This window comes from Rhea pennata, chromosome 1 (assembly GCF_028389875.1).
Source record: "Rhea pennata isolate bPtePen1 chromosome 1, bPtePen1.pri, whole genome shotgun sequence".
NCBI lineage: Eukaryota > Metazoa > Chordata > Aves > Rheiformes > Rheidae > Rhea > Rhea pennata.
Genome location: NC_084663.1, coordinates 204,580,499 through 204,723,065, shown reverse-complemented (window position 1 = coordinate 204,723,065; position 142,567 = coordinate 204,580,499). Strand labels below are relative to the sequence as shown.

The 142,567-nt window shown below is 46.5% G+C and overlaps 3 protein-coding genes across 8 annotated transcripts in view; 2 read left to right on the top strand and 1 right to left on the bottom strand.

Annotated features, from left to right (window-relative positions):
• The first annotated feature begins 28,467 nt into the window (after positions 1-28,467).
• Positions 28,468-101,566, top strand: AMOTL1 (angiomotin like 1). 6 transcript variants are annotated; one of them, XM_062567320.1, is made up of 13 exons: positions 28,468-28,545; positions 46,026-46,175; positions 49,169-50,072; positions 67,552-67,840; positions 73,226-73,370; positions 74,287-74,376; positions 83,257-83,402; positions 88,956-89,105; positions 92,694-92,884; positions 95,138-95,263; positions 96,772-96,998; positions 97,330-97,596; positions 98,169-101,566. In XM_062567320.1, the coding sequence occupies exons 1-13, from the start codon at positions 28,503-28,505 to the stop codon at positions 98,270-98,272; spliced, it is 2,832 nt and encodes a 943-aa protein (XP_062423304.1). In that variant the 5' UTR covers positions 28,468-28,502; the 3' UTR covers positions 98,273-101,566. The 6 variants fall into 6 exon arrangements, with proteins under 6 accessions (XP_062423304.1, XP_062423306.1, XP_062423309.1 ...); XM_062567325.1 differs by lacking the exon at positions 28,468-28,545 and adding an exon at positions 29,297-29,325; XM_062567324.1 differs by lacking the exon at positions 28,468-28,545 and adding an exon at positions 29,497-29,573.
• An 8,193-nt stretch (positions 101,567-109,759) lies between these two features.
• On the top strand, positions 109,760-113,836 carry LOC134145167 (PHD finger protein 7-like). Its single transcript, XM_062584456.1, has 9 exons — positions 109,760-109,793; positions 110,143-110,234; positions 110,780-110,881; positions 111,172-111,296; positions 111,866-112,028; positions 112,116-112,222; positions 112,795-112,908; positions 113,316-113,501; positions 113,608-113,836. Exons 1-9 carry the CDS (start codon positions 109,760-109,762, stop codon positions 113,834-113,836), a joined length of 1,152 nt encoding a protein of 383 aa, XP_062440440.1.
• A 21,261-nt stretch (positions 113,837-135,097) lies between these two features.
• Positions 135,098-142,567, bottom strand: part of CWC15 (CWC15 spliceosome associated protein homolog) — a 15,581-nt gene continuing 8,111 nt past the window's right edge. The window contains exons 6-7 of the mRNA XM_062567319.1: positions 136,777-136,895; positions 135,098-136,126 (exon numbers count right to left, since the gene is read on the bottom strand). Coding sequence (XP_062423303.1) covers positions 135,997-136,126; positions 136,777-136,895 — 249 coding nt within the window. The 3' untranslated portion in view covers positions 135,098-135,996. The remainder of the gene's footprint in view (positions 136,127-136,776; positions 136,896-142,567) is intronic.

Below are 142,567 nucleotides of genomic sequence, written 5' to 3'. Positions count from 1 at the left end.
GGCTTTAGCCCTCCAAAGGGAGTGCTATATATATTTAATTTCTAATTCAGTCCACTGAAAAATAGTGTGTCTTAAAAGTCTCTAATAGTTCTTGTTTGCCAGCAGAGATCATGTCCTAACTCACTACCTTGCACCAAACAATTTCTCAGTCTTTTGAGCAAAACTTCCTCAGCCTGCTCTTGAGCTTCACTGGGGAACAAATTATTGTGATAAAGAGCTAGAAGTCTTGAAACAAGTCTCACCTAATTAATACACAAAGGGCACCTCACACACCTCTTGTTGTAGATGAAATGCTTTCAGGCCAGGGGCAGCCCGAGATGTGCGGTCTGGGTCTCACAGCAAGGTTAACATGTGCTCCCAGATCAGTCCAGGGGCTAGAGGTAACTCTATGAGAGTTTGACCAGCAGCTGAACCACAATATGGTTTGAGACCCCCATGTCAGGGACCTGAGGGCAGCAATGAACCATAACAGCCCTGAGCAGCCTCTGCCAACCCCGTCCTGTCTCGAGCTGTCAGTCCCTGCCCCACATCACTGTAGCAGTGCCAGCTCCAGCCCTGTCACAGGCTTGCACCTGCCTGGCCACAGGTCTGAACACAACCCCAACCTGCAGATGACCACCTAGCCTGGCCTCAGCTCATCCCCATCCCTGCAGCAGTGCCCGATGCTGGGACTGGAGCTGCTCCAGCAGCCACCAGTGCCCTGCTCCCTCAGGTGATGGGATGGGCCCTGAGGAGCACCATGACAGTGGTGGTGTCCAGGCTGGGCCCACGCCTGCCAGGTCTCAGGGAAGCAAGCCCTAATGTCTTGCAGCCACCCTGTGAGGAAGGGCAGGTTTCTTGCCCTGAGAGCCTGAGGAACAGGCAGCCCAGATGTTGGTGCCATGCTGGGAAATGCCAACTGTAGACCCTTCTCTGGCACATGCCTCATTTTCCTGTGGGCCCTGAAGCTTCATGTACTCTTCTCCTCTCCCTTCCCACCTCCTCCCTGCCAAGTAACCCAAGAGCTGCCATCCTTGTTCTCCCTGATGAATAAGTTGAGATTTCCCCCACTGCCTGTGACTTATTTCCATCTTCCTATAAACGACCTTTCTCTCCTCTCCCTTGCTCAGTTCAGATAATCCTGTGAGTGTTACTGAAGGAGAAAAGCATAAGGCAGGCAGGCAGCATGCAGCATGCCACTGAGGGATAGACCAGGTCACTGCCACGAGGCTCTGAGGTTGTGCTAAAACCCCAGCAGCTTACAGCAGCCTCTGGGATTAATGAACTGGCTGGGACAACACATTCTTTGCACTGGGGAAGGGAGCAGGAAAAATATTGCTGCAGCACCATTTTACCTTGCTCAACTCTGGAGAAGCCCCCTTTGGCTCAGGCACTGTGGTTAGGAAAGGGACAGAGAGACTGGAGTCACCCACTAGGACACTCTCTCCCTACAAAGTTTTGAGTAAGCCAGTGTGGCCTGGGGACAGAGGAGAAAAACCCCCTGCTTCTTGGAGAAAATCTTTCACAGTAGATGTGCCACTAGGCAACCTGATGTTCATCACCATCTTACTCCTCTTGATGCTGCAGTCCAAAGCGGGAAAGGGCCAAGTTTGATTTGGACTATAATGTTGTGCTTTGTTTGTCTGCAAAGCAGATTTGCGCAGCCTGTTGTGAATCTGGTGGGGAGTTAATGACTCACTTGTGTAGAAAATGTGGAACTATGTGAATTATGCAACATCTGCTGTTCACCTTTATCAAGATGGTTTTGGCTCACCTTGTTGTTTGTGTAGGAACAAGTGTGCCTGTACGTTAGGCTGAGTGATTGCAGCTCCACACAGACATGCTGAGGAGAAGAGTTAGTGCACACCCTGGGTTACCAGGCCTGGAAAAGCTGTCAGAACTCTGTGTCTCTGTAATTACAAGTCTGCTATGCACAATATTTTTAAACGAGCTTAGTCCAAAACCTCTACTGCAAATACTGAACTGCAGGGACACTTGAATCTTGATTTCTATCCAAATTAAGTGGTTTCTTCCAGTGTCTCCCAGTACAGAGTCAAAGTCTCAGCACTGAGGACTGGAACAAGGTCTGGATTTGGATCTGGATACAGTGAAAGCCAACACATACTGACACATTTCCATTACATCATGCTTCTACAGCCGACTGCTTGTAACATATTCCCTCTCTTGATACCAAGCTGTGCTATGACTGCTCTTAGCCTAGTCTGCAGCCCATCCATCTGGCTGCATGGGGACATCCCAGCTCCCCTAGGTATGTGGTTGGCAATCAGGACCCACAGGCTCGGGGGGAGACCTTTGGGTCTGCCTGAATCTGCTCCTGTGTGCTCGTAGGCTGTGGACTTGAGGACAGCGTCAGGGCATCTCTTAGCACTCCTCTCAACTCACAGACTAGTATGGAGCACTCTGGGAGTGAAGACATCAGAATTTGGCCCATAGTTTAAAATTTGGGCCATTAGTCACACACAAATCTCTTTTTTTGAGGGGTTCAACAAGTTGATTTTCAGAGATCCCTTCACAGACATTCTGTGAGTCCTCTCTCTTCCTTATTGCAGTCCATGCCACTCCCCTGTTACCTGCTTGGAAAATTTAGAAGCTGCCTGAGAAATGTTACAATTTGGGGGAAAAATTGGGGACAAAAACATTAGTGCATGACATTTCTTGCACTGACATTCTGGCCTACCTTGCTGTTAGTTTGATCTGTTGGTGGAGTTTTCCTTGTAATGAGGAACACTTTGCTAAATCCTTTCTAAAATTGACGGTTCTTGGCAACATCTGTTAACTTGCAAGGCGGGAATGGAAATAATGATCTCCTAAATGGTTTTGGGGCTGAGGCTGGTTCCTGCAGCAGCTGTGGCAGCAAGCCCAAACATCAGATTGGAGTTAGCTCATCCTGTCATTTCCCTTCCTGTACAGAGCAGTGACACAGCTCAAACCTTTCACATCACCAGACACCAAATGTAATCTCAGCTGAAACTAATTGGTGCCTTACTGGACACCAGAATGTCTCTGCTGCTCAGACACTTTTTCCTTTCTGACCAGAATTTGGACATTTCTACAGAGGAAGTCTGGGAACTTGAGATGTTTGCGATTTGTCTGGTGCTCCCAGATCCACTTGCTTCCCAAACACACATCTGCAGTGCAGGCAGCCTGCAAACAGCCTTGTGCCTGGCAGCATCCTAACCCACCAATGCTGTGCTATGCCACATTAGGGTGCCAAGCACAAGTAGATTCTGCCAGAGGTAGTAGGCAATGTAGGCAGTTCACAGGAGTGAGAATGTAGGATGAGAATCAAGAGCCATCCTTGGAGCCAGGATGATGTGACAAAATTGAATTACGCTTGGAGAATAGCAAAGGACATTGAATAGAGAGTTGGCACAAAGCCTGTACAGAACATTTCTTTTTCTCATTCACTGCACAGGAATGTTTTAAGCTCCTGCATTCCAAGAAGCAGGAGCTGTTTGCCTCCTAGATATGAGATTTTTTTGTTTAACCTGATGGCTGAAAGGTTTTCATGGCTGAGCTCATAATTTTGAAATCACCTCCACTGTATCACAAGCTGTCAAGAATGAACATGAATGGAGTTTGTCTTTTGGGAAATGGAGCAAAAACAAAGATCTGGTTGCATTTGTCTCACTAAAAAGAGGTTTAGTTAGGTCTTGGTGCACCAGCAAAGGAATGGAATTATGGATCTAATTTACCTGATGAAAGGTGCTGGACTTCATATGCTCGGATGAGCTTGCTATTTTCATGCATGAATTGAGGTGACCTGGAGCTTCACTACTGAGAAATCTTTTATATGAAATATCTGGAAAAACTGCAAATCTGACAAAATGTTGCACTATGTGAACATCTGCTGCTTCCTTCATGGCAGCAGATTAGCACATATCTTTCCATTGCAGGAAGATGGTGTGACCAAGGATCTCCCTTTATTATTTGGTCTCCATTCACAGACTTCTTTCCTCACATATGCATGGCACGTGGAGGTTTTCTGGGAAGCTCACCTGCATGGTATCCTATTCTCTCATAGTATTTCATTCCTCTTAGAATCATAGAATCAGTAAGATTGGAAGGGACCTCTGGAGATCATCTAGTTCAACCCCCCTGCTCAGCAGGGTCACCTAGAGCATGGCAGACAGGGTTGCATCCAGGCGGGCCTTGAAGATCTCCACAGAAGGAGACTCCACAACCTCTCTGGGCAACCTGGTCCAGTGCTCTGTCACTCTCACAGGGAAGAAATTCCCCCTCACGGTCAGGCGGAACTTCCTGTGCATCAATTTCTGCCTATTGCCTCTTGTCCTGTCACACGGGACAACTGAAAAGAGTTTGTCCCCGTCTCCTTGACACCCTCCCTTCACGTACTTATCCACATTGATAAGGTCCCCCCTCAGTCTTCTCTTCCCCAAGCTGAAGAGGCCCAGCTCTCACAGCCGTTCCTCAGAGGGCAGGTGCTCCAGCCCTCTGATCACCTTTGTAGACATACGCTGGACTCTCCTGTACCGCCATGTCTCTCTTGTCCTGGGGAGCCCAGAACTGGACACAGGACTCGAGATGAGGCCTCAGCAGGGATGAGTGGAGGGGCAGGATCACCTCCCTCCACCTGCTGGCAACACTCTTCCCAATGCAGCCCAGGAGACCATTGGCCATCTTGGCCACGAGGGCACATTGTTGGCTCATGTTCAACTTGTCATCCACCAGCACTCCCAGGTCCTCCTCTGCAGAGCTGCTCTCCACAAGGTCAGCCCCCAGCTTGTACTGGTGCCTAGGGTTATTTTTCCTTAGGTGCAAGACCCTGCACTTGCCCTTGTTGAACCTCAGGAGGTTCCTCTCCACCCAGCTTTCCAGCCTGTCCAGGTCTCTCTGAATGGCAGCACAGCCCTCAGGTGTATCAGCCACTCCTTCCAGCTTGGGATCATCATCAAACTTGCTGAGGAGGCGCTCTGTCCCCTGATCCAGGTCATTGATGAAGAAGTTGAACAGGATGGGACCCAGTACTGAGCCCTGGGGGACGCCACTACTTACAGGCCTTCAACTGGACTCCGTGCCACCGACAACCACCTTCTGAGCTCTGCCTTTCAGCCAGTTCTCAATCCACCTCACTGTGCACTCGTCTAACCCACCCTCTTCCGAGACTACCTGAGCTGGTGCTTGATCATAGCAAAAATCCATTTGCTGGTGTCACTTTTTTCCAGGTGGTTTTGACTCAAGAGAAATTCCAGGAAGACACCCATCATCCCTATCAAGCTATAACTAGCCCAGACACTGCAGTATCACTTAATTTTTAAAGTCTGTAACACTGATGACTCAGCCTCCATTCACAGGCAGTCATCAGGAACTGCTTCTCTCCACCTTTCCTTTCAGTCAGAGACTGTCCCGTAACCTGTGCGTTCCACTGAACTTCAGATTGGCTTTTCTAGTGCTTTGGGTGCTTTTCTGAGTGTCACTGCTCCTCTATAGCATTTACTGTACACGCCACTTGAAAACACTGGGAAATGCAGGAACTGAAGCAGACAACTCAGCCTCTCTATTAGTTTTTATCTTTGGGGACACATGAATTAGAAAAGTCCTGGTAGCTGTAGTCAGTTTGCAGCTGTTGGATGAGAACTCCTCGTAGAGCACTGTGAACCTTCTAGGAATTTAAATGGCCAGCTGCTTTTTTAATGTTTTTTTCCCCTCGCCACTGCACTTCTGTGGTTTACTTTCCCAAAGATAATTATATGACTCAGGAAGACAAATGCATACTTCACCTACGCGCAGGAATCACAGCGCTGATAGGTGCTTGAGAGCATTTTGAAGCTCTTTTTGAACACACAGGAACGGTTGAATTCCAGTGACTTACCTACACAAACCAAAGCAAGCCCGGGCAATGGCTGCATAGTTTTTACGGAGTCTTTACCAACTGAAGGACAGATATCTCCCTGAGAAAGAATAATCTTTGGTCTTGCAGTACCGAGGCACAGACAGTCTTTGTTGCCAGAGAAATCCCGGGCATTTTGTGAGGTAAGATCTACTCTTTGTATTTTACTGCTTTTTGAAAGATCTTGTTCAGACTAAGGCTGGAAGATTCTCTATCATGAAGGGGAAAAAAAAGTCATGTGCTTTCTGAGAGGTCATGCAAACAGCACAGAGAAATTATCATCTCTTAAATAGATAAGTGATTTTTATGGCTAAAATAACTTGGCATCTAATTGCCTGTGAAGATAACCAGTAAAAATGAAATGCTGTGGTATTTGATATTATTAATTTGGCACAGATAGCTCTGTCAAAGATGATATTAAAAAAAGCACAGTTTTTGCTTTAAGGATTTTAACATTTGAATAGTTATGTTACAATTTAATTTGCTGATTTTGGAAGAAAATTGAAAATAAGAGATAGCAGCAATTTCATTATTCTGTGCAGTAACTTGGAGGACCTTACAGATCTTAAGGATATTAAAGCCACCCCAAATCTGGCCTTTGCCAGGTTGAAACAGGTGCCCAGAACCTCATATACTTCTCTGTAAAAGCTGTGGTTGGTGGCAGCAAGGCTGTGAGGCTGCCTCCTTGTGTCTGCGATTCTGTGCGATTCCTCAGGCTGACGCATGAGGCTTTTCAGGACGGTTTCAAAATCCTTGAAAAAGTCAAGAGGTAGAGTAGGAAACTGAACTGTGTTGAAATTAAAGCTAGTATCTACAAAACTTTTAAAGCTTTCACTTCAGTTCCTGGTTCTCTGTGTGCTTTTAGCTAGAGATAAGTTATTTTAAGTGAAATCATGATAACTAAATAGTCAGGCATTTATTTATTTGCTTTCTACCTTCAATCTATACTCAACGGGATATAGAAGACCACACACAGGAGCTTCTAGCTCCTGTCCCTCATCAGTACTGGTGACCTGAAACCACCAACCTGCAAGTATTTCCACTGCTCCCAGACTGGGACAGGTCTCCCCACCGGGCTTTGTCACATCCAGGGTTTATCAAAGCTGCGGGACCCCGGCGCCTCCGAGCCGTGCCGGGAGCAAGGGCACTGGGGTCTGCCCGGAGGCGCCGCGCGCCACGGCCGGTCCCCGCTCCCGCCCCGTGGGTCGCGCGCCCCGTGGCTCCCGGGGGTGCTGCCTTCCCGGAGAGGTGAGCGGACAGAGAGGGGCCCCACACGGGAGCGCGCGGGCTGTCCTCGTGGGCACGCGCTGCGAGTAAACTTGCAGCTTTTATCTTCTTTAGCTGTAGTAAGATTAGATTAATGAAGTATCAGCTCGAGATAACTACCCTGAGATCATGTAAGTAGCTTGTGATCGTGCCCTGTGCCAGCTGGCTGAACCTGCGCTCTTGTAAGAAACAACTCTTTAGTACCAGCTACAAATGGAGCTTTTTGAATGACGGCATTAGCAAACAGCTCATTAGTCACCTTTTGGGTTAATTAAAGGCGCATGTTCACGAGAAAGGCAGTAAAGAGCTGCAGAGGGTGATTAAATGCAGCAGTCAAGCTGAGGTGTTTGGAAAGAGCGACAGCGGGTTAGTACCGTGAGTGCTTCCCCGCGCTGGCCGTGGTTTCTCCGGGTTTGAGATGGTCCAACCCAAGGCCTGATCCACCTCCCACTCAAGCTCGGTTCGACTCCTGCTGGCCTCGGCAAAGCTTGGTCTGGCTTTCCCCATCTGCCTCGCGTTGCCCTTGGGCAGATGAATAACTGTTCAAAGGCAGGTTTAGAAAGCTGACTCCTTCCTGGGGCAGGGTTCCTGCCCAAGAGCAGCTGGTGCTTGCCCAGGCGATGTGATTTCACCTCAGTAATGCTCTTGGATTTGGCACACAAGGCCTTTTTGACACATAAAAGTCTCACATAAAAGCCACGGAGGGTCAGGGGATGTTTTAACTCCTTTGGATTCATTGAATAAAGGCAGAGCAGAACATGGCTCGTCCCAGCTCAGGGAAGCAGGTTGCATCTACCTGTAGAAGCATTTTGGTTTTAACCACCACCGGTGCAGCCACACTGTGACTTTCACTGCCAGAACTGTATTGGCAAAACCGGAACAACCTGTATCAGATGTGGGAGTCATGGTACCACTCCTGTAAGATGTGGTCTGGGCCTCACGCTGTTACGCATTTACAGTCTACAGGCCTCACATCATTACCATTTAGGTACTGTAAGGACTTGTGTATCATTTCTGTGAGCGTGGAGGTGGATATTTCAATATAATGTTTAAATATATTTCAAATAAAACTATATTTTTATGTGGCACTGGGAAGCAGCTCAGGACTTCACCATTCCCACAGGCCTGCCCAGGAAATGGAGCCTCTTTCCTGGTGTTTAACCCCTGACCTGGTGGCTGCAAGGAGGGGGCTGCCGAAGGAGGTCTTCTACTGCAGGCTGTTTGTGCTCCCTCCCTCTTGTTCAGTCATGCTCCAGTCAGTCCAAGCTCCCTTCTTCAACTCCTGCTTCTTATCTCATCCTCAGACCTTTCTTGGCTGCCCACCTCATCCTTTTGGCATGACAAAATGTCCTGCCCAAAGCCTACAAACTTGCTTGGTGGTACAGGTTAGGATTGGTGCCCTCTCTTGCCAGAAAAAAGCACTTGTAAGGACTGGTCCCTGATGCGAGGTTTGTGGCATGAGCAGAAACAAAGATTTTTCTTCCAAGTCCTGCTCTCTGTTGCCAAGAGCCGATGCCTAACACTGCTCTCCTCTGAGCAGATCATCCTCTGCTACACAATCTACCAACCTTGCACTGCCTGGTGGGCTCCTCAGCGGCTGCCTAGTCCTTTCTCTTGCCCAGCCTGGCCTGGTGTTTGCCACTGCCCTGTCAAATGGCATTGAGTTGGCTTGGTGCTGCTCCACTGCCCAGATACAAGTCTGTTCATCCCATATTTATGAACCCCCCAAAGCCTAGATCCCACTGAAAAGTGTGAACTCTTCTTAGTTTCTACAAGTCGTTGGACAGGTAGTTGATCTAATTAAATAAATTAAAATTAATTAATCATATATTAATTAAATAAATTAAGATTAATCATATATTAATTAATAAAATTTATTTAATTAATTAATCATTAAACATGAGGTGCTTCTGTATGGCCCTTTGAGGGCTCAGACCAGTAAGCTGATGTGCAGTGATCATTACACCTAACATTGCACAAGATTAGATTGGATTCAGCATTTCATGAAAATATATCGTCTTTTATTCCCCATGGAGGAAAAGGGAGGAAAGGCCCAGACATGCTCAACTAACTGTGAAAATCACCTCCAATCTATGGCTTCTAAAAGATGCAGCTAACTTTTCCTCCTAGCCAAGCAGATTGATCCAACTACAGCCCATCCAACAGCTCTGAAGCTGAACTGTATGTAAGGAGATGTTGCAGCTCAGAGAACATAGGAGACTCTTCTTGCAACAGCTGCACCTTCAGACAGCAATGTCTTATTTTGGTGAGCCACATAGAAACAGCACATTTTGTGGCTATTCTTGGGCGAACACTGCCTGTTTCTTCTTTTCTTCCAGTATCAACCCCCAGCGTGATAGAGTATTCAGGATTTGAGGCTTTAATCTCTTGTCTATCTGGGTTAGTCTCAAGTCATTAACTTTATTTTCCTGCTGTTCTGGCCATGTGAATTCTGCAGTTTGTGGTACTAAAAAAAAAATCTGAGTGCAGCAGCTTACTGCCCAGACAATCTGTGTGGCAGATTGTTTTAAACTGGAAATGTTCCAGATGAGAAGCTTAACTGACCTTTGTTCTCTGACAGCCAGTTCTTACAGATTAGAGGAGTTGTAAAATATTACTGAAATGATCATTCCAATGTTACGCTATTTTGTTATGCAGTTAGGAAGAGCTTTATAGGTAAGACCAAAAAGGGGCAGCTGTTTGCAATCTGTTTGGATTTTACTTGAGGTATAATGAAAGCTGTGAAAGTGAAAGGTGTCTCAACTCAACTTCCCGTCCTACTATTCTTTCTTATCAGGATATCATATATCCTGAAGCTATGTCAGGAAAGACAAGTCTTTCCTTGTCTTGCTTTTTTAGAGGACTCATGGAAGATGTGATATAGGTGCATAAAATGAGCTTATCTTGTGCTAAATGAAGATCTTACATAGGATCTATATCTAGGCACTTTTGAAAAATTGGTATTTGATTTTTCTTGTTCCTAAATTACAGAGGTAATAGGCGTTGACTATTGACTGCAACAAACCTGAGTTCTTCAGCTAGAGCATAAATCACGTTCTCTCTCAATGCATCAAATTTTGCTTGCATCTGTGAAACTGGAAACCTTCTGCTCCATCACTCTGCCACAGAGTTTTCCATGCAGGGAGCAGGCCTGGGCATTTGCCCTACTGTGTGGGTAAAGCAAGGCTTGGCAAAGCAAAATAGGACTTGTAAGCCAAGGAGAGACTGAATGAAATTATTTTGAGTTGGTTGATGTGGCATCAACCACATATGGTTGTATGAGGGAATACAACTCTGCACAGTTGTGGGGAATGGGACTTAAGGCTTCCCACCAGCACTGGTACAGCAGGCAGGTGCTATGGGAAAGAGAGGCCATGCAGAGCTACGCTCTGTGCTTCTCCTGCCCTGCCATCTGTCCCAGCCCTCCAGCAGCCTCATGTGGAGGATATAACCCTTGGCAGAGCACATTAGTCATCCATGTAGTACTGTTTGCCACCTGAGCTGCTCTGTCTCCTTGGCTCATGGTGGCTGTCCCTAAAAGAGTGGGGTAGAGCACCTGCTTGGAGGCCCAGGTCTCACAGCACCAGGGTGAAGTGGGCAACACCTCTTTTTTCAACTCTGCATTTAGCAGGAAATCTGTTACAGAAACATTAATTCCAGCTAGTATGCTCTGGTTCCTGCCAGTCATTTTCATCCCCTGATCCCTTTTCCTACAAGTGCAAAGCAATCCTTTAGAGAAATATGTAATTCGACACTCTGTGGTTATAGTCCTGCACTACTTAATGCTACTACTATCATGCTTTGGAGGGAGGAAGACCTCCTGTTAACATAGTCATAACTGTTGATATTCTCAGTGAGCTGTTAGGGGGATATGAGCCCTGGACCCCCTGTGCCAACATTGGCAACCCAGCACCAGAACGCCCTGCCGCCCCGAGCTCGGCTGCTCTCTCACGCAATGCGGTGGCGCGCACGAGCTACAGCGATGACTGGGATTTATGATCTTTTAGTCATTTCTTAGTGCCAGGATAATTGGCCCTAATAAATTTTGGCTTTTCTTTCTCTGACACTGGTTGGATCTCATGGATCAGCAAAGTCAACAGTTTTACATTTGTGATTAACTTTCTGTTTGATGGGCACTTGGGATTCATGTCTGTCTGATTTCATGTTTATGTGCTTCTGAACAGAGGAGGGCAGAAGACAAAGAGCTGAGATTCAGCAGTTTGCTTTTTTGTTCTTTTTGAGAAATGAGTGAATATAGAAAAGCAATTTTATCTTCTATGCTGTGTTGATAAATTGCCCTTTCATTCTTTCTCTCTTCTGTTTTTATTGAACTCACAGACAAACCTCTCTCTTAGCAGGTGGAAAGAATAAATTGCCCACAGAATGCATTTATTAGATGCTTTTCAGTAGTGGAGCTGCAGAAATAACAGGCCTTTCATTTTAGTGGCTGAGCTAAAAAACTGAAAATACTTTTTGTTTCGGGTCAGCCCCTAAAGGAGAATGTTTCTTTTCCTTTCTTTTCAGTTCTCAGGTTTTTTATTTCTTTCCATAAGCATTGCATAAAATATTCTGGTTTGGGATTATTTAGAGTTCTTTTATATCTTAAAAAAAAAAAAGGAAAAAAATAGGTCAATTTCAAGCTGAAAATGTCATCTGAAAGAACAACAGAACATGTTTCATTTTGGAAATGTCACAACGGAGCCTCGCAGCTTTTCTCAGAATGCTTTTTCTTCTCTTTCAGCTAAAACCAATTCCATGCTCAAACCAAACTTGCTTGAAGTCTCAGTATCCCATAACCGCACCTCTGGTGAATTTACTACACCAAAAAGCGATCAACCTCTGTCTGCATGCAGCAATAACCTGTTCTATTTGCTGCTTTGCCGGGCTATGTAGATGCAGGTATAGTTGGTACACACGTATATTCATAAGCATTGAATTCTAGTTAATTAAGTTCTTGTGCAAGAAAACAGATAAAATGACCTCTCACGTGTCTACCCAGCCAGGAAAGCCCAGGTAGCGGCTGCGATTCGCCACTGATGAGCACACACCAGGCTTAGCGGGCAGCACACTCTGCAGCACGGGCTTCGGCTGTGCCCCACCGGAGTTGCAGACACAATGCGCTGACTTGGCTCCTCGGTGCTGGCCCAGCCTCCTCCCGCAGCCCGTATGTCTCTGGCACTCTGGGCTGGAGCTTGGGCACACACGGCACACTGCTGGCTGGGGTTTCCCGTGCACGGGCAGCACGGGCAGTAGAAACAGGGCTTGTCCATCTATTTCTTTTCCTGAGGTCCTGAGGAAATGATGCTGATGAGATCATTTTGCCTCTGTGTTCCTCAGTCTTTATCTCCCCATTCCTCCCAGCAACCTTCTGGTTTCAAGGCTCTGGCAGCATTAAATTCCAGCAAGCGTAATGAAAATCAGTAAATGGATAGAAACGAAAGACCAAAATTAGAGCCCTCCCTGAAGAAAAAACTCCAATAACTAACAAGTGCAGAGAATGAAGCAGCCACATAAGCGATCGGCACATTTCAGACTAGCCACTGCACAGGCCATCATCTGCCCATATGAAAAGGTGAGGGATGTTGGGAGAAGGAGAGGAGAGATCCGTAAAATGTGGAGTTTGGGAACACAGGCCACAGGTCCGTAGGAAACCTGCCCACGTGTATTCTGCTGCTCATGGGAAGCCTTGCTCTGACAGTCCCACGTGCCGGTTTTGTTCTGCAATGGTGACGACAGCCAGGCAATACCCTCAGCTCATGGCAGGGCTTCACCATAACAAACCCCTCCAAATAGTGTGGCCAGTCCCGGGGATTCACTCCACCAAGAAGTCAAATCCATTGGTGCCATTCGTGATCCGAGTTTGCCTCAGACAAAGACAGGGAAAGTCTCTCTTGTTATCTCCTCTTCAGCAGAGGGAAGAAAAGCTCAGCAGTAACTTTTCGTTACGTGCTTCTTTGATAAATTAGCAGGTTTTGACTCTTTATTGTACTCCAGTCCTTCCCAAATCCAGGTGATCCTACTTTAGGGAGAAGAGAAGGGTTGAAATGCTCCACTATGTGTCTACCCCATCAGTGTCCAAGGGGTTGAGGAGGGAAAATGTGAGCCTCTGTCTCCGCATATCTCTATAGACTTCCAGCTGTAGCAAACCTAGGCCATGGCCAATAGACAGTGAATAATTCAATTACTACAGCAGAAAGTGATTTACTGAGGTTAGGAACTCAGGTTTTAACCAGCCAATGGTTTCATTGCATCTCTGGCATTAATATACCGAAGAAATCTCTTTTTTCCTGCATATGGCTAGGTCTCATTTCTCAGTATAAAATCTATTTTCTGGCAGTCAGAGGCTGAGTATAGCCAGTCTGTGCCAGCCCCAGCCTGGAGGACTGTAGTCCCAGAGCAGCCATGTGGTAGGCAGCCTAGTTGCCAACTCCTCCTTGACCACTCACTGCCACTATGCCAGAATCAGAGACCTGCAAGGGCTGAGCAGCAGGGCAGCACCCGGCAGGCTTGTCCTCTGGGCCCAGCACGGCACCAGCAGCGCTCACACTGAGTGCTGTATGACTAATAATCATGGTCACGCTCAGACATGCGAGTTAAAGCCAGCACCTCTGCTCCCTCTGCAATGCTTTGAGCTGGCCACCCTGCAAGTCTGGGGCGTTTGATGCATCAGGCTCCCTGCTCCAGTGGTGCCCGTTCCCTGAAAAATTTGAAACCCCAAATTCTTGCTTACATATTTACCACTGTTACTTTTGCAGCTGTGCTTACAGATGCTGCAGCTCATGATTTAAATCATCAACTTTCATCCTGCAAAGGGCAGAGCAAAGCACACTCAAGTGGAACATGTACACAGAGTGCAGCTGAAACAGAGAGTTTTGATTACTGCCCTCATAGGCACACTACCTTGTTCAAAAATAAAACCCTGGCCTTGCAGATATTGTAAGGGATTAGGAATTCCTAAGCATTAGTCAGACTGACAATAGAAATTGGAAACAGTCCGAGCATTGATGGCCCTCTGATGCAGGAGGCATACTTCTCAACATGAGAAGTCAAGGCTTGGCGGAGTCAGCTATTCCTTGGTCCAATATTTCTCTGTGATTCATATGATTTTTTTGCCGATCTTTTTCTTTTCTTTTTTTTCCCCTAAAATATTGACATTTTCCTGTGCTGAGGGAAGCTTCTCACCAGCTGGCAATACAGCAGATGACAACAGCCACTCAGAGTATGTTCTGGTTATTCCTCAGAGAGAGCGGCAGGAAGCATTGCAAGCAGATCTTTGATGCTGCGGATCAAAGATGGACCTCGGTGAAAACCGGAAGCTGGATGAAACCAACTGGTTGTCTCGTGCTGGAATCCATCCCTTTGCCAGCGTGAAAGGAGGTAGGTTATAACTGTGCAGTTTTAATCAACCGATGAACATGTAGGTGCCTGCCCAATGTGCTCCTGTCATTCACTATGCTCACTGTAGTCCCAGGGATTTTATTGGACTATATTCAGGGCAAAGTAGTACTCAGTATAAAGGAGGGAGAAGTCTGACCCAAACCATACTGCCTTGCCAAGGAGCCAGCAGATTGACATAAGCACTCCATCTGCAGCTTGTCTTCATTCCCTGGAATGGCCCTTTGCATAAATATTCGCCTTTTGGCAAGTTTATATGTCCATCCTGCTACACATATCTACCCTGATTTCCCACGAGCAGATCTCTGCAGATGACAGTGGTCAGGGAGGAACAAGGATGAGACCTGGCAAGATATCCCCTTCTCATTTTAGTCATATTTGCATAAGCAAGCTTATGATGGCTTCTGAGAGACACTCTGTCCTGGCAGTGATGAGAGGATCTTGGGCTGCCCTTGCTCGAGGTTCCTGGGCAAAACCATTCAAGGTTTCAGCCCCCCATAACATGAAAGCCCAATATCGGAGTGTATTGCTATCTAGAAATTGCCAACTAGCCTCAGAGGAGTGCTCAGGGCTGAGGCAATAGGAAATACAAACAACCTATTTCCTCTGTCTATGTATTACTATCTAACTTCCAGACAGCTTTTGTAATTTGCTTTTATTCCTCATTAGCACATTTTGCAAAAGCAGCTGCACGTGTTCATGGCCAGTGGGATGCATCCCACTAGCTAGGACACAAGGTCCTAGCTGCAAGGTTACCCATCCTTCTGCAAAGCTGACTTGTCTGGCTTGGTCATGCTGTGTCTTAGCTTAAAAAAAAAGCAAAAACACAGCCTTCCAGGTGACAGCACCTTGGGAATTGAAACGTTTTGTTTCAGTAAAATGCTTCACTTATCTCCATCAGTTTCCCATTATTTCCTGCTAACAGTGCCACAGATGCCTGGAAAAGGATAAAGGGGATTGTGTGAGATGTGGCATCATCTTCCTTTCCATGAAAGCTGTGCTAGATAAGGAAGTTTATCGTTCTGAATAGAGCAGTCCTGGGTTCAATCTCTTCAGACGAGCACCACTGGGTGGCATCCTTTAAACACAGAGTTGCCCTTGTACTTGTTCAGGAACGTTTAGCCACTCAGCACAGCATGGGAGCTGAACGGGGCCTGCTAACCCTGCTTTAATTTTGCCTTAGTGCTCTCCTCCACTGCAAGGCTGCAGTGTGCAGGAGCAGCCAGAGCTCCTCCGCTCACCTCACCTGCATGCAGCAGAAACATTCCTGTGCTTGCACTAGAAATGCTAACATAGCTTGGGATCTGCAGGGGAACAGGCCATTTATCTGGTTACAAAGAATGGCACGATGCTGGCTATGCCAAAAGATGAATTTGATACGAAACTAAGAGAGAAGCATAGGGTGAGTTCCTGTAGTACTTGCTTTATGCCCCTTCTGGCAACCTCTGCTTGTCTTAACTTTTTAATGCTTGGTGAGTACACTCGGTCTGTGTTGCTTTCATAGCTGAAATGGCCAAATTCCTGTTGGGTTCAGGATCCCACTTTGCCTGGGTCTATAAAGCAGAGAAGGGTGGAGTCACCACCTCTAAGAGTTTACAAAAATCCAAAATTTAAAATGTGGCTATACATTGCCCTTTGTTTGTGTATGTAGACCACTGCTAACCTAAACCGGTGGTTTGTAGTCTTTTCTAACTGGGAAACCTAACAACATTTTATAAAGGAGGCCCAAGCCTACTAAATATTATACATATATAGATTGCTTTATAGTACTATGAGCTTGCCTTTCTTAAACAGCTTCTATGAATCCCTAGGAGGAGCACACAGACACCAGGCAGAAAGCCTGGTGCTGGTCTGTAGTCCATGCCAGTCAATAGTCCAGCATATTGAATTGTAACAGATGCATCAAATCTGACAGGGAAAAAATACCCTCTGCAAAACTTCTTTTTTTGGAAAACTTTATTGAATTTCTGGAATTTCAAAGTATTTGACACTGAACAAAATTATTGAAAACAAAGAAATCCTAACCAATTCTAAAACAAAAATGGCATTTAACACTTGGGCCACACGATCTTAGAGTGGCTGCTGGCCCTTCAGTCAGTGAGGGACATGCATGAGCTGTGCCCTGCAGCTGGGGGCCAGTGGGGATGGCTGGACCCATGGGGATGGACTGGGCTTGGGATCTAGAAAAACTTCCCAGCTCCACTTTCAGCAAGCTGTGCAACCATGTGCAGGTCCCAGCCCCTAACCCCGCTTAGTGTCGTAGGATCAGGGGGCTGGAGGGGACCTCGGGAGGACTTTAGCGAATCTGCCTCATGGCAGGGCCAGCTGTGAGGGCTGACTGGGTTGTGCAGGGCTGGGTCCCTTCGGGTCTCAAAAACCTGTAGGGATGAAGACTGCACAATCTCTCTGGGTGCCCTCTGCCAGCGCTCACCTGCTGGTGACCCCAAGCTCAGGTGCTTCCAGAGCCCATGGTCCAACCTGACACTGAGTTATAGGAACACTATTATCAGGGGACTCCAGGGCTTTCTCAGCTTCCAAAATGTCCCAGATAGAGCATTTTCCTTCCTCTCAGCTAATTAAACTTCCACTGGTTGCACCCTGCTGCTGTTAGACAGAGAAGAGATTGTAGCATACTGGAAAGCCAATCATATTAGGGGAGGGAAGAGCCTCCATGGTTCACTTAGTCCAAATTTCAACCTTTTTCTTGCTCGTTTCCCAAAACTATGACAGCAAAGCAAAATAACACCCGGCCACTTCAAAATGCTCTCTACCAGTGACAGAAAAAAATAATTCTGGGAGGAGTGGGAGAGCTTGTGGCACCTCTGGGCTCACCTGGCACCTTGTAGCAGGTGGCCCTGGCCCGGAGAGGGGCCTAGCTGGGGCCCCTTGGCTTCCGTGAACCCTGGGACTGGTCAATCTGGCAGGCCATGCTCTGGTTCCCACCACCTTCCTGGTGCCAGTAAGCTCAGGAGAGGGAGTGGAGGGCTGCAGCATGGCTGGAGAGCCGAGCATCCCCATGGAAAGCGAGGCTGCTGCTGTGTGTGTGCAGCCCGGGCACCCTGCAATGGGCAGAGGTGACTCAGTGCCCTGCTCTTGGGCTGGAGGAGCAATAAGGGCTCATGCCGCCAAACTCCCATCTTGAACTGACTCCAAGATTCTCATAACAGCTGGATTTCGCCACCCCACCCCACCCCCAAAATATATATATATATAAAACCTACAGGGATGAGCGGGAAGCAAGATGAGCAAGGGCTTATCTGCACTGTGATTAAAACAGCTTTTTTCACTCCAGTTCTCTACACCCATCTCTTGGGCTCACCTCTCTGAGCATTTGTTCTTCTTCCCTTAGACAATGAGCTCTCCGAAGGTGCACCAGCCCTGTTTGGTCTGGATCAGCTGGGTAAGTCCATGTGGAATACATTTTCCTCTTTTTTTTTTTTTTTTTTTTTTTTTTTTTTTGCACCCAATAGAGTAATTATGGGATGACTTGGTTAAAAAAATAGGAGTTAATAGCAGTTGCTGAATGCTTTCTGCCTTTCTGCTGCATAAATTTGTCATTACGACTGCCTTCTTTCTGTGTCGCTTTTGAATGCTGTAGATCAGAGCAATGGGCACAGCTTGATGCTAGCTGTGTTTAGTATCTTCTGCGTTAAATTTGTGTAGTCTTTTCTCTGTGAGAGCAGCTTTCACTCTTCTGGTGCAGAGTGCTTAGACACTGCTGTTTCTTGGATGCGAGTTTTAAGTTTAACCCATAGCTGGCACTGGAAATGTTGTGACTTTCTTATACTTTGGGACACAATGAGCTTTTTTTCTGTGGGAGCCATAACTGGAAGTGTGTAAGATGAGTAAAGACTAAGACACCCAGTGTGAACAACTGCTTCAAAAGAGCATGAGATGCTCTTGGGGAACAGAAGGTAGCCCACTCTGAGCCCAGAAGACAATCTGCCGGGCCGGCTTTAGGGCATCTGCGCAGTTTCATCCTGGTGCTCCCTAGCACGTGCATGCCGGGAGAGTGAATGCACAAGGGAACTCTATCTGGCAGTGATGTCGCCTTAATCAAAGCTCTGCAGGGCCAGGGTCAAAAGAAATGTATTTCTCAGGCTGAACTAGAGGTGCTTAACTAAGATAGGACCTGAGCAGCACGATAGAGAGCCTGCTGCAGGGGGAATCTCACTTCCCAGCCCCATATGCAGAGTCAGTGGCCAGCAACTTCCCACTGGTTTTACAAGCAGGAAAGACAGTAAGTCAAGCTTTCAAATCCCCTTGAAAATGAAATAAAGGAAGGCAACTGAGGATTGGTTCAAAGGTGGGGAAGGCTAGAGATGGAGCGTGCCAGGAAAGCACATATTACAATTGTTTGGAGAGAACCTGTGCCTTGCTCTGTGCGCCTTGCTCTCCAGCAGCTGCCTCCTTGCAGCCCAGCTGGACCTTCCTGGCACATGGAGGTCTTCTCACTGAGCAGCAGACTAGGTTCCCAAAGGCACCCTCTTTTCCCTTTAAGGGCAATGACTTCCCCACTGCTCTTGGAAGCAAAATCATCCTCGGTAAGGATGATCTGTGTGCACACTGGACTGCTCCGTCTGTGCCCCAGAGAGTGGTAGAAATTTGGGGTCAGAGGGTAAAATAGTAGGAACCCAGAATGAGGATTTTATGATGTATATGTCTCTGCTGTAAACCTCTGCAGCTAAGAGAGCTAAGAGTCAGAATTTTGCAAAAAAAAAAAAAAAAAAAAAAAATAAAATAAAATAAAATAAAATCCTAAAAGCACAAAAATGTCTGTAAACTGTATTATCCCTCACTGGATTTGGAAGGGGTGGCTGGGCTAGTAGTTGTCCTTGCTGAAAAGTCGTATACAACTGATCCTGTTTTAGTGGAGTTCTGGTGAACTTTCTCCACTTGTCAGGATAGAGATTGCTCTTACATACATTTGACTAGAGCAGTGTCTAATAGGGAATGGAAATAAAGACAACAGCCTTCCTTTGGCTGCCTCATTCATTACCTGCCTTATTTAAAACAGGTCAAGTTGCTCTAAAATTTGCTTGGATACAGCTTCCACCAGCTCCTTCTCTTCTTACACTTTCTCATCTCATCAGCTCCCCTTGACCTGTGTTCCCTCAGCAACACATGGCTGGTTTCTCCTAACCATTCCCACAGTCCTCGCTCTCAAAACTTCTGAGGTTGCCCTTCCCAAGGCCCCCTTTCCTTCTGAGGGCTCCCTCTCCCAAATGACAAGACTTTGTTGGATTTAGCTGAGATGGAAAGACATGAGTTATCAGATAGCCAGATCGGCTGAATTTGCAAAACGCTCATTTCTGGCTTCTTGGTGACTCCTGGTGAAGGGACAGGGCTCTGCTGTGCTGTTCTTGAGTGATCAGGACTGTAACACAGGGCAACCTGCTTCCTGGCACCCTCTCTATGTTCATGGGGAAACAGTCTGTGCCATCCAGTGTGAACCATTTCCTCCGGGAGGCTGAAGGGCTCTGTCATTTGGGCTCTCACCGGGGCTCCTGTACAGCCCTGCTTCCAGACGAGGGGAAGCAGCAGTTCCATGGACACTGCTTTCCGCTGCTTAGGAATATTAGACATCCCTCAGTCTGGAAAAGATTATTCAGACTAGCACTTGTATCACCTTACATTTCCACTCTGCATTCCAAATACAGCACAAGATGTGATTGCTCCATCCAAGGTAGACAAGGCAGACAAAGGATGTGAGATAGCAGAACAAGTAATGGAAAACTGATCTCTTTTTCTACCTCCCTTCCGGCTGGTTAATTTTCAGCTGGATCAGTCTCCTGCCCTGAGTCACGCACAGCTGCATTAATTCTGGTGCCAGGCTAGGGAGGTGGTAAGAGCAAACACATGCTAGAGGGAGAGAGGACAAGACTATCCCAGTAGCAGCTTGGATATATGCTGTATTAAAGTGATCGTGTAAACAAGCCCTGAAAATATCAGTTTAGAGCTCAGCTCCGATCAAATCTATGTGAATGGCAGGAATTATGATCAAAAGAGCAGAGAACAAAGCCTTATTGTACTAATAACATCATGAGACAAAACATCAATATCATAACAAAGCATCATTATCATAAAAATCACAGAAAAGTAGGCTTGGGTGGGATGTAAGGAGGCCAGCTAACCCTCCCTTCTGCCTGAAGGCAAGATTAACTACACATATTCATAGCCACCATTCCACATGACTGACCAACCTGTCTTCAAAACTTCTAGCAACCTTCCTAGGAAATCTACTCCAAACACTGGAAGGCTTTTCTTGATATCTGATTAAATCTCTGTCATTTAATCCAGTTACATATCATGCTGCTGAAAGCAGATATGAAGAGTTTTCTCCTTTTCTCTTCATGTTTCACTGTGATTTTTGTATTTGAAAGTTATTCTGTCTCACCTAAGTCTTCCCTTTTCCATATTAAAAGCCCAAATTCCTTTTCTCATGGGTTGTCTTTTCTAGGTTTCCAGTGGTTCTCCCTGCTCTATTGTGTGTCTAAATGCTTTTCCTCTTTCCTGAACTGGAAAGAGTACTCTGGCCGAGGTCTTCACAGAGCAGGAGATTTGGAAAAAGCTACTACATGGGTCAGACTGACAGCCATGCAGTTTCAACACAGCCCTGCACTGTCTGCTTTTTTTTTCACAACCTTATAACTCCTGACTTGTGCTTAGCTTGGGATCCACCAGGCAACCCAGAACTGCTTCTTCATCTGGCATTTTTGGTCATCTGTGTGTGCAGTTGGTTGTTGCTGCCCAACTGCAGACTGCTGAATTGCATCCTTTTCTTTTCCCCTACTTGTTACTTCTGTCTTGAATTCTACTCTTGCTTTCTGCTTTCTGGCAGCTTATCTCAGGCTGGTGTCAACGACAAACGTAAAAAGTCATGCTTGGATTTTGAGTCATTCATGATTAGTACCAGATTAGTACCAGATTTAAGAGAAGTTTTTTGCATAGCCTCATGCCATTACTGACTAGTCACTGAGAAGGTTTCAACCAGTCATCTATTAATGCTTTGTTTTAGTCCAGGTTTCGCTCGTTTGCTTATACCATATGACAGAGTACCAAAAGTCTTACATATATGTCAACATATATGACATCTGCAGCTTCTCCCTCATCTACAAATTTTATTACCTTGTCAGAGAAGAACAGATTAGTCTGACCAGTTCTATTCTTGCTGAATCTGCACTGGCTATTAGTCATATCCTTCTTTTCTAGATGCTTGCCAACCCTTTGACTGTCCTGGTGTTTCCAAGGATGGAATTAAAAATGACTGGAATATCACTTCCTAACTCTTCCTTTCCTCACCTTAAAGACTGAGCTCGCTATGTCCAACATTTGGAAACCCCTCCATGGTCTGTCACTGTATAAATCAGTCCCTGGCCCACCTACACCTGGAGTACTGAGTACATTTCTGGTCTTCCCATTCCAGGCCTGGAGAAGTGTTGGCCATGGGTGGCAAAGGTGGTTGAGAAATAGAACATCTTCCATGAAAGGAGGTACTTAGTAAACTAAAACTTGCTGGTGTGGAAAAGAGATCCTTGAAGGAGGATATAGTAGAGGTATAGGAATTATGGATGATACAGAAGTAAATAAGGAAAGGCTTACAGCAACCCAAAGGAAGTATGTCTTTACACAGTACCTAACTACATTGTGCAACTCATTGCCACAGGATGTCCAGGCTGCCAAAAATATGAATGGGCTCAGAAAGTGATTAGAAAACATTATGCAAGAAAGGTTTATGAAGGGCTATCAAAAATGATGATGCAGGTATAGCCTCTGGCTCAGGAAGTTCCTGCCATGGAGGAACTGCTGGAAAATGGTATTGTGTACAAGAGATACAGTATTTGTATTTGAACTGTTCTTTATATTTTTTTTCTGTAGCTAGTGGCCATGTTAGAGAGAGAGGACATCAGGGCTTCTTAAACTTTGGTCTAGCCTAGTGTGGTCCTTCTTGTATCTCCTTAGGTCTATGGTGATTACCCAGAGGAAAAAGAAACAAAAAAACTCTCCTCTTCTTTTTTTTTTTCTTCATCTGTCTCTTCTCTCCCACAGCTTGGCTGCTGGATTTCAGCAGATATGAATCAGACTGTGACTGTTGTGTTCCTTTTGTTCTGTAAATGATTAAAACAGAACATTTCACACTTGCTTTGTGGCCTAGCAGAGGAATGTTGCATTGTCTCCTTGGCAAGTCTGGAGGTGGAATTTCTGGCCTTGGAGAAAGTGAGGTCAGGGAGAGAAAAACTGTCTTGAACAGGGGAACATGTGCATATTGCTTTTCTGTCTCTCTCTTGCTTGCACACTCTCGCCCTTCCCCTCCTCCCTTCTCTCTGTCTTCTGTTCTCTCTTCTCTCCCCTCTTTTCTACCTTCTTCCTTCCCTGCTGGAAATTTTTTCCACTTGCTCCTTTAAGATAATCTAGCTGCATATCAGGAATAAGAAAGAAGATTGATTGAAAAATGTGAGCCCCCACCCCCTTCTAGCTTTTCCCTGTTGCAGCTGTCCTAGATAGCCTTGGACAGACTAATCAGAGTGTGCTGAAATGGAAAAACGGAATGGCATAAGAAACCCACCTCGCCAAAGTCAAGATCAAAATGTGCGGGGGGGTGGGTGGGATGCAATATATCTGTGGAAATTCTTAGGACCCATGCTTCACATTTCCTGATAGCCAACTGTAGGAGTGATTATCTAGGTGAACTATTTATACCAGTACCTGGATATGAGCAGCCTGCTAGAGGAGGCTTGATTCAACCGTTGCAATTGCAGGAAATAGTGCTTTTGTGATACTGTGTGCTGGGGAAATAAATGCATGTAGGAATGAAATCCCATTGGATAAACAAAAAGGAAAGGAAAAAGAAACCCCTAGTCCCTGCCCAGTTTGTTCCCAGTGCTTAGTAGCCATCCAGCTGTTTCTTTTTCTTTGTTGTCCTGACCTCATCTCATGCTGGAGCGAATCCAGGCAGCGAGTGCTCTGCCTAACAGTCTTCTGCCAGAAACCAAACAGGTCGAGTTATTAGAGAAAAATGAAAGCTCTTTGGCAAAACTGGAAAAACAGATGTGCAGATACATTTCTGCTGTCTCCAAATATAATGCTGCCTATTAAATGCCAATCAGAGGGGACCTGATAAATATGCACAGTTGTCACCGTGCAATCTTACAGTGGCTATTAATTTGTCCTGATGCATTTCAGTAATGCTCGCTGAGTTGCTGAGCTCACTGGCCATCTGGTAGCTGGATTGTTTAAACACCTTTCGCAGACAGAGTTTTGGAACTGGTGCTCCAGCGCTGCAAGTGGATTTGCCTCTGCTCATTATTTAAGGTGTTTCAGGGAAGCTGAGCACGGTTATAACAGTATCTGCCGAAACAAGCTGTGTATGTGGGATAAACGAAGTTTGTGACTAATCAGAACAGCTAGAATTCTTTCCATCTGACGGGGCAGGAGGCATGGTAAGGGAATCTTTTGTTTTAAAGGATCCGTGTTATTTATTTACTAAACTTGCTCTAATGAAGCTTCTTCACACGGGCGTATCCCGATTCCATGATTCGGTTCTTGTTGCGGTCTCCACGCTGCGCTGTGGTTATTTGTGTTGTTCTTATCAGCATCTGGCTCTGCTATCATAAACGGTGGTGCTGCTAATGGGGCTTTAATTCACAGGCTGCCTAGTCCACAGTCGTTCAAAGTAGCAGTTACATGAAGAAATGAAGCTGCGTGCAGGCATCTGGGGTTGCCACAGTGTCAGGCAGAGGGGGACAATTATTTGTTTACTCGCAGCATTTGGAAGCTATGTGATTACACGCATGGGCGGCTGCAAATGTGGCGAGTGTCAATACCAGGGTGCACTCGCTGTTCGGAGCAGCGGTAGCCCTTCTGCAGGGCCTCGGTGATCCAGCCCCTGGTCTAGCTGCAATAACCATGCAAAGCGGTACAGTGACTGGGATTCAGTAGTATGAGATGACCTGGGGGTGCCAGGTGATCCAGGAGGCCACTAAAGGCTGAACCAGCAAGGCACCTGGAAACACTTCTTTCTTCCTCACCTCCTGTTGAAATACTTGGGAAATCTCTGAGATCTTTCATTTATTTGCCACCTCGGAGTTTAACAGACTTTCGCTTGCAGAGTGCAGTTCGTGTGTTTCTCTGCGATCTTTAGTTACCAGGGAGAAGCTGGACTGAGGTGGTGAAATGAGACAGACCTCTCAGCTCTGCTCACATCAGTGGTTGCTGTTGTGACAACCAGAGTTTTGGTGGGACTTGGCCTCAGCTGAATAGACTAGGACCAAAAGGAGTAGAGGGATGAACTTCCTTCCTTCTTTATACTTCCCAAATTGATCTTTTGGGGGAAGAATGGGAAAATAGTGGAGCTGCAAAGTGGAGAAGCTTGAACTGTGGTTGGCTTGTAGTGATGGGCAGATACACATGCACTACAAATGAATGAATTCGGTAGCTGTGTATCTGTGATCTAACCTTTCCAAGGATTATCACGTGTATGAAACCTAAGAGCAATTAGAGCAGTTACTTTCCAATCTGACATCCTTCATGACCACTTATTTATCAAATGCAAATAGAATTGTACAGGAAAAAAACTTGAAAGTCACTTGTAAACATTCTCCATGAAATGAAGAATATGGAGAAAAAGAAAACTGCACATTCACCTAGGCAGAAAAGAAGCTTTTGTCCTTGGAAACATAACATAGCACAGTTCACGAGGTCCTTGGCAATACTGCTGAAAGACAAGATAGCAGATAATCCTTTTTCTTGTCACATTTGTTTCTCCAACACTGAATTTATCACTGATCATCACACAGCTGTAGAGTATTAATGAGGTAGAAGTGCAGCATAGATTTTGAGGCTGGACTGAGAACAGAATAAGCCCTTGGATATGCTGGATCTACTTGATTGTAGGTAGTACAGCTGTGTGGTTACAGAATCAGAATAACCAAAGTAAGAATGTGTCCTGTTTCGTCCAACTAAATTATAAATTTGGAGAGTGACAAAAAGTAGCATTTAAATTGCCATTTTGAACTAGGCTTGGAGAGAAATCCCCTCCTCTCATCCAGCTCTGGGAACAGGTATTTAACAAGCCGAGGGCAAAATTATATCTTTGTTTACAACTGAGTAGGTCCATGGTTTGTCTGTGAGTAAAAGTAAACCCAACATTTATCGCTGGGAGAAAGTAGGAGAGGGCAACCATGCAATCTGAAAAGTCGAAGGCTAGTCCCACTAGGGAGCTAGGTGTCTAACTCCATCTAGCGCAGCAGCATTCCCCTTGATTTCACAGAGGAGTTAGGCATTTGAAAACATTTAATTTGGGCCTAAATGACTTGTTCCCAGAAACTCAGGGCATCTGGGGGAGATCAGGGAACTGAGTATTTCTCTCTCTCATTCAAGACTAGTACCCTAAGCATGAACCTGTATTTTTTCCCCTGCGGAGACTACAGTGTGTGCCAAGAATGTATGTGATGGTTTCCCCTGCCTCCCCCTCCAACAGCAGTATATTTGCAATCTCCATTCTTCGGCTTGAGTGTAAATCCTGACTGTATTAACTGACTTCAGGGAGAGATCCTGGATTTCTATTGCACTCGTTATGAAATCAGCCCCACACCCTGGAAGCTCAGGGTTGCCCAGCACTTTGAAAAATCAGGCTGCCCACGCTGGTGCTTCGGTTTCAAAGCTTCAGCGAGACCCCTGCACTGACAGCACGAGGCCATCACCTCCTCTTGTGTGTCGGGGCTGTACAAACACGGAGGGAAAGTCACTTCTAGGCTTGTTCAGCTCACAAGGGAAAAATAATTCCAAGGCAAATGCTGCCTGCAGCTGAGGAATCATTGCATCATCACCGTTTTTTCCTCCCTCGCCTCTTTCCATATCCTGTAGCTTCCTTCCTGTTGTGTGCAGCGCTGAACTCGGCGCTCCGTTCTCGGACACGTCCCCCGGCGTAAAGCAGCGCCTGGGACTGCTTCCATTCACCGCAGCCTCAGCCAGGCAGCACGGACCCGGGTGGCCGGGAGCTGCCGGGAGCCCCCTCGCACGGAGCGCTGCGGAGGCCGCGCCGGGCCAGCCGGCACAGTCCTGCCGTCCCCCTTTGCGGGGCACCGCGCTGCCGTGGCGCTGGGCGCGCTTGCCCGGAGCCCCTTGCAGCCTTTCCGCCAGCCTCTGCCCCTTCAGCCTGGCACGCAGAGAGCAGAAACCGTGGCGGCCCGTGGGGCCTGAAAAGCTCGACGTGCACCCCGAGGCCCAGAAGAAATGACTGCAGATCCAAAGGATAGTCCTGCAGACACCGGGCAGTTCGCACGACTGAAGAAGCTGGAGCAACGAGGTGCAGGCAGCGAAGCAGCGTGCAGACAGAGGCAGCCGTCCCCGGAGAGGTCCGCCACGTGCGGCAGCGCCGGGCGAGCGAGGCCAGGGCCTGCCTGAGCCTCTCCGCGCCCACGCGGCCGGCTCTGCGGAGGGGCGCGAGGCACGGCCTAGGCACCCGCGGGTGCTCTGCCGCCCTCTCGCCCCGCAGCAGGAGGGCGAAGCGGGATCTGACGGGGCGCGGCCGGGAGGCGAAGCACTGAAGCTCTCCCGCCGCAGCGAAACTGCGTCCTGCGGAGCTGGCGTGCCGAACCGCGGAGAAGCCTGCGGGCTGACACATTTCCTGTGTTCCTGTTACTGCAGCGCTGGTGTCCAGCCTGAGCCATAAATCCTCAGCGTGACATGAAAGGATACGTACAGTATGCTATTTATGTGGAAATGAGTGATGAAGCAGGTGGGCAGCAGGGAAAAGGGTCTGGATTTAATAATAGCTCTGCTATTTGCAACGCTCCCCCATGTGTGCGCAGGCTGGATACGGCCCAGCGCAGCGACAGCACGGACCCACAGGCAACCACACGCTCTGCAAAACACAGGCAGCCCCGCTAGAGAGGGTCCAGCTGAAGACAGGCAGGGGGTCTATCACTAGAGATGGACTTGGGATCCGAGGTCTTTCCTATCAACTGTAGACTGCCTCCATGGGGCTGGGGTGCGATTCAGAGAGCCCATGCTGGCACCTATGCTGGGAATGAGGTCCTATGACCTGATGTAAGAAGGCTGTGGGGCAGCAGATGCTTATGCCTGGGAACATCCACGTGTATTAGGCATCTCCAGTTTGGGCAGTGAAGTCCCAGTGAGCCCATGCCTCAGCCTTAGCTGCTGCGTGTCCAGCTCCTGACTTTCCCGGCATGCTAGCAGGGGGTACCGTGGGGCTCACAAGCCACCTCCGCTGCCTCCTGGCTCCAGAGCCAGGGAATTGTTTCACTGTCACACAGTGCAGAAGGAGACAGAATCTCTTAATTAGAGGACCTGCAAGAAGTTGGAAATTGGGATCTGGGGAACAGAGTTCAGGGTGAGCTTGCGGTGGAGCAGCTGTGCCAGCTAATGCAAGGGAGAGGAGGAAGAGCTCAAGTCTAGTATCTAAAACAGGGAAGTGGACAAGAAGGATCCAGCTGGGTGTTGTCAGCCCTGAAAAATCTTTTAATTATCAGGAACAATAAGGGCAAAACTCTTGTGTATAACCCCAGGGGAAAGGAGAGAAAAGGCAAAAAGCGTTCCTGGCTCTATAGCATCAATCACCAGAGCAGCGCGGGGTAACGACACTCGGGAGAGCAAATCCTCAGCCTGGCTCGGCGATGCGCTGCCCGCTGTCGGCACCGCTGCTGCTGCCCACCGCGGCGCGGGACTGCGCCGGGCCCGCGGGTGCGCTGCAGCCCTGCGCCGGGCCCGGCCCTGGGAGCGGGGGGGGAGCCGTGAGGGCCGTGGGGGGCTGGGAGGAGCCGTGGGAGCCGTGGGGAGCCGCGAGAGCCCCACGGCGCAGTGGGGCAGCACCGCCCGCTCGGGCGCCCTCTGCCGCCGAGGGGGGCGGGGCGAGGGCGGAGAGGCCCCGCCCCTCGCCGGCCCCGCCCCTCGCCGGCCCCGCCCCCGGCCCACCGTGCGCGCCCGGGGACGGCGGGGCGGGCGCGGGAGCGGAGCGGAGCGGGCGCGGATGGCCAAGGTCCTGCCGGGGGCTGCGGGGCGCGGAGCCAGAGGTGAGGGCGGTGCGCGCGGTGCCGGTATGTGCGCGCGTACAGGGTGCGCGTGCCCGTGTGCGCGTGCACAGGTGCCTGCGTGCGCCTGCACGTGTGTGCGTGCGTGTCCGTGTGTCCGTGTGTCCGTACGCGTGCCCGGGTGGCGCGGGTGTGTGTACGTGTCTGTGCCCCCCCGGTGTAGGCCGTGCGTGCCGTGGGTGTGTGCCAGTGCATACGTGTGCACGCGTGCATCTGTGTGCACCTGTGTCCGTGCGCGTGTGCGCCAGCGCCCACGTGCGTATGAGCGCCCGCCCGCGCGCGTGTGCGTGTGCACCGGCGTGCATCGCTGCGCGTGTGCCCGGTGCGCACCCGCGGGCGGCGCTGCGGCCCGGGGCCGGCGGGGCTGCGCCCTGCCCGCGGGCGGCCGCCGGGCTCCCCCGCAGAGCGCCGCGTGCCCCGGGCTGCTGCCCCACCGCTCGCCGCGGACCTGCCCCACGGCTGCCCCGGGCTCCCTGCGCCCGGGGCAGGCAGGCGAAGCCGCGGAGCCCCGCGGCCGCCCGTGCGCGCGGCGGCGGAAGCGGCGGCGGCGGTGCCCGCCGAGCTGCCCCCCTGCGCGGCGCTTCCGCGGCGCCCGGGCCGAGCAGCCGCGAGCGGGGCCCGCGCGGGCGGCGCTCCGTGCTTCGGGGTGCCCTGGCAGCGTCCCCAGCGCTTCTGCGGGCTGTCGCGGCTTGAAAAATAATACCGGTGTAAGAGGCGAGGGTTAGCAGAGAAGCAGCGCCAAGCGGAGCAGGGATGTTTTCGGTGTGTTTTTAAGGTGGACTGTGTCGGGCGTTGGGAGGGCGGTTCGGTGACGGCCTTATTTGAGACTCCCCGGAGGATATTCCCATCCGAACCCAAGACCGGGCCGCTCGCGCTTCCGCGGCGGTGGATGTATCCGTGCGCCCCGCAGATCCGATCCCGAAAGGGTGTCCGGGCCGGCGCGGGAGCGCGGCGCAGCTGTGCCGCCGGGTGTAGCCGGACGCCCGCCCCGCGACATCCCCGATACCGAGGTCGGACCGAAGCGTGCCAGCGATGCTCCTCGTCCTCCGGCGAGGCTCCCGGAGCGGGAGGCCGCCTGCCCGCGGGCCCTGCGCGGCGCGAAGCGGGGCGGCACGCGTGGCGGGCCTCCTGCTGCCGGCGCACCTCGCCTCGGCAGAGCGTGTCCTCGGCGTGGTGGTGCGGGGAGGGTGGCCGGAGGGAGCTTTCGTATTTAACCTTGCTGGAGAGGGAGCAAAGATAAACTCATATGTGAAAAAATGCATGGAAAGAGGAGAAAAAAAGCTGCCTGAATTTAACTTGCTCTCCGAGTCCTCCCTGACAGTTTTTGTGATTCATGGTTTTGAAGGCAGGAAGGTTGCTGTTTGGTCTTTTTCCTTTTCTGATGGAAAGAGGATTTTTTTTCCTTTTTCCTGGTACTATCTGAAAGTCCCAGAAGTAAGGAATAGCTGTGTGCTTATCTGATAGACTCTGTGAGGTCTCTGCCTGCAGTGCTGTCCGGCAGAGATGTTTGCAAAAGAGCAAGTCTGTGATTTTGTATCTCTTAAGGCATTTGCAAGGCCCTTATCATGCATCTAATGAGCTAAGATGTTTTTTTTTCTTTACAATAGTAATCTAAAAAATCTTTCTGGGAGAGAGGTGGCCTTGACATTGAGGAATCCCCTTATTTCTCCTGCGTACAGCTACCAGGCAGCAGGGTTTCACTGCATAGGTATACACAGATATATAGTAATTTGTAATGTCTGGAAAACTTCCTGTAAATATCTTATCAAGAAATGCCAGAGCGCTGAGAGCCGGCAATATCAAAAGGGTGAAAGCAAACAGTAAAACACCCTCCTGCGCTGGACCGGCTCTCTCCTTAGCTGCCCCGAGGTTGCTGTGCCCTGCGTGGCAATGTCCCCGCAGCAGCAGCGCTGGGTGCCGTGGGGCTGCTGCTGGCTCCCCGCTTGCTCCGCGAGGCCGGCGCTGATGTGCCAGCCACCTCGTGCCTCAGTTTCCCCGTGGTGCCACCTTCCCTAGCATTGCTCTGGGCTTGGCCGCTGTGCTGTATGACCCGTCCTGCTGCGGGACGCGAGGGTGGATTTGCCCCCTGCTCCTTTGTGCCATGCAGGGTATGAGGGAGGGTTTGCCCTCTGCTCCAGCATGCCCCATGGGAAGACCCCTCACCTGTCTGGCTGTTCCTCTGTCCTGGCATGTGCCATCCCCTTTGCTTCCCTTTTTATGTTTTGGGGATTTTTTCTGGAAAGCACGTAGGTTGGTACTGTTCTCTTGCAGCAGATCAATAAGCAAGCATTGCTCCTCAGGAGGTGTCAGGGCTGCATGGAGAAACCTATGGATTTCCAGTTGGCATAGTTTGTTTTTCATGGGCATTCTGAAACAGAGGTCCTCAAAGAAGATAGAGGCAATTTGTTGTCACCCAGCACATCAATGCGGGGTCATTGGGAGCAAAGCCACCTCCAGCATTCATCCTCCGTGCAGAGATTGAGGCCTAGGGACAGCTCTTGTGCTGCTTGCCAGGGCTCTTCTGCAAGGACATTCCACCACGAAACATCATATTTATTCAGAAACTACCCACAAAAGCCTGTTTGTAGCCTGCTGGTTTGGCCATTCAGGCCTCCCCGCTGAGTCCGTGGTGGATCCAAGGAAGAGTGAGTGGTGCCTTCTCCTGGGCATTGGGTTAGGTGGCAGTAGGCAGCGCTGCGTGGGACTCTGGCAGTGGAGTCTTGGGAAGCAAGAGACATCTGCAACGTCTGCATTTTTCAGGATATTTTTATGGTAATATCTGAGAGCAAGTCAGCACAAAAACTGGCTAAAACTATAGGTTGGCTCTGCAAAAAATCCCAGGATTTTAAGTGTTTCAGGTTTTATTCCATCCTGTTGATTCCAAGCAAAATTTACTCGCTGAAAAGTATTTTATTTCCCAGCTGCCAGTCTGGCAAATCCAACCTGATTTCTGCAAGCTTTTGAATGTCAGGCTTCACCAGTTGCTTTGGGCCAAAGGAGGCTCTTGCTTAACCCTCTTCAGTCGCGTTGCCTTCCCGCGGGGCCGCACGGCTCTGCGCCCCGGGAGGCTGCTGGCCCGGAGCCGGCAGTACCAGCGGGGAAGGATCGACTCTTAGGTATGGGGCATGGGAAGAAGAGAGCTCTTTTACTTACAAACACTACAAATTTGATTAGGGAGAAAAATAGCTGATGGTCCACAGTGCCTTTTTGAACACAGATACATTTTAGCTTACAACTCGCTTTAAAGACAGGATCTGGTGAAACGTTTCCCCAGTGTTGAGGTGGGAGGAGGTGCTTTTTGCAGCCTTCTTGGGCTGGAGAACATCAGGAAAATAGCTGAATAGCTGTGTTTTCACGAAGCGACTATCTATTAATGTAATAGTCCCAGTGGAAACTTCAGTGCTCAGGAATATTTTGTGGATTTGGGAAAATCCCAGGAGGATTTTGGTTTCATACAGCAATTTCTTTTTGGCAGCTTTGAGATGGACATAATCTGGTTCCCATTTGTGTCCTGAATCTTTAAATGGATCGTCCTCTCTTCTGCATAGAGCGCAAATAGAAATGTATGGAAATAAACAGAGAAATAGTAGTAATGATGATGACAACATCATCTTTCTTTGCATAACAAATCCTTAGGGAAGCTTTTCTTTGGAAACATCAGGCATTTATGAGATATCACTTTTTTGCCTTTTAAGTGGCTTTTTCAATGTGTAAGCTTCTGCTTTGAATTTTTGGGGTGTAAACCTGGAGTAAATCTGTGGGAAATCGGTGAGATAACTCCAGATTCGTACGAGCGCGTAGGAGAGAGGCGGATCCGAACGCCTCGCTGGCACGTCAGCGGACACTGCAGGACTTGGTGGCCTGTGCGCTTGGCACCTGGTCTGCATCATGCCAGGCTGCAGGTGTGTTGCAGCTGCACCGGCACGTCTCACCCGGCCCCGCGGTGCATCCCGGATCTTGGATCTGCGGCGCCTTCCTACCAGCTGGGGCAGCCGACGACCTTACCTCCGGTCAGGCTGGCGGCGGCGTCTTTCAGAAGAGCCGGGTGGTCTTTGGTAGGATGCAGCATTTCAGGAAAACGTAGCGTGGGGTTGCGGGCAGCTGAGTGCTGATTTGGATTATCTGTGCTGCCAGTATCGCCCATCACGAATACAAACGTGCCTCGGGTAGTGGTCGCTACAGGTGCCAAGGCTCAGGTTGGAAAAGAAGGAGCGGATGCTTTTGGTGAGACTCGCTCTGCCTTTAAGTCGACCTGAGGCAAGCCCTTAAGAAACCATTACTCGTCTGCCCTCCGTGCTCCGTTTTGCATGGCATCGATGCGGATCGAAATAAAATCTCGGACCCGAAGCTTTCGTTTCGCGCGTGGTGGAGGAGGGCGGCCCCACGGACCAGCCCTGCCGGTGCTGCGCGGTGCCCGGAGGCGCCTCTGGAAGGCGCTTCGGCCGCGGGGACATCTGCCGCGACGGCCGCGGCCCTCGGGGGATCCCGTGCTGGGGTCCCCCACGGCGGCAGGGCGTCCACCGCGGGGACGTGTCCCACCATCTGGGGACAGGAGGTGAAACCAGTCATCCTGGTAGCTCTTCGACGTGTAATACCTTTATTAAAGGGACATAATTTTAATTTTTCATAATTTTAATGTATTTTCTGGAAGGCAGAAGGTTTAATTTCTTTTTCCTTCAGATGTGACGTTTCAGCTAATACTAATGCCCAGGCAGTGCTTCGGGTAGGGTCGCCGCAGGGAGTTCTGAACGCTGATAAAAGAAAGCACTGCTGATCCTTGGCGTATGGCTTGTTGACGCTGTCAAAAAAGAAGAAAAAGGAGGAAAAAAAAAAAAGGAAAAACCATCTAGAAATGTGAAGGAAGATATATAATGTAGAGTTCAATGCTTGCATTTTCACTTAAAAAATACTGTACGGTCTTTGTACTATTTTTGTTCTGCTCTTATCCCAGACTGCTTTGTACGCTTGCGAGTTTGCGGGAATGACTCAGGGAGAAAGCTATTTAACCTAAAGGACACCACTGGCAAGAAAACACAGGGATAAAGAGCAACAGCAGTGACTGTGAGTGGGAAACTGGAAGAACATTTGTGTGCATCAGAGGAATAAGATTCTGAAACAGCCTCCCAATGGGAGGAACCGGGGCAAAAAAAAAAAAAAAAAAAAAAAAAAAAGTCCTATTTTTAAAATGCAGCGTATTCAGTTCAAGAAGGGAGTTTTGTAATACGGTTGCTTGATGTAACAAGGAACTAGACTTAATGATCCACAGTGTCCTTGCAGCCTTAGGTCCTATTTCACTCCTCTGTTTAATTAATAGAAGGACTTAAATATCCAAGTGACATTGATCATGCCGGCGCTTTTCTGTAATGCGATAATTTTTAAAGGCGGTAAGTACAGCAAAGTTAACCATAGCTTAAATTTGAAGTTTGCAAATGCCTTGTCCATACTTTGTCGCTGGTTGATAGATGATTTTTTTCTTTTCACTTTAAGAAATATTCTCCTTCCCTAAGAATTTGTCATGAGTTTCTTTTTTGGAAGAAGAAAGGTTTTGTATGTCTTTTGCAGTGTAATGAAAATGCCTCCAGACCCTTAGATGTACAGACAAACTGCTGCAGCTGCGTTAGAAGTGTTGCTCTGATTTGCAAGCTCTATGTCAGCCTTTATATTTTACTCTTTTGGAGGGAATTTCTTCCCTTTCAACTCTGCATAATACTTAACTTTTTATCTTGGAACAGCAACACTGGCATAAGTCATAGTCGGGACAGTGGCACTTTGATCAAAGTAGAAATTTAAATTACTGGTTCCGGAGCGTCATCCCCGCAGGCAGCGTTATCGCCCGCGCGGGGTGCTCAGTGCCGGGCGCCGAGCCCAGTGCCCCGCGCAGGTCCCCCACGCGCATCCTGCCGGTCCTCCCAGGGGCCGGGAAAGCGGGCAAAATTGGGAGGCTATCGCAGCTTTATAAAACCGGTGGCGGTGTGAGATGGAAGAGGCAAGGGCCAGTTGTGGCAGCCAGCCGCGGGCGCGCGGCTGCTTTGGGCCGGCAGAGCGCGGGAGCCCGGCGGGGATCCCCCCGGCAGCAGGCTTGGCCTCGCTCTTCCCTGTATCCATGTGATCTCCTGCCAGGTTCGGGAGCCGCTTTCAAAGCGCGCTGGCGTTGCTTTGTTCGGAGCTTTGTGCTCGGTTGCTTTGTTTTTTTGCGGAGGGGAAGTGTAAATGAAAATAAAGGGATTAGGCTAAACATACGCAGGTACTCGTCCTTACGTGCGTTTAAATTTGGATGTGCTAACGTGATACCTTGGAAGAGAGGAGGTTTGGCTTCCTTCGCTGCCTTCTCTCATTGTCCAGACAGGCTACCTTGTTCAGTGCTTTCTCCTGCGAGATAGTTTTTGGAGGGTGCAATGATGGGACCTCATTGAAGAGCGAGACTCCCGGGAGCTATTCCTGGGCGAGGGAATAGGGAAGCTGGAGATCTCCCCGCAGCACTCCAGGAGGATGTTTCAGGCTGGTGAATCTGCCTGGCACAGGGGCTGAGACAGATTTCAGGTTTCAGATGTGGTGGCTCCTGGGCTTTAATGTGGAAGACGAGCAGTTGTGTTTGCTCACATCTGTTGCTTGTTATGGTAGTTGGCTTTCTGTCCTGCAAGACGTTGTTCTCTTACTGTGAAAATAATTTGGGCCATGATTGTTCGATGCTTTCTGGGCTCAGAAGCTCTGGCAGTTGATCTGTGGTTCCTGAGCAGAGTTATGCTGCACAGGAGAGAAATAGCTACCTTAGAGGTGACCTAGCAAACGTGCATGGTTATTAGGGAGTTGCCTACAGCCAGGCAGTGGGAATCTGGTCACCACAGTGTGCCTGAACACTTGCCCTTCTTTGGAGCTGGGATTGCAAACCAATCATAACCCACCCAGAGGTGCCTACAGGAACCCTTATGAGGAACAGAGTGAAGGTTGCTCTTCCTAAAGCATCCTTTGAGGCAGTGTTGGAAGTGAGGTCTTCTTTTCACATGCAAGACCAAGTGGTTAGAGAATTTAACCAAGAAAAAGGATGCTTGAGTTAGTTTTTTTTCCTGACCCTAAGAAAACTCAAATCTTTCTCATACTCCTTGGGAGAGTGGCCAAGTGGCTGGGGTCAAGCAATGCTCCAGCTCACAGTTGGGCTCCTGCTCTGGAAAGAAAGGCAGGTTCATGGGCCATAAAGCAAGCGGATGGGAGGCTGGCTTTGGAGTCCGGGAGCTGGGGCACTTTAGAAGCACAGATTCGTGGGTCTGCCCTCAGGAATTCATGGCCCGGCCCTAGGACAGCCCCTCCTGCACTCAGAGCACTTTGATCATCGTCGCATTGTTTCCCTTAAACAATTATTTTCCTTTCTTGTTGACTGGAGATTTTTGTGCAGCAACAGGAGAGAGAAAATATTTTAAATGTGGAACAAGGTATTTATATTCGTCTCTGGCTTGGCTACAAGACAGAAAGACAGATGTGGACTTTGAAACGATGTCATTTTTGTTCTGTCATTTTTGGACCTACTGTGCAAACCGCAGCAGAGTTTATAGGAAAGTGTAAAGCTGACTTACTTATTTTTTAATTTCAAATGATTGCTTTGGATGACATTTGAAACACCTCAGTCTCGTTAGGACCATTTGGTCAGTGCAGTACAAGTGGGGAAAGCATTTCTCCTAAGACAAATACTTGCTTTTATTTGGGGCTGTGGCTTAGGAAGGACATACTGCGCTGGGGACGCTGAATGGAGAGAAGGGCCATACACGCGGGCTGCGCCACGAACGAGCCCCGCGGTGGTGCCGGCGTGGCCGAAGCATGGTGGTGAGGGGTGTGCCATACGGCAGCTCATCAGCTCGCTTTGCCTTGGTGTGCTACCTCTAAATAGTAGCACACTGCAGAAATCACCTGTGCAGAACTAGCATTTTTTTTATGTCTTCCTGAAGACAAGAGATTTCTCATGCACTTGCCTGCATGCGCATGGACACACGCTACCTGGACACGCAGAGTTTTGTTGCATTTATGGATAAATTCTTGGATATATTTGTGATTCAGGACTGGGGGTCTGGTTTAGGCCTCGTGTTGCTGTTCCTTCGTGCAGGTCCTTATCAGCAGGGTTGACGGTGCTCTTTGCGTTGGCGCTGTTCCCGCAGCGGTGGCAGCTGGCGGGCCAGGCACACATGGCTGCACCAGCAGAGCGCATTGCCCTGGCTCCCTGGTGTGATATTGAGCTGGTGATTTACTCCTGCAAGCTACATAGCCCAGGGAGACTTGTTTCTGCCTATGGCCTTTAAGCTGCAAACCTCACAGTCTCTTTCTTTCTTTCTTTTTTTCTACGAGTAACTTTGGATATAAGAAACCATATATTCCAAGTAGCCTGCCTAGCTGCCCCACTGGCTTTGGGGAAGAAATCTGCTTCTTGGGGGCGGATGTTATTGTTGCTCTGAAAATACTGCTTTCCTACAGTGCTGCAGTACTGAGGTTCCTAGGAGGCTTTGTTTCAGACCCTTTTCAAAATCACATCAGGAACAGGGAATATTTAAGAATTGCTCTTCTGTCTCTAGGTCCTTGCTGGCTTGTTTGCATTAATCATAGTAAATGATTCATTAAAATAGTTATGAATCTTCAAATGAACTGCACTGCTGTGAAATAATCCCTTGAGATAGTATGTCTCCTTCTGTAAGGCATAACACGTGTTTATCTTAGAAGAAAACAAATAAATTGCTATCAAGCAAGCAGGCAGGTTTGAGAGAGCTGGTAATGGTGCGGTAGTGAGGGCCTGTGGCACCTGCTGAATTCAGCAAGGACTGAATCAGGCGAGAAATGCAAAAATGTCCTACAGAGCTCAGGATAACAGACACTGGATTAAAGCAACTTAAAATGTAGTGTCCATTGGCTAGATTTAATGCTAGTTCAGGAATTTAATTGATCTGAAAATGTATTGGCATATTTGTTCATCGACTTGTTTAGTGCACAGCAGGATTTGTTGCTATCGGAGGTACACACAGCTCATATCTCTGCCTTACGACACTGGGTCATGAGGATGCTCCTCCACCGGTGGGAGGAGAGGATGTGCCAGGAGTGCAGGGGCCGGGGGCATCTGCTGGGGCTTAGCTGGGTGATCAGCACAGGTAGAGATAACGTGCCATCACAGAGAAGGCTGTGGGGTGTATAATAGCCTGCAGCCCTTGAAGGGCACTTGCAAAGACGATGGGGCTGAGCTCTTCTTGGCAGACGCTAAAATGAGGGGTCACAGCCCCAGTTTGCAACTTGGGAAGTTCAGATTGGGCATTGGTAGAAACTGGTGTCCCAGGAGGATGCTTGGGCCTTGGGGCAGCCCTTTGCCTCTGGAGCTATCCAGAGAAGAGAAGAGGTAGCAGCTGATTGCTGCAGCTGTGCGCATGGTTTTGGGAAAGGTCCCTGTCTTCTACCTGCTTCCACACTGTCCATATCATTCCACATTATCCTCAAGCTGCCCTGGGTAAGCAATAGTTGGCACTGGCCAAAATCCTGCCAGGGATGGTGACAATTTAGCAGTGCAGGCAAGCATGTCCTGTCAGTAGAGAAAATGCTCAGGTGCTATTACATTTACTAGTGTAGATGCACCTGAAAGTAGTAGATTCTCTCTCTCTCTCTCTCTCTCTCTGTCTCTCTGTCTCTCTCTCTCTCTCTCTCTCTCTCTGACTCTTTAAGTGAGGTACGTAGCACGGGATAGTAAGGTGGCACGTACCAGCATGCTGAGCTGCCCAAGCACGTCGGCCAAGCAAAACCCATACAAATAGGCTTGCTCGGCTGCATTACTGGGTGCAGAACGGGCTTGTTCCCTGCAGCCTGGTGCTCAGAAACGCTGATAACTTGTTGTGCACATCTGGGATTACTGTGGGTTCAAATGTTGGATCTCCCTCCTTCTGGTGTCTTCATATGTTCAAATGGCAAGACTTGATGCCTAATAATAGGAGTTGAGGTATTTATATTGCCAGTGTAGCTCATGGAGGGCCACAGAGCAGAGACACGGAGGTTAAGTAACCACTGCTGGCCTGTACGCTGATTTTGGTGGCCAAAAAATGTCTTTGGGAGTGCTGCTCTGCTGAGGTGGGACCAGGCAGCATTCAGACCTGCCTCTTCAACCAGGCTGCAGGATTTGGCCATGTGCGTCTACGGTGGGAAAAGTACATTCCAATTACTGAGGAATTTTTTTACGATGAGTCCTTCACGTGCACATTCCTTGGAATCAAAAATAAACTGTGCTCAGGCTCACAAGTGCTCTTAGAAAACCTATCAGCAGTTCAGGCATGTGACAGATCCCACAGCAAATGCACAGCTGCCAGCGGAGCGCCGGATCTGCCCGGTTGCCAGATGCTGGTGCCTTTAGAGAAAGATCCTCCATTCCAGAGCTCACCACGGGGAGTTACACCTCGCCCCCATAGGACTATGAAAAAGAGGAGTGAGAATAGCATAGGGAAAAAGCAGTGAGAGCCAATTCCCTCTCAGAATGGCCCAGTAAATGGATTAAAATTGCATGCAGTGCTCAATTGCATTGCCATAACTATTCAGATAAGTTGAATATAGTATTGTCTATTTAACTAAAGCTTTTTCTCAATATTTCATGTTCATAGTTAGCAAGTGTTTGCATTATTTGTAAGGGAACTGGAACAGTTGCATAGAAGTTTTTGACTGATTAAACCAATGGGTTTCTATAAAACCATGCCATTTCAGTAACACAACACAGCTCTGATTTTTATCTTTAAATGAACTTAAAGTGTCATTCTATAATATTGTCAATGAATGTGATGCAAATGCAATTGGCCAGATTAAGGTCATGTGGGAGAAAGAGAGACTCGCAGCATTTTCTGTGCAGAGCAGCATCCCACTGCAGCATGAGGTTTGCTAGGATGAGGATTTGGTCTCAACTGCGTCTTCTCCACAGTGCTTGTGTATAGTGCCTTAACTTAGCAGAGTTTTCATCCTGGGGTCCCTCTGTAGTCCACGGAGAGAAAAGGATGCCCAAGTAGGTGACTCAGACCGTAGAGTCCATCTCTGAAGGTGGTGATCTCTCATATTTGACTGTAGAAGGAATCTGAGACAACTACACATCTAACCCAAGCATCTCAGCAAGTATGTGATGTTGTTCCAGCCCTCAGTCTCTAAATGCTAGAAACTCAGGAACTTTGATGTTTGGTAGGCTCTTTTTCAACAGGAGAGCAAAGTGATGGCATGTTGCTGGCCTTGGCTTTTCTCAGGTGACCTTTGTTGTAAGAAATACTTTACCAACAGAATTTCTTAATTATCTTCTCTCCTGATCCTGTACAAAGATGTTGCAGCAGATGAGCCCTTTCTTCTGAGTCCCAGGGCTCTCTGTCTCTGAGACATGGGATTCTTGTGCTTGAAGGTGCCCTTCTTGAAGGAAACATTATGAAAGATCTGCCACTTCTTCCCAAGGCAAGGCAGAAGGGCTTCTCCAAGAAGAAGGAGGCAGAAGCAGCCTTTCTCCCTGTGGGAGATGTGATGACCTTCTGGCCAGGCTGCAGCCATCCTGCGCTGTGGCAGCTGCTTCCTGCCCTGGGGCCAGGAGGAGGGTCTGGTCCTCCACCGAGCCTTGCAGAGCATAAGTGGCAGGGGAGAGCATCCATCATCTGCTTGTCTTGGCATCATCCCCTCCCATCTCCACTACCTCTGCTGATAGGGGATAAAACAAAGCAGGAGCAGCACTGCTGTTTCTCCAGCTACAGAAACGCTGCTTGTGAAGGGCCCTGTTCGTTCAGCTGTCGCGGTTGTGCTAGGTTATGGCCCTGTGTTGGCTGCCGAGAGAAAACAAAGAGGCTCAGAGTGGTGGAAAGGAAGGGGTGGGACAGCCGCAGCTCTCCCTCCTGGTCGCGGCTGGAGGATGTGGCTCTGCTGAGTCAGCTCCTCAGAGCAGTGCCTGTTTTTAGAGTAACATTGGTGGTGGCGGCGAAGGCTGGGAGGGAATTCCCAACCGGTGGCAGGAAGTCCCTGCATTAGCCGCAGAAATAGGTGTGACTTTTGGGCCACGTGCCATCTCTTACGCAGCCCTGCCAGGGTCACAGTTGTGGGAGGGCCTTCTCACTTATGGAAATTAGGAAAGCACTGATTTTGGCAGTCCAGTAGCAGTATATGCCAGTGAAATGGCCATCATCTGGGTATCTGGGGGGTTTCTTCCACCTAAGGTAATAAGTGAGAGATGGTGTAATCTCTTGCCAGCTTGGGAAACAAGTATCTGGCTTGTGTTTGGTCAGTGCACATGGACAAGTAGTGTTGCCACCATGTGAATGCAGAGTGAGACCCTGGAGCTCTTTGTAGGCTAGCTCTGCTCTCCTTCCCAGTGCTCTACAGCTTTTGACTGCTTCCCTTCTAACACCTCCGGTACCAGGACATCATCTGTGCCAAGACTAATTTCAAGGCCATGTTTTTTTCCTACTTGGCCTGTTTGGTCTTCAATTTGACCTTAAAAAAACTAGTCTCCTGCTGTGGCTAGTGCTGAGGACACTTCTGGTGACTGTTTTCTGGGGGTGACATCCCTTTGGCCTTCTATCAGGTTGGATATGGCTTGTGGCTGTTTCTAAGGCATCCTGTCCATGCCTCAGTCTGTTGAGGGTCTGCTCCTCTGCATGGCCTTCTGTTTTGTCCCCAGTGCTACCCTCAGGCTGTGGTTACCGCACAAGACTTGTGTCTCAACAGTGTCTGGTTACTTTTGCTACTGCTCTACAAGGATATTTGGTGGATGTATTTAGCCTTCTGAGATCCTGTTATAAAGAGAAGACCTCTGTGGCTCAGTTTTCTCCAAGCTGCTGCTGTGCATTGTCAGATGTTTCTCTGCTGGACAGTGCGTAGCTTCATGGGAAGTGAAAGCTTTGTTTTCTGAACATCTGGGCTATACTCTGGTCCCTGGAGGGTACATTGTAATGGTTCACATCCTGGCCTGTGTGCTCTGTTGCTGGCTATTCTATTCTCTGCTGCTGCCTTCCCATTGCATTGGCAAGGGTGTCCTGTGCTCTGTTTGGTAGTTGTTGTCTGATGGCAAGGGTGTCCTGTGCTCTGTTTGGTAGTTGTTGTCTGAATTCTGGAGCTTGTTGTCTGGTCCTAGGTGTGTTGCACCCAGCAAAAAAGTCTGCGTTTCTTGCCTGAGACTCCTCCAGAAAGAGAGTCACCCAGATACAGGAGAAATAATCTGCTGTGAACAGGTTCTCACCACCGAAAGTAAATGTGTCCAAGCAGCTTCAATGCTCTGGCTCTGATTGCTGGAGGCTGTGGAGATGGCTGCTGCTGGTCCTCTCTACCCCGCTGCAGAGCTTGCATGGTCACGTTTGCTCTGGGGCTCAGTTCTGGGGGTCATCGCAGGCATGCCTCCCCTCTCGAGTTTAAATGCTTATGCCTGCTGCTCTGCTTTAGACGTAATCCAGCCTTACCTCGTAGCTCCTCTTTAATATCGCAGTGCGGGATTATCCGTGACAGCCTACTGACATTGCCAAACCCGTTGCCAAAGCGGGACAGTTTGGCCGTGCTTGCTGTTTGGCTGTTAAAGCCTTGTGTCATTTATACCATTCTGTCTCAAACTTGGCGATTTTTTTATGTCACTCCACTTGCCTGTGGATACAGATGTGGAGATATGCCTCGTAAAAGCAAAGTGAGAGAACTTGGGAGTAGGGATGTGAGGGAGTCATGTCCCCACGTGTGAGGGATGGGCTTGGTGAATGTGACATGGGAGAAAGACAGTGGCAGCAAAGGATCCTAGGATCCTCCTTTTTGGAGAGAGCAGGGACAAGTGGGACCATGGGGCAGCTGGGGGTGGAGATCAGCGCTGTGTCAAGCCAGCGTGTCAGCTGGTGCAGCACATGAGGAGTTTCACCAGTGGCTTCCGGCGGTGATGTCGGTGCTCCCAGCTGCCAGGGGACGCGGCAGTGCTCCTGCGGTGCCTGAGCCGCTGGCCCTGGAAAGGCCCCGGTGCGGCACATGTTTGTACAGCGCCGAGCGCAGTGCAGACCCGGTCGGAGGAAGTCCGTAACAACCTGCTATAACGTTAGCAAGAGGAGTCCGCCTCTCTTCCCGTGTTGTTCCTCTGGTGGTTGCTCTCACTCTGTTCACCCACCCACATTTTTGTCTCACACTTGCCGTTCCGGACAGTAACCACTTCCTTTATATCCTGCGCTGCAATTTTCAAACATTGTAGTGAGGCAAGCGCCTCTCGCCCCGTTCCTCGGATGATTGCAGAACAAACAACCGATTGATGAAACAAGAAAGACTGAAAAGGCCTCTTTCAATGCAGTGCAAAGCAAAAGGCAGAGTGTGAGCCAGGGCTGGAAAATAAACACTTGCTACATCCATCACTCTGCTCTCCTGATTTTATTTTCCTTCCTAGCAATGCAGCTGTATTTAGTTTGTTTTTTCAGTGTTGAAGATAACCTGCCACTGCAGTGGCCTGAGACGCATGTAATCGTGCCAAAGGGAGCCAGTTCCCTGCGTTAATTCCTCTCTAAATCGGTCTCTCTGTGCCCTGCCTGCCCTGCGCCTTTGCACTCACCCTCTCCAGCCACTTTCTTCTCCTGCCCTCCCGGTCGGGATCGCGGCTCTGCTTCGCAGCGGTGCTACAGCCGCTCCAGGAAAGGGGCGACGCGCTGGGGAGTGAACCCACGGCGAGCGAGGCGATGATGGGATGCATCTCGGCTGTCTCTTCCTTCCCGCTGCGCGCGTGGGAGCCAGGCGCCCCAAGGGCCGGCGCTGCATTTCGGCAGCGCGCCCCAGGCAGGCTGCAGGGGTGGCTTCGCCCTGCGTGATAAGACCCGTACGGAGACCTCTCCAGCCCAGGCTAGCAAATCCTGCTGGGTATGCCCACCGGCGTGGGAGAGAGCACGGGCTTTGACTTTGCACGGCTGCGGGCAGCCCCTTCCCCTCCAGAGGAGGCAACTCGGTTTTATGATGCTCCCATAAGAGCAGGTGGAGAAAGCAAAAACACTTGTCCTTGCTCTGAAACGGCTTGCCGAGCTTCAGTAAGCTTTCAAGTCTTGTATTATTGGGCACCGTCTGGATTATGGCCGTGCCCCAAGCACTGGTGCTTTCAGTAACTGTTACCTGTTTTACACCTAAGCTGGTTTCCTGCACCAATTAAACCTGGCTTTGTATTAAAATCTACAGTGAATGATCATAAAACATCATTACAGTGTAACAAGGACCTGAGCAAAGCAAAGAAAATGATTTCTGCCTGGGTTGGGGCCACTTTGTTTTTACTCTGGTGTAATAGAGATCTGAAACCAAGCAATTTGACAGATGATTACATTTACCAGTCCTAGCAATTTTAGTACAAGATTTTACATTATTGCTGTGCTACAGCCCCAGCCGCCAAAGAGAAGATGTTAGATAAGAAATTCTGCTGTTACTACAGAAAAATACATCTTTATTCTCCAGTTTTGCGTCTAGGAAAATTTGAAAACATGACCTGAGGGTACCTTCTTGCTCAAAACTCAGTGAATAAAAGCAAGCAAGAATTTATTAACATTTTTTTTTAATTTTAATTTCTGTTTGGTGAATGGTAACTGGTAATTGCTGACTATTTAGGTTGCCTATACTGCTTGAAACAGTTTGTCTTCCTTGTGCATGTGGATTTTCTTTGTTCCATTGCTGTATTTAGCTATAATTTATAAAACGAGCCTGTCTCAAAAATATTTTGTTTCATGCAGAATTTGTGATTCCAAAGCAGGACTGTATGAGTGAAGGAGCAGGGAATGGTACCTTTAATATTATTTTGTAGCAGAATATGGTAGTAACATTGGAAATAAAGATTTTTGAGATTTTTCTTGAGTCAGTGTCAACACAAATTCCAGACTAGTCTAACATGCTAATTTTGACAAACATATTTGTCTGTCTGCTCAATTGAACAATCTTCCCCCCTTGCACTCTAAATATAGATAACTGCTATAGAGATTCATGCATAATATGAATAATAAAGTGATGAATTCATTAGCATTTCACAGAAATGCTTATTTCCTCTCCTCTGGGCACAGAAGAAAATCGTATCTTCGTGCTTGTAGAGAGGAAGGGCTAGACCCTGTCCTTTGTTACAACCCTGCTGCCCTGCTCAGCACAGGGGTGGTAATTTTAGTGATGTTTCATAAGGAAAACGGAGAGTAAAGCAACATCTCAGTGTGATATATGGTAATGAATACGCAGTTAGCCTGAATGGCAACCACAGTCAGGATTAATCATTCCAGATCACCCGTGGCTGGTAGTGTATCCTGCAGAGCATGGGGTTGCTAGCACCTCTGTGTTGGAAAATGTGTGTTTCCATTGCCCAGGCCCCATGTCAGTGGGTCTCCTGCCCCACCGTGATGTGCATATGCTCCTCCAAAGCCACCACAAGCCCTCTGCCTTCTGCACAAATCTGTCAGTGTTGGAGTTTGATAGCTACTTACTGGGCTACAACAGGGAACCAGGAGTATAAATGGACAATTCTGCTGCGTCCTGGGAGCACCAGGGTGAATTCAGGGTGAGGAAATGGTTGCACCCATGGTCCTTGTCCTCAAAGAGCCTTTGATTTTGAAGGCTGAGGAAGTACTTGGAGAAAGGAGTAGGAAGCAGGGAAGGCAAAAGTGAGCGGAGATGAACATGGGGTGAATACTGTTCACATCTTAATGTTGCTATGACGCATTTTCAAGGCACTTGTTAAAATAGGAACCTTCGGAGACAAACAGCCCTGACAGCAGTTTTGAGATGAGCCTAATGCACTGCTCTTCAGGAGAGCCTGTTTCTACTCACTAGTTATGAAAGGAGCCTAGGGTGATTAGTTTAAGTCTTAGATGTCTATTAGATGCCTAAGTTAGGGCATGTGAATCCTATGCTGAGAGTCAGTTAGCCTGAGATATTTCTGTGCTTCTCCAGCTATATCCTCTCTTTACCATATTAAGAACATCTGGACAAAGTGATTTATAAACTCACTCTCTCTTGATAATGTTGGCTGTATTTTATGTCCTAGTAATTTTCTGTGTTACTGAACTATTGTTCGTGAGTGAGCGGATTTTGAAGTAAAGCCTTTCACAGGCTTTGGCTGCTACTGAACGTGCCACTGGGTTTTCAGCTCTCCTTTCCTTCTTTTTACTCACAATGTCTTTCAGTTTTACTCTCGCTCTGTTGGATTCTTGTCCTGGGGTCATTCCATGATTTGTGAACTCCTCACTACCAACTTTTGTAAGTGAGGCTGGGTCGGGCTTGCATAGTACCTGGATTGGGGACCTCAACAGCTAGGCTGGATCAGTGCCTGAAACAGCTCTGATGACTTGGTGGCTGCTGCTCATTCATCAGGGTGACTAGGATAGCAAAGGTGTTTGGCTGGGTGGCCCCAGCAGAGCTTCTCAGCTCATCTAGCTACACTCAAGAAAATTATTTTGGACTTCTATCACGTCACGGTTTCATATTTTTTCATTCAGTTGGTTTATTTATTGACATCTCATTTTTCTTTCTTACAGGCTCCCCATCTGTTTGTTACAAGCCTACTAGCCCAGCCCAGATACTGGAAGACACTGGCTTTCTTTACCCAGATCACCAGTTGTTTGCTGGCAGGCATGAAGTTTCTCCGTTGACAGCTGAAGCAATCAGTGGTGCTAAAGAGAAAGCTGGTAAGTGGGCAGCCACACTTGCATACCAACCCATCACCTTTACTTCTGTGTTTTTCCCTGACCATAAATTGAACAGTTTAGACTATTTACAAATAACTCTTAAAGCATGGTAGGCCAGTTGCTCACCCCCAGTAGAGTCAAAGGAGCTTTTGACTTCAGTGTTATGACCGACCATTTTTCGCTTGCACTTGTGGAGGACGCACCATTTCTGCTTGTCCTTTAGTACTTGGTTGTTCTGCGCTGAACAGCTGGACTATGGTCCATAGCTCTTTGCCAAAGAAACAAGACTGCAGGCGCCCAGTGGAAGGCACACTGAGGTCGATCCGCAAAAGCTGGCAGATATTTCCCAGATATAAGGATGCCAACAGTGCAGGAGCACATATCCTAGTGGAGTATGATAAAGAGCTGTGTTGACTGTATGGCATTGTCTCCACTTTCACCAGACTCACCTCAGTCATGTTCTTGTAACCTAGACAGTGAACTTTTGGATACGTGAGAGAGGTTTTGTACTGCAAGTCTGCAAAAATGTCCAGTATGATGAGGCTTCTGCGCAGTACTATAATGTGAATAAAGCTGTAACAGTTAGCTTTAACTGCAGTGGCATATAAATTAGATGCATACTTGGCTATTGGGCAGACAGGTAAATGTGTGTGTGTGTGTGTGTGTCTGTGTGCATCTTGTTGACTCAAAAAACATGGCTATCAATGGCTTTCAGATGTCAGTAGGACAGCTGCCGTTTGCAGCGGGGAAAGGAATGTATTTTAGCGCTGTACAACTCCTCTGCTTACATGCCAGCTGTGTGGAAGGCAGGAGAGTACAACCTTTACCTGCCAGTGTAGTATTAAGTTGATGCCTACAGCCTAATTAAAACATCTGGCTGTGATTAGACCTTGACTTGCCATCTCAGTCTAGTCCAGACAGTATTGTCCTGTGTCCCCAGCAATGGAGAACTCAGGTCTTGGCATTCCCCTTGCTGGGGTCTGCCAGCAGCGTGCCCTGGCAGTGCTCAGCATGGCTTTCAGGTGTCAAGAGTCCTACCCGAGGGCAAGCCGCAGGCTGGCCCTATCCCAGCTCGTGCACACCATCCCGACTCCTGCACACCACCCCGCCAAGCCAACAGACTTGCGGAAACCTGACAGCTGGGCTGCAGTCTTCACATCTAGAAGAGGGAGATGGGCTGACACTGTTGTCCAAGGGAAAATAGAGGAGAGGTATCATTTGTAAGGCTGACGTGTAATAAGGCAGCCTGGGAATCTCTTTCCCTCCAGAGCGCCACAATCATATTTAAGCTTTTGCCACAAAAATGTTAGTGGAAATGACCTATTCTCATAGCTAAGAGCTGAAGGCTGTTCTTCTTCTCTGGCTACTGGGTTGTATGTAAGTTGTCCCACAGCATGTGCAATACAGATGGAACCTCAGGGAAATACCAGATCTCAAGAGAAAGTTTGCTTTTTAACTAGTTTCAAATGCCAAAAAACAAATGTAAGTACTTCTGAAGAACTCCTTTGAGAATTGGAAACAGCAGGACAGAGAAGTAAAGTTGCCAAGAATGACCTCAAAAACTGAACTCCAAACAGCACGTCCTTCATGCCTAGAAAAATGCGAGGACTTTGTCCAAAGTGGAGAGCTTAATTTCCCTTTCATCCATACAGGGGTCTTTGAGTATTCCTGTGGGCCTCAGGTGCCATTCTTAGAGACACATTACACTTAGATGGGATGGGAGCACCTGGAGGGTTCCCGGCCTCCTGGCATTGCTTGTCATGAGATGCTTAGTTCCAGGCAAGCGCCACTGTTTCTATCACTTTCTGCAGGTTATAAAGCCCAAGATACCAATGAGGGCGAGTTGGAAGAGGGAACAGGAATCCGTTTCAAGTAATACTTGGCACCAATGCCCAACCTGTGCATCTTCACCACAGATTGCAGAATCACTCAGCAGTTTGTCCCACACAAATGGAGCTTGCAGGGCTTGTAGGTTTACTTAAACACGATTGTCTTGGGTGCAAAACTTGTATCATCACCTCTGAATTATTTCAGTCGTCTATATTACAGCTTTTTATCTAATCTGTCTGCCCTTTTTAAGATGTTGGTGTTGTATCTGTGGCCCTAACATCTTCCTTGTATTCACTGAGCACAAGGTAGTATTAACTCATTTAGAAATATCATTATTAGCCAGAAAGGAAATTACTGTACTAAAACAAAATGCCAGAGCATAGACTCCTCTTTAATTATGCTCCTAGAACCCTTTTATTTTTGGTATCATTTCAAAGCTTTTTCTGTGAGACATACTACATTTACTTTTTTGTGGCAGGCAGTGCACTTAGGAGGGGATACAACCCATCTATCTTTGGCTATCAAAAATCTATCATCTCATTTAGTATTACCATGTAGGCTAGTTGTGTAATCCATGGAAGGCATTTCCAGGGAGTGATTTATGTAATTCATACTAAGTTGCTATCTTAGAATAGATTGAATTTTTCTCTGAAACTGCCCGTGTCTCTAGGCGAGGAGTTCAGAGCCATGGTCAGGGGATGGGTGCATGGAGCGTATTGAGGGGATATTGAGGGGAAGGCTAGGAAGAGGATGGGGATATGTTTCTCTTATTGTGAAAGAATAAAGGATGCAGCTGGGGGCAAGGGGCTAGCAGCAGTGTAGGGAGCAAGAATTGAGTATGGAGGAGAGCTGAAAAGCTTTGGGGGAAAGGGAAGAGCTCCATGGTTTTTATCCCTCCTTCAAACACATTCTCTCTGCTCTTAAAGAGACCTTGAAGAGCATCTTCAGAAAGGGGAGAGCTGAGAAAGATAATTTTGGCCTCAGGGTGTGGGAGGACAGGAGCCAGGAGGAGCAGCTGGACCACTCCTCCATCTGGCTGGCTTGGACTCATTTGTAGGTGGCCAAAACTCAGCTGCACCCCAAGTGGGAAATAATACGCCTTCTCCACAGGTGCAAGGCCTCCTGAAAGTGCTAAACCCTACCTCTCCTCTCTTTCTGCCTAGCTGAGGAACCGCTTTGCACCTTGCACCCTCCCAATTTCCTCCGGCTCTCAGAGGTGGAGATGCGAGGGTCGGAGGAGGCGGCCGCGGGCACGGTACTGCAGCGCCTGATCCAGGAGCAGCTGAGGTATGGCAACCCCAACGAGAACATGAACCTGCTGGCAATTCAGCACCAGGCCACGGGGAGCGCAGGGCCCTCCAACAGCACTACCAGCACTCTCTCTTCCACAGAAAACCTCGCGCAAGAAGAGCCACAAATGCTCCAGCAGTCAGCCCGCCAAGAACCTCAGGGGCAGGAGCACCAGGGGGACAATACGGTGATGGAGAAGCAGGCACGGGCGACGCAGCCCCAGCAGAACAACGAAGAGCTGCCCACCTACGAGGAGGCCAAGGCCCAGTCCCAATTTTTCCGAGGCCAGCAGCCGGGAGCGGTTGGCCCGGGGTTTTACATCGCTGGCGTGTCCAGTCAGAAGTCCAGGACTGAAGGAAGAGCAACGGTGAACCGGGCCAACAGTGGGCAGGCGCATAAGGACGAAGCGCTGAAGGAGCTCAAACAGGGTCACGTCCGCTCGCTCAGCGAGAGGATAATGCAGCTCTCGCTGGAGAGAAACGGTGCTAAGCAACACCCACCTACCTCAGGGAGCAGCAAGGGGTTCAAAGCAGCAGCACCAGCCCCGACGCCCGCGAAGGGCATGGACCCGCGGGGCCCGCCGCCCGAGTACCCCTACAAAGCCAAGCAGGCGGTGGCCCCCGTGAGCAAGGCGCCCGAGCACGGGCTCTTCTTCGGTGACCAGCATGCGGCGATGGTGCAGGATGTTCTCAAACCCTCCTACGCGGCTCCTCAGCCGGCCCGCACCGAAGTCGCCATCGTTAGATACCAGCCGCCCCCCGAGTACGGAGTCACCAGGTAATTCTGGCTTCCTGGGTTTGCTCTGCGCTTTCCTACGTCCTCCTTGGCTAGACAGGTTTTTACACTTAAGTTGCACCTGCTTTGAGGTGACACGGTTGCTTTCTTAAACCACCTTGTAAAATTTGAAGGTGAACAAAACGTTGTCCATAACTCCAGAGAAAGGAGTGTGTTACTCTGCGGGCGTTTTTTCTCATGAAACAGTTTCAGCTCAGGAGTTAGGTTGCACAAAATTTCCCCAGGGCTAGCATTTCTAAAAATATCTGGTGCGTGCCATAAATAATTGTCTTCTAAGAGGTAAAAGCTCAGATCTAACTGGAGAGACGTGGAGGAACATGTGTGGCCCTGATTCGGCACTCGCAGGAAATGGCCGGACTCCCGTTGACTTCTGCAGCCTTTTAGTCTTGTATAAACCTATCTCCTGTGAGCTTGAACCTCATTTACACTGTGGTGACTTTGTACCTCCTGTTGGATAAACAAGCCTGCGAGTAGAAATAAATTTATTACCATTTCGATATGTTTTTTGCGCTCTGTGCCCGAACATCAGGGCCCGTAATCTATCGGATGCTGTCTGTCTAGGTGTGCCAAGGTGGTGGAGTGCTCGGTCATGGCCCTGCATGTGAGGAGGAGTCAAGTTTCTTTGGTTTGCCTGGCTGTGACAGAGGGTAAAACCTGGGCCAGGCACTGCTTGTTTTTGAACTTTCAGAAAACTTAGAAAATGCGTATTATGTTCTCAGTTTCATCATTGTCTTAATTTCTTTTTGCATGAAAAGCCAGAAACATTCACATTTATCCAGTTAAACTAGAACCCAGTCCATTGTCTAGTCCTGTATTTTGGTGGTGAAATGACACACTGTGCTGGACCTCTGCAGAACTGTGATTTTCACATTTTGTAATTCATACAGAAGAGAAACATTTTAGAAATGAGATTTGGCCTATAGTATTTTATCTGAGAGTACAAAATGCTACTTTTGTGATTTCTACTTTAACCTAAGCCCAATATCCTCAAGATCTTCAAAACCTGAAACTAAAAAAAAATAAAAAAAAAAAAAAAAAAAAAACTCCCTTTAAAGCCTAGTTCTGAGATGAAGAGGCAGCTCTTTATTTCAGAGCTTCCTTGTTACTCGATGATATTTTCCTCGGTAAGGCGAAATTCTTCCTTTCACAAAGAGGGCTATATAAAGTGTATACATCACTTATGTCCTACTTAAATCTGCCAAACAGAGCTTCCACGGGACTTTTATGGTGCTTGGCCCCTTGTGCTGGGCCTCTGCATGAGAGCAGGTTTTATTCCAAGCGCATTAAAAATAATCTTGAATGTTTACTTCCTGTGAGCTGATTCCTGAAAGCGGCTAGGACCCTGCCAGACGCCGCGGGTCCCGCCGCGATTTGCCTGCTCGGATGCGAAGGCAGAGGCTGGCCCCACGCGTGACTTAGCGGGGCTGCCGTAGGCCGGGGGACCGCTCCGCTAAGGTGTTTTTCCTGCTGAACATAAATGTAAATGTTCCTGAGTTTCCGTCCCACCACTTTTTGACCTCTTGGAACAATATTTTGCCAGCCTCACCGGATTTGGCAGGCGCGGGTCACCTCACGTGGAGGTCAGTGTTTTCTGGTTTGGAAGTTGTCTAATGAGGCCTTTAGTGACCCCCAAATCCCTGGAGGTTTTGTAGGCTTTGCATTTTGGTGCACAGCTCGGTGGTGTGCTTTCTGTTTTTTGCTGAAGCACAGGCATGGAGAAGAGGTGGAGCAGCTGCCCGTGTTTTCCCAGCCCCAGATCTCCCTTTCCAAAATTTTTAAGGCATAAAATCAGAGAGTGAATATCATAGCTTTCAGCGCTCGGAAAAAATTCTTGTTTTGTTCCCAAACAGGCAAATTTAGAGAGCCGCTTTGGTGAATATCGCGAAATGGCGGTGACAAGCGCAGGGAAGAGCACGACGCCGGGCGCGAGCTCCGCTCCTGTCAGCCCGCGCTGCCCCCGCCGCGCCGTCCCCCCGGCCGGGGAGCGCCCCTGGTGTATCTCCTGCGAAGCACGTGTGTTGATTGCCAGCGCTCACTGTCCGGGCTTTCTGTAATTTTTCAGAACAAATGATATTTTTAAGAGCTATCCTAAAATCTGTTTATGCTGAGAAACAACTCTACGAACTTGACTCTAATGGGGTCAAGTTGAGGCAATGCTTTTGGGAAGCCTGACAGGATTCCTGCAGTAATTCAGTATGCTAACAAACATTTCAGCCCCCAAACAGATTAAGCACCACGTAAAAGGAGCTGGTCTATTTTTTTTTTAATAGCTCTTGAAAAATGCTGATTCAGTAACCAAAGAGCGTGGTCTGCTCAGTCCGTTTGAATATCCCTGCGCGACCTGGTGTGCTGCGCTGCGTGTCGTAACGCCGCCAGGCTGGGTTTCCTCCTGCGGTGAACCGGGAATCGTATTAGGTGAGAAGTCCTCCGAGGAAGTTTGCAAACCTCTCCCAGATACCTGGGAAGTATGGCTGAGCCTGAGAGGTCCCTGGGTGTCGGTGAGGCTTTTCACGCCGGCAGCCGGCGGCCTTGCACTAGACCTGGGTCGTGATGTGCAATCAGGGATTTTCAGGCCTCTTCTCATTCCTTTCCTGTGATGCCTGCATTTGAGGGGATGTTTCCTGCCTCCCTGCTCCTGCTGGCTACATGGCAAGCTGTAACTCCTGCTAGCAGCCATGATACTTGTGTACAGCCTGAAGCTCTTCATTTGCAGGCCACAACTCAGTAGGGATACTTTGAATTTACACTTGTGCTCTGCAAATCTTGTGCCATTGCTCTGCAAAACAGTCGTGGACGGGGAACATGTGGCTGTGTGGGAAGTGAGGCTCCTAGTCTTGCTGGCCAAGTGGTGGTCTTCCTCCTCATCTTGGGCTTCCTAGTATGATAGTTTTTTTGGTACAGTGACAGCAACTTTGCACAGCAAATGGCTGGTCACACTGAAATACTCAGCACTGGCATTGTCCAGACTTGTTTTTAATTGGTAAGAACTTGTTTGATTTCTTCTCCTGTGCTGTGCCCCAGCTTATAACTGGCCCTATGGACTGCAGATTCCCATACAGCCTTGTTATCAGGGAAGATTTGGGTGACAAAAGCGTTTGGAAAGTGGCTGTAATCCCTGTGTGCTCATCACTTTTCATTTCTCCAGCTCTGCGAGTGCATTTCAGTAAGGCTTTTTGTGCAGCTCCATTAGACAAAAGCCAGTGTGCTCTAGTAGTTCGTTGTGTGATTCACAGGACAGACTCATCCAGGTCTAGAATGCTCTTAGTTAAAATACAATTTCACAAATTGCCTGTTCTCCAAGTACTCATCTGTATCGAGAATGTTAAGATAGATTAGCTGTCTGGTGGTGGTAGCTGCCTCTCTGACTAGAGGAGTCATCACACCTCCCTGTGAGAAGTGAAGAAGCAGCAATTAGATGAGTAAGAAGCCTAGTCTGAGAGGCATCCTCTAAACATCCCTGGAGGAGAGCCATGAGCTGGCATGGGGCTGTGTTATGCTGTCTGGTTATTTCCAAATATGAACTGGTAGACAGCAGCTTTTCTGTGCCTCTGCCATTGCTCAGTTTTCCCAATTAACTGAACTCTGGAAAGACTTCCATGTGTTGTTTGGCCAGGAAGGAAGATGTCAGTAAGAGATGAAGTTGGAGTCTACCCATTTTCATAATGTTAATGGAGGAGTTGGGTTTGAAGATGCTTTTTTTTCTTCTCTGAGGTGAGAAGATCGAGCTTGTATCTACTTGGGAGGTCCTGGTGGTGGGACGCTAATATAAATAGAGCTTTACCCATGGTCATGTGTCAGTCACATACCCCAGCATGTCCCTTTCTCTCTCCTGGCCATGTTGTACCTGTCCCTGTCCCATCTAGACACCCTGAGGACAGGCACTGTGCAAATGGCTTCTTGCCTTTCATAACAGAGAGGGGCAAAGCATGAAGCAGCTTGATCTGGAAGAGAAACACATGAGTATGAGGGATGGAAAAGACCTAGGATCACTAATCCCCCCTGTCCTCCCTAGTCATGGTGTGATGAGGAAAATGTGGCTAGAAACCCACAGATGTTGGCAGGAAGTTGTTGAAGGGGATGGAATAACTGCAGCTGCTGCTTAACTTGCCTTTTTGGTGTGATTTTCTTTTTCCTTTTTTTCTTTCTTTTTTTTTTTTTTTTTTTTTGCAAGTGACTGACTTTTAAGTGAACGCTGCCTTTATAATCGCTGTTGCCAAATCTCCCAACTTTACTGTAAATTTCCAGATATTTGGAATTTTACTGAAGACCTCTTAGAGTCGCATGATGCTGCAAGAATCTCAGCTTTTACATAAATTAGATTTAGTGACCTCTGCTTTATGGGTATCATGGTTGCAAAGTAGAGCTTGAAGCCTGAAGCTTAAAAGGCCAAAAGACAAATAGAAAAGAAACCAATATTTATTCTTGTTGTAAAATATCATTATTTTTAAGGCAGTCACATGATGGTTGGGGCCCTGACTCATGACTTCTGAATCCTTTATGTTGGCCAAGTGTAATAACCTTTAAAAAACCTTTCCTTTCCTAGATGCTAGCTTCTAGAGTGTAGCTATGCTTGAATGATATCTTTGCTAACTTTCCTTAGGTGCGTGTTTAGAAAGGCAAAAATTTTTAGCTACAAGGACTTAGAAATAATCAAATTTAGTCTTTTGCATGGTACCCTGAATTAATTTCTGTTTGCAAAACATTCAGTCCTGATGATTAAAACATTCTCCTGCTGGAGAATCCATCATAGCCTTTACAGTCTTGTTCCACTAGCTAATTGCCATTTCTGGCAAAGATTTGCGTCTTAGTTTAGTCTGTATTTTCTAGTTAGTGGTTTAGATTTTGCAATACTGTTGTCAGGTACAGAGCGAAATCCTCTGTTACTGGGTGTGTGTCCCTCCTGCAGATGCTTAAGAGCATGCTTAGGTCATCTCTCCTTTTCTTTGACACTTTACATAGATGGAGCCTGGAGCCCTTAATTCTTTCACTGTTGTCAGTAATCTTTTGCTCCACGTGGAAGGGAGAACAGGACACTGTTTTGCAGTACCAGTGGAACCAGAGGTGAACTGGCGATACAAATATAGTATCAACTCTGCAATATGGCTCAATATTCCCTGTTTATGTATCTCATAAATACTTAGTGTTTCAGACATTGTCATCCTAGGAACTCACCATCTGGCTTTTTATCCATTAAAACATGTGAGGGTAGTTGCAGCCTGGGATAGAATTTCCTTTTATCGTAGCCTGCTCTATTTATTCCTAGGTGGATGAACTTATACTTGGGCCTGTTTAAGTACATATTGTTTCTTTGTACCCGGCTTATGCAATGATCTAAATCACTCAATGCAAGCGATGAATCCTTTTCATTGGTATCCATGACCTTTGTTAAATCCTGATAACTCTTGTCCAGAATGATTTGCTTCTCCACACTGTTAATAAAAAGTGAGTATAATGTGAATAAGGCCTTGAACTGGAAATACCACTGCTAGATGAGGATTCTTCACTCATAGTTACGTGCAGAAGTCTTTCATGCAGGTACCTTTTAATTTATTTTTAATTCTGATTGAATCCATGAGTTTTTAAAGTATGAAACTGAAGAATGGATTTGGAATGTTGTAAAGATAAGCCCATCTTTTGTGTGCCTCAGAACTTTCCAACCTGCTTAGATATAGAAGCCCATATTTAACTGCCAGAATAGTGTGTGTCTTCTTTGCTTACTTTTTTGTTAAAAAAGCCCTACATTACTGCTGTTTTCAGACAATCTGTTTATATTTACTCATTCAGCCACATGTCTGTGGCTGCTGAAGGGTGACGGTGAAGTCCTTTCATCGCTCTGAGGCATCTCAGTAATGCTGGTACTTTGGCAGCATGGCAGAGCTGATGGGTATCACTGGAATGAGTACCTAAACTCCAACATCAAAGTTGACTTCTGCTGAACTTTCTTTGTGAGTTTAGCACAACCTTGAGCATTGTTCAGAAGGCTACCCTGCCAGGTGATGTGGAAGCTGAGAGCGATGAGTGATGTAGTAGGAGAGAAAGATCATATGCTGTTTTGGATGATGTTGCAGATTGTGGCAGCAGTCACTGCAGAAGAGATTTATATTGTCTCCATCTGGTCTAAACTGCTTTTCATTAAAATAAATGAAAGAAAAATGAAGCCATCTCAGCAGTTTCAGTGATACCAATGTCATCTGACTTCCCCCTTCTGTATTACTGTAGCTGGTGTTTCCTCTAGGAGTGAAGAGGGATACAGGATTGAGGAAGGTACCTTTTTGTTTGCTGAAAATCAAGTGGGCTTTAGCAAGACTGTCTATGCTAAATGTGGATCCCTGCAAAGAAGAAATATGGTATCCTGTCCCTCTCTTAACTATGGGGACAAGGTTTTAAACTTTTTTCAGGACATTTTTCAAAGCAGATTGTGATTTTCCCCTGCAAATCCTTTCCCCTGCTCCCCAAGTGCTTTCCATCACTAACAAACAATAGTGAATTCTGGAGTTGTGAGTCCAAGTCTTCAGAAAGATTTTGGAATAAACCTTTATGTTTACAAGATTCTGGAGCTTTTGCTTGTTTCTTAAGCCAGAGGATACCACAGTGGCAATGTCTTGCCTGTGGAAAATCTTCTTCCATTCCTGGCCATATCAGCATTTGATAATGGGAATATATATCCCTGTTTCATAGAATCATAGAATCAGTAAGGTTGGAAGGGACCTCTGGAGATCATCTAGTCCAACCTCCCTGCTCAGCAGGGTCACCTAGAGTATGTTAGAGAGGGTTGCATCCAGGCGGGCCTTGAAGATCTCCACAGAAGGAGACTCCACAACCTCTCTCGGCAACCTGTGCCAGGGCTCCGTCACTCTCACAGGGAAGAAATTTCCCCCTGATTGTCAGGCGGAACTTCCTGTGCTTCAATTTCTGCCCATTGCTTCTTGTCCTGTCACATGGGGCAACTGAAAAGGGTTTGTCCCCATCCCCCTGACACCCTCCCTTCAGGTACTTGTACACATTGATAAGATCCCCCCTCAGTCTTCTCTTCCCCAGGCTGAAGAGGCCCAGCTCTCTCAGCCGTTCCTCATAGGGCAGGTGCTCCAGCCCTCTGATCATCCTCGTAGCCCTATGCTGGACTCTCTCCAGTACCGCCATGTCTCTCTTGTCCTGGGGAGGCCAGAACTGGACACAGGACTCAAGATGAGGCCTCACCAGGGCTGAGTAGAGGGGCAGGATCACCTCCCTCCACCTGCTGGCAACACTCCTCCCAATGCACCGCAGGAGACCATTGGCTTTCCTGGCCACAAGGGCACATTACTGGCTCATGGTCAACTTGTCATCCACCAGCACTCCCAGGCCCTTCTCTGCAGAGCTGCTCTCCAGAAGGTCAGCCTCCACCTTGTACTGGTGCCTAGGGTTATTTCTCCCTAGGTGCAGGACTCTGCACTTGCCCTTGTTGAACCTCAGGCACAGCCCTCAGGTGTGTCAGCCACTCCTCCCAGCTTGGTATCTTCAGCAAACTTGCTGAGGAGGCACTCAGTCCCCTCATCCAGGTCACTGATGAAGAAGTTGAACAGGATGGGACCCCGTACTGAGCCCTGGGGGACACCACTACTCACAGGCCTCCAACTAGACTCCATGCCACTGAGGACGACCCTCTGAGCTCTGCCTTTCAGCCAGTTCTCAATCCACCTCACTGTGCACTCGTCTAACCCACACTTCCTGAGCTTGTCTAGGAGGATGTTATGGGAGACAGTGTTGAAAGCCTTGCTGAAGTCAAGGTATACAACGTCCACTGCTCTGCCCTCATCTACCCAGCCCGTCATTCCATCAGAGAAGGCTATCAGGTTGGTTAAGCAGGATTTCCCCTTGGTGAATCCATGCTGGCTACTCCTGATCACCTTCTTCTCCATATGTCTGGAGATGGCATCCAGAATGAGCTGTTCCATCCCCTTTCCAGGGATGGAGGTGAGGCTGACTGGCCTGTAGTTGCCTGGGTCCTCTTTCTTGCCCTTCTTGAAGACTGGAGTGACATTGGCTTTCTTCCAGTCCTCAGGCACCTCTCCAGCTCTCCATGACTTTTCAAAGATGATAGAGAGCAGCCTGGCAACAGCATCCGCCAGCTCCCTCAGTACCCGTGGGTGCATCCCATCTGGGCCCATGGATTTGTGGATGTCTAGGCTGCCCAGAAGGTCTCTAATCCTCTCCTCCTCAATCAAATGAAAGTCTTCCTTTCTCCGGACTTTCTCTCTTGTCTCCAGGCTCTGGGATTCCTGGGGGCTGCCCTTAGCAGTGAAGACTGAAGCAAAGAAGGCATTAAGTAATTCTGCCTTCTCTGTGTCCCTTGTCACCAGGGCCCCCGTCCCATTCAGCAGTGAGCCCACATTTTCCCTAGTCCTCCTCTTGCTGCTGGTGTATTTGAAGAAGCCCTTCCTGTTGTCCTTAACATCCCTTGCCAGACTCAATTCCAACTGGGCCTTAGCCTTCCCCACAGTATCTCTACCTACTCTGACTGCATTCCTATAATTCTCCCAAGTAGCTTGTCCCCTCTTCCACGTTCTGTGTATTTTTTTCTTCTGTCTGAATTTGGTCAAGAGCTCCTTGCTCACCCATGCAGGTCTCCTGCCCCCTTTGCTGCACTTCTTACTCATAGGGATGCACCGCTCTTGAGCTTGGAGGAAGTGATGTTAGAATACTGGCCAGCTCTCCTGGACCCCCATTCCTTCTAGGGTCTTAACTCATGAGATTCCTCCAAGCAGGTCTCTGAAGAGCCTGAAGTACGCTCTCCTGAAGTCCAGGGTTGCAATCCTGCTTGTTGCCTTAGTTCTTTCCTGCAGGATCCTGAACTCCAGTATCTCATGGTCACTGTGCCCCCAACCTTCACATCTCTAACCAGTCCCCCTCCCTGTTGGTAAGGGCAAGATCCAGCAGGACACCCTTCCTTGTAGGCTCTTCCACCATTTGTGACAAGAAGTTATCATCAATGCATTGCAGGAGCCTCCTGGACTGCTTGTGCCTTGCTGTGTAGTCCCTCCAGCAGATGTCAGGATGGTTGAAGTCCCCCATGAGAACCAGGGCCTGTGATCTTGAGGCTACTTCCAGCTGTGTGTAGAAGGCCTCATCAACTTTCTCTTCCTGGTCAGGTGGCCTGTAGGAGAAACCCACAACAGTGTCCCCTGCCCTTTAATCTTTACCCATAAGCTCTCGACTGCCTCCTCCTCCTCCACCCCAGGCAGAGCTTGATGAATTCCAGCTGTTCTCTCACATAAAGAGCAACTCCACCACCTTGCCTTCCTGGTCTGTCTTTCCTAAAAAGCACATAGCCTTGCACCATGATCAGCAGGCTGGTCTTACAGACTTCTTCGTGATCCTGTCTTTCTCCCACAGGGCAACATCACTAATGTCTCTTGAACTACATTACTGACAGCTGCAGAGAATAGCATTTAAAGTTGGTTTCCTGACTGCTGAAATCGTATCTAAAATCAGTAGATACCTGAATCTGAGGTTAGTATCTAGACTCAAGGTTCCCAATCAGTGAACATAAATATACACTTTTATGCACCTTTTGCTGTCACTGTGAGACAGAAGTAAGTCTAAGGTAGCTTGAAAGACTTGCACCCTAGAGTTGCCTGTTTCTCTTCACTGATGCAGCTGCAGCATCTGCTGTAGATACGTGAAGTTTTGAGATGAAGTCCATTTTTGAGAGGTAAAGTAGGCTAGCCTGTCCTAGAGGCAAAGGAAGGCAAACCATTCAGAGAAAGATAAGCTGAATAGGTAAGAGGAGGCTGTTTTAATTATGAATGTAAATGTCATGGTATGTTGGAAATGGAGTCCTTGCTGCACAGGCAAATCCTCCTTGTAGGGAAAAGAACATTGTGTGCATAGCAGTGCAGAAGGGGAATTTTCTTTTCAGAACACTTAAAAGAATTTTATTTTCATTGCTTCCTAAAACTGTCCTGTTTTATAGAGCAATATATACCATTGTATATACCATTTCGTGGTGGTCAGTGTTTCTTGTTCCTCCATACAACTACAAATTGCCCCCCCCCCCCCAAAAAAAAAAAAAAAAAAAAGAAAAAGAAAAAAAGAAAAGAAAAGTCCTCTGTGATGGTCATTTTTGCTCCCAGGGGTTCCAGTCCAACAGGTGGATTAAGACAGTGCCTAAATATAAAGTTGTGGGGGGCCTTGTTGAATTCTGCGGGATTCCTCGTGAACAGCAAGGGAGGTCCATGGCCAAGTATTTTGTTGAATTTGGATCATTGTTAAGACATTACATAAGCTGCATTGCAAGTTGTACATCATTTAGAGAGTGCAGTCTGTGAGCAGGGCATGGTATCCACTAATTCTCCTCTCTTCTCTGATACACGGCCCTGGAAAGACTCACTCACTCTCTGTTTTGCTCTCTTTATCCCTAAAACCTTAACTTTTTTCTTCTCCTTTGGATTACTGAATAAAATAGTAACCCTACTTCTGAAATAATGCTAGGTTTTTAATACAAATGTTGCTTAAGGTGTTGCAGAAGTATCAAAAAACCATAATATACCACAGTATCATGCTTTTAAAAAGAACAATTTTGAATGAAAATGTGTTCGACTGTAAGATTTTAACCTCCTCTAATGTAGACTAAAATCAACATTTAAAGCACAGTAGAAGCATTTGAGAATGCTATTCTTAGTATATTATGTCTAAAGACATTCAGGATAATCCTTATTCGTTTGTTTATTTGGAGTTTTATATGAGCACTTGGATGTGACCTAAGCAGATGTTATAATTTCTCCTATTTTCTACAAATGTTGACTTGTTAAGATGAATTGCTGTGTTGATTTTATTGCATATACACTCATTTTACAGTTGGCTCAGTTACATAATTAAATTTGGACAAATGAAGCAAGTAAGGCCCTAGAAGGAAGGGGAGTCCAGGAGAGCTGGCTAATATTCAAACATCACTTCCTCCAAGGCCTGTGGCTGACCTTCTGGAGAGCAGCTCTGCAGAGAAGGACCTGGGAGTGCTGGTGGATGACAAGTTGACCATGAGCCAGCAATGTGCCCTTGTGGCCAGGAAAGCCAATGGTCTCCTGCGGTGCATTGGGAGGCGTGTTGCCAGCAGGTGGAGGGAGGTGATCCTGCCCCTCTACTCAGCCCTGGTGAGGCCTCATCTCGAGTCCTGTGTCCAGTTCTGGCCTCCCCAGGACAAGAGAGACATGGCGGTACTGGAGAGAGTCCAGCATAGGGCTACGAGGATGATCAGAGGGCTGGAGCACCTGCCCTATGAGGAACGGCTGAGAGAGCTGGGCCTCTTCAGCCTGGGGAAGAGAAGACTGAGGGGGGATCTGATCAATGTGTACAAGTACCTGAAGGGAGAGTGTCAGGGGGATGGGGACAAACCCTTTTCAGTTGCCCCATGTGACAGGACAAGAAGCACTGGGCAGAAATCGAAGCACAGGAAGTTCCACCTGACCGTCAGGGGGAATTTCTTCCCTGTGAGAGTGACGGAGCCCTAGCACTGGTTGCCGAGAGAGGTTGTGGAGTCTCCTTCTGTGGAGATCTTCAAGGCCCGCCTGGATGCAACCCTCTCTAACATACTCTAGGTGACCCTGCTGAGCAGGGAGGTTGGACTAGATGATCTCCAGAGGTCCCTTCCAACCTTACTGATTCTTTGATTCTAAGTAAACAGAAAATCAGATGCAGTTAATCCTCATGATGTTTGACAGTCATACTTCAAAAGGTGTAATGTAGTTTGTACTAGTTCAATTTCTCAGATGGAAAATACTTCAGAGAATCTCTCTTATGCCCTTAGCTACAGAGAATCTTATGTCTGACTGTTGTTACAGCATGTAAATTTTTATTAGCTCAATGAGTGATTTGTAGCTGAAGAAAATGGAGATACAGAGGATGTCTCCTCACTCCTTAATGTAAAGCCAGAGAGACTGAAGTGTACATGAAAAATTAAAATTGATGGGAAGCTGAGATTTCCCCAAATTACCACATCAAGAGTTCCTGCAAGTGTTTAAAGGTCTTATATACAACATACAAATTACACTGATTTATAATGAGAAAGAAAAACCGATATATCTCCTCTGGTTTAGATTCAGAGATCAATATAAATTGTGCTCTGTTAGTATAAGCTTTTCCCACAAAGAAGCCTATGCAAGTCACCTCTGTACTAGAATAATTGTGTCCAGACAGTTGGGCTTTTTTTTGCATAAAATCCGTGGTGGCTTTTATTTTGGAAACGACAAACAAACTCATACCTAGCTGAATTAATTATCCTGGTAAAACCTTTAAGTGTAGATCAGCTGTCAGATGCACTGAAGAGGTGCAGCTTGCTTGACTGCATTTGCAAACACCAGCTGAGCACATATTGCATTGCAAGTGACATTCAATTGCTCTGCCATTTGTGCCCTTCTGTATTGTTCAAATTTTCAAGGAAAAAAGAAATCCCCCTTCTGGTCCTTAGCAAATGCAGAATGGCTTTTTCTGGCTTTTACACCCCGAGGAACCCTAAAGAAAAAGGCATGGCTTGTGGCCTGGTGGGAGCACCTTGGGGCATGGTGCTGTGGACACACTGGCCTCCTGAAATTGTTTCTGATAGTGAGGGATCACCGGGAAAGGTGGTTCCATTGGTTTGTATTGTGAGCAGTGTCGGGAGGGAAGCTCTCGGGAAGGTAAATCAGGAGTCTACAGCCAGGAGCCAGATCTCCTTTTGGTGTAAATCACTGTCATCTTCACAGAATCAGAGACGTGGATGTTGGAAGGAACCTCTGGAGATCTTCTCATGTAACCTCCCTGCTCAAGCAGGGTCACCTAGAGCAGGTTGCCCAGGACCCTGTCCAGATGGCTGTTGAATATCTCCAAGGGTGGAGACTCCACAATCTCTCTGGGTAACCTCTCCAGTGCTCTGTCACCCTCACAGTTTTTTATGTTTAGACAGAACTTAGGTAACCTTATCTTAGGTAAGTTGGTGCTGTTGAATGGACCACATCTACATTTTTGCTATGATGAAAGCCTAGCTGCCTTGACTGTACCTATTTTTCCCTAATGAAGCGGGACATACGCTCCTGGGGCAGCCCAAGCTCTGAAGTAGCTGTTGGTTCCTGCCTGCTCCTGGCAGTGGTGGCCTGGCCACAGGCGTGTCGGGGGGAGAACAGGACTCATTACCCAGCGCGTGGAAGCCAGCACTGCTTCCCAAGCTGGTGTCACCACAGGGCGATGTCAAAATGAGGATCTGGCCCTACAGCCCGTATCCAGTTGGTCAAGGGGCTGCAGCAGGACTCAGCCCTAGAGAAAGCTGCCCATCAGTACCCCACCGTATCCCACAGCTGTCCTCTTGAGCGCCCCACGGAGGTGATACCTCCGTCTGCTCAGCCCTTGCACAAGCATTGTTTTGGTTTGCTTGCAGGCTCTGGAAAGCGATACTGCCGCGGTTTAGACTTGGCTGACATTTTGCAGGATATCTTTGGAGCAGGGGGGGGATGCATGCTTCAAATTTCATGGTTGCAGAGTTGCGGAGTACGCTAAGAACCAGAGCCAAGCAGCTACGCTCCAGCAGAGCCATTTCGGCTCTTGTGTTGGGTTACATCCACTGACAGCCTGCAACCTAGGGCTGTCTCAGCCTTCTGAGATCTGAGAAGTTTCAGTTTATGAGGAATTTCCCTGGATTAAAATGTTCTAATCCTGAAGATGTATACAAGTGATCAGCACCCGAATTCAGACACTGATCTCTTGCCCCTGTCTGTCATGTGAGTCTCTATTGGCACAGGTATTTCAGCCAGTGGCAGATATCCTTTTGTAAATCCAGCTCCTGGGGGGAGAAGCTCCTGCCAGTCATTGCCGCATGTGCCCTCCAGCATTACAGTTCCCAACAGCTAAGGTGGCAGAAAAAGCCTGCACCCATGTCTCTACCAGTTTGTTTCAGTTTGACGTATTATTGTCCACAAAGGCATTGAACTCCAGAGGGTGAGGCTGAGAGCTTGGAGCAACTTCTCAGACAGTGCTGGTGTCTGGGGCTCTGGAGTTCTTGGACTCTCTGCTTTCAGGGAATTTCAGGGGAAACTGGGACTCATTTTGTTTTGCAGCCCTGGACTCCCTGAAATACTATCTTCTATTTCAGGCCTCACTGTCAGATACATCATCTGAGAAATTAATGCGGGAGTTAGTGGATACACTCCTTTCTGGCAATACCAGTGATGACAAATACAAGAAAATGTCACTACCTAACATACCAAATTAATGTGATATGCCCCCCTTCTGCAATGGTTTCCCTTCCTGCTGGGGCAGCGTCAAGCACAATGCAAATCTTCACTCCCTCTTGCAGTCAGTTTGAAAGGAGAGAAGAGCCACTGTAGCATCCAGCAGGTCGGACTGGATCTTGGCTCCAGGTAGTGTGCCATGCAGTGAAGGTGAGGGGGCTTGTGTAGCTAGTGCAGTTCCCCTTCTCCTGTTTCTCTATTGCCCAGCATTGCTGTTGTGTCGTATGCTGCCAGGATGGAGAGCGGGAGTGCGGCAACAGGAGGAGAGCTTTTACTGGCAGTGATGGAGCAGGAAACACCATAACCGTGCAAGCTGACCTGTCACCAGCCATGGGTAGTTCATGCTTTCCTTAGCGGAAACTCATGTGCTTGTGAAATAGTGAATCAGAAGATGATCTAGAGTAGATTACAATATAAAAAATACTAACATGAAGATAAAGTCAATGCAGCAAGTAGTCTCAAGTGTTTACCATTCCTCTTGCCTAGCAGTACTTTCTTCTACTTTGCAACGTTTCTTGATGATAGCAAGTTCTGTGGGCCATAGGTTTCACATGGCACCTCCCCAGCTTGTTTACCTTGAGAAACTTTTATTCTCTTTTTGTAGAAGTTTAGCTATTAAGTAATTAGGCTGCATCTCTATCAGCCCAGAAGGTCTCTGATAACAAGCTCTCCTAGCCTGACTGGTACATCCACACTGCCCACAGGGAGTGACCCTGTGCTGTGCTCTTGAGCTGGACCAGATGTCTACTTTTCCAGTGAAGACAGAACTTTTGAGGTGTCTAAACTGGGCTGATAAAAGCAGACTTGAGGCAAAGCAAGCTCTGTGTAGGTGGCTCCATGGGGAAGGCTGGCTGAAACCAGCCAAGGCAGGGAGCCCACGCAGGAGAGGTGCTGCAGCACATATTAACATAGCACACGGCTTGCAAGTCTGGGGTGGGCATGGGCTGAATGCTGCTTTTCATTCCATTTCAGCCCTTTTCTCTGCCAACGTGGCTGTTTTGGGCAGAGAAAGAAGGCCAGGATGGACATGCTAGACTATGTGTGTGTGCCATTCTGGGGACTGCAAAGGCTGTGTTTGTTTTTCACCTGTTTGGACAGAAGATACTGCTGAATTGCCAGCTTTGGTTGCCATTGTGTGACTTGATGGTGACAAGCTTGTTAGAGTAGAGATGCTAGCTTTTAGCATGGGACTTTAAAAGTGCATTCGTTTTTCATTTTGTTCTGCTGCAATCTAAGGCAGTGACAGGTTATTATCGTTGAGAATAGAATTAGGCCAACACCGAGAGCTTTTGAAAACCCCACTTTGAGAAGCTGTGTAGGCTCTGAAGACAGTGGTAATCATATTTATTATGTATTTATATAGCACAAAATTGCCTGTATAAAAAAAAAACAGTTGAAGGTTTGTGAGACCAAATGAGCTAAATACATCTTATACTGAGATCTCCTGCCTAGCATAGGGTATAGAAATAAAGGCAGTGATGCTGACAGCAAACCTAATAGCTTGCCATTAACCTAGAATATAACTTTTAGAAAGTGCTTGATTGCAAGACTCCAGGTGTCGCAGAGCAGGTGGCGTTAAGCAGCCGGCTTATTTTCTGGTCATTGTAAATTGGGTTCTGTTTTTTCATAAGCTCTACTCTATTATGTAGCATATTAAAAAGCACTCTGCTGTCAACCCTTTCAGCCTCTATATTATGACTTTTATAATGCCCCTTTTTTCTGAGCTCAACCTGGCTCCCTCTGTCCCCTCCTCTCCTCAGAGCTGATGCTGATGCATTCATGTGGCAAGGCCAGTGAGACGTGGACCTGAGCTAGCTAAAAATGGACTACTTTTACTTTTTCCTGGGTTAGATTTTGACGGGCTCAGATCCCTGCACTGACCTACAGCCTGGACAAGTGAGCAGCAGTGTTGGCCCAAGGTAGAGCATGGGAATGAAGGAGATGGGCCACAAGAGACCAGGGTGTCGGGAATGCTGTTTGAATCCGCTTGAGCTGCCGTGGGGCTGACCCTGAGATGATAATATTGGGCTTGGGAGGTTCCAGCTCTGACATATGTGTCCAGTGTGACCAGGATTGAGTCACTTAGGCCTGCGTGGTGCAGAAATGTCTCAGTCAGCTCTATGCATGCTGGCTTTGGCAGCTAGGCTAAGGAATAGCTTAGGCTCTGCACTGTGGGGCTGCATGGTTTCATTTAACCTGACAAAGTTTCAAAAGTCCAGTTGACATTGTCGGATCTCCGTGCTGCCTCTGGTAGCACAGGCAGGGTTAGGTACATGGAGAGTGGCATGGGATCTGGTTAAGACAAGCTTTGAGCTTCTTTGCCCTGAATTATCCTTTTTGCAAAAGGGACAGTCTCACTTCTCCAACTTGCAGGACGTTGTGAAATGCATGACAGGTGTGAGGTACTTAGGTCACAACTGGATGCCAGCCTCAGAGTTATCCTCACTCTTAAAACCCCTACCTGGATTATTCTCCAACCACTGTGATGACTCTCTGTGATAGATTAAAGAGCCCTCCACTGTCAGAAAGCCTAGCTCAAATTAGGTTCACACAGACTGTGACCAGCTCACTTCTTAACCTTCCCTGATACAAGACTGGGGGGTGATGGATGCGTTTAGTCATCAAGTGACATAATGAGGTCTTGCACTGTAAGATGGCTTTCATTATTCGGCATGATTGATCAGGGCTGTCCAGCCAGCAGTTCTGCGGCAGCCCTTCCCTTAGCTGCTTGCTAAAGCTATTCAGGGACACTTCACTCCCATCGCTTCCTTTCGTCTCTTAATTCAGCCCATTCGCCTGCCTTTTCGCTCCAGGCAGGGACCGATTTTTGAAGGGTAACACATCCCTTGTGTTTCATTAGAATCCATGGGCTTCAACTTCTCCGTGGTGGGGTTTGTGGCAAGGCAGGGGCAGGAGGAGGCTGGCGGAATGCGGCAATGTTTGCGTACACCTAGGCAAAAAAGCTCTTTTCAGCTCAGCACTTCTTTCATCCTTTCATGCCAAATGTATACCTCACTGTGAAGAGCAGGCAAGGAGACGATTCACCCAGTTACCGCTATGATTGTTGATATTTAGTACCGACTAGAGACTAGAATTATGACCGTATGATAATAATCTTATTAATAAACCATATAGAAACTATGCGAACGCTCTTGCTCTCTAGCTACTTAGTGCATTTTCAAGGATGTGCCAATCTAACGCCTCCCCCTGCGCTTGCTTCCCTGCAGCCGACAATGCCAGCCACCTTTCCCGTCGGCGCCGGTGCAGCAGCACAGCCCCATGTCCTCGCAGACCTCCTCCACCTCCGGTCCCCTGCTCTCAGGCACGTTGCCTCCACTTCCAGCACCCATTGCTGCCCAGCCCACACCGGGCACGCCGCCGGGCCAGCAGCTGACACCAGACGCCTTTGCCATCGTGGAGCGAGCGCAGCAAATGGTGGAGATGCTCTCTGAGGAGAATCACATGCTGCGGCAGGAGCTGGAGGGCTACTACGAGAAGGCAGATAAATTGCAGAAGGTACGTGAAGGGTAAACACGGGCAGAACAACTGTCCTAGCACTGCTTCAGTTGATACCCACAAGCTGGTCCATGTGGCCCAAGCTGCCTCGTGTCACCACACTAGTGGCATGATGGTGGCCGTCTCTAACTGCTGCTCCTGTGTGATGCATCCAGGTGTCTAATCCCATGGTATGAGGCCTGTGCACTCCTCTGCCATTGAGGTGCGGCAGAGCAGCCTGTCAAGCATCCTTCTACTGGGGACCTTCCCCTTCCATCCTTCAGCATCAGCCTTGCAGGAGTAGCCTGTGTGGAGCATGGTCTCCTGCGGAGTCCTGCACAGCATAGGCTTGGCGCAGAAGCACTGCTGCATGCAAGGAGCATTTGAGACAAATTTTTCCTGAGCAGTCTTGTTTAACACAGTATGCTGAAATTATGCCCCACTCTCACTGAGAAAGTGTAACAGCCTACAGTGGGGTTGACTGCTGTTCGGAAGTTTGTTAATGTGATTGAGACAGAGGCTTTCGGTGACTACTAGATGGGTTTCTAAAAGTTGACTATAGACACATCTAAACATGGTGGTTCAAAGAGCACTGCCATCTTCCATCTTATCTGAAAGAACTATTTGATAAAGATTTTGCCTAGAAACCCTTTGCAGAGGGATCCTGCACCTTCTTTCTGGTATGCACACTTTGCATCTCCAGTGGAGAAGAGCGATGGGTTGCTCACTGCCTGGGGTGACAGGGGAAGACAAAAGTGAAACATCAAGTCAAACAAAGTAATGTTTCTTAGAAGTTGGAGCTCACTGAAGTCAGAGCAGAGATGCTCCCCAAATCTGCTATCTTTGGATCCATAGGGCCTAGACCAAACAAATTATTTAGGATAGAACAATACTGTTTCACGTATGACTTCCTACTTACACACAAATGGGCTTGGACTGCAGGTCTTTTCCCTGCAAAATTAGGAGTCTAAACAGGAGTTAAAATTTGCTGTGTTTGTGTTGGATCAGGGTGTTCGTGGAAGACACCTTTGATGGGAAGAGAAGCAGCTCTGAAAAGCCATGTCCCCTGACCTCAGCTTTGAGAAAATCTGTGACCAGAAAATTCAGACAGGTTAGAAAAAAACCCCTCTTGTTCTGCAGGTGTTATTGTCTTTGCAGTATCCTCCTCTGCAAGCAGATGACTTTACTGCTGTAGTCACAGAATTTCCTAAACTTAGTTGAGAAATTTTTGCAGCTATGTTATTTATGAAGACATCTATAAAGATTTTAATCCTGACTTCTCTGTGGCATTTGCGGACAAAAATAAATACTATTTTTACAAAGCCTCTGTTGTTCAATAAAAGATATGTGAGTATGATGCCCTAAAAATACTCAGATTTTCTTTTACCGTCTTAGAAATGGCGTTCTCTTTATCTTGGATATCCTAGGAGTCTATTGCATCAGACACCAACAGAAAGGTATTCAAGAGTGGACTGAAGTCTCACTTAAGTCAACAGAACGTGGACTCAAATCCCATTGACTTCAGTGGAATGTAAGCAGATTCTTAAAGGGAAACACATGCTCGAGTGCATTCTTTCTTTAGGAAAATTTCCTGAACCAAAACCTCAACACACATTATCCTTTCTTTGCCATTTTTTCTGTGTTTGAATGCCTGGACAAGGAAGGTCCCATAGCAGGCTCCTGTATTTCCACGCTTTTAGCTATACATCACCTCTAAAAAAGCCCAGTGAATTAAATTATGTACTTTGGATGTGGAAACTCTTCCCTATTGCTGGAAGTGAAAGGGTCACAGGATGTACTTTTTTTTTTTTGTCTCTGTATAACGAGTTTACTGTAGGTAGGGCAATCCTCCCTCCCTTGCTTTTATTCATAACAGAACAGGAGAAGAAATTAGAGAAAGAGAATCAGCATGGCTTAGAGAGCTCCCTGGGCATTAGTATGGGCAGATGAACTTTAAGACTGTCAAATTTGAAGTTATGTCTGAATAGACATTTTGCAGAGAGGTACAAGGTAGTGATTAATCCCTGTGCTGTTGTCTGGTTTTCTTGTCTAAAAAGAGCTGAGGGAGTTTTGTGCTCTTTTTTTTTTTAGTTTTTCTGTGCTTTGCTTTCTCCCCTTTATTTTTGTTTTTGTTTGAAAATGTTACCTTACTGAAGTTTAGTTGCCAGGCTAGACTACTACTTCACAGCATCATGTTGTGCGAGTTGTTTGAGTGAGCTGGCACTAGAAGCTACAAGGAAGAGAAGAGATAATTTTTTTTTCCTAGTAGAAAGGAAGGAAAATCACAGAACTGCAGAGAAACATAAACACAGTTTTTCAGGATCCTTAATGGTTGGTCTAGGGGTTTTCTTCTGCCCTCCCTCGCTCAGTTTTGCTCAACGCTGGTGGAGCCTCTCCCTTTTCCTGCAGCGAGTCCTTGTCGTTGGGGCTGGAGGAGACTCGCGTGGTGACATGTTTTAGGAAATGCTGGGAAAAGCAGCTGCCCCTGCTTCAGCAAATAGTGCTGGGCAGGATGGAGGGGCTGTGAAAACCCCTGCCGGGCCGGGGTTTTCTACCTATCTGCCTGGTGGCGATAGCAGCTTTCCGAGGAGTGGGGGCTCGTGCAGGAGAGGGCGTGGGAAGCAGCAGGCATTGGGCACCCAGCTGAACACGAGGCCCTGTGGAGATGACGCAGCTGAGGATCCAGGAGAGGTCCTTAAAAATGATAAGAGCTTGGCTAAACCTTTCTCTCAATAAGAGAGTTAGACAAGCTCAGTTTGCTTAAATGCTCAAGCAGAGCAGTGCGAGGTAGCTTGAATATAGTCTATAGACTATAAAAATACAGTCTTGAATATAGATGGCTTTTGCTGGTAGAAGTCACATTGATCTAAAGGAAAAAAACATAGCAGGAGCAAGTAGCTGAAACCAGTTCAGTTCAACTAAAGAGGAATTAAAGTGTATTAAAAATATGAGAATACTTAACTATTGGAACAGTTTTCACTGTCGTGAGCCAGATTGTCCATCATCTGACACCTTTAAATTAACCTGGAGGCCTGGCTCTTCTGCATGCCATCAGGGTGTGGGCGAAACGTACTTTACGTTGTGGCAGAGATGGTGCTAGACAGAGGCCTCTTGCCTTGGGATCTCTGACTCACTGATGAATTGCACGTACCACATTTGTCTTTCCGGATCACTGTGATAGAGGAAAACATGATTGGGTGCTGTTACTTGAGTAAATAGTTGACAGGTTGTTTTCATACTAGAAAATTCACCAAACTCCCCCCCCCAGATTTTCTCACAGAGGATCAGACTTTTTAATGAGACTTCATACAATTTTATACCGTTGCTGATATGAGGAGGAAGAAAACCAGTAAACTGTGTTTGAACCATCGGATTTAGGCTGAATTTTGAACACTAGATCGTATTCCCTAGATCGTGCTGTTTTTAAGTCTGCTTTCCTGCTGGTGGGAAGTGAATTCGTTGCCGATCATTCTGAGTACAAGAAAGGATACAAAAAAAAAAAAGATTTTGCATGCATTGTACAACTCTTAGAGCAATGCAGTTAGGATATATTCAGCATCCCTCTGAACATGCTGTCCCCGTAGTCGGAGCGTGCCTGGTATCTAGTTGTGCAGCAGTGGAGTGGGGAAGGAGTAATTAGCTAAAATGTACCAGTGCTTCAGGGAGGTCCTACTAAGAGAAAGGGGGGGGGAAAAAAAAAAAAAAAAGAAGAAGTGGAAAGTCAGAATAATCAATTTGTAGTTCACCTAAGAAAGAATTTCAGGACATAGCCTATGGTTTGGTGCCACGGGTGAGCTCTGAGCCCTGGAGAATTGCTAGTTGGGGGCTGATGTGTGTATGGTACCTTGTAACACGGTGCATATAGGGGAGCAGCGTGTATGCATGTGAAATATATGTTAACTGGTAAACCACCATGTGTTTGAGATATGTAATGTGATACTTGGTAAGTTTGGGGGCTGATTCAAAGCTGTTGTCACTGGTTTCATTGGGCTTTGAATCTTGTCATTTGTTTCATTCTTCGTGTCTGAGCAAATTGAAAGCAAAAATCAAGAGAGGGCAACTCAGTTTTCCCAGCCTCTGACCCACCACGGCTTTGCCTGGCTTTGCTCCACCACGTGGTTTGGAGATGCTGCGAACCCTCAGGCCTCAGCTGCAGCCAGCTTGGCACCTGGCGTTACGGAGAAGCGCAAACGCTGGCAGGTGTAACCTGGCAAACAGCGTGCGTGACTGACGCAGAGCTCCCGGGGCTGGAGCTCTTTTTCTGTTAAGCGCTGCAGCTGGCAAATTAAACCTAGAGCTTCATCGGCCTTGGCGAGGGGCTTTCCTTGGGCAGTAAGCAGGGGCGGCTTCGCAGGTCACGAGTCCGTCCCACCCCTGACTCAAGTGGCTAAAAATGCACAAGAGGTAAAAAGGTTGCCTGCGTAGGGGGTGCATATTACCTCTTGCTATTCAGTTATTTCTCCTGCTTTCGCGTTACCAAGCTTTTCTCTGCAGACGGGAGGGAAGGGCCAGGCGTACAGGAGCAGATTCCCACATCAGTGCTGATGATTACTGCAGCATTGATTTCACCGAAGCGATAGCATTTCACATGAGATGATTAGCTTGCTAAAGAAGCTGGAGCTGATTAACCTGAAAAACAAAACTCTCCCTGTGACTGACTCTCCTCCTGTGAGTCTTTGGGGTTCAGGTTTAAGGTGCGAGTTCACAGCTAAAGGCTGTTTTTGTACTGCCCTGTCCATCAAACCGGACAACGTGCAATTTGCCAGTTTTCAAGGAGATAAAACCAAGAACATTGAAAACCCAAAACAAGAGCTTTGGTTTCTAACAGAGTCTCTTCTTTTATATAGCAGTCTTCAGTCAAGAGAAATAAGAATGAGCAGACTACGATAGTTTGCAACTGAAATGAGGTCAGAGTCTAGCCTAAAACATTTATAGTGGCACGTAGCGCTTAGAGCTGTGCTTTGGATTGAGGAGTCATCCCTAGTGGCAGAATAATAAATCTTGTCTCCTACAAGCCTTTCTAGGAAAGAATACAGCCCACGCAAATACGCGTGCTCCCTCCGCGCCTGCACGGCTTCAAAGCGGCGGCCTCGGCAGCTGAAGGCGGCGGATCGGCTGGTTACATCATGTCGCTCTCTGGCTGCCTCCGAGTCTGCCTGGAGGCAGCCGGCCGGGCGTCGTGGCGTGCACGCTGGCCCCGGGGCGGGCAGGATGGCTCCTGCGGCCGTGCCGTGCCGTGCCGCGCCATGCCGCTCCGCCGATGCAAATCCTTCTGACGGAGCCGTGGGCTTGCGTGAAACATGGAGCGGGCATCGTCCTGACGCGCTACCCCTCCTTCGGGGCACGCCGGCGTCCGCGCGGCACGTGTTCCTGCCCGGCTTTAACGGGAGGTCTCTCTCCTTTCAGTTTGAAATAGAGATTCAGAGGATTTCGGAAGCTTACGAGGGCCTGGTGAAGACCACCACTAAGAGGGAGTCTCTGGACAAAGCTATGAGAAACAAACTCGAAGGAGAAATTCGGAGGCTCCACGATTTCAACAGGGATCTCCGCGGTATGTTAAGTTTGTTTGTTTTTTTTCTTTTTTGCCCCAGCTGACACAGCGTTTCGCTTTTCACAAAGTAGCAGGCTTCAGATGAAGAGTTTCACACATGTTTTAGATGAATTTGAGCAATCAGGCTACACTCACTGACATAAGATGAGACTGCTATCAAATCCTCTGGCAAAATATGAGACAGCCTCAAACGCTGTCTTTGAGTTTAACGCTTCCGATACCAGGCTGACTGCAAGAGCACCAGTCCACAGGTCGAGTCGAGCTCTAACAAAAATGACAGCAAGTGGCAATACAGTGCAGCCATGCATAAATCTCAGATTTGGGTACCTCACTAGCCAGTACACATCGTATTATCAAAGATATCTCTTTTTTGTATAAGTAACGTGAAAATTGGTAGAGCCGTCACCCCGATAGGTGCTCTTTGGTACCTCCTTGTCCAGGGAGATGCTCTCTGCGCACTGGGCCAGGGGAGGCTCTCCCCACACCGGAGGACAGCTGCAGAAAACTGCCCCTCTGCCAGCGGAGCGCATGGGTGCCTCTGCCCCTGGGCAGTCCCGGGAGCAGCCCCCCGCTCTTCCGGGGAGGAGGGCACAGTTTGCTGCCCAGAGCAGGAGAAACTCAGGCTGCAAATACAGCATGCACGTTTTGCAGTGTGAAAAATGAACTGCTCGGACAAGTCCACTGTGGATGGCCAGGGCTTTTCCCCCAGCTTCTGTAAATCAAGGCATTCTCAAAGACACAGCTTCGTGGAAGAAGTCTAGGGCCTCATCTTTTATGTATGTGTCAGCCTCCATTTTAATGTCCCCCTTCAGAGAGTGTATTTATACTGCACTACTGGCAAGCATCTTATTTTCTTGGTTGGCCTACAATTTTATATAGGTATATTTATACTTAAAGTATTTCCTGTTTTGTGCAGAACGACTGGAGACTGCCAATAGGCAGCTAGCCAGCAGAGAGTTTGATGGGCATGAAGATAAGTCAACAGAGGGCCTTTATGTCACTCAGAGTAAGTACTGCATTCATCTGTTTTGAAAACACACGTGTGTCTATATGTCTCTCTCTCTATATATATATATGCTATATATGTATGTGTATGTACTGGAATGGAGGTGAATATTTTGCTATTATTTTTTATTTTCCTTATGGCTTGGCTTTATTCAGCTAATTCATCATACACTCTTATTTAAGCTACCAACTGGATTGTTTAGACTGTTTTTTCTGAGCACCAGAACCAGGCAGTGGGAGTTAATGGTAACACAGCTTAGCTTATTTTTTGTAAATATTTATCTGGAATTGTGAAGTGTTGCTTGCAAGGATCATCTCTCGAGATTCGTGCTTTTTAGAGAAGCCAAATTCTACTCTTGGCTGGGAAGAATCCAAAGCAAACTCTGTTGATTTTATTTTCAGTGCCATGTGTTGACTAGCAGGAAGGAGAGCAGAGTTGGACCCCTCCTTTTCCACTAAGGATTGAAGAGACAAAAATTCTCCAATTTCTGCCACTCTGAGAAGTATCAATTCCCCTTAAGTTTTAGGCTCCTATAATGACTGAGCACAGTGCTATGGTATTTCCCTATTATATTCTAATGGCTCCGCATGACCAGATAAACCAAAACCCAAGCAGCCTGGTGCCATATCACAACGCGTAGCTGCTTGTATATCCTGAGCATCTGCTGCTCACAAGAATGCATCCACAAAAGTTTGACCATCTCAGAGTTTTGCAGCAGCTTGCAGGTTTAAAGCGCATTGAAAGAACTATTCTGTGTACAGCTGATCCTTCTGCTTTATTTACTGCCCCAAGAGCTTCCATGGAAGCTGAGCTGCAACTGCAAATCCGTAGCTGGAGAGCCGGCTGCCTCCATGAATAGTGCTGTGCGTAACAGCGCTCTGCATGCCCGCCGCTGGCCCGGCAAAGCCCACCTGCCTCTCCAAAGGCAGGAGAGCCTCTTCCTAGCTCCCACCTGCAGCGTTGATACCAGCACAGCAACACAGCTGATACCTTGGTGTATGTGTGCACAATCCAAGAGCAACTCTAGGTATCTTTCCCGTGACTGTGTTAGCTTTGCCATTTTAACAGATGCCGTGGAGGCATGCCCCCAGGGCAGCAGTGTGTTAAGATAAGACTATAGCTATGGAAGCCTTGTCGTGTCCTTGGGAAGCGGTCAGACTTAGTCACACCAGTGCAAATTACAGGCGGGGGGCTCCTGTCTTCGCGCACGATCAGACTGGCTGATTTCCCGCACACTGCTAGCTGCAAGGGCTGGGTGAAACCCCCAGGATAGACCGAACACTAGTCAGTTGCCAGAGCATAACCACGCTCTGTGTGTCTAATCTAGCAATAATCCTTTATGCTGTGCTCTCAGCATGTTACTGCTACCAATTCACAGCTTATGAACAAATATAGCTTCTAGGATCCTATCGCACAAGGGGAACTGGATGCTTGGAGTGTCTCCCTGTCTAGGCCAGAGAGCTAAATGTTACCAATGTGTTGTAAAGTGCTTCTAAGAATAGATAAAGTGAACACACATAAAATAGGCCCTCTTTAGTCATGTTTCTTGGGCTGCTCTGCTATACAGAATAATTAGCTTGATATTAGAGTATCAGGCAAACACACGCCTCTGGAAGCTCGTAGAGGGTGTCGCTTGGAAATCCTCTGGCAGTCCAGGAAGCGTCTCGCTGACGGCAAGCGTATGCTGATGTTCGTGCTGTTTTCCTGAGGGGCATAGTGTAACGTGAGTTGTGCCCCACTGCCAGCCTCGGGGTTTTGCAAGCACATTGTGTACCCTCCCTTGCATCCTTTGATAGGACAGTCAGCCAGGAAAGTGGAAGAAGAGGGGGGCTCCGCTCCAGCCCCACTGCGCTCAGCACAGCGTCTTTTGTCTGGCTGTGTGGGTACTTGTCTATTGAGACTGAGATAGTCATCTCTAGAAAAGGGAAGAGGTGGACTCACAGTGCCCACATGCACTCTCTTTGGCTCTTGCAATTTTGTCCTGGAACTCCTGTATTTTTTTCCTAAAAGATAGTAGCTTATTAAGTCAGATGATTAGTAAATGCAAATCTTACAGCTTTCAGTAGGAAAACAAAAGTAAATTTTTACTAGCCTGAACTAGCCTGAAAACATGACCCTTAATGTTCAAAAGCCGAAAGTTACATAAAAAAAAATGAGCATTAGCAACTTCCTAAATGTTGTCATTTTTAAGTCAGTCTCATGATTACATGAAGAAGATGAAGAAGGGTGAAATTCCTGACACATTTTTTAATGCTTGCCGTTGGTAAAACTGCAAACATAGAATTAATAGTGCAGGAAAAGTCCAGTAACAGGAACAATTCACTGAACGAAGCCTGGGCTCATTCTCAGTTCCTTCAAGCAGTCTCCCTTCTGAAGGATCACCCATTAGCAGTGTAGCAGTGCAGAGAAGTCGTGTGCTCTGATGGAGATGAGAGGTGACAAAAACTCATATTCTTTGTAATAATAATAGGCAAAGCCAGGCTGCATGCCTCAAAGTATTAAGTGCTAGGCGTTTGGATGTAATGAAAAATGCTGCTATTGTATTGGGTGCAGTAGAGAACTTACGTACTATTAGTAAAAAGGTTACTTTGAGGAAAGATATGAGGCAGCAAATGATTAAGGCATATAGGCCCATACAAGTGAGAGAAGAGCAAGTTTGAAGGAGGCTGAGAGATGCTGTGATTAGGGAGAGGGAAGAAGACTGAGGATGATTTCGAGGGTGTAGGACAGAGAGAAAGCATATGATAGTATCACAGGAAAGATTTATTTCAATAGAGTCAGATAATTTTGTGTATTTCTCTGGGATATCTGGACATGCCACCACTCTGTTAGAGCAGGAGTTCATCCAAGCTGCTGTTTTTTCAGCAGTCTGAGACAGACTGTGGTCTGTGCACATCCACATGCACATGCAGGGAGTTGGACGTGGTCTGGACCCTTTGCTGGGGATGCACAGGCATCCTTGCAGTGCAAGGGTAGAGCCTCGTGCTCCTTGGGAATGTTGGCTGTGTGGTAGGTATGCTGTGTAGTACGTGGATATGTATCTCTGTCCCAAAAGTCCCAGGCAAAGGAATATAGCCATCTTATGAATCTGGCCAACAAAAATGCTTACAATAGGTGTGTTTGAGAGTGATGTTTTGGGCAGGCTAAGAGACATTTAATAGTTAAGACAGAAGATAATCAGAGACGTAAGTTTCAGGGATCCTTGATCTTGCACTTCCCAGAAGTGCATTACACACATGAGGAAGGCACATCAGAAGAAAAGTGCTTCCCCTTTGCCTTCAGAGCCAAGGACATGTGTAAGGAACAAAACAAGGAGCTGAAGAAACAGTGTTGTACAGAAAAATATGTTTGTTTTGCATGACTTACCCCAGCCCTTGAAAAGGGAGGGGAGTGGGAAATCCATTTTCAGTTTTCAGCATATGAAGGTCAAATTCTCCCCTGACTTGTACTTTGTGAAATGCAAATGGCAGTGCCTAAGCTGTAAATCAGAACACAATGCGTTCAAGCTCCCCACGATACTTTCATAGGGTAAAGAAACCCATTAGCACCAGTGGAGGTTTGGTGGCTTCCTCAATGTGAACTCCTCTGACAAAGGAGGTGAAGCCAGATTCTGCTCATTTATCATCAGTGGATTTGCTGTGATATGGCCAGTGCAAAATTTGACAGTAAGAATTGTCATTAAAGCAGTAGTAACTCTTGCTCGGACTGGCCTTTCTCAGGAAGTACTCACAAGCTTGGTTAATGAATGCGGTTCCAGTTTGGATTTAGTTCTCATTGCTTGCAGTTGATCATTTTAAACATATTGCATAGGTACAAAGATAAGTAGCTGCCTAAAAAATGTGGGATTAAATATGCCATTGTTTGAGCTAGTAACTGTTGAGAGATATATAGATGTCCATCTTCTTTGCAGGCATTGTCTTCTAATATTCAAGTACATTAAAATTCCTCGTAATTGTTAATTCCAGCGTGGAATTCTTGTTAATCGTCATCCAAGAAAATCTGAAACTGGGACCTCATCTTTGCAGGGCATGAAGTCCTTTGGTCTCTCAACCTTTCCTTAGTCCTGACATGGGAAAAACTACAAAGAGCTTTGTCAGGGACATGCCATTTGTAATTGAAACTGCAGGAGGAACGTAGGGTGGAAAACTGTAATGAGCTCTGCTGGCATTTGGCCAGGACACAGGGGTTAATGCAGCTGCTCCTTGTGAAATATGTTGGGAGACCTGTAGTATCTGATTTTCTGAAAAGCGGAAGCCACGGCTGTACACATGCAACTGCATTCCTTTTGGGCATACAACAACTCGAACTGAGCAGGCTACTCTGGGAATTACTCTTGGCAGAGGTGTTCAGGAATAAATGTGAGGGCAAAAAGAAATGCTTAATTCCACAGTTCTGCTTTCTCCTTCAGGCCTGCCTTAGCCTAACCAAGTCTTCGTCCAGCCCTGCAGCTTCAGAGAGGGCAGTGCAGCTGGATTTGGGCCAGAGATGTATTTGCTTTGCTGTTGAGCATGCTCCAGCTCTCTAGAGGGAAGCTCCACTCCCTGGTCCTGGCAACTTGGCCCTGTTTAAGGTGTGAAGAATTTATTAAAAACCTCATTCTGGGAGGTAGAGTTGAGTGAATGGGATCTATTTATTCAGATGTTCCATGGAGTGGAAAATGGTAGTTGAAAGGTCTTTGGAGGAGGCAAAAAGACTTTGTTGCATTTCAGATTTTGCCTGTCCTTCCATATTTGTCTATCAGTCTCTGACATTCTGGGTGGTGTCACAGGCTGTGAGGGTCCATCTCACTCTTCAGCCCAGTGGCTTGTCACCCCAACACCCTTTGAAGGTCGGGCCCCTTTAGTGGGCCAAGTCACGGCTCCAGCTGAATGAGCAGAAGAGTCGGCTCTTGTTACCCAGCACGCATCCTGGTGAAATAGCCAGCCCGAGAGGAGGCTGGCAACAGCTGCGGCAGCATACACCCATGTCTCTAGATGGCTAATGGCAGAGCTCATCAGCACGCTTGCCGTGTCAGGAATTGCAAGACTATCGAGAGGCTATATACGTCCCACAGTTTTACTTAAGAAAGGCAAGGTCATTAGAGACCTTCTTTGGAATTAACAGCTGTAAGGAAGGAGCAATAATCTAGAAATACAAACCTGCATAAGAGAAATAGTTGGAAACCCCACAAGGAACATAGTATGAAAGTGATTCTTGTTTCAGCAGAACTTCCTGCAGCTAAATTCTGCTCTCACTGCCATTTGATGTAATTTTGTTCTGTTAACAGTGATCATTCTGTAGGACTCAGGAGTGTCTTTAAAGGATGTCAGTGTTACCACTCTGTGGTATCCCAGCAAGGAGGAAACTTAGGATGCATTGATATGGTCCATAAATTAGTCAAATGAGCTGATACTTAGATATAATATACTTAGCTTTGAGGACATGCATTCAACTGATATAGGGAAATGGTACACTAATAAAAACATGTTTCTCATTTTTCTTTCAAGCCGGATCTGATTAAAAGCTTTCATTAAGCATGTGATCTGTGTGAAATCTGAGGTCAATCTGATGGTAGGGAAGGGGTATCATAGATTGAATGCATCTTTCTGTCTCATATTTCTGCTTCGAAGCAGGGTTGAATGTAGTCCATTTTTGGTGGAACTACCCAGTTTGACAGCTCAAAATGCTTGACTGGGAAGTGCCTTAGAAGGCTCTTTGCTTTATCTCTTCTTTGTTTTACCCACAGACGCATAATTTGGTGTGATGTCCTCAGTGTATTAAAATACAACTATCATCAGAGGTAGTGGCTGGAAAGCTATAAGGTTATAGCTGTAAGCAACAGAAGAGAAGCCTTTTGGGAACAGTTCTTTGATGGGCTGTGGTGACTGACCCATCAGAACAACGGAAATATTTGTTAGCTGGAAACTGTTAGGTAATAAACACATACACAGGTAGAAGTAACTTTCTTCATAAAGAATATGCAGAATGTAGCACAGTAAAACAGTATTTTTAGACTTTAGGAATACCTGTATGTATTTAAAGAGAATTTAAGGCATGTTCAACAAAATCCTTCTTTCCTAAATATTAATGCAATTCAGGAAGGTACCTCCAGCATTTTTCAGTGAAAAGCTGCTATGGAGAAGTGTTGTGAGCTGTTAAGTAAATTATTGCCAGCTTTTTAGTGGATTCAACAGTCATTCTGTGAATGGCATAACCTTGCCCTTCTTTTTAGGGGGGAATAAAAAACTTAATGCAGCAGGGCAAGTGGAATGCTTTGAGTTCTGCTGATGGAAGGTGAAAGCAAAGGTCCCAAGTCATGTTTTTGTACACACTGTCCTCTTATAACGTAGATTTCAAATCCAGAGTGCAGCAAGGGTGGTCCCAGCCCAGGCAAATTTAATGCTGCAGGACTGAAATAGCATTCGTCTTTCAGCTCCCTCACTCTCTAATGAAATTAGCTGCTTGATAATTTGTCTGGATTTACACTTTTCTGCAATGCATATTAACACTTCTTCTAGTGAATCTGATTGAAGTAAATGTATTTGCTTTGGAGGAAGAAGCTTACATATCCAATATAAAATTCCTTGCTGGTATGGGAAAATTCAGGTCATGTCATATTCAGATGTCTCATGGTGCCAGTTAATGGCGTGGAAAGAGCAGGAATTGTTGTGTTTTGCTCACAGGCTTTGAAGAGGACAGTGTGAAGGTGTTGTTGATAGGGTCTGTTTTTTGTGAGGTGCTGAGTTCCCCCTTTTAGGGTAAGTGGAAAGATGAGTGGATTTGGCCTCACCTCGGCCATGCATGCCTTGTTTCATATGGCTCATCTTGTATTCATCTCACCTCACGTAGACGCCTACCAGTAGTGTATAAATAACACTGTTCTCATCCCACCTATAGTTAAGGAAGAATAAGATCGTTCCAGAGGGCAGCTCAGGTCTGAATGGGCTGATGTTGGCCCTAGGAAGTTTCTCTCCCTCCTTGGTCACTTCAGAAGGAAACGGGATGCAGGGGCTTCTTACTTAAGTGTTCACACTCAGGCAGGAAAGTCTGGATGTTAGGGGCAGATTTTCCACGTTTTCGTGTTTTTGGAGCAGCTTTCACTTTGCTTAAGAAATAATACATTCTGTAATGCTATGTTTAAAAAGTCAAAGTCAAAACAGTGTTTAATTGGCGCCAAATTAATTTTTGGAGATTTTTTTCTTCATAGAGGCTTTCCAAATACTCTATTTTTGTTGTGATTCAGAATAAAGGCCAGATTTTGAAATCTCAGATTTCGCTAAATGAAGCCTCGATCTCCTGCTGCTTCTAATCTTTAACTGTTTGTAGTCAGATGGTGGGGACTCAGTGATCAGCTGGTGATTCGTGTATTGCCTGAAATAGTTTCTCAGCACTGTAAAGGCAGATGTAGATGGGCCTGACCCTTTCAACAGAAAACTTGCCAGCGAAGTTAATGGTTGGCCTGTGATTTGTTGTTGATGGAAAAGATGTGAGCAAAGCTGACTGAAATTACCCAGGTTTTAACATGGTTCTACATCTTATCCAAAAAGGGAGGGTTTTTTTCAGCACAGAAGATACTTATATGTTTTAGTCGGCTGCAGTGGTGAGACTGGATCTAGCATGGCAGAAGGTTGCACCAAGATCTAAGGCAGGATGCTGTTCAGTGTGCACTTTGTGACATCGGCTGTCATGGTTGATTGTTTTGGTAGCCTTGGGTATGACCGTCATGATGGAGGCGATCACTTGCTCCTAGGGTACTAAGTTGCTTAACAGGAGAAGATCACCAGAAGGACCCTGAAATCGTGTTGAACTAGAACATCAACCAAGATCCCAGCTGGGTTAGAGAGCACATTCCTTGCCCAGACAGAGCTCTGCAAGTGCCTCCATGGCACTCCGAGGCCATATGGCCAGAGAAAACCTGTTTGTGGAGGATAACAGACCTTTCAAGTAGCTGAATATAGATAGCGAGCTCAGGGAGGCCACATGGAAAGGATTTGGGGAGGTTCTCTGTGAGGCACTTTCATTAACTCTCACACAAAGCACTCAGAAGTCAATCTGTTCCTCAAAAATTTGCAAAAGGCCTTTTTACCTCTTGGTGGACAGAGGCAGATGTTCCCTGACAATGCATTGGCCCACCGTTTCCTGACCCTGGACAGACTCTCCCACATGGGGGACCCAGATGTCTTTTGCCCTCACATTCCACACAGCTCAACGTTTCATGCAGCCTCCAGCACACCAGGGTCATTATGTCCGCTATCTTATTCTCCTTTATTGCTTTTGCCTTCTTCAATGTTCAGGCTGTGCAGCGCAGATTTATGTTTGTTACTTGACTCCTTCACATGTTCTGTACCTCATGATCACCAGAGGTACCTCTCTCCTTTCAAATAAAATGGACTGGGCATGGCATTGCCTGCATCCACATGGCCAAGGTTTCTTGTCCCTTATAGCAGGATAGCAGCATCCAAATGACAACTTCAAACAGTCCTTGATGTATGCTGCCCTCAAGGAGGGCCTGACCATTATCTGGGAAAGGAGAGGAGTGACTGGCACAAGCCAAAATTTTGCCGGGGAATGTGCTACAAGTTCAACAGTAGCAACAGTGGTAAGATAGCTCTCAGATCCATAAACTCTGCTAGTGTAGATACCACTTGAGCTACCGCTTGACTCTGCCACTGGCCTTCTTGTGAAGCTAGGCAGCAAGAAAGCAAGCTTTGGCAGTAGAAACTCCTTGTCTGTTGCATCTGAGCACTGTTAGGTTCCAAGCGCTGTGTTGTAATGGCCATGCTCACCACTGTTTTGCACAGTTTTTGCTATTCTAGGGAAGTGCCAGCTTACCTCTGGCATGTGGCCCAGTGCCTGTGAGCTATTCTCATAGAGCAGCTCTTGTTCTTGTCTTTCTTCCAGACAAAGAGCACTTGAAGGAGAAGGAGAAGCTGGAGATGGAGTTGGCAGCAATGCGTTCCGCCAATGAGGATCAGCGGAGGCACATCGAAATCCTGGACCAGGCCCTAAACAATGCTCAAGCCAAGGTCATTAAACTGGAAGAGGAGGTGAGACATGGGTATCATTCCTCTCCTCTGATGCAAAAGATGGCTTTCTCCATCCAAGTCATGAATCTCTTCCAGCCATGGTGTAGCAGTTCTCTCCTGTTCCCCTTGCAGAGGCCTTGCTAGACAGAAAACACATAGTTATTCAATACTGAGTCAAACAAGCAAGCAAAAGAGACCACGAACATAGGTGCTTTCTGAGCAGAGCCTTTAACATGTAACCAGGAAGATGATCAAACTATACTAGCTAACGCTAATTTAAGTGGAGGGATTAACAGTACTATCAAAGAAAAAGCTGACTGCTCACTGACTCTGGACAAGTACTGCAATAACAACATGTGATGTTGATACCTCTCATTTCTCCTCAGTGAATGCCAGGAGGCTTTTGAGATGTACGTAGCACAGTAATGCAGGGCTATCCTGGGGATGAATTTGCAAGAGCTGGATGGGAGGAGAGGTCTTTTGATGTCAGGGGTCTAGGGAGTAGCCTGGAAAGGTCTTTTCTGAAATACCTGCAAGTAAATAAGTAGAATTCATTGTCTTTATCTCTCTTGGAAAGATGAAGAGTGAAGTGACTTCAGTGATATTGGAGTGTTTTTTGTCAGAGTATCTATGACAGACTCCAGTTAAGCTATTTAACAGTTACTAGAAGTCTTGAAGATTCAAGATACTGTGTGAAAGGGCGGAAAGTGATTATTGTTTTGCTCCTTCCCATTAGACACTTTTGACTTCATGTTTGGAAATACTTCTTTAAAAACTCCTTACCCTCTGGTATACATACACTCTGCAGCACGAAGAGAATCACATTAAGTTTAGCTGCTCCTCTGTTAGCTAGACTGAAGTCTACTTACCATCCAAGCTTATTTAGGGCAGTCCCTTCAGGGTAGCCACAGGAGCTAACACGCTTTTAATCTGTACGTTACCGACTTGATACTATTTGCCTTAAAGGCAGCCAGAGGTTTTCTATTTGCATTTCATTACAAGGTGGCTGAATAAAGGAATGTTTTAGGTGGCAAAACCTGCTCCTGCAGTCACAACATCGCACAGGGGATAGAAAGTAAAAAGTTTAGCTCCTGGCTCCTCCACAGACTTTCAGTGTAGTGTTGGCAGGTAGCGTCAACTTGCTGATTACACACTGGTGAAGGTAGCAGAAGCATAAATGCAGGTTTCCAGGTGGGTGGTGTAAGAAGCTATACTGTGCCTGTTGGACTGTGAATACTTTTGCAGCCTTATGACTCTGTCTCACATTCATTGGCCTCTCAAGTTTCCAGGTTTAGTAAACCAATGTAAAGGCACCTTTGCCAAGAGTTGAAGCTGGGATGCTATACTGTGAACTGGAGGAGCTGAGAAATGGGCAAACGTTCTCCTCCACCATCTCTGCTAGAGAGCTGATAACCTCCTGCCCGGGGCATTTTTGATGTTACAGATGTGTTAGCCTCCTGTCTAGGGCTTGTTAGAGGCTCAGGGGTGACAGCATGTGAAGGCAATACAACTGTATTTGCCACAGCCCGCAGCGAGAGCAAACCCGAATTAACCTGGTAGTTTTTTATTCTGGGGGATGTTGAATTTTCTCCCAACTCTTGCAGTTTAAGGGTTTAAAAAAGGCTCATGCAGCAGCAGGCATGCATGAATAGTACATAAGTCATGGATGCCTGCATGTGTCCCAAGTTCTGGTGCTCCCTTGTCCTTTGACTTGTTATTAAATCAGAGCACCTTTTCAGTGGTGTACAGTGGGCCTGTGGTTTTTGCAGCTCAGTTTGGCGCATTGCTGGAGTTTTGAACTGTCATCTTAAACCAGAGATTCTTACTATAATTGGAATATATTGAAAAGAAAAAAAGCACTCAAATGAAAATTTTTATTATTATTAACATAGTTCTGCATCATGCACAGCTTTGTAAATCCCCATGGATTTCTTCTACCACCAGAATGTAATTAAGTTTAAAAGCTTTCTAAAGCAAGACTTGAGAAATAAGCTATAGCTATTAAGTTGAATAAACATAAAATAACATAGTATGTAAATCTACATTATTCTGAGAGCCTGTTAGTAGCAGGATATAATTCAAAAATATGTGGGTGTTATTATCACCACATGTCATTAGAAGACTACTCCTGGAAGAGCGTGTCTCATCCGCACTTCAAATAGAAAACTGAATAATTGGAGAGGATTCAGAAAACAGTTGTAGAATCTATTTCAGTTCCAGAAGATATTCTTTGCTGTGAACAATTAAAGTTAAGAGATGACTGAGCTGTAGTCCGTGTGCACGTACATGAAGAAGGAATGGCTGTCAGTCAGATTAAAGATTGCTCTTTAATCTAACATAAGAAGAAATAATGAGATGCAGTGTTTGGGAGCTAAAGCTAAGCAAATCAAACCAGAAGTAAAGAGAAAGAATAATTAACATTGAAACAACCTACTTAGGGTTATAGTGGATTCTCCATCTTGTATAGTCTTTAACTCAATGCCATAGATTTTTTAAATAGCTATGCTGTAGCTCAAACAGGAGTTATGTATGCAGTGCAGGTATTTTATCATAAGACCCAATGGTCTCTGTGCAGACTTATTTACTTGATCAAGAGCAGGATTGGACTGGCCCCTTATAGCCTTAGCTCTTCTTCATCTTTATTTTCTTAATCTCTGGGACAGGAGCAGCATTTGGGCAAGTTTGCTGATCCTGTGAATATGAGAATTGTTTCATTAAATGCTTCTTGCTCTAGCAGATCACAATTTGGAAACCGAACAAGAAGTAATTTGCTAAAATTGCATAAGAGAGTGCCAGATTAGGCATTAGGGTAAAAGTTTTCTGGCAGTAAAAGAAAATAAGCAGTGAAGTAGTTTGCTGGGGGAGGCTGTGGAATCCTTATCCCAGAGGGTTTTACAAACAGATTATATAGACATCTTCCAAGTATTAGGTAGGTTGATTGTACCTTGCAGCTGGAAGATGGACTAGTCCCTTCCAGCTGTGTTTTCTTTGAATCTATGTATCTGTGAGGAAGTATATTTAGATTCATTTATTTTTGAATGTAGTCTTGCTTCCTCACATACAGGTACTGAACTGACAAGCCCATTAATTTCAATTATAACATTTGGTACTTTGATTTTTAAATGTATATGGATAATTTTTTTTAACAAATCTATAAGCAGGATAAAAATGCCAGCTTTGACTCAAGAACCTCCCTATGAATTTATGAATGTGAATAGGAACTGTATTTTTGCATATTTTGAACAAAATTGTTTACTTAGTCAAGGAATGTGTACACATTGCTTCACTCCCACAAGTCGAGGTGCACTCATGCATAAGTATGTAAGGCCAGGGGTTTAAATTGCTATAGCAAAGCTGAATTCTGGCTTGCATGGAATGCACAGCCTCCCCGACAGCCTGCAGGCCCCCATGGGAGCGGACAAGGTCTGCTGCTGAGGAGTGAGCCTAGGAGCCTCCTTGCAAAACATAGTCACTAGGAAGCCTTAGCTGTGTCTGTCCTGCAGAGCTCCTGAGGAATGTGATCTTCTTGCTACTGCTAGAGACTAATGTGAATTATAATTTCATTAATTTTTATTCAAGTTCCCAGGAGCATGACAGGTTAAGGAGGTTATGCTGCATTCTGTTGGTCCTGGCTGTTGAGACGTATTTAGGACAAACTTTGTTTTGCTGTGTGCTGCAAACAAGTCTGTATTTCATTTCTCTTGTGGCACAGATGAATTTAGAATGGCAGAAGAAGAATTTCAAGGGAAGCAATTTTGTTATCATTGTAATGAGTGGGTGAATCTGGCATCATACAAGGAAAACTTCTGCTTTTAACACCAGAGTCTTAGGCTAAACGGAGGACTCTCGTGAAGAGGAGGCTGCTTACATTGTCGCACTACAGCCAGTGAGGAACTAGAGCCAGGTTTTATTAGCTCTACATACCTAGAAAAGAGGCTGCAAATTTTGCAGTACCTTTCCTAGGTCCTCAGAAATATTTAGGGGCCACCTATATCTGAACCTACATTGCTGTTACTTTTGATAGCTATTTAAGTACTTAAATAAGAGGTAGGCACCAGAATATCTTTTTAGGTCTGGTTTAGCCAACTCATAATACCTATGCAGGCCTCTCTTATTTGTCAAGTAGTTCAGTAACTTTTATGGGAGTTAATGTGTTTTACTGTCTTCTATTTTGCTTCTGAAAGGTTCCAGGTCTTAAAAATGTGCACGAGTAAATGAGGAACAGGAGAATAGAAGCCCTAAAAAGGAAGTATCTTAGTGGTCATGGAAAAGTCCTTGAACACCTCCACTAACCTCTCTGCCTTAGGTGGAGGTCTGAATGGAGCTTGGCAAAATGTTGTGATCCAGCATTCAAACTGATTAACCCTCCCTTTCTGAGGCAGAGGTTTAAGTCAAGAGTCAGTTTGGCCTTTAGGGGTCTGCAGCTTTGATTTCTGTGCACTGATACTTTCTTTACTACAGGGCAGGTGTATTTATAAAGGTGCCTAGTTCTGTCCTGACTGCACGGCTGGCCCTGGAGCCAGTCCTGTGAGGTGCTCGGAGCTGCAGGTTGGCTCCAAGAAGCAAGCCCCTTCTTCACGCCAGTTTTTGGCTGGGGGCCGGTTCTCAGAGCAGGCTTTGACAGCCATCTCAGTGCCCAGCACATGTGACTCTAAGCGTGTCCAGCATCAGCAGCCTCTATGCAGGCCATAAAGCATGTTAGCTCCTGCCAGGAGCCCGTATCACTTTACCTTGCTGTTTGTCAATTAGCACTCTGTTAGCATGGTAGGAGGGCAGAAGAATAAATGCTGTATAATAGCAGCCAAGCACCCTCAATGCCTGCAGTCCACTTGCAAAGTCCTTTTAGGGTATGCTACTTGAGCAATCTTTGGCCATAAAATGTCATATTGCAAAATCCTTGTGTGTAATGTTTGGCCCTTAAACAATCCCAGTATATACATAAAGAGGTATGGCTTTAGCTGACAGCAAACGTACACATCTGCATGGGTGGACAACAAGGAAGCAAGGAAGCACACCTAGCACCTAGCACTGCCCCATTCACCCCCTGCAGGTATCTTCTTTCTTCTGAGGTTTCTTTCTCCAGCAGGAGACACTGTGTCGAGCAGATATGCAGTATTTTATAAAGGAAACTCTATTTAGCTGCTAACAACATGCAGTGTACCACAAGTCGATAATGCCTACCAGGATTCCTTTTTGCTGAGGTCAGTCACTTGTGTTTGCCGAAAGCATATTCACCACCATGACGGCTCTTGTTAAGAAAGTGCCAAGTAGTTCTTTAGACAGTTAATCCCCAGGGTGTTACAGATCTCTGTCTACTTTCTCTCTGAATGTGGCAGAGCTGCCACAGCTGGTTCCTGCCATGCCCTTTCCCTACTGCGTCCAAGCGTCCTCTAGCACTTGTCCTTCACCGTTGCAATTTTGGCTTAAGTGAAAGGTGAAAGCCATGCTAACACCTATCTCTGCATGCCAGCAGCACGTGGTTCTTCTCTGCACTGGGTGATATGGGGGTGGAGGCTTGCACCCCGTTGGACCAGCTTATGTTGCTTCTTTGCTGACCCTGTGTGTTGTCCCCAGCTCCGCAAGAAGCAGGCCTACGTGGAGAAGGTGGAGAAGTTGCAGCAGGCCCTGACACAGCTGCAGGCAGCCTGCGAGAAGAGGGAGCAGATGGAGCGCCGGCTGCGCACGCGGCTCGAGCGGGAGCTGGATTCGCTGAGGATGCAGCAGGTGAGGATCAGGCCGGGGGCCCCCAGCATGCTCAGCCACCAGGTCCAACCTAGGGTCTGTTTCTAAAACGGGACGGTTGTTTTCAGCTGTATCAGGGTCACCTTGCTTTAGAGTTCAGGTTGCTGGGATTTTCAAGTAATCATTTCCTCAGCAAAACCCTTTTAATTACTGGTTTTTAAATGACAGCTTGCAAGGATTATTCATTACTGGCACAGTGCCACTGATGGATGCTGCCTGACTCTTCCCAGTTCCTAGGGTCGTGGCAGTGGTTGGGACTCCATTCCCAAAGGCCAAGGAGAGCCTTTCCCAACTCCATCACTGGAGGAGTGATTCCCTGCATTCTCTCCAGAAATTGCATATTGTACAGCATCAGCTCAGTATTGCAGGAGAAAAGGAAAGCTACGGTACACATGAGAAGGAGATTTAGCCCATAATTTTCAATTGGTCTTTTATTGAAAAGGCAAGGTCTGCTGAAATCTGATGAGGTGGAAACAAGGCAGTACTCATGTGATGTACTTGGTTCACAGAAACCTTTGCCCATGATCAGTCTGGAGACAAATGGGGCTGTCATCCTCAGAGAAGAAATTATTTAAATCTGAATCCAGTCCAGAATTGGCTAGAAGAATAGGTATTCATTTCTGTCTGTGTCCCCTTGATTTTTTCGCAACCCTGTGTCCTCAGAGGTGTATTTTTATGCTTTCACATTTCCCATCCCTAAGACTTGAAGTCAAGTCATATGTTAAAAAAAAAAAAAAAAAAAAAAAACACGAGGAGGTTGTAGAGAGGATCCCAGTCCGCAGCCAGCACTGAGTGCTGAACACATGGAACTGGCTCCAGAGGTGAGCAAACAGATGCACTATATTAAACCACCACTTGGGGAAAAACCAACAACATAAGCAGTCTGATGCTGTTATAGCTCTTGAAGAGCTCACTCATATCTCAGTCAAGAAATGCATCTGCTACAATAACCTTTCCTTATTTATGAGCCACTAGTGATGAACAAAATAGCTGTTTTACAGAATTTGTGTTGGCAAAAAGCAGAGGATCTGATCCTGCCAGCAGGATGCATCTGAGAAATAACTACTGGCATCATCAAAGAATTACAAAATCACAGAGGTAGAGGGGACCTGAAGACATCACTTTCTCCGTCCTGCAGCCCCAGGGCAAGGTCAGCTCATCCTAGCACCGCTCCTGACAGACGTTTGCCTGTCAGTGTGGCAGTTGTACAGGTCTGGACTGTCTCCTGCTGTGCGTCGCTGTCACTGCTGTTATTTGGAAAGCCTTTAGGTCTAAACTGCTCTTACAGTAGTTTAAGTGCAGCGAGGACTTCATTCTTATCCAGTCCACCATGGGCTTAGAGGACAGGCTATTTCTATTTCCTTCCAGTAGTTGTTCTCAGTTGTCCTTCAGCCTTCTCTTGTCTAATCAAAAAAAAAAAAGAAAAAAGAAAAAAATACAGAATGAAACAAAACCATGAAGTGGGGATATAACATGCTAACACTGATGTCAGTGAGTGAATATTCAAGAAAAATACAGTTAAATTAAATGAAGGTAAAAATAGAACTAAAAAAGGTTTTGTTTTCTGGATTGCAATATAGGGTCAAACTGATACATTGAGTAACTTGGATGGACTGTCGCATGGACTCCCTGTCTTGGGAGTTCAGAGTATGTCTGCTTATTTTGCCAGAAAATTCCTTTGTAACTTACAGATTGCTTCATTTTTTTGGAACTGTAATTAGCAACTGCGTTTTAGATTGCTGCAGTTCCCAAGTGCCTGTACCGGTTTTATTTAGGAAGAGTTAAGAAGAAAAATACTTTGACTTCATGTCTCACCTATCTGCTTTGAGAGGAGAGTGTTTTGGGTATTTTTTTAGAATTATACTTTATATACTGTTACTATACTTTCTATTTTATAAGTGGTCTTTAGATTTTAGAAGAGCCAGTAAAACACAACTCTGAGATGAAATGTTACTGTAAAATGAACCAACTTTTTTTACTTCAGAAATGTCTTCCTTGAGTTATCAGTCGTATCTTCTGAAATATTGTGTTACAGCAGAGAAAAAGATTTTTTTTTTCCAATGGGTTGGTTTTTCCAATGGTTCCAATTGGTGGCCGCAGCCACCAATAGAGATGCAGCACACAAGGAAACAGCAGGCTGGGCTCTCCTGCGGCTCACGTGCTGTGCACAGAATTATGATCAAGTTTCAAAGGACCATCTGCACTGCCACTGATGTGTGAGCTAGGAAGAAGAAAAATATCCTCTTGACTTACATATTTCAGGTTGAATGTGCAGGGCAGGCAGATGATCTGATTAGGAATTAAGAAGACAGGCACCCATGATGTCCCAGGACATTGTTTTACAGAGCAGCTTTCCAAATGTTATCTTCTTGCAGGGATTTGACAGTATTTGAAGTGCAGCTGATGTTTTTGCAGGAATGGAGCCACAGCAGTTGCTCCGAAGGTCTATTCCATATTGGAATATTCCAGAAGATATTTTCCAAACACATCAGTACCACCACCAAAGACTGAAATCCTTTCCTGATATCTCTATTTTTTGTAACCAGAAGATGAGCATCTAGAAGGAGGAGCTAGAAATGTGCTTTAGAGCATGGAAGTGGCTTCTACAGCCGTAATTCCAGTGTGCTGATGCTGCGTCAGTGATGGCCCTTGTCAGCAGACATTTGTGGTGTAGCACAGCAGAAAAACATGTGCTTCTGAGACATGGTTTCCTCTTTAACACAGTATAGTGCTCCACAGAGTGTATTTCTCATGATAAAGTCTACTTCTCAGTGGTATTTTGGCAGCTGCTGCTTAAATTAGCATTCTCCATTGGGCTATAGCTGGGTTATGTCACTTTTTCCTGCTTTCTTATATAAATCCTCTGGTAATAGCTACCTGTCTGCAAGGAGCACTGCTCAGCCATCCTGGAAGTGGACAAAGTCCCATGAAGAAGGATATCTCAGCTTGAGGTATCCCACAAAATCTGTACTTGTGAGCAGCCAGCCCCATACTTCTGTCTGCAGGCTCTCATGTCTCAAGAAGTGTGTGCTGGCTATTGCAGGCCTCTAGAAAAGCAAGCGCTCTGGCCTCCTGCAGCATGCTAACACCAGGTCCCAGCCCAGGGTTTCTCTTCTGCTCCTTGCTGGATGCACAGCCCTCCTCTGACCAAATCATCTTGCCTTGCTGGGGTAGACAGTTAGTCTGGCCTTTCCTTACCCAGGACATAAAGCCTGGCAGATCTGTCCAGTACTGGAAATTTTTGACAACACAGCCCTTACTTAGAAATGTTGCTGTATCCATTTATAGCATCGGCCTCTTTTTGAAGCAATGGTCTAGATGTCACGGTGCTGCCGAGTTGCTGGGAACCACAAACCAAGAGCCATTTTATATCTCCGTGGTCATAGCTTTCAGCTCATTGATTCAGAAATTCACTCCCGCACAAGGAGCCCTGTTTAAGCTCTGCACCCTGGGCTGAGGCAGCAACAGGGGATGTCTTTGTGTGCTCCATAGAAGACATGGAAAAAAAAAAGGCTGACAGCTCTTGCAATTGGCAGTGGGTGAATATCTGTCACTGTTTCCATCCTCCAGAGGCAAGGCAGCTACCAGACAGCCAGCCTCCTGGAGCACAATGCGCCGGCCCTGATGGAGCTAGTGCGGGAGAAGGAGGAAAGGATTCTGGCACTGGAAGCGGACATGACCAAGTGGGAGCAGAAGTATCTGGAGGAGAGTACGATCAGGCACTTTGCCATGAGTGCTGCCGCCACAGCTGCAACCAAGAGGTAAGATGTTGTTATTATAGGCAGGCAGCTATATTTGCAGTGGAATAAGCACAAGGGAATAGTAAGGAATAGATATTTTCTTAAGGCTGGATTTTGCTTACCTTCTCCTGCTGAGTAGGTCCACCAGGGTTAATGCACCACTCAGTGGTGAAATGCCATCAAGATGCAATATTCAGCTAACACAGGATTTGCCCTCCTGACCTAGGTCCAAAAGTTTAGCAAGCCTAAGCATCAGACTCCAGCAGTGACCTCCACAGCAAATTCTGAACATGCCAGTCCACTTAGCACAGATAAGGTAATTCCTCTCCACAGCATTAAGGGAACAAAGAGAAACTTCTGTCAGTATACAGCTGGATTTGACCCAGCTTGCTATATAGCCCCAGAGCTGTACTGTTCCCAGAAAATGCTCTAACTTTACTGGGGGCATGGCTTTTCAAGGCATGGTCTGCCTGCAAGTCCCACTGACTGCAGCTAAGCTCAAGATGGAAGATCTGAAACCTTTCTTTGCCACTGGTAATGCAAGTATTTGTCACTGCCAATGGTTAGGAGCCAGAATCTTAAATACCACTTAAAAAGGAGATCTTCTTTTTTAAAAAAATCCCCCATATATGGATTTTGCTTTATACAACAGTAAAATAAAGCAAAACCAAAACTAAACTGTGACTTGAGAACTATAGTATCACTTTTACTGTTGGGGGGCTTTTAGTATTCTTATGTTTTTCTTCAAATAAATTTTACATGGAAATTTTTTTTCTTAGAGCTTTGTGAAGTCAAACATGACAGTGTTATTTTGTTACATGAGGGCCAAGAAGTAAAACTAACTTCAAACACAGCATGGCAGAAAAGTAGACAGGTAGCAACAGTATTTAAAAACGAAGGAGACTGAGAACTCTTCTAATTGTCTTTCAGTTCTCATGTTTGGTGTTTCTCTCAAAATACTGGTATGTTTTGTGAAGTGGTTGGGGGCAACTTGTTTGAAGAGTCCTTCAGCTTTGCTAGATGTTTTGATTGCACAGGAAAACTGAAAAAGTGACTCATGTGAACTCCAAAGACTAACAAAATTAAACCAAAATTGCACTTGTTTATTAGAAATATGAGTCTGAAACAGCCTCTCCTAGTCCCTGCTCCTTAGCTGTGGCAGAGAATTGCACTGAGATCTTTTCTGTAATGTGTTTGTTTAACCTATTTTTAAAAACCTGCAATGATTGAAATTTCATGGTCTCAGTAAGTCCCCTGTTTCAGTGCTTCATTAAGCTTCAAATTGAAAGAGTTCTCCTAATGTCTAAACTAAACCTATTTGCTGCAAATTAGATCAATTTATTCATGTCCTTACCAGGTGTACATGATGAACAACAGATCGTTGTCAATGTTACAACAACCTTTGGAATACTAGAAGACACATTTCCCCTATTGTGTTTTCTCTGACCTGAACTTACTTATTTCTTTAAGCCATTCCTCATATGTTGTATTCTAAGCCTCTTCCCATTCCTATTGCTTTTGTCTAGATTGTCTCCAATTTGTCTGCTTCAAAGTGTGGTGCCCAAAAGCAGACAAGGTATTCCAGCTATGCTTTCTAGCCATGAGAAGCATGGGAAAATTAACCTCTTTCCCCAGTTTCTTAGAAACCAAATCTCCTGAATGCATCCTAAAGTGAGATTTACCTTTTTAAATGTGGTTGAGCATATGGTTCAGTATGATCCTTTTCTTTTGTGCTGCAGTCTAGACAGCAATTCCTATGTTTGTTTTCACCTTCCTAAGTGTACTACTTTGTACTTAGTTTTTAAATTCCCTTATGTTGATTCAAGACCATTTCCCCAGTCGCTGAATGCTCTTTGATTTCCAGCCCTGTCCTCCAGGATGCTTTTTATCCTGCCCATGGTGTCACCCACAGTTTTTACTGTGCTATCTGTTCCATCATCCAAGTTGTTAATGAAATTAATGACTGAGCCTAGGCCAAGAGTAGACTGCAGCAAGACAGCCTCACACCAAATACCCATCTGAGTTGACAGTAAAGAGTTTGTTCTTTGAATGCAAGCTTGAGGGGTTTTTGCAGTCACTGTCGCACTTGCAAAAGCTGGCTTCATGGTTTAGGAGCCTTCCTCCTCATTGTGGACAGCTTCAGAGTGCTGCCAGGCCCTGTTTTGACACCTGGAGCATTAATAAACTGGCGCATGCTCCTGCCAGGCCATGTTTTTGGGAGGGGAGCAGGCTGGGGCTGACGATGCCTTGCCTTGCCTTGCCTTGCCTTGCCAGGGATGCCTCGGCCCTGACGCACTCGCGGAGCGGCAGCTACAGCGAGGGCGCGCTGGAGGCTCGCCTCTGGCAGGAAGAGGAGGAGGTCGTGCAAGCTCACCGCCGCTGCCAGGACATGGAGTACACGTACGATGCCGCTGCTAAGTGCCTGCCCGCCCCGGGACGCGGGCTGGGGGGTCGCGTCACGGCGTTCGCGCGGCCGTAGCCAGGGGCGCTTTGAGGTGCGGTGGGATGCCCAGCGTTTCGTTTGCCCTTCACGCGCTAGGAGTATGCTCGGGAAGGGTGGGCTTAGCTTCACTCCGACTTAGTTTTGCTCTTCAGTATTGAAACATAGCAATGAAATAATCGCTGTCCCTTAAAAAACTTCCTCCTCGCCTTGCAGTTAAATCTTTATGCCAAAAGTGACTTTCTTAAAAACAGACGGTGTTCTCCTAGTAAAAGTAGGTTGATATATGAGGAAGCTTAGTGCTTGTTTAATCTCAGTGAAAATCCCCTGCTAGAAGCAAGGGTGTCTAGTCATAAAAGCTGAAATTTTAATCCCACTGCTACACAATCAGCAACATGAGCATTGACGTTTGTGCCACACTCTACTCATTAGCTGGCTGCCTGTTTATTTCTCCTTCCAGATGGACTAATATCTGAGTCGTGCAAAGTTTGCAATGGCATTTCAGGACAAACCTGCTAAATATAGCACCAGAAGCCACTAAAAAAGATGCATTTATAAGCATTTACAAGCAGTAGAAAATGTAAACTAAACTTTTACAGACTCAGGCAATTAGAGAGAAAAATGTTCATTTGCACAAATATTTCTCCATTTTCAGCGCACAAACTGACATGTGGCCATGTAGATAAATGTGTGCTAGACCTGGCCAGCGTTTTTAACCCAGACTTTTTTTTGGTGGAAGGTGGTCTTTTGATGAGTAAAAATCTATATTCCTCTTAGGTTTTTACTGAAAAACTAGTTAAAATCAGTTCTTCAGTTTTGACTTTCTTACAAAAAAAAAAGAGATTATTTTATAAAATGGTGTATTTGTTGTTTGCAGAAGATAAAAGTGATGGCTTTTACTGGGTTTGTTGTCCGACTTCTGATGGAATGACAGACTTTTGCCATTGGCTTTATTAAAGATAGATTAGGATCTTGTGTTTTGTTGCAAATTAGACATCTGATTATGAAAACTAAATCCAAAATTAATTTACTATCTCCCTTATATGTATATACTTTACAGACATGGCATTTTAGTTTCAATTGCAGCACAAAACGCTGCTGCATTTGCCTGTGTATTGCGTATCAGTTAATTGCTCGGTTAATTCAGATAACATGTATTTAGGCAAACCCCTCCCAATGAAAAGCCTGCCAAAATGAGGAGTTCTAGCTTTGGCCCCGAAGTGTTACGGGGGCGAAGGGCTGGCTCGCCGTGTTTCAGTGACACTAGCGGTCCCCCAGCAGTCTCACGGCCCGGTTCAGGGGGTGCAGTTGTCCCTCGAGGGAGATGGCAGGAGCCACCTTGTCGGGCTCAGCGCAGCCCGGAGCGGCGGGACGGAGCGGGGACTGGTCCCAGTGCGGCACGCTGGCGGCTGGGCCGCCGCCTGCAAGTTTGCGCGTTTCCGTAAGCGGAGCTGTCGTCCTTTGGCAGAATAAAGAATCTGCACGCGAAGATAATTGAGAAGGACGCCATGATCAAGGTGCTTCAGCAGCGGTCGCGGAAGGATCTGGGGAAAAGCGACGGCGCGAGCCTGCGGCCGGCCCGCTCGGTCCCATCCATCGCCGCTGCTGCGGGTGCCCATTCGCGCCAGACCTCGCTCAGCAGCAACCACGTAGCGGAGGAGAAGAAGGAGGAGAAGATCTGGAAGGGGAGCATCGGTGAGTTGGGGCTTACGCTTTGGCTCATCCGGGGCACATCGCCCGGTCCCTGCAGGTCTGCAGGAGCAACCTCCGCCTGCTCTTGCGGTCAAGGATGAGCCTTTTTTTTTCCTGTGGTCAAGGATGGTCCTTTTGGACCTGAATTGGCGCTACCTGACCAAGCCGTGGCTGTGGCCATCGCAGGAAGCCGCCATCGGGGGTCAGGGCCAGGGCCGGGCGCGGGGTGGGCTCCGCCGCGACGGGGACGGGCGCCCGTGACCCGCAGCTCATCCTTCGGACACGGCACGGAGCTGCACGGGCCGAGCCGCTGACCGCCGCCGCCTGCTTGCAGGGCTGCTGCTGGGGAAGGAACCCGCCGAGGGCCCCGCGCCGGCCCCTCCGCCGCCCTCCCTGTCGTGTGCGCCGGCCCCCGGCCCGGTGCCGGCCTCCCACGCCAAGACGGGCAGCAGAGACAGCAGCACGCAGACCGACAAGAGTGCCGAGCTCTTCTGGCCCGCCACCGCCTCCTTCCCCGGCCGAGGCCGCCCGGGCACCGCCGCCGCCGCCACGCACAGCCCGGCCCCGCGGCCCCCCGTGGTCCGGACCGCCGGCGACAGAGGTGAGCTGGCCCTGGGCTGCCCGGGCCCCGCGTGCGGCCTCTCATGTAGCGTAATTAACACCTGGTTAAGGTATCCGTAAATTGTAAGCGACCATATGCTTGCTCTTAGCCTGCCCCCGTGGCAGAGTAGAATATTTTGGATGAATCCACATACCTGGTTGTGTGTGTACTGCCTTCACGTTAAGCTCCTACATTTTGTAATTGAAGCAGAGAGTTACCATGGATCAACCAATGCATAATAACTTGATAATCTATGTAAATCTTTTGCCATCTCCTGTCCATTTCCCATTAGGGGCAAAACTAAAGAGTATCTCTTAAATACACATTCCTGTGACTGACCTTATGTTCCGGGTACACTGACTAACCTGCTGTCATTGGCAACGTTATTTCATTGTGCAGGGAATTCAGGATTACTTTTCCTTGGCCTCCTGATCAAGCATGGCCTTCGGTACTTAGGATGTATGGTTAAGGCATCTCTCTCTCTCTCCCCCTGCCATTGATTTATATTTACCTTGAACAATTCGCTGTTGAATTTGAAGGTAAAGACTTACTTCCTCTTCTTCTTGTTCCAGACAGCTGCAGTCATGGGAAGCCACCTGACAACAAGGGCAGAGTGAGCAGTTTGCTCCAGAAGCCTGAATTCCCTGACACGGACATGATGGAAGTCCTCATCTGAGCAAAGGATGGTGTTTTGTCTGGGGGTTTGTATGCATACATTCAGGTCCAAGGAGGCCATTGGTGTGCCAACCTTAAAAACTAACTGAGAGAGTCTGAAGAAAGGTGGAGAAAGTTTGTGCCTGAAAAGAAGTTCGAGTCTGGTGTGCTGTGACTTTGGACCAGGCGAGACGGAAAGACAGCTGAAAATGAAAGATGAAATGAATGTCTGGGATTTTCTAAGAAGAAAGGAGCATTGAAAACAGAGTGTGGCTTGGGAAGGTGATTGTCAAGGAAAAAAAGAAACTGCATTTTCTCATGTAAAGAGAAGGCAGCTAAGTTTTAGAGTGTGTGCACAGTGGGGCTCTATTTTACTGCCTAGCTATAACCAAGACAAGGAGAGAAATCCTGGCTCTTGTGAGGCCAGTGGAAGTTTATGAATAACCCAGGAGAAATTTACATCTTCCTTAGAATTGGTTCATTTCTCAAATGTATTCACTGCTTGATTTTAGTGAATAATTGGTCTGTAGATGTACACAGCAGGTTCTTGTAAGTATTTGTGGCATGGTGTGGTTTTCCTGGGACACACAAGTTAGGTATCTCTTTCCTGGCTGGACAAGTGTAACTCTTGGAGCTGGATTTGCAGTGCAAATATTCTTGTCGTGCAAACTGAGAGATTGCTAAGACTTCTGTTTTGGTAAGAGCAGTTGTTTGCTGGAATTCCCCTGGAAGAGGAATGTAAAAGGGGGTGGGAGCCTGCTGAAGCAATCCCTTTTGTAATGTTAGGAAGGTTTCAGGAAGGAAAGTCAGGGGAGGATCCAGTCAGCTCCAGTGAACCAATGTGCGCGCAGAATTAGTCAAGTGGGAAGTGGCACAGGTGGAGCTAGAGCTTTTTATATATACAGATGTGCTAGTGGAGGGCAGAGGGGCTCAGTAGTGTCAAGCAGCATGGTGTCCTGCAGCGCCCTCATGGGAGCACAGGTCCCGCAGGAGAGCGTCAGTGCATTCTACAGGTCTCCCCAAACATCTTCTGATCTCAGTCATTCAAATGCTATCAGCAGGGCTGCACAGGTTTCAACAAGTGTGAATCTAAGCATGAAACTGTGGAGAGAATTTAGCCCAAGGTAACTAAAACTGTGTGGAGGCAATTAAAGTAGAGAGATGTGAGGAAGGCAGTAATCACTGATGGCTTTGAAATTATTTCAGTGGAATTAAGCTTGGCTTATATGTGAGATCAGAAGATGCCTTACTGTGCAGTAGTTCATAACAATGGAAGAATCAGAGTGTTTGTGGTAAGAATTTGGAATTTTCCTTATTTTTGGAACCTGCAGTCAAATCCTACCTTCCTTGAGCATACAGACCCTCCATTCAGGTTAATTTGGGACTGGGTATTTAAGGTGTGTAGGATCAGACTGTGAAGGATTTAACTGCACAACAGTGCATGAGCATCATCTACTTTCTGTGCTGAGCTGCAGTCTTTTTTTTTTTTTCACTTTGTTTTCTTCCAAGATGGAACATTTCTCATTTTCAGCCAAGTCACTGATTTCTGTGAGATGTGGCAGTAGCTAGGACAGCCAACTCACCAGCAGTGTTAATTGTAGCATATAATTTGCTTTGTGTATTGCAAATGCTGATGGGGAAATTTTCCTCTTTAAGATATTTCTATATTGTTTTTTTCTCTTCCCAAATCTTCTAGTTCACCGTATTGACATTAGGAAGAACTTGGCTTTGGGAAAGGGATGACGGGATTTTATGTGAAGCTGCCAAAAATGGCAAAGTGATGGATGCTGTCGTATCAGAAGTAGTTGTGTGCTCAGGACTGGGCCAAGGTCATGCCTTCCTGTAGGTATCTAAATGGAGCTCTTGATTGTGAAAACAGCAGGCACTTTAAACTCCACTTTCATGGAAAACTAAAGTCTTTGCAGTCTCAAAGCCTGTAGGTGCCAGAACCCAGCCCTGTGCTCAAAACTGCATGGCTAGACACCTTGCTTCTTTTTTCCTTTTTTAAACAAATTGCTACATTAAATCTATGCACTTATTTTTTGTGTGTACATAGAATTAGGCATATGTGGTGTCACCCTCTTTGTGATTTTTGCACTTGTCGAAAGAAGCAGTGGTAGGTCAGTTGTTAGTCAACAGAGAATTGTGTGTTTTGAGTATTAGCAGCTTTGCATTGCAAAACCAAATGTGTAAACCCGTTGAAGATGTTATGCAGCTTAATATATGCCTTGTAAAATAATTTTATTTTTTCTCTAAAGTTAATTTAAATGTTCTAAGTGTTTGCATAAAACCCAGGGCCTCCATGTGGCAGTGGCTGGCTGCAGCCTGTAGTATCCTGACATTGCAGCACTGACCCACCTCAATTACCCTTCATCAAAGTGAACAAGCACTGTAGGATCATCATCTTTACTGGTAGCAGGGCAAGAGTAAGTAAAATGATAATGATAACTATTTCACTTCATTCGTCTTCTCCGTGAAATAAGGATACACAGCTGCTTGGAAGTCCCTAAGCATGTTATTACTGGCTGTATTATTTCCTTTGATGAAACTATTTAATATCTTCTGTACAGACAGACAGCAAGGCATCCCACAGAAATAGTATCTGATTAAGTGTGCATGATGTTGCTTTCAGTTAGTTCTCTCTCTTAGTGGTACAGCTTTGCTTCTTGAAGTCAGCTAGAACGCAACACTCCTCTTTCTTGTGTGAACGATGATCCCTCCAGTTTCCGGTATCCAAAGGTGTGTTTACAATTGATGCTGCCCCAGATTTGTGTCCAAATATGGGAAACTGTTTATTATGGAGTTACAATGTAGGCAAATCTCATTCGCTCTTGAGTTCACAGCTGAAATAAACATAAAGGTTCATTCTTCTTACTTGTGTTGAACTCAAGATATTTTAATTTTTCTGCCAAGAGAGAAGGACCAGTGAGACTTCCCTCTGAAATCAAAGCACTAGCAGAATTTACGTGGTGTACTACTGCCATAAAACAGTTCACCTCTGTCAGTAAAGCAATGCACTATTCTTTCCAGCTATTTGGATTTTACTGTGTTTTGTGAAAATGTGTTGTAGCCATTCCAGGTGACATTGGTAACTAGTTGTAAAATACTGTCATCTTTTACTATTGCTGGTTGTATAGAAAGGTTGATGTACAGTGTTGTACAGCTGGAGGGTTATTTGTACATAGGTGGGAAAATGAAGAACGTATGTGTTACCCACAGCAAATATTGATATTGTTGGTCAGCCAAAGATTTCTTATTCTTTGCTGTTTAAACTTGTGCCTTAATATTGTATATAATAAATGTATAAAAATATTTATTTTCTCGCTTTTCCAGTGTGAAATATATTCAGTCTCTGAGAAGAGAGGATTTTTCAAATCTAAGCTTTGCATACAAGTTACTAAGAATAGGAAGTAATACTTCAGTGACTTTAAGGTTGCATCTCCTCTGCTTTTCATAACTTTTACTGAGAGACCCCACAATAGTTGCCATCCGTAAGTATATATGAGCACAAGATCGATAGGTCTGCAAAGTGCAGTATTAAACCAAGAGCTTTGCCAAGCAAGAAGAATGAAGTCTCAGTGAGATCATCTTGAGCTGAAAGAAATAAGGGCAGAAAGTCAACAAGGTGCTTTGGTGAACATCTAAAGATATTTTAACACTGTGTTCCCATTAAGCATAGCACTCCCATTGATTTTAGATTTTGAAGGGTGTGGGACATCTTTATTTGGCATGTTGAATCAATGTGAGCTAGATATACCTAAGTACCCTCACGAATCTAGGTATTGGTGAATTACTATAACATCTTCGGTAATGAATAAAGATCATGTCCCAGTTTTGAGCAGTTGTACATGCTAGGGGAATGCTGAGATCCTTTAGAAACATTTCATGTATGTTTGCTTACGTATCTGAATGAAATTGGGGGAAGGGGGGTCAGGAGGAAAAAAGCAAAAGTCAACCAAGTGTGTCTGGCTTTTAGTAAGTGAGATTTGCTCAGCAGACTCTCACATGCTCTTGAAAGAGTCTATTTGATAATTCTTGAATCATGTCCCACAGAGCTGCAGGTATGTAAGGCATGAAAGCTATTAAGGGCATCTCTCGCCTATGTGCTGTCCTGCACCTTTTCCAACCTCTCCTCTTCCCCAAAAGCTCGCACGCACCAAAAAAAGCAACCTACTCTGGGAACAAACCCAGGGTCAGCAAAGACCAGGGGGCTTTGTAGATACTGGATATTTTTATCCTTCACACGCATCACAGCAACCTCATGTTCCCCATAGTCAGCACAGGTTGGTTTGACCCATCTGAATGCTCCCTCTTCAAGACATGGCAACTGTAAGTGTTTTTAGTGCCCCAATCTTTACTATCAAGGACAACAATTTGGTAGTTGGTTAGCATAGGGCTTTTCAGCTTTCATCAAGTCAAGATTTGGGGCTTACTTTGGTGCTCAAGGGCATGGGAGAAAAGAAACAGTAGAGGCAAAACCATATAAGGGTGGGAAAAGCCATGTCACCAGATGTGTTCAGGTATAGCTGAAAAGGCACCACCATTTTTGGACTATGCCTTTATTGCAGATGTTCCAGCCAAATAAGGAGGACATCACTGTAGCATTGTCTCCAGGTTAAGTACATTTTGCTTATGATGCACTGAAAATAATAGTGCAAAGAAGCAAACGGCCAGAGATAATTTGTTTAAATTTGAAAATCCCCGTGCATGTTCCTAGGTATTAGACAATGTTCTCCTTATTTATCACATACAGGGAGAGAGCTCAAAAGAGCTATAATGTTAGTAAAGTTGTCAACTAGAAGCAATCAAAAATCCTGAGTCAAATCTCATGCAAAATTATGAGACTTGTTTAAGAATAATTCAAATTCAAAGCATTATACAGCTGTGATATTTCTTCTGTTCTGAATTGTTACCATTTCCATATAGTCAGGGATTTTTCCTCTCTATACTGTAATGGAACAAATATACAAACATTTGTAAGGTGCACTCTTGAGGAAAAGCTGTGATTTCTCACATCGTTAAATAACTCTAGAAGCTGAATTTTTAGAAACACATCAACTACTGAGGCTTGCGATAACACAGCCAGCGCTGTCAACACTACTGTGAAAAATGAGCAAAGTGTAAACATCCTTCATCGGGAGGAAGCTTGCTGCCAGGTGGCCGGTCATGATCTGGATCCCAGTTCTGGGGTTTGGATGCAACCCGATGTCTGAAACTGGGCTGGATCTGAGCCTCCTGCTGCAGGCCCCGTTTCATCCCCAAGCTGGGCAGCATCTCTGCAGGATGTTCTCCAGGGAGCTGGGGCTGTCTGGAAACATCCTGGCTTCACTGGCTCAGTGGCCATTAGCTGCATCGAGAAGGACGCTCTTCATGGGGCATTTCATCTGCGTTGGCACCCAGTGGTGGTGATCTTCATGACAGCAACCCCTGCACCTTCCCAGCGAGAGGCATTTCATCTGGGCACGAGGATTCATGGTGCAGACCTTGAGCTTCTGCCACTGAACAAAAAAAAAGCACTTCCTGAGAGCGGACCAAGCTGAATTGCCATGGGAAGTGCTTTGCACCAATGACGCATTGCTGGTGGGGACATATGGCCATGATCCTGACTCTACAGCCTCTGCAGACCCCCACATCAGTGTGCTGAATGCACACCCTACACGTGCGCTTTGGTCTGGTGCGGCATTACCCTTAGCCAGTCTTTGCTACCCTGGTGCCGGATAGTTGCTTACCCACAAAATACCCGTGGTGCCGTGGCTCTCTGCAAAGCTGGGGCAGGAGAGCCACACTCATTTTGCAGCATCTGGCTTTGTCTTTCCGGGGCTGCCCTTACAAGGGTATGAGCCTGCAGTGGCATGAGTTGAGGAGTAGCTAGTGGAAGGATGTACAAGTCGGGCATGGACTCTAAATTCCATCTTCTTACAGTCTCTAGGTCTTCTTATTACAGACAGCACAGTAGTTTTGGGAAACAGCGTCCTCACAAACACAATCGAAGAGTACTGTTGGTATCGCAGTCTGGGAGGGAAGGCAACATCGAGGGCCTTGCCCAAGGTGAGCACAGAGCAGACCACCGTGCGGCTCCACAGCTGGGCACTGGGCACAGACTGCCCTGTTTGAGTTGCTTGCTGTGCCAGTGCCAAAATTAGCCTAGTGGTCCCGAAAGTGTGAAGTTATCATCAAACCCCTCAGACCAAAACAGAGTAGGGCATTTCTCAAACGAGCCGGGACAACAGGGCACAATGAGCAGGAGCATGATCTCCATCTGAAAGCTCAGTAAAATAAGAGCAGCTGTCATCATCCCCTCTGTGATTAATGGTTAGCCGGCCCTTAAGCCAGGGCTTCACAGGCTTGTAAAACTAACTTAGAACACCCTGCATTTTTGAGCTATAAAAAGACCAGGAATTCATTGACTCTAGGTATGAAAGACCACAGGGTATTTTCTTTCATACCAACCACTTCTGCTTTAGATGAATAAAATATCAGTGTGCGTATTTTCCAGAGTAACCCTGCGTGGCTCTGCTGCAGTGTGAAGTTCAGCCCTTCGCCAATGCACCATGCAAGGTCCCCTTTGATGTAAGACAAGGCAGCACTGAGTGAGTCCTTAAGTATGTGGGGGCAGCGAGATGAAAGCAAGGCCTCAGGTTTGCGTGAGCACCGGTCGCGGCTGCTGGGAGCTGAGGACCCTCTGCACCCGTCAGGACCGTTCAGCACGAGGCTGGAGCTTGTTTTCCTGAGTAAACTCTGGGAGGCAGAGAAGCCGTTTCGGTACAGAGTTAACAGAAAAGTGAAAGCTGGGGCTAATGACGGTGAATCTTAGGTTATCCTAAAATGGGTTATACCTTTAGGGGATGTCTTTCAGGATATGCTGTATCTTTCAGGATGGGCTCTGCTGTGACATTAATAGCTCCATTTGCTCAGACATGGGGTGTCTTTGGAAGCATCTTGTTGAGTTGCCAAAGTTTCTTGCTGTCAGTTGAGAGGGACAGAAGGAGATGCATACTAGCACCCTCCAGGGTAGCAGGTAGTGTGGCATAGGCAGTATCCTGGTACCCTCCAGGGTACCAGGGGACAAGCACGTACCACCCAGCGGGGCATGAGGCTCCACGGGGAGGACCTGCCTCAGGGCTGGTGGGACTGTGCGGCTCATGGCATCGGAAGGGAGAGCCTGTTGTGAGCTGGCGTCTCCTGACATTTAGATCATCTGTTCAGAGCCTGCCCAGACAGTTTTGGACTAAAACTCACCCTCTATCCTCACGCTTTCTCTTCCTCTTCAGGTTGCAAGGAAACTGCATCTATCCCAGGTTCTGCATTTTCTTGGGGCTTTGGCCAATATGCAAAGGGCTCTCTGCCCTATTCCTAGACAAAACAGTCATTTTTACTGTGAAAATCAGGAGTAACTCTTCTGCCAGTGACAGACCACTGCCACCAAGCTGGCCTTTTCCTTGCAGCTCCAGTGTTATCAGACATAGGCAGGATGACTGAAGTCTCATGCCGCAGTCCCCCAGCTGTATGGTTGGGGCGAAGAAGAGCTGCTGCCCGTGCTGCAGCGCCTGGGCACAGAGCAGCGCTGTTACTGCTCCAACTGTGGAACAAGTCATGAGAGCGAGCAGAATTGCACTGGGGATGGTGGCAAGCCACGTGTGAGAGACATCCTTCCACCTGGACCATGTCACAGCATGCTGGGCACACTGGCCCTCAGCAACATCTCGAAAGTAGTATCATGGGGGTTGTGAGAGGGGATTTTTGCACCTGTGTGCATTGGCGAATGCTGCAGGTTCTGCACAAAGATCTGTCTTCCTTCACGATGAAAGAGAGTTGCACAGCTCTAAAAGCATTCATCTGCTTTTGAGCCATTTTTGGGCTGCCAGGTAGTGTGCATAGGCAGTATCCTGTGATGTAGCCAAGAATAAATTTTTCAAAAAGGCAGTCGCTGAGTCACAGAGCTTCTTAGTGAATGCTGTGTTGGCTCAGTGGATTTTCACAGGCTGTCCTGGAAAGCCCTGCTTGCAGCGGGCTGTTGTTCGGCCACGTCTCCATGAGGCCCAGCGCAGGGCTGGTGGGCAAAGTAGTTTTACAACATCTTTATGCATTTTGACCTGTCATTTATCAGCATTTGTTAAAGCAAACTGAGGAGTGCCTTGGTCACCCAGCAAAGTTGAATTCTGCTGCAAATACTGTATTTATTTTGCATTGGAGCCTCTTGAGGTGTCAGGCCAGCACAATTCATTTCTGTGAATGCTTGGCAGACCATCTGACTCCCCAATTATGGCTGAAAAATCCCATGTCTCCACACATGGTGTCTATATTACCTGGAAATGCAATTAGGCCTGTGCCGAAGCAAAGAGGGCAGCTGATGACCCTCCAGGAATGTAAAACTTCCTGTGTGACAGCTGGACTTGGGAGATGAAAATCAGGGCTATGGCAGCAGCCAACCTCCCTGATGGTCCCCAGCTCCTTTGCTACTTGGATTTAAGCAACAAACACAGGCAAATATCCCCCAAATCCATGTCATACCTTGTGTAAGCCTTGTTGCTGTAGGTACACAGCTAGCCAAGTGCCAAAACCAGGGTCTCTCCACTTGAGTATTAGTGTCCTGGATAAATACAGCCTCATCACTAAGACAGCAGGCCAGAACTATGGAGATACGGTTTAGTCCTTCACTTTGCCGCAGGCATGCTCAGTCAGCTTGGCCTCTTGGCTTACTCTCTCTTTTTCCTCTAGAGGATGAAAAAATAACCTCTAAAACCACCAGCCCTTCCCACATCTTTAGTCCCATCAAAGCTGTCCCTCAGGCACGTGTGCAACACTTGTGGTGATTCAGCTGCAGCTGAAGCCTTGAGTGCAATTCTCTGCAGATTTGTAGCCCCGGTGTCAGTCTTTTGGTCCGTAAGAGTGTCTCCAACCTGTAATGATGATGAGGATGAGGATGAGGATGAGGAATTCATCACAGGTGGCAAAAGAAAATCTTGAAGGTGGAGAGTTTGATTTCTGAGTGTGCTGTATGTTCATGCTAGGGGGAAATTGTCATCCCTCTGCAACCCGCTGGCTGTCATCAGAGCAGTCTCACCGGGCATCTTCAGGTAAAGCCTGGACCTGAACATAAAACTTTTTGACTTTTGCATGCAGAAAACAGGACAATGAGCTTGCAAAAAATAAACTGTATTTGGAAACTGTTTATACTATTACATAACTTCTGGGCATTTAATTCCTCGTTGCCCTATTATTCAGTTGATTGGTTAAGGCACGAAACAGCTACCATCTACCTGATTCACTCTAATTTCAGAAAAGAATTTCATACACCTCTTTATGGAAATCATAGCAGTTGGCAGAATTCATCCCAGGCACGTCAGCTTTCTCTTTGGAAAGTTTACCACTGACAAGACTTTTCCCATGTGAAAAATGCACTTGGACTTTTCTAAATAGATTTTTTTAAAAAAAGCGCAGACTCAAGCCCACTCTTTCTCTGGCTCAGACCTGAGGGGAGGAGGGGAAGGGAATGCAATTTCTAGGCCTTCCCCTGGGAATCACTCCAGCATTGTGTTTCTCTGGATATCCATTGGGCTGACTTGGTCTGGTGCTGAGCTCTTCCTTCCCGGCAGAAACTGCCTGCGGCTCCCACTGACTGTCTGGCACTGTAACCCTTGGCTGTAATGTGTTTCTGCAACTTGTAGATTAATTTGGACTTCCTTTTATTGGGCATTGTTCAGTGACTATCTGTAAACACAGCCAGCAGACAGTCGCACAGCCCAGCACTAGGAGAGTAAGTGTGACCCATGGGAGAGCTGCAACAACCGGGCTGAGGAGCCAAAAAATCAGATACACAGATTACTCTTTCTTTTCACATCATCTTTTTTATTCAATTTATCAGAAGGGAGGGAAAAGCAAGTTTTGTTGCATACACACAGCTGGCACAAGAGGAAATTTCTTGTGTGCAACTGACACAATAACAGCATTTTTAGCTTCCTGCAATAATCAGCTTCCAAGCCTGCTGTCCAGGACTCAGCACCTTACTGGCTTAAGTGTGCCTTCAGCATGGCAGATGCTGCTGGGTGAGCAGCAGAGCAATGTACCAGATCAAACAGAAAAGCTGTGGCTGGCACTGGAGCACAGCAAGAAGGTGGCAGTCCCTGGAGCTCCTTTCCATGTGCCAGGACCTGTGAGCTAAAGATATCAGACAGGGTGCAGGACTTCACCAAAGGGTCCAAACCAACCAGCAGATACCAAGGGGGATGGTCAGCGCTGGAGGACTCAGCATCCTCTTCTGGTGAGCCCACAGTGACACAGTGACAGGATGAGAGCCAATGGGCACAAAGGGACACCCAGGAAATTCCACCGAAGGGCTTCCTTCAGAGTGCAATTTGGGGAGAGCCCATTGGACCGGGCCCACTTGTCTTCCTCTTAGCAAGTGTTCAGGCTTCGATGTGAAGTTTCCTATGGAACAAGGCAAAAACACAGTAACGTAGGGGATGATTTGCCACAGGTTCTTCCCATAACCACAATAATGAGGAGACAAAACTTCAGAGCTACCTATGCAGGCTACTGTTGGGGAACATCCCCCTGAGGAGAAAGCAAGAAGTTCAGCTGTGCAGTCCCTTGGGCAGGGCTCATTATTTTGTTCTCTGTTTATTCAAGGGTTCATCCTCAGCCTGGCATTAGACCTTATGGAAAACCAAATGTTTCAGCTGCCTGCTTCACAGCCGGACTTTCTTGACTGGCAAGGCATGGGCATTAGGCTTGTGAAGCAGTGCCTGGCTGCGTGTTGGCTTTTCAGGAACAGGGCAAAAACGGGTTCTTTGTCAAACTGCTGGGCTGGCAGTCTGTGGACAGGGTTGAAGCACGGGAAGAAGGGACAGGCTTTGGTTCGTGCTTTTTCTCTTCACCGGCAGCAGCAGCGCTGGTGTGTCGCAGTGGGGTCAGTGTCATCCCAGCGGCAGTGGCGTGTCACAGAGGGGTCAGTGTCCCCCCGGCAGTGGTGGCATGTCACAGTGGGGGTCAGTGACATCTTGGCGGCGGTGCCGTGCCACAGTGCCCGTGGGTGACACGGGCCGGTCCGGCAATACAAAAAGGGCTGCGGGGCGCGGGCAGCCCCAGGCTGGAGGTGGCGCCTCTGAGCACGGGACAGGTGCGGGCAGGGCAGGTGGCGCTGCCCCGTGCAGGGCCAGGCCCAGGGTGCTGCTCCAGCCCCGTGGAGCTCCCGGGCTGCAGCCCCGCTGCCCTGGGGCCTGCCCCGGCGTGGCCCCTGCAGCAGGCGGCGAGAGGCAGCGCCGGGGCCCGGGTGGGGGAGCTCTGCAGGAGCCGGGCAGGAAGGGGCTCGCGCGGGGCTGCCGCAGCGGCAGGAGCGGGGCCCCACGTCGCGGCCGCTGGGGCTGGGCTGGACTGGGCTGGGCTGCAGAGTCACCCTGGCCCCGCTGCTCCCCCAGGGTTGGCGAAGGAGTGCCTGGAGTGGAGACCCCGGCGCCGCCGGGACAGATCTTTTCCGGAGCACTCGCTGTCGAGCCGTCTCGTGTGCGCCATGAAGCGCAAGGCGCCCGACGCCAGGGAGGAGGGTGAGAGCAGAGGGACCCCGAGCTCCTGTGCTGCGCACGAGGCCGGGGGCGCGGGGAGGGACGTGCTAGGCTGCAGAGGCATGCAGGGAGGAACGGTCTGTGCTGGGAAGGGGCGAGAGGGGCCGGGAGAAGAAAGGGGAAGGCGAGGGGGCAGGTCGTGCTTGGGAACCCCTGGGGCCAGTGCAGGAGCCTCCTCTGGGTCAGCGTGGGGCTGTCGGGGAGCCGTGGGGGCAGCAGTCAGCACCAGGAGGGCATTTGGGCGGCAGGGGCAGAGCAGGCGCTGGCGAGGGAAGCCCTCCAGACCCCAGCGAGACACTCGGTGCTTGTGGCATTTGCTCTGCCCCTGCAGCCTGCGTGCTGTGTCGCCGGGCCGATTCCGACCAGGATAAGTACGGCGAGAAACGCCGGAAGGATGGTCTCTGTGCCCATGAGAATTGCCTGGTGAGTCTCCCTGGGGCTATCTCCAGCTTCCCCCTGCTGCTCCAGCCCAGCAGCCTGAGATCTCCATGGCCAGTCACACATGATTGGGGCGTGGGGCGGGGACAGGCTGTGGGGCTGCGGGAAATCCCACCCCAAGAGCTCTGTGGGGGTCGACTCCTCCTCCACACCTCCTACACTTCTCCACTTGCTGGAGTCCTTTTGCTGAGCTCTGCTTGGGCTCTCCTGGTCCGCCCCAGCATGGCAGGGGCTCAGCTCAGCAAGGCCCAGCAGCCCAGCGCTGCCTGTAGCAGTGTTCCCCAGCCCCTCGCCCCAGTGCTCCCCGCCAGGGCCTTCCCTGCCCACAGCCCAGCCCAGGCTCCCACCTCTCCAGGCCTTGGCACTGCTTGTTGTGGAGCAGCTCCAAGGCCCAGGAGCACTACAGCTCACCGAGCCCAGGCAACAGAGCATGGCCTGCCCCGCACTTCCTGCCAGTGCCTCAGCACCATCCACTAGCAATGCGCCATGCCTCATGACTGAATGAGTGCCAGGACCTTTCTGCTTTTCAGTATCTTGCCAGCGGGCTCCCCGTGAGACGCACGTCTGAGACGGGAGCCGACGAGTTCTTTGCGGCTGATATCAGGCAGGCAGTGAAGCGGGCAACTCGGCAGGTGAAGAGCTTGTAGGGGCGTGGGGAGGTTTGTGCGGGCATGGGGTTGTGCAAGCTCTGCCTGGGCCACGGGAAGGCAATCCCAGTGCTTTCTGTCGGCTCCAGGCAACGCTCCCGCACGTCCCAGGAGCTCCAGAGAGGCTCCAGCATGAGCCGGAATCTCAGTCCCCGAGGTGGCTGTGCTGGGCGTCACCCAGCAGTGCCCAGATGCCTGCCCCCTTCCCAAAGGCGGGCGGCAGGCCTTGGGACCCCGAGCAGGTCTCTGATGGGGGGCTGCTGTGCTCTTTCCAGCTCTGCTACATCTGTGGTGAGCGCGGGGCCACCATTCGCTGCCGTCAGAAGGGCTGCAAGCGCAGCTTCCATTTCCCCTGCGGCTGCGAAGACGGCTGCGTCTCCCAGTTCTTTGGGCAGTACAGGTAAGAGCCGAGGAGCCTCGTGCTGGCTGCTGGCCTGCCTTTGCCTCAGTCGGCCTGCTGGCAGCACTGGCCAAGTCCACAAAGAAGCTGCTTGCTCTGACCCCCGCCGACCCTCCCAGAGCCTAGCTAGAGCCCGAGCCAGGGCGTGGAGGGCTCCTTTATGTTCCTTTGCCCCTAGCACAGGTGTTGGAGCAGAGTGGGAGGGTCTGCCCTCAGCCATGCCCTGGCATTCCCTTGTCCTTGGCCCCCTGCGTTTTGGGGATGCATTCCTGGCTCCTGGCTGCAAGGCCACTGTCTTGATCAGACCTCCTCTCTGCACGCAGGCAAGGTCTCTCCCTCGGCGTGGGTGTGCCAGGGCCCACCTCTGGGGGGTGATGCGCAGGCCTCAGCCACAACAGGCTGGCACCTTTGGGCAGGAAAGGGGTGGGAAGACAGCCATGCACACAATGCCTGGGAAGCAGAGAGCCACCACACGCTTTGTGTCAAGGAAGACTTTGGGGTAGTCTTCTCCAGAAACGCGGGAGCACTCTACACACCCTGACCTTGCCCACCTCTTCCTCTTCGCCCAGGTCCTTCTGCCGGGAACATCGCCCGGCACAAACAGTGCAGGCGCACTGGGACGGGGAAACCTCCTGCCTTATTTGTCTGGAGCCCGTGGAGGAACAGCTCTCCTACCACGCTCTGGTGTGCCCTGCCTGCAGGCACGCGTGGTTCCACCGCGGCTGCATCCAGGTAGAGGCCCTTCCCGCGCCCCTTGGGCACGGCAGGTGGCTAGCAGTGGGCAGTGCCCCGCTCACACTGCTTGTGCCTCTCTTGCAGCAACAGGCTCTCCGCGCTGGCTTCTTCTGCTTCCAGTGCCCGCAGTGTAAAGACAGGGAGACATTCCTCTGGGAAATGTCTTCCATGGGGATCCGAGTCCCTGTCAGGTGGGTTCTCTTCTGCCCTTGCCCTGTGCCCACCACACACAAGAAGGGCACGAGCCTAAGAAGGGCCAGCCCGGAGGCTCTCTCACCAAGCTCTGCCGCCAAGCAGGGGGCTTGCCAGGAGCAGAGGAAGCTACGGGCCAGCACGCAGGGATGCTCCCGGCCCCAGCGCTTGCTGAGCAAGAAGTGGGGTGCTGGTACTAACCACCTTCAGAGGGATTGGTTCTTGCCAGAACTTGCCCCGGTGCTTTTCTCTGAGCCTGAGGCAACTTCCCCACACACACTGCGAGAGCCCGCGCTTCCCTCCTGGTTTTCTCCCCAGACTCCCCTGCTGGCTGAGAGCAGACGTCAGGCTCCTCTTTCCCATTGCACAGAGAGGCCTGCAGAGGCCACAGAGCCGGCCGCGTGGGCCTCCCCAAGGCAGTGCCGCACCCCAGGCATCCCGCGAGTCTGGTGTCAGGCTTCACTGAGGAGTTTGGAACAGGGGGCGGCGGGGCAGAGCGGCAGCCGTGAGCTGCATCGGCCTCATGCTAGGGGCAGGGCAGCCTCCTGACCTTCCTTTGCGTCACCTGCAGAGAAGCTGCATGGGAAGCAGACGGTGCCTTCGACCAGCTCTACGAGAGGCACAGTCGATGCGATGCCAGCCGGTGCCTCTACACTCGAGGCAGAGAAGAGGCAGAAGACGAGGGGTAAGTCAGCAGAGCAGCAATTTCCCCACTGCCCATATGGCGGCTGGTGGCTTAGCCCGAGTCTCGCGCGACCTCTGAAGCTGTTGGGGAAGAGGATGGACGCCCTGCAGGGCAGGAAGAACAGGCAAAGGGACAGCCCTTGCCGATGGGGATGCTGTGCTGGCAGGCCAGGAGGGATGCCCCTGCTCGCGCTGGCCAAGCAGTGCGCCAAAGAGCGAAGGGCCGGCCTGGGGCTGCGCCCAGGCTCTTTGCCTCTTGGGAGCGAGGCCTCTTGGCACTCCAGTGGGGCCAGCGTGGGGAGCTGTGCCAGGCAGCCTTTTGCTTCCGGCCCTTTGTGCTTGGCTGCCTCGCTGGCATCACTGCCAGCCCTGGCTGCCACGGCCACCAGTCACCTTTTTTTTTCCCAGGCCCTGGCACCTGCTCCTCTGCTGCTCCTGTGCTGCCAAGGGCACGCACCGCCGCTGCTCCGCCTTGAGGGCCACCGCAGACACCTGGGAGTGTGATGACTGCGCAGGCCTGGGCACCTGTAAGAGGAGAACCTGGGTTCCCAACGGGTCCCTCCGGGCCAAGTCCAGGGCCAGGGCCAGGGCCAGGCAAGGCCTGCCTGTGCCTGCTGGTGCTCAGGCTGGGTTTGGCAGAGGCCTCTCCTGCCCTGGGGCCCCAAGGCCACGCTGCTGACCACCTCGCCTCTCCTTACAGCCTCCAGCACACAGTCGGAGACGACCAGCTCCAGCACCAGCAGCCAAGCGGTCTCGACCCCCAGCTGCCCGGCTCCTGCGAGCAGCAGCCACCCAGGCCAGACCGGGCCACACCGCAGGCCGGGCCGCTCGCGACTACAACGCCGCTCACCGACGTCTGCCACCGGCCAAGCAGCGTCGGCCTCCAGCTGCCCGGCTCCTGCGAGCAGCAGCCGCTCAGGCCACGCTAGGCCACACCGCAGGCCGGGCCGCTCGCGGCTACAACGCCGCTCGCCGACTCCTGCCACCGGCCAAGCAGCGTCGGCCTCCAGCTCCCGGGCTCCTGCGAGCAGCAGCCGCCCAGGCCAGACCGGGCCACACCGCAGGCCGGGCCGCTCGCGGCTACAACGCCGCTCCCCGAACCCTTACAGCCGGCCCTGAGGAGCCAGCGCTGCCGCAGCCCGCCTGGGCTCCTTCTCGGCAGCTCTGCAGCTGGGGCCTTGTGGCTGCCCCAAGAGACGCCGCCGGCCCCAAGAGACGCCGCCGGCCCCCAGCCCTTGCCGCAGGGAGTCCCGCGGGGCCTGTGCTGCCTGCGCCTGGCCTGTGCCCACCCGCCCTGATGCACCGAGAGAGACGCTCTCTTCGAGCCACAGGGCGCCATGCTCTGACTGACTCCCAGTAAAGAGAAGTCTCCTGTAGCCTCATGGCAAGAGTTATGGCATTCTTTAAGTTACAAGGGAGACAGAAGGAGGAAAGTCCCCTCTGTCTGAGAGTTAAGATTGCCGTAGAGCTGCGCTAGGCACCCGGGGTACCGGGGATAGGAAAGTGCTTAGCTCCCAGGGCGGCCCAGGAACTCGACAGCTAGTCCTGTGCTGAGGAGACAAGGGACTCGCTGGTGGCAGTGCACCAACTGGAGACTAGGCCAATGCCCACAGAGGCTGGGAGAGCTGGGCTTCTTTAGGCAGGAGACAGGAAGGCTCCAGGGGGGGATCCTCGCACTATTGAGAAGTATCTGATGGGAGGGTGGAGATAGACTTTTCTCAGCGGTGCCCAGACATACTGCTGACTGCAGTGCTGAGTTACTTCTTACTTGTGAGGCAGAGACATTGGGTGGAGGTGGCCGTGTGTGTTATACAAGCTGGGAGCAGGAATCTGGATCATCTGATGGTAGAAACATTGTATTATTATTGGAGAATATGCACAAGTAGCATCCCATGGATGGCTGTCACAATCCTGATAAAGGTGACACGTGAAGTTGCAGCAGCCCCAGGACTGCTCAGGCACTGAAAATCAGCCAGGATCCCCTCAGCAATAATTGTCTCACCAGGCCAAGCCCAGCTTGACCCCTTTGCCAGCCTGTGAGGCTCTTGAAGTATTATAGAGTCAAAAATAGCGTTTATCCATCACCAAATGTGTTTGAGGGGGACTGTTCCTTTGGATATTTTATGTATTGAAGGTTTCCCTTAGCAGACCATCCGAGAAAGAGAAAGTTTGACTGGACAGATACGAATGTGCATTGTTTGCTGCTAGCTTGGTGCAATGTCATGATGAGCAGTGCAGCTGCTGCCCAATTGTTCTGATAAAACATTTCTGTCTGACTGCCCCGTTCTCTTCCAGCACCTACATCTTTCATTCCACACTGGTGAATAGCCAATGTAGTTTGCTGCGTTTCATCTCAAATTTAAGATCTGGAACAACTGATATAGAGAAAACCTTCCCCTAGCAAAAATGGGTTTGTCACAGGAACAGATTCAGTTTTGTGTATTTCATATTCAACATGGCCTGTAAAAGCAACTGGAGGCACTGGTGAGCCTCTAGTGTGCTCATGTCACACCACCTTCCATGTAGTCACAGCTGTATCCACAAATCTTTTTATTATTTTTATTAATCTGGCCCTCAACTGAAATCTCTGAAAAATGAGTTTTAGTACAAGCAAGTTGTTCTCAGCTCAAATCAATGTTTGTCTGGGCCCAAAGTTAGTGGTGTGTCATGGAGCTCTAATGAGAACCATGTGTTTAGAACAAAGGTTGGATGATTTAGCCTCGGTCTGGCGGAGGCAGAGCGAGTCCCTAAAACTCCAAGCCATGGGACAAAGATGGTCTAAGGATCTGACCTTGTTTTCAAAAGGCCAACAGAAGAGAAGGAGCAGGATTGGGGCCTGAGATGATGCTAAAATGACATATAGAAAAGAGATGAAATGGTTCAATGTAGTTCTGCTTGGTGTGTCATTTATTGACGCTTGCAATCATGGTGCTGAAAACCACTGGAAAGAGGTTGACAGCATGAAAATTTCCTCCTAAATTAACAGTAGATAATAATGCTACTGTGATGTAACGGAATAGTAATTTGATGTCCCATTTGTATCCAGGTGCCAGAGAATTTAGCCTTCCAAGACCTGTAAGCCTCAAAGCCTCTTACACATATCTATTCCTGCAGACTTAGGGAACTACAAAACTCCACAAGATAGGAGCAATCAACTGGCAAAGGAGGCAATGAAAAAACAGGAGTGGAGAGTAAATCTAGGTCTGAGTCATGCTTAACCTTGAAGTTAAAGATGGAACCCAGATTCCGAACACTTACCTATAGGCACGTCAGTTAATTTTAGGGAACTATGGGTAAGTGAGTCTAATGAGCTTAGATTTGATTCAATGTTCTAAAGAAGGAAAGGAAAAGTCAATAGAAGAGATGACTGATTTCATACTAATCAATCCATGTATTTCTCATGGTAGCTTCTAGGGTGAATTCATGGAAGATGGGCAAATAGTAGGGTCGGGCTGGGGAGTGTATAGGAGATGACAAACAAGACATAAACTCAGCCGTGGGGATGGAGAGGTGTGAATGGACCTCGTGGTATCTATGCAGAAACACCAGCTCAATGAGAGCATTAAAGACTTGGGCGCTGCGGTCATAGGGCTAACAAATGCGAAAGGGTGATGTTTTTAATGAAGACTCTAACTTCCCATCATGCAACTAGTAGTCAAGAGACTCAATACTCCTGGGTGCAATAGCTGCCTGGTTTCTTCACTGAACTGTCATTAATCCAACAAGATGAAGCATCTGTTCTCTTTTGTGCTTGGCTTTGGTAGGAAGTAAGGACATCATTATAAAAGAATTGTTCATTGAAAATATCTTGAAGTGACCTCACGGTATCGCAAGTTAAATTAAAAAGAAGGGGAAATTAGCTAGCTGATAACTTTTTTTCAGAGAGAAAATCTTGAGAAATTAATCAGGGAAATCAGATGAACTTACAACAGTCTGGAAAGTGGATCTCAATCAAGAGGTGAAATCTTTCAGGAGACGGGCTAAAGTCTTAACCAGATGAAGCATTCCCACAAAAAGAGTATCATAAATAACCACAAGTCTGCAATGGATGGGAAAAAAAAGAATTAATCAGCATAGAAATTTTTATGTTAAAGGTCAGGAAGTGAAGGGGTAAAGTGAGAACTGCCAAAGTCAAGCTGTGTTAGATCTCACAAAGGAAATTAAAACAACTAGCAAAATGCTTATCAGTCATAAATGAGAAACAAACAGAAAAAAGAAGTGTAGCTTTTATGCGATGGGAAAAGATTTAAGGTAGAGATTTAAGTTACTAAAACAGTGCCCTCCTCAAGATGTGGCAGATTTTTGTCAGTCTTTCTTTGGGAAGAAAGATGATATTGAATCTTAGGATAAAAATGAAGATGGATGATGGACATAAGGACATGAAAATGAACACATCTAAGGGAAAGCAAATCTCAAATTGCTCAGTACCTGCATACTGAAGGAACCAGATCGACTCTATCTCAGGGTCATGGAAGAAATGACCATGAAATTGCATGTCCAGTAGCAAGTATTTGAAATTAATATATTGAGTTTTAGAAGTGGTACTGAAAAATAATAATTTAAGAAAGGCAAGAGAGATGCCTTGGGCAGCTATGGCGCTACCTGTCTAAAATGAGTTTGCCAAATGAAATTCTTGCTAGAGGATTCTGCTTGCTTTCCTGAAAAACTGATTTTCTAGATTAAAAAAAAAAAAAAAAGTAGTACTCAGTCACATCTCTTTGGATTTTAATAAAACTTTTTATGATGCCTATGTGAAATTATTAGTTAAAATGGGGAAAACTATACTTAGTAGGAGGAAACTGTGAGATGAGTAGCAAATGGACTAGAGGAAATAATAAGTAAAAAAAGTGCTGTGTTTCAGATAGGGTCTTCTGTGAAAGAAATGAGATAACTACTGGTGTTCCTCAAAGATCAGCCTTGGGACTCATTTAGTATTTCTGGTAATGCCACTGAGACAAAAAAAAAAATAATATGCTAATGGATTTTATGGCAGCATAAACTTGTAGTAGTTTTCACAGCAAAAGAGGGTTTTCATGGAGGTACTAAGTGACCCTGTGGAATGGAATAGTAGAAACAGGATGAAACATAACAGGGCAAAAAAAATCTGAATTCATGAATGATGACAATGTCTACTAGAAGACAGACATATACTAGTTTCATGTGCTGGAGAGAAATGATGATGCTGAGCCATCAGTGTGATGGTGCCATGGAAAAACCCCACCGCAAGAGTATCAGGCAAAAAAAAATGGTACTTTTTTGCCCAAGAGACAGCTGCAGAAGAGGAGGAAACACTGGGCCCATCCATGTTCAGAGGAAAATGAATCTAAACCAGAACAAGCCCCAGGCTGAGTAAAGGACCAGAGAACATGTCGGAAGAAAAGAGAAAGTGGAGACTGGGTTTCGGGCTTGTGGGGCATGCACTGCTGCTACTATGTGGCAGGGGAACAGTTGGAAAGATACTAAACCAAAGGACTATGGCAGCACAGGAATGCAGGAGGACAGTTTAATCCTGGAAAAGTGAGTCTGGAAATCGGGGGCAGTTTGTAGTCATAAGAGCAACTAGAACATTTGCTCTGTTTATCAAGGGGATTATATGATATGGCAGCCTGCTGTGGTGGACTATCAACTCCATCACCTAGGAAGCCCTTCCAGTGCCAGTTGTATCCCTGGGACATGGGAAGAGCTGGACTACAACTCATTCTGAGCTGCCTGCAGGAACTCAAGGATTTATTTCAATTGACCCTGTCTTTACTCCTCAGGGGAAATTGCCAGAGAGACAAGGCTAGATGGAGCAGAAAGCCCAGATGGCAGGTAAATTTGCCTGGTGGCATCTGAAGCTGTTGTGCCACATGGCAGAAGGAATTTACTTGGATCTCCTTACTTGTGGCCCCAACAGTACATGTTTCACTACCCTTGGGATCAGGGCCCTCGGGTCACAGTTTACCTCTTGCTTCTGCATCTTCCCACCTCCTGCTCCAGTCTGATGGTGTCAACGTTAGGTGATGACTCCAGGCTGCTCTGCCTTCCACCCCATGTGCTGCAGGGCCCATCTCCATGCCCTTGTCCTCCCTGTCTGTACTGTAACTTCACCCAGGTTGCTGCCCCAGAGACCGAGGTACCTTGTCATCTCATGCCATTTGCTCTGTGCCTTTAGGAGAAACATAGCAGAGCTGATGTAGGGCACCTATAAGAACACATATAATGTTGATAATTTCTAAAGATTTTTGGATGTAATCCTAGACACCAAATATAATTTCTGGAGAAATCTCACAACCCTGAAGTCTCACTTCATGGAGCCTAGACATCTAGCTGCCCTAGATTTCCAAAACCACGGCTCCTCCATCCATAATCAGGGATTTATTTATGTGTCCCTATTGGCAGAACATCCCTGTGTCTCTCAGCCTAAGTTTATTCTGTCATCTTTTATTTCACATGACAAGAAGTGAAGCCCAGAAATACTGAATGACTTCTTCAATGTCACACATGAAATTCGAGATGGCAAAGACTTGAAGCATATCCCCAGCTACCACATTACACTGTATAGATTCCCAAGGTTTCCGTTGTGTCTCTGAGTAGAGGTTGTCATGGCATTGTGGCAGTGCTGGTGGGTGCACCATATGTGGTGCATGAGTGCTCGAAACACACGGGTGCTGAGTTCGGCCACGGGAAGTCTTGGCAACAGCAGCTTCCTCCCTGTTGCTGCTCTGCAATGTGAAACATTTAAATAAGCTGTCAAGAGCATCTCCTGCCACAGCAGCTGGGATTTCATTTAAGTGTGTATTTTCATCTAGTTTCTAGTAACAAGGGTCAGAAGGAGCCTTTGGGATTCACTGTTCTTAGAGAAAAGACTATGAGAATGCATTTTCCTGCAGTATTTCCAGCTGCAATTACTGTGGCTCCCTTCTGGGATCCTCCTGAGAAAGTGCTTTCCAGTGGAACTGCAAATGGGACACAGGCCAACTGCAGAGGCGGGAAGTCCTGGGGGCCGGAAGGGAACTCAGCAGTGCAAGAAAGAGCACAAATAGGCAGTGAGGAGTCAAAGTGACAGAAACCAACCCCAAATGGATGGGAACCACTGAAAGGCTGCTTAAATGAAACAGCTTTTTCTCCCTGCATTGAACTGGAAATGTTTAATGACCACATCATGGAGAAAGAAGTGCTTATTTCCATCCTCTTCTGGGCTGGATACCACCGCAGTGCTCTGCACCAGAGGCTAGGGCTTCTGGTGGGTCCCAGGAGTGCTGGAGCAGGAGACAACCCCCTGAAGCTTAGGTGCTTTTCCTGACTCCTTCCAAAAGGCTTTGGGGAGATTTGGGTGAAACATGCTGACAAATAGAAATCTCAGGTAAGCTGTGGGTTAGTCTGATGTCTTCTAGTCCTATACCAGGAAAGGTAAGACTGCTGAATGTTTGAGAGGGGAGAGGAAGGACAGTGAATATTAGCATGAGTTTCTTCGTTTAAAGATCAGTAACCTCAGCAACAGCAAACTGATTAAGCAAATTTCTTCCAGGCCAACATTCAAAAGGAAAATGAGGAAGAATGAAAGCTGATGAGGCCAAAGTCAACCCCTATAAAAACTGGGCACACTTCCTCAAAAATAACTTGTTCTGAAGCAAACTAATTATTCATTAATTATTATTTGCCAGCTCATCATCGCCTGGACACAAAGCCCACAAGAAAAATCCTCTCCCACCATGTGCCTGCAATACCAAGGCATGGGTTTTGAAGATCTCATTAAACCACTAAATAATAACGCAGAATAATAACATACTAGCAGTTGGAGATCTGCTGAGATAAAGGTTTTATATTACGTTATGCAAACATATTGAAAGGCCACCTTTCCTATGACATGTTTGCAATCTGTTCCAAGCATCTATTGTACTTAAAGGCCCTTGCTGATACTGCGAAGGCCAGTGCCATGACTACTGCTTTGCAGGCCGGTTGGGCCCTTCATCTCAATCACTGCTCTCCTATTGAGGCAGCTGAGTCAGAAAGCCAGGCCAGGCCTTTCATAAGCCAGCTTGATGGCTGCTGGCCAGGTAGAAAGATAATTTCATTGGTCTGTGTGGCAACCACAGCACCAGGCTATTTGCTGGATGTCACCAGCACAAGGCTTGGCCCCAGGGCGGGCAGCACTGAGCTCAGTGGCTTGCGTGTTGCAGGGAGTGGTGACATTCCTATCCCAGGAGAGAAGGGGCATGAAACCAGATGGGAGCACAGGAGGCAGAGCCCTGGCTTGGTGTGGACCAGCAGGGCTGAAGCTTGGGCATGTCCCTCCTGCTTTGAAAGTGAGAGTGACCATCCATGACAGGGTACCAGCTGGGATGGGGTGGGCAAGCTCTTCTGCTGGTGTATTTGATCCTTGAAAGCCATTTTTCATGGTCTTCAAGGAAAAGGCTGCAAGCAGCTATTATTGGTGCTCTTCCCCTAACTGGGTACCCCTAAGCTAATGGCTTGAGCTGGGATTCTGGAGACTCAGCTCAGAGACAGCTGCCTGATATTATTCTGCCTGTGCAGTGTCCATCACTGCACTTCTGTGCCTCCACTTCCCTTGCTGTAACCACAAGTGACAGACATTCCAGCCCCGTTGTAAAACGGGATTGAAAGAGCCAAGATTTGAAAATGTGACCAGTGATTTTTAAGCTCTAAGAGGTCTGTGGGGCCTGGGAAGACAGACAGCCTGCGCGCAGTCTTACATAACTCAAGAGGAGTCATCCAGAAAGACATCCAAAACTATGATACAGTTTTGCACAGCTCTGCCCATCTGAATACACCTTTTGCCCAAAAGTCTGACTTGAGCTTTGTGCAACAACGATTCTGAGCTGGTGAGTTTGAATGTTGCTGAGCAGCACTCCCCAGACCAACAGCTCATAATACAGCCTAAGGATCACTGACATACTACACTACATAGTCCTATAGATTGTCCTGTAGGCACTAACATATATATATATATATTATATATATATATATATAAAATGTACACACATGGACGCGTGCACACACACGCACACACATATACATATATAACACTTTTTTTTATTCAGGGAAAGGAATTCCCTGTTGATGCTACACGCTGCTTCCCACAAGATCCCTGCCAAGAAAAGCAGTCATTTAAGCAATAGGAGAGAAATCAGATCTGCTGTAACCTCTATCCCTTTGCCCCAGACTGTTGCATTCTGGTTCCTTCAGCTGGCTGAGGTACCCTCTGGGTGACACTGCTTTTAAATTGCACACCATTATATCGCAAACCAAAAATGTTATTGCAAGGCCTGAAAAGCAAATAATAATAATAAAAATAAAATCTACCACTCTTGCATACCCACCAGCAAACCCATCCATTTGTAACAGCTATCTCAGTTTCAATCAGGAGAGGTTGCTATAGGCAACATGGCAATGCAACTGTCTGTCTGGCAAAGCTGCATTAAAAGGGAGTTGCAAATGCATCATGATATGTAACATTTCCCTATCAAAAATCCTCCCAAGGATCACTTAGCGCTTTCCAAAGGCTAAAGGACATATCTCTGCAAAACCCCAGAAAGGCAGCTCGCTGTCATCCCAACCCCTTTAGCACATGGAGTAACGCAGCACAGGGAGTTTAGATGATCAGAGCCACGCTCTCAAATCTGTGCTAGCGCCTGGAGATGCAAAACTGGTCCTAGTTCCTGTCAGCACACCTAAATGTCCCTGGCAGTCAACAAGACTAAAAGCAAACCCACAATTTAAGTGCATTTAATTGCTATCCTTGAGGACTGGCCTGAAACATTTCCTCCAGCTCACTCAGGCAGCTGCTGGCAGAGCTGGAGTCAGGACCAGCTCTTTAGCTGGCCTCACGTTGTGGCTAAATCAGAAACCTTTCTTAAATTCATAGAGCCATGAAAGACTCCTTAAAGAGGAGTGTGAGGACCCCAAAGAGCTGCCTGGTTTGGAATCCTGCTTTTCGTCCTTAACCACTCTGTCCTGTGATATTCTGCTGTGCCTTGAGGACTTGTCTGAGCAAGACCTACAGGCCAGATGCAGAAGGCGTTTCTGTGCCTGAAGAGCATCTAGATACCTAAATACCAGCTGAGTGTAAATGTTAAAATATTCCATTGGGTATATTCATACACCCCCCAAAAAAACAACTGTCATAGACTCATAAAATCAGTAAGGTTGGAAGGGACCTCCGGAGATCATCTAGTCCAATCTCCCTGCTCAAGAAGGGTCACCTAGAGCATGTTAGACAGAGTTGCGTCCAGGCGCACCTTGAAGATCTCCAGAGAAGGAGACTCCACAGCCTCTCTCAGCAACCTGGTCCAGGGCTCCGTCCCTCTCACAGGGAAGAAATTCCCCCTCACGCTCAGGCAGAACTTCCTGTGCTTCAATTTCTGCCCATTGCCTCTTGTCCTGTCACATGGGGCAACTGAAAAGGGTTTGTCCCCATCCCCCTGACACCCTCCCCTCAGGTACTTGTACACATTGATCAGATCCCCCCTCAGTCTTCTCTTCCCCAGGCTGAAGAGGCCCAGCTCTCTCAGCCGTTCCTCATAGGGCAGGTGCTCCAGCCCTCTGATCATCCTCGTAGCCCTATGCTGGACTCTCTCCAGTAGCTCCCTGTCTCTCTTGTACTAGGGAGCCCAGAACTGGACACAGGACTCGAGATGAGGCCTCACCAGGGCTGAGTAGAGGGGCAGGATCACCTCCCTCCACCTGCTGGCAACACTCCTCCCAATGCACCGCAGGAGACCATTGGCTTTCCTGGCCACAAGGGCACATTGCTGGCTCATGGTCAACTTGTCATCCACCAGCACTCCCAGGTTCTTCTCTGCAGAGCTGCTCTCCAGCAGGTCAGCCCCCACCTTGTATTGGTGCATGGGGTTATTTTTCCCTAGGTGCAGGACTCTGCACTTGCCCTTGCTGAAGCTCAGGAGGTTCCTCTCCTCCCAACTCTCCAGCCTGTCCAGGTCTTTCTGAATGACAGCACAGTCCTCTGGTGTATCAGCCGCTCCTCCCAGTTTGGTGTCATCAGCAAACTTGCTGAGGAGGCACTCAGTCCCCTGATCCAGGTCATTGATGAAGAAGTTGAACAGGACGGGACCCAGTACTGAGCCCTGGGGGACACCACTAGCCACACGGCAATAACAGCTGAGATCCTCCGTGAGCCCATGGAGCTAGGCGGAGAGCTATGATCAAGGCCATGCAGCACAAACCTGCTGCATGAGAGCAGGCCCTGGGAACACGGATGTCCGTTGGGACACATGGGCTGGGAGCAGAGAGCCTAGCTGGCCTCCCTGAAGTGCAGTTGTATCTGCGGAGGCCCCACTGTGTGAAAAGCATTGACTTGGCACCATAATAGGGACTATCTTCTGTGCTGCTGACCCAGAGGGGAAGAGTTCTCCCACGGACGGGCGGAGGGGAAGCCCAGCGGAGCAGTTTGTTTAATGGTGGTGAGTGCTTCAAAGGTGTATATGCCAACAGAGTACTGAAAGCATCTGGGAAACACTAAAATGTTAAAATCTATCAGAAGGAAACTTCCGAAAAAAGCTTGGGGCTGTATATGCTATGGTGTCAACTTGATTTACTGAGATAAATTTATTCTGTGCTCAGGGCCAGGCAATAAAACTCCCCCAGAGCTTTCAGTTTATCACCTCCTAAGTGTGAGATGGATTTTGTTGCCTGTTGGCTGACACAACGCTGCTAATGATTTTAAACAATCTTCTGTGCTATAAACGCATATTTTGGAAACACAGCACCAAAGATGTGGGTCTTCTCCAGCAATGGTGTCCACCATAATCCACGTGGAGCATGGGACAGGCTTGGAGCAGGCTGATACTGGCAGAAATGCTTCACACAATGAGCAGGATTTCAGGGTGCCAAGAGTCCCTGCAGCTCAAAAAAAAAAAAAAAAAAAAAAAAAAAAAAAAAAAAAAAAAAAAACCTCATTGCTTCCAAAAGCCCATAAAGCAAAGCAAACCCTCCCCCTACTTTAACTGGCCTCAGGTAAAACGCAGAGCTCCACATCATGACCGGAGGCACGCAGGGTTGGGGAATGAATAGGGGAAGCTTGTTCCTTCTGTATGGAAAAATAACCATGAAGATTTTCCACCATGCATGGGCTACTGCAGTGGAGCACCATGATGGTAACCACTGCTCATCCGTGCCTGCTGTCACCCACTACCAAGGGGCTCACAAAAATACTACAGTTGGTCAGGCTTAATACAAATAATAGCATTAGTACTTTTCTTATGCTTTTGCAAAGTGGGATTCTGTTCCTGAAAAAGGTACTGACTTTGTGGAAATGACCTTCATCTAAAACACATTACTCTAAATATTATTATATTCAAAATACTAGTTTATGTTACCATGACTGAACATTTTTCATAAATTCCAGTAATTTCAATAGAAGTTAAAAGTTTCCTTCCTTTTTGGAGATGGGTTTTCCTTTTCCTAAAAACAAAACAAAACAAAACAAAAAAAAAAAAAAAAAAAAACAAAAAACCAAACCCCCAGTGAGTTGAAAATGATTAAATGTTTTACTTGAGTCAGTGTTTTATTTTCTTTCAAACTTTTTAAAAAATAAACCCCTAGAAGGATGTGGGGGGTTATAGGAAAACTTGAGTAGGGCACGCTGCGGGGAGATCACTTGCACTGATTTGGACAAGCCTGAGGAGCAGGAAGCCTTGAAGGGAGGAAGGTGCAGTATCCTTGGGTCTGTGGCTTTTGAGCAGTTTGCTCAATTGTTTTAAACGTTATTTTTGCTCGTGTTTTTCTTTTAAGCAATGCACAGAAAAATCTGATGCTCCTCTTCATTGCTAATGAGAGTTGTCCCTTGCAAGATAAACACTGTTTGTCAGAGAAAAGTCAAAAATGCAATGTGTAAATTAAGCAGGGACAAGAAAACATATAGTTTATATTAAATCAGTTTGTTTTCATTTCTTGCTCTTGGGATCTCTGGCCTTGCCTTGACCCCTTTTGCTGTGTCTTACAGCCTGCAAAAGGCAAGATCCCCCTGAGCTGAAACAACAAAGCAGCAGTTGCAAAAGATATCCCTGATCTGCGTGTGAGGTTGTTTTCCTTTTTTTCTTTTATTCTTTTGCTGTGCTGGTGGACAAAACTGCAGCGTAAAAGGATTGCAACAACTCAGCCAAGCAAGGCTGAGATTTGGCTTTGGGAGCTGAATGCTTCGAAGCAATGAAAAAGATTTTTGGCTGTTTACATGACCACTGGGCTCTTTCCATCAGCCTCGCAACCGAGGACAAGGGACAACGCTGTATTTCCATGCAGGCTTTCGCTCTCCCAGCTGCCCCATGAGTCATGCTCATGCCGTGAACTGTGTAGGCAAGAGCTTTTGGTTAATGGAAACATGGGTAATTTTGGGTGTAAACGCTTTGAGGAGAAACAAGGTATTGGCATAACGATTAACATATGCACTTGGAGGAATTTAAACATCGCAGCTAAGAACTTGTTAAAATGTCATAAATAAGCAGTCAGGAAAAAAATAAATGAAAGGGTTTAAAGCCAGCTTCTTGAAAATGAGGTTTTCTTGACATGCATCCACCCAAACATCAATCCAGGCACTGGTATCAAAACTCTCATTTAGCAGCCTTGTTCTCACGCAAAGTGCTGGCAGCTTGGGCGAGTTTTCCAGAGGAGTGTGCGTGCTCAGCAGGTGCTCCGGAGGCACCAAGGTTGCAGCAGGCACGGAGCGGCAACTTGCCCGTGGGATTAGGACTGTGGGGCAGTGGCATTTCGGGCCCCACAGCACAAGCAGCTCAGTTTTTGCAGGATCTGAACATTTGACCAGGATAAATCAACATCATTGCAATCAAAGGGGGAATTCAAGCCCATTACGGAAGTTTACTGGTGTCAGGGGCAGTATCTCTTGCTCCTAACCCAGGATGAACGTCTGCTGCATAGCAAAAGCCTCAAGCAGCCCGTTCTGCTCTACCCAAAGGAAGTGATGATCCCTTTACAGCATGGGCATCATATAGCTTTTGCATCTGAGGGCAACCAAAATGTTTAAAACAAGTGTTACCCATTTTGCAGAGGCAAGAAGCAAATCTCAGCTTCTCTGGCCATTCACCCTTCAGGAAAAGGCAGTTCTCAGGAGTGTAATTTAATGCCAGGCTCAGTTCATGAAACTGAGGGCAGCAGAGGCTCCACGTGCCACTTCAGGCATCACAGTTTCACATTTCCTCCTTCTTCCCTCCGTTGAAACCATGCTTGCAGCCATGTCAGCATGCAAGCAGCAGAGATGGAAGTTGCAGCTGCTATGAGAACTGACAAAACTGAGCTAGATCTACCATTCCTGGTGCTCCTCTCATATTTGGTACATGGACACTAACTATTACAATGAAGCTGTCTGTCTTCAGCCTCAGAGTTCAGCATCACTTCATATTGGCTTGCACAAGGCATCACCTACACATAATAAGCCTTTCTCTGCTCCCAGCTTGTAATTAGAAAGAAGAAAAAGCTTGGGATTGTCTTCAAACTTTGTAAGACCTCTGCATATAGCTTTAAAATTACCAGCTATATTCCATCTTATTGAATGCTGAAGAAAAATACATCTCCACTTCTTTGCCTTTCTTTAAAACTTAGGCATTAAAAAGGAAGAAAATAGGCTAAAATCAGGAATAGATAAGAAGCCTTGGTCTCAGTCTGCTGCCAGCAGAAACTGGCTTAGTTGGAAGACCTCATGCTGGCCACCAGCAGGCCAGAGGCAACTGCTGCATCCTTCCTGCTCCTACCCTGAGCTTCTCCGGTGCTTTTTGCTCCTGCTTTGTAGGAAGCAAGTTTGCGATTACAAACACCAAATGCACCTCCTTGATTCCTGCCCAGCAGTTGCTTCCAGAAAGTTGTAGTGATGAGTGATCCTGTGAGCCCTTACCTCACTCGTCATCCACCTTGTTGCCCCAGGAGCAGACATGTTCAGATGTCCAAGAAGGGGAGGGGCAGAAGTGTCCTGCTTGCAAGTGGGGGCATCATCTGCGCATTTTATTGGCAACACTGAGCCACTTCTCAGCAGCAATTACTGAACTCCCAAGGAGTTATTAATAGTGTTGGAGCACCACTGAAGAAAACCTGGGGGGAGTTTTCAATTTGCTGACCAATCTCTTCCCTTAGGAAGAGCAGATGCTGAGTTACTTCTGTAATCTTGCCTTACAGCACTAAACCATCCCTCTAAAGCCCAGCTGCTGCCATCATCTAATTTTCGATTTGTGCTTTCTGACACTTAGCCATGTGCTTTTGCTGCGGCTGGCAAGACAGCTGGTCCCATCGTATCCCACCACTCCCCTCCGTGCCGCAAGAACAAACAAGACCGACTTTTAGGTTTGAGATATTCCAATAAAGCCTTTGTTGCATTGTTAATTCCACTGGAAAAAAAAAGTATATTTCACTTAAAAAAAAAAAAAAAAAAACCCAAAACCAAAACAAAACTAAACCCTCCAAGTATTAAGAAACATCTTCGTCTCCCTCTCCCTTCATTTACAGCAGCTAGAATCAAGAAAAGCTCCACTGCAGCCAGTGGCAGGAATAAAACCAGAACCATGCCAATCACAGGCTTACCTACCCAGGGTCCCAGTTTTCAAGCATCTGGGGACAGAAATCAGATCTTCAAAACATCCCAGCTCCCATTCAGGCGCTTCTTAACTGACCACAATTTCGAAAGTTGTTCAGCATTTTAGTGCAGATGTTGAGTGCTTTGGAAAATCTGTTGACAGGACCCTGAACTGGTTGTCAAAGGACCAATAATATATGCTGAAACTCTGAAACTAATCTTTTGCAGCAGCTGAACCAAGTTCAGTTGAGCTGTCAAGTGTAGACAAATGAGTCCATCTGGTCCCAGTTACGGAGTTATCACCTCTGCAGCTAAGACACATCAAAAGATTATGCAAGCGCTCTCCATCTGCGTCAGTACAAAGTCAGCCAGGTTCGTTCAACCAGTCTCCAGTGGTTTGGGGTAAGGTAGCTGCCATAGCATTGGCAGAGGTTAGGGGTACCTCTCCTCCCCGTTAACATGGTCCTCACCATCACAGGCCAAGGGGTGCTACCAAGAGCTGGGGAGATGTCACCTCTCACACTTTTGCTACCACTCCCAACGCAACGCCCATCTGCCCTGGGGTTTCTTTTTCTCCCTGCCTTACCAATTCCCAGTCTGAACTCCTGCAGCTGGGATATCCTGCACCTGGCACAGGCATCTAAGGGTTGGATAGAGACATGGGGCTCCTGCAGGAAGTGCTTCCCCAGGTCTGTGTTTCTCTGCTCATTTTTGCTGCTCTTCCATCACATTCCTGCCAATCTCCTGATTTTTTCTTAACTTCTTTTCATCATTTTAAGCTTTCTGCTTCTGTTAGCTCTACACTATGTCCCCAATTAAATGAAGTCCAAACACTGTCCAGGTCTTCTGTCAAATCACAGTCCCTTGCATCAAGATGCCTCATGGCATATCTCTGTTTTCTGGTAACACACTCATCCCCACTCTCAGATTTGATATTTTTGGCAAGAAGTAAGCATTGGGGAAAAAATGGATGAAATAGAAAAACAATCCTGCTCCAAACCAGCAAAAGAGGAGAGAGACAGCCAGTCTGCAGCAATATGAAAAGGCTTTATCCATAAGTGCTCCTGTCTATAATCAGCAGTTTGTTAAAAGCTTTCTGTTAAAAGGAAGAATGAAATTACAAATATGTTTTTTGTGACGGATGGCTGTTAATTGACCAAAATGTTGCCTTTGACAACATGCAACTTTAATAAAATCTTAGTGCCAAAGGCCATAACTCACCAGCCTCATGCTATGGCCAGCCATGCTTTTACGCTCTGCAGTTACTACTGAGCTAGCAGGCAGTTCAGCAAAGGAACACACTTGGAAAAGGGCAGAAAACCAAGAGAGACTTGAAGAAACCTTTCTTCATGCTTTTTCTGCCTCTAGTCCTTACCCCGGCTCCTTCTCACCGCAAAATCTGGGCAGCTCCAGATGGGCAATGTTGCATGGGGCTCAGCCTCTTGTAAGCCCTTCTTGTCCACAGTGATTCCCCCAGCTCCTGCTCCGTAATTTTGGAGGTATCTGGTCCCACAAGTGGTTGTTCTGACTGAAGCAATCCAAGGTCTGCTTAGTCACTGCTACGAGCCCCAGATTTCACCACAGTGACACATCCACGCTGTGTCCTCATGCACGACTCTGACCTGCAAAGCATCTCCCAGCTCACAATTCCGCATGCCAAGGGCAGAGACGTGCTTGGAGGTGAGCTGCATGTGGCACGAAGGGCCATGGCACCTGAAAAATTCAGGTGCCAGCTGCTCAGGCCCACACCTGGGTCATGGGTTTGGGCTGGATGAAGTTACAAGCCTCAGCAACTTGTGCAAATCCCCAGAGAAAGCTGCAGCAGAATCAAAAATCAAAACCCTGTCTTCCTCATGTCTCAGACGAGGGCTGAACCGCTGCATCAACCCTTAACTTTATTCCTTAAACTGTGCAACAATTTACTATGACATCTGGCACCCTGCGTAGGGCAGGATTAGTCTCATTTTATAGATAAACCAGCAGAGGCTCTTGAGACGGGGAAGATCCCTGACTCCGCAAATAACAGTTCTGCAATGTGAGTCAACCAAGGGGAATTAAAACCAGGCCATTATCCTGGGTTAGCAGCTGAAAATAGACTCCAGCAGTCCCGATTACTAGCTCCTGCTCCAATGCCGACATACCACCACTTAGCTTTTATTCATTATCAAAACAAATGGCAGAAAGAGGTATTACATAAAAAGGACATTATTGTTCCTTTTTTTTGTTCTTTGGCTCTAGAATTCTCTTAAAAAAATCTCTGTCTTTATCAAAATGCGAAAAAATGTTTTTAAAAAGCCTATGCTTTGGAAAGCAAATATAATTTAAAGGAAGAAAAAAAAGTACAGATCTCAATATACATGAATAATTTCTAAAGCTCTCAAACAACATGATTCGTTGTCACCATCACTAGCATGTGCCTCCATTTGATATTAATTCACCCATAAAAATTTTAAACTAGAAAGATGCTCCAGCAGAGTATCATCCTCCAAAACAAATTACAACATTAACCATCTTTGCTGTACTGCCCATAACAGGTCTTGCAGTAAGCAAACCGATGAATCCATACACAGCTAATGGGAACAAGCTTTGCTGAGGAAGGTTGGCTTAGAAGAGGCCTTCAAGAAGTGCAAGTGATCATTCTCTTCATCAGGAGAAGAAAACAATAATAATAATACAAGAAATTCAAAAGAAATTCTGTTTTTGCTTTTCTGTCTAATGCTGACAATGTCAGTTGCCCCCTGACTTCAAACTGGCCTCTGGCTGAATTGCACATCCAGAACAGAACATCCTTAAAAACAGGAGAAAAAGGACAGAGAGAATATCACACCCTAGCCCAAGGCCTGGCAAACAGCACACAGCAATATGACACTTTGCAAACTAGGTCATGATTCAGGCTTTGACTAGTTCAACTCAAGCCCATCGTCCTCCTGTCCTCACAGGCATCAGTGCAGCATTCAAGCGACGATGGTCTGTCCCAGGACAAATTCAGGCAAGTACACTGACAGAAATCTGCGTTGTGATGGCCTCAGCCCTGCGTTGTGATGGCCTCAGCACATACAGCTCCCACCTAGGAGGACGTAGGATATCTAGGGGAACATGCATGTCACAGGATCACAGTCAGCCTTCTTCTGTTACATCCCATGATGGGTCCCCCTTGGAAAGGAAAACACAGGAAGGAAAGTTTCAAATTCATACAAGTCAGCCTGAGTGATCTTAATCAAAAGAAGCAAGCAGCACAATGGTAAAATGTATCTGTGATTGAACAACATAAAAATTCAGTAATTAAAAAAAAGAAACAAAACAAAACAAACAACTGTGACATCTACAGAAACATAATTCTTTCCTTTCCTATCCTCATTCACAAAGGAGCTCAGAGGTGCCTTTCCAAGGGAAACATGATACTTCAAAATGTGCCTATTTATGTTGTTTAATCATATCTTGGGGGAGATTAAGTATGTTAATGAGGCTATTTGCTTTTATGGGTAAAAAGACAAATTGCTAAAAGATGTCAGTCTGCCTAGGGAAAAAGCAACTGAACAAAGCACAAACCTTTTCTCTGGAAAAAGCAGCCTAAAAAATTCTTCCCAAATAAGAACAACAAATTTGGCAGGAATTTTTTTTCTTGACCAACAATCAACTTTCATTTTAAAAGCTCACAGTAAATGGAAGAAGAACTTTCATGGATAGTAACATTTCTGCAACTATTTTCTCTCTCTCCCTCTGTATCCATGCTGTAGAGCACTAGGAATTGAGAAAAAAAGAAAATCAAAAAGACCCTCTAATATGTGACTCTGACTTTTCTTGGAGAATTAGAACTTCAGGCTCCAAGTAGCCACAACTACTGATATGAATCAGCACTCAGAGTCCAAAGCACTTTCCAAGCATCAGCACATCCCTTCAAGCCTGAATCCTACCACTGCTCCTTTGAAGTGAGGGCTTCAAAGCAACAGCCCCATCCAGTTGATGGCTTGACCCTGCCCTCAGATTTAGCCTCCAGTTTTTGGCATTTAAGGTAGTTGTAAGAAAAAGTAGAGAGAGAAAGTTCAGCAGCTTGATAGGATTTACCACGTGCAAGGTTTGCCTGAGCGACTGCAATGGGAGACCTAAGGCTGTCTGTCACTACACAACACACCAGCGAGGCTGCCCATGAGGTACTCTGGTAGTAAATGCAGCAAGTATCAGACCACCTCTGTCCCCTTTCCTTTTTTTTTTTTTTTTTGAGTGTGTGTGTGTGTGTGTGTGTGTGTAGGATATCTTCTTCCAGGCTTCCCATTTATATGGTACCTATGATTGAATGAAATCCTGAAAAATACATCCAATTTGCTGAGTACAATATGAAATCTTTAATATTCACTCATTTATTTAAGAAAATAGATAGTAAAGTATCTATTCTGGTTATGTAGTGCTGCTAAACCAAATTTTTTTCAGTTGTAGGGCTACCATTAAGCTCTTATTCCTGATACTGCTAACCCCCTGATAACTATATCAAACTCCAAATCAAATTTTGAAAGACACTTTTTTAAAAAAGGGGGACCTCTTAGTCCCTATGGAAAGTCCTGTTTTCCAGTGCTAAGGCAACACTGACGCTAAGGCTACACTAAAAAAAGGGGAACTTGTTTGTAAGATAATATTGAGTGCAGAAACAAAAATTCTCAGTGCATGGTTTTGTTTGGAGCCACCAGTTACGGACAGTTCAGGTGCTGCTTGCAAATAAATAAACAAAAAAAAAATTAAATGATCTTAACTGCTAACAACTGTAAAGCATTACATTCCTTGAAGTATAGACTGTTAACTTTCTTCCACTTGGGTTGCCAACTACACTGGTTCTGTTGAAAGTTATTTGTCATCCTGAACACAAGTTCCTGGAAAAAACTGTGCTAGAAGCAATGCATAAAACAACATAGTCTGGTGTTTTCTTTAAGAACTCATGGTTTAGCTGCAGTTTTACAAAAACAAAATGATCAACTTCGCTTTCTCTAGATTAGCACAAGAAGGACAATACAAAAGTAAGCCACAACACCACTACTGAAAGCACAGCACGCTTCCAAGGCGAAAAGCACCAAGTGGTTTACAATTTTACAGGGCAGGCAAAGAAAACTCAGTAGTCAGTGATGCAAAACTCAGAGCGATAAGGCTTGAGACTCCTTAATTATCTAACCGTATTTGTGTAGTGCAGAGTTCCCAGACAGTGGGTCAGGTTACATAGCAGGAGGCTAAAATACAAAAGCTCAGAGCAGGGAGGTTAAGAGATAAGATCAGCAAACTCTGGCTGCTGTGGCTTAGTTGAACAACAGTACCAACAAAGAAAAACTCATGTAAAGCTACAACCCTGCAACGTATTTTTAGATAGCTGTATTGCTCTTCCTCCAGAACCATGGCAGAAAGGGACAGTTACCAGAAAAATGACCTAGCACACCTACACATCACGCAGAAGCTTTAAGAAATGGATGTTCTTCCATGTGTAGAAAACAATTGGCTGCACAGCTGAAGAGCACGTTGAATTGTGGCCATTTGACTTACTGAAAGTATTTTTTTATACGGAAAGAGTTACATTATTTCAAGAACACAAATGCTGGGATTACGCACTTACTACTATGAAGACATTGAACTAGCACTGAAACTACATCTCCCCCTCTCCAGTGAAACTGTATGTTTACTTGCTCGCTTTGGCATAGTGATTATATCTTGTAATACTGCTAGACCAATGTATTTTTTGTTGTTGCCATGACAACAATGCTGTTAGGTCAGATTTAAAGCAGCAGCCGGCTTCTCCACTGCCAGACTTCGACAAGTACAGCTTTTAATTCCACCTCCCTTTCTTAAACACATGTTCACATGCGGCCTATATGCCAAGATTTTGTTGCTATAATTTAAGGAGAAAGAATTATGAACTATATCGATTTTTCTACCTCAAGTCATCCAATGTTACCATCTGGAGACAGGCAGCATGCGAAACACAAACACGTATTCCTCCTGTAGCTGCAGCAACTCACATGACCTTAAACATGCTCAAGACCTGTCTTCCAAGTAAATATGGGCATTAGCTGTTGGCATTAGTATGCTATGCACTGCTTAATGAAAGGGTGAAAAATACAGCTAAAACTAATGAAAGCATTTACAGGATACTAGAATCACACCAACAAAAATCTAAAACATTGCGCCCTATGTTTGCTCACATTAAAAAAAAAAACAAAAAAAAAAAAAAATCAAAAAACCCCCAGACTTATTCTCAAATTAAAAGTTAGCAAATAACATTACTATAAAACACTAACATTACTATAAGCCTCTAGGAAGAGGAACTAAACTGAGCATAACATAGGCAAGAAAAAGGGCAAGAATTGTACATAAACACCTCGAGTTCTGCCATTGAAGCCTTCCAGGTAGACAGCTTATGCTAATTGAACTACATTTTGTAAAGGTTAGGAGAGGAAGGCTAGCAACAAAAGTAATGCTCAACCTCCACAGAAATGAAAAGGGTCGTATCCAGTGCATCACTTGGCCAAGATTTTAAATGAAAACAAGATGGAAAAAAAAAGAGATGAGTAAAAACAAACAAACAACTGAACTGATATTTTTCAACGATTCATATTTTATATTGCCCTATTATGTGTTAGAATAGACATTTTAAAAGAAAAATAAAGTGTACTACAGTATCTTGATTAAATAATTCATTTAATAAAAGCACTCATGAGCAGATTTCAGGGTTCCAGCAACGGTATTATCCCTGAATCAGATAAAAACAGACTGAGCCTTATAGCCATGTGGTTGTGACTGAAGGATCAGCACTAGAACGATTTATCAAAGAGAAACAAAACTCAGGGTTCCAGAGACACATATTCCTCATTCAATGCTTCCCTACACCTTACATTGTATCCTCTCAGAAGGAACAGAAAGTAATGCTCAACCTCCACAGAAATGAAAAGGGTCATATCTAGTGCATCACTTGGCCAAGATTTTAAACTCAGGCAAGAACTCCAGAAAGTTGGGCTAATTTGGAGATATCCCACCAAATCATAGCTTGGTTGCTAATAAGAAGCAATTAAAGAGGAAGTATTAACTAAGTTTTTGACTAGCTATAAAAGGGAGGCAAGTCCACTTTGACACAAAAACTACAGGTCTTCTCAGGTCATGCAGCTTATCATGCTCAGCTATTCCCTATCTTTGATAATATTTACACTTACATAATTTGTATGAGTTACAAACCACCATCTTTACAAATACAGATTGTTTTGAAAACAATTTAAACAGCTGGAAACATTTATTGCAAACCAGATTCTCTCTGCTACCATTTACATGAAGCCTGTTAAAAGCAAATGGATATCAACAAAAAAAACATTCGTGAAACACAGAGGTTTAATTAAAATCCAGAAGGAAAGCACACTGAAAGAAGAAAATACTTCAGATACACAGCAACTATTAATTTTGAAACTGTTATGATCTTGGAAAAGCATTTGGGAATTCATGACTAAAGTATTCAGCCATGAATTCTGAGGGAGAGGGAGGAAACAACCATGACCTTCCAAGTCCTTCAGCACCAAAGCACATAAAACTGTACTACTTGATATATTTTTCCATGAACTTTTTGTGAAATTCTGATCGCAAAGTATCATTTACGAATCTTTTGTCCTTTTTTGTTTCATCTATTCCCTTGGCACAGTTCTTGAAGACAACATCATCATCCCATCTGGAAAAAACAGAATTTTTAGTTTTAGTATATTAACTTTTTATGAAAATTGGGTGCAATTTATAGATCTATCTAAATGTGGCTTGGCCTTCTTATTCAAATGTGTTAAACTAGTCATGTGGATCAGATTTTGTTTTAAAAAATCTGTTTTCTTCATCCAAACTATCTCCTACATGTTCACGAGTTAGAAAGACGCAAGAGGAACGTCAGTGGATAAAAGTTTTATCTTTGTAGAAAATAATGGCCCTAATTTAGATAAACAAAAGAGGAACTGAAATACCTATTAACAAGAATCTTACTCAGAATGAGTTAGCTATTAATTCCAGTTACCCCAAAAGGACAGATGAATTTTAAAGAGGAACATGACATCAAACTTTCTGAGGATCTTTGGTCCTGCTACTTTTCATATCAATATGAACAATACCAGACAATTAAATATACTTCTCCTTTTTCAAAAAGCAGGCAGGGTGGTTTTTCAGAGAAAAGAAAAAGACAATCCACTATATGCAATAGTATCTCAATTGCACATTACACTGTTTGTAACAAGATTTGAGCAAGGAAATAAAAACAAAATGGCAGTGAAGGGATTTACAGATTCTTACAGTAACACAAAGGAACAAGAGGATATTACAGTACAGGCTGCACAGTACCTCCTCTTCACTTTGAAGTTTGCTTGCGGCTGTGCTGGGCCAGTGAGGTTCAGTAATGGGTTGCCACTCAGTATGTTCTCCATTCGAATCCTTTCTTCTTCAGCCTTTTGCTCTTGTTCCTGAGAATCAAGTATGGACATATTACTCTTCTGGGACATTTTTCTAGTCTAGTTGTAGAGAAATTTAGTTGCAAACACCCACACAGACAGCTTTAATTCCTAGCTCAGACTTTCCAAACTGTTTGACACTTGTGGATAAGTAGAATAAGGACAGAAGCAGATATACTTTATAGAGCTTAGAATTGCTAAAAAACTGTCAATCTAGCCACACATTTCTACTCTGCTTGCCTTTGATGGTCCAAGAAATACTGTTAAATTCTAGCTTTAAATTTACATATTTATTATATTAAAATGGCATGCAGATTAACAGATTTTCCTTTTCCTCATGAGAAAAGAGACTAAATTATACAGTATTCATCAGAGAAAGAAACATTACAGCATATTTAAACTTCTCTATCATCTTCAGCTATGTACCTTACATTTTACAACTGCAATTTCTCCAGGGACCAATTAAAATGAATATTGAGAAATTTAAGGCAAAACTGAGCAGGGGCTGTTGTAAGACTATTTAGAATTCTTATATTAAGAATCAGAAAGACCTACTACTTCTCACACTGTTAAAAAGTACATAACTCAAGCCTAACTTAAGCACTGCACTATAAGCAACAGAAAATAGATCTCACTGTCCACACTCACCAGCTGTAGTGATATATTTAGTGACTTAAATGTTTACACGCTTCAAAACATAACATTGATTATACATCAATAATTTTTTCCACAGACTTTTAAATGTATTACAAGGATTACTCTTTGATGAAAAACCAGAAGAAAAAAGAAATTCTCTCATCTGGATGACTAACTAGGTCTCCTCCTCCCTATGATCTGAAAACATCCTAGTTAAAAAAAAATGCGTTAGTGCTACAGGCAACTCAAACCATGGTTCTTATAAACGATATAAACCAAAGACAGGGAGACACCATGAGTGATGTTTGTTTTCAAACTGCAAATAGCATGGTTGAGGCATGTTATAGATCCCAGAAGAGAGATGCTTTTCCTGATGAAAGCATTTACAAAATTTGAGCCCGATAAACTTGAGCACTGATGCTAGCCAGAGTTCTCTTGCTTCAAACACTTAATGGATACTAAGTGATACATTAATAAAACTATCTACAATTTTAAAAAATTTTCAGTTAACACATCAGATAAGTGGAATACTCCTATAAAAGATATCTCAAACTCTGGAGTACTATACTAACTTACCATACATATGAACTAGGCAGGATCACTGATAGAGATTTTACCTCTCCAAAACTGCCATAGTTTTGGTTGTGAAAAAATACATATGATTAGACTGCTTCTCACAAACAAATTTTAAAATCAGTTGCAATTAATTGCCAGTGTGAAAATCTCCAAAGAAGGGCATGCTGCTTAACATGGCACTGCTTCAGGACTAGCTCTGTAATGCCCTAATTAAAACATACAGTTAGACAAAACTTGCTCTTGCTCTTGTATTCATGGAGCTTTAACGCAAACTGCTGTAGTTAAAGTTATTAACACAAATAAACCAAAGTTCTGCATTTTCAAGCACAGCTCAGAATCCAGCATTTGCATTCCAACATCAGCTATTCCAACATCCCACTAAATAAGGAATCACAGAGGGCAGAAGTATTTGATATGGAACAGCAGTTTCTCCCTAATATTAGGGTTCAATTTTACATCTTTCTTTTGTGGCTTACAGACAAGAAATGTCTGCAACCTTTTTCACAATACATAAACCTTTTCTTTCCCATTTTCTTTCCTCATAACATGAAGAAGCTAACAGCAGTGATATACAGAAGTCACCAGAACTGTTCTAACAAGGGTTACACTGACAGCAATTCAGTTCCAGATTAAGACACCTATGTTTAGACGTGTAGGTGTAGGCATTTAAGATCGCATCTCAACGGAGACCTAGAGAATACAATACGGAACCCAAAGAGCTCTTCAGTTCTTCCTGAACTACATGCACAGGGGATCAACTACTCGCAGGCTCCACTCACTGCACTGACCAGTTCTCCACAACACTAGAATGGAAGCCCGGGTACGTATTTCACATACGGACCCCTACAACCAGGCATTTTAAGCCCTATTGCATTCTGACATAAAATTGGTAACTGTAGGCAAAAACCTATACTGACTCAAGTCAGCTACATTTCCAGAGAACTGGAAGGTAGCAAAGACTGCACTAGAATTAAAGGAAATGGTAGGGACAGTCTTGGGTGTTTTAAATTAATACATCTTATTTTTGCACCTATACAGTTATTAAAAACAATAGCAGAAGCTGTCAAATCTTCTTTTATATTTACAACAGATAAAGAAAACATCCATAAATCTAATTTTCAAGATGAATTTTCCCTACACGCTGTAAAAGATGCTGCAGAGCCCATGGGTGCCTTGTGCTGCCATTTGCCATTTATCAACTCTGTTCACAGAACTCTGCTTCTTTTAAGTCATGCTGTCTCTGCAGGCCTGAAAGTAGTAACAAACTGCATAAGCTTATTTTTGTTACAAAGATCTATAAATAAGACTCCTGAAAGCAAACTGTTGAGAAAGATGATGGCAGCTTTAGTCATTTTGCAGATACAAGCACTCATTGTGTGCAGTAATTTTTTTTATGGAATTCAATCATTTAAAGCTGTTCTAGGTCATGTCAACATTTTTGTTAGAATACTTTTAAAATGCAGGCTAGTTTTGAAGATGAGGCTTGATGATTTTTTATTATTTGCTTGACTAAAACCTCCCAAAGAAGGCATGTAATATTAAAAAAATAAGTCAGCTACTACATTTCACATGTTAGAGACATGGCACAGAGGAAATACCAGGCGTAACCCACGGTAGTGTAAAGCTGACATTTACGCTAAAGTTGAGTTACATATTTTGGCCAAAGTTGCAAAATCCCTCTTCTCCAGCCAAAAAAAAAAAGTTTTTCCTTATGTTTCAGAATTTTCCATATAAATCTTCCACTACCCACTCCTCCACTGAAAGTTGGGACTCTCCAGGCAATGGAGCATGGGTTGTATCAAACCAAGCAGACCAGACAAACCTTCCTAGCTGTCTGAACTTCACACCTCTGGGGCATGATCAAGCACAGCTGCTCACAAAATAAGCAGCTCAGATAGCTCCAAAGCCTATGTTGTTTTGTGTGCTGGAATAAAGGCATGGTGAGCTCACACACTATGAATACAACAAACCCGCAACAGAAAAAAAGCCTAAGAGGGAGAATAATATAACTCTACCCACTCCACCATTTCTGAAATAATACCTCTTTGCCTTCCTTTCTGTTCAGTGAGATAAGGTTTATAATTTCCCTAAGCCATTTTAGTAAAAAACATGCTACAGATTATTCCATCACTACATACAGCACAGTGTAATGCTTTTCAATGGCTGTGTGTTGTACCAAAGATATACAGAATTAAATCAGAAGTCAACCCCATCGACAGTAGGAAATAACTTCTTCCTTTGCTGCCATCATGTTAGTGGCAGACACAATAGAATATAAATATTATGGAGGAGGCAGTAAGACTGGACTGGCAGAGGAAGTCCCATATCCCAAGGAAGCAGAGGGAGATGAAACTATGTGAACAGGATCTCACAGCAAGGCTCCACTGTACAACATTGAACTCACCATGTGGCATCACAGCTGGAAAAAAGAACACGGACAAAACTATATTTACCTCAACTAAACAATTATTCCTTATCTTGCTGTAGGAAGAACAGTCCCTTGGCATATTTCTGACCGCAAAGGAAAGAAAAACATTATTGTTACTATAGTGTTTTTTCAGTAAGGATCTTAGCCTTAGCTCAGAGCAAGATTACTTTTACAGAAAGTGCTGAAATTCCTGAAATGACTCAATTGCATTAAAATACGCTATCCTGTACAGTTCTTACAGATTTTGAGCTGCTGAAAGAAAAACAGAAATATCCACACTTCAAAGACTGAAAATCACAGCCTTATTAATAGAGGCTAATTAATCAAAGATTAATCACTGATCTGATATTCTAGTCTTAATTATACACTTAAATTTTAAGTGAAAGTGAAAATATCCATCAAGATTCACTTTTTAATACTTATTTGAATGTTAGAAAGAAGATGAAGACATGGCTAGAACACAGGATAGAGCTAAGATCTGTAGTGGTTCTCTTTGGACTCTTAGTAAAGTAATATATTTAGTTATGGAGAAACACTTAGTGAAATAACATTGGAGGAAAACAAACCAAAAACCTAGCATCTGTTCTCAGATAAGTGTAAAATGATTGGATTTTAAAATAGCTTTGCTGGAACTGTACACGTATATTCAGCTGCTCACTGGAATGCTCAAAGTTTGTTTTTAATTATTTCAACTTACCTTTTAAGGAAATACTCGAAAAATTGAAAAGCAAGAGAGGCATATGCTGAATTTGGAGTATACACGGAAGACAAGTTTCATTTCACATGAAACCTGCTAACTATCCATTTTTCTGTGCGTTAAGCACAGACGGCAGATCTAGTGTTTGTACAGTTTTAAATAGACCCAGAAGATTTGCACAGAAATGGCTTTCAAAAGTAAAATTTGCTGGTCACTTTAGTCTCTATTAGAAACAACTTGAGAAATTAAAATTTTGGAGGGTAGGACAAATGAATCCAGATGAATTCCATGCTGATTTTTTTTAAAGTTTATATTGCTTATTTAACGTTTCTACAAAATTCATGGAAATTTAAGCATTTTGAGAAATTAACAGGCTTTAACAGCAATCTCTAATTTTATTTATAGATCAAAGGACAACATCAGTGTGAATGTAGTGAGAACCTCAAATACTAAAATTTATCCAAATTCTGTACAAAGATTTTCTATGTAAATTGATGCTACCACACACGGGAACTTCAGAGAGAGCATGACAATTTAAAGAACAGCAGATTCCCATATTTGGTTTTTATGTCTTGTCTTACCAGAGATATATTTTAAAAGGAATAATCCTCCTTTCAATAGCAACTTAAATAACGAGTAAGGTGATGAGTGAAAGTAATTAACAAGAATATGAAGCTAACTTACAAAAAAAAATCTCAAAAACAACTGTACTAACATTTCACATATTAGGCAATATTTACATATACTGAAATTCCTGATACAGTACTATACTTAACCAATTTCATCGAAGACTAACATGTTCTAAGAACATGTACTGCCATCTTAAGACCCCATGTTAATTTGTCTGTATAAGAAGGAGATCCGAGAAGAACACGAAGAGCAAGCAGGCATTCAGTCTGGAGTTCCCTTTTGTATTACTATTAGCTTACTGATGCTGTCTACTATGGAAAAAGTATTTCAATACATAAACTATCTCTTTATGTAGATTAGGATTAACAGCAACTATACAATTAAGCGTTCACATGGAAATGTTATCCTGAAGTTAGCTGCATGACTAACAAAGTCATTTATAAAATTAGATTTAAATCATGGCTTGCAATACACTGATAAAAAAATACCAGAAATCTCATGGGGAAAAGTATTTATACAAAATGGCTATAAAATGCTTTGCAAATAATGCCTCATTTTAAAGATATGGGAAACAAAGTGTAATCTAAACAGATGGCACCCCTGAAGTCAAAATACCTAAGCAATCTTTTGTAAGGAGTCTCTTACTCACAAAGAGTCCAGCGTGGTTGAACTCTACTTTGTGTGGCTGATTTTTCCTTTTTCATTAACATAGTCTTT

What these genes read in the sequence shown, in the direction of transcription:
- AMOTL1 (XM_062567320.1), top strand. Translation starts at nt 28,503, where the DNA reads ATGGCCAAGGTCCTGCCGGGGGCTGCGGGGCGCGGAGCCAGAG. An exon ending in GGGCCTTTATGTCACTCAGA is followed by an intron (nt 74,377 to 83,256) that starts GTAAGTACTGCA and finishes TCTTTCTTCCAG; the next exon opens with ACAAAGAGCACTTGAAGGAG. An exon ending in GATCTGGAAGGGGAGCATCG is followed by an intron (nt 96,999 to 97,329) that starts GTGAGTTGGGGC and finishes GCCTGCTTGCAG; the next exon opens with GGCTGCTGCTGGGGAAGGAA.
- LOC134145167 (XM_062584456.1), top strand. Translation starts at nt 109,760, where the DNA reads ATGAAGCGCAAGGCGCCCGACGCCAGGGAGGAGG. An exon ending in GAAGAGGCAGAAGACGAGGG is followed by an intron (nt 112,909 to 113,315) that starts GTAAGTCAGCAG and finishes TTTTTTTCCCAG; the next exon opens with GCCCTGGCACCTGCTCCTCT. An exon ending in AGGGCCAGGGCCAGGGCCAG is followed by an intron (nt 113,502 to 113,607) that starts GCAAGGCCTGCC and finishes CTCTCCTTACAG; the next exon opens with CCTCCAGCACACAGTCGGAG.